The sequence below is a fragment of the Siphateles boraxobius genome, unplaced genomic scaffold (assembly GCF_051911475.1).
Source record: "Siphateles boraxobius isolate OS27281-9 unplaced genomic scaffold, OSU_SipBor_1 26, whole genome shotgun sequence".
In the NCBI taxonomy this organism is placed as follows: Eukaryota; Metazoa; Chordata; class Actinopteri; order Cypriniformes; family Leuciscidae; genus Siphateles; species Siphateles boraxobius.
The window spans coordinates 23,481,452-23,594,359 of record NW_027508876.1 but is presented as its reverse complement, the minus strand read 5'-3'; the positions used below and the strand labels follow the sequence as shown (position 1 = coordinate 23,594,359).

General features: G+C 37.7%; 1 protein-coding gene across 1 annotated transcript; it reads left to right on the top strand.

The window, feature by feature from the left end:
- The first annotated feature begins 11,775 nt into the window (after positions 1-11,775).
- Positions 11,776-87,150, top strand: col11a1a (collagen, type XI, alpha 1a). Its single transcript, XM_077245075.1, has 67 exons — positions 11,776-12,042; positions 17,300-17,461; positions 18,524-18,737; positions 21,387-21,549; positions 30,773-30,898; positions 32,972-33,058; positions 34,838-34,942; positions 36,832-37,140; positions 38,548-38,610; positions 39,174-39,215; positions 39,396-39,458; positions 41,655-41,729; positions 42,213-42,296; positions 42,717-42,773; positions 44,259-44,312; positions 44,403-44,456; positions 44,571-44,624; positions 44,744-44,797; positions 45,691-45,744; positions 45,848-45,892; positions 46,052-46,105; positions 46,190-46,234; positions 47,129-47,182; positions 48,165-48,209; positions 48,596-48,649; positions 49,576-49,620; positions 50,106-50,159; positions 50,247-50,291; positions 51,018-51,071; positions 51,168-51,275; positions 51,439-51,492; positions 55,132-55,185; positions 57,292-57,336; positions 57,463-57,516; positions 57,599-57,643; positions 58,322-58,375; positions 58,474-58,527; positions 59,080-59,133; positions 59,240-59,347; positions 61,145-61,234; positions 63,949-64,002; positions 66,334-66,441; positions 66,645-66,752; positions 67,718-67,771; positions 68,329-68,382; positions 68,478-68,585; positions 70,600-70,653; positions 70,886-70,939; positions 71,073-71,126; positions 71,765-71,818; positions 72,495-72,602; positions 72,732-72,785; positions 72,913-72,966; positions 73,517-73,570; positions 76,009-76,062; positions 77,779-77,886; positions 78,508-78,561; positions 78,698-78,751; positions 80,100-80,207; positions 81,059-81,112; positions 82,426-82,461; positions 82,554-82,607; positions 82,705-82,951; positions 83,446-83,558; positions 84,557-84,625; positions 86,072-86,305; positions 86,399-87,150. Exons 1-67 carry the CDS (start codon positions 11,922-11,924, stop codon positions 86,543-86,545), a joined length of 5,460 nt encoding a protein of 1,819 aa, XP_077101190.1. The 5' UTR covers positions 11,776-11,921; the 3' UTR covers positions 86,546-87,150.
- Positions 87,151-112,908: the final 25,758 nt, after the last annotated feature.

Below are 112,908 nucleotides of genomic sequence, written 5' to 3'. Positions count from 1 at the left end.
TGCAGGGCTGTAGCTAGGCTATCCCGGGCCCTGGTGTGGGTTGTTTCTGTGGGCACCCCTCAGTTGAAATCACTTTTTCGTGAAATTGGGTTTCCGTTTCAGTCACTGCATGTCACCATGTCACTGCAAAGTATGCTTTCCAATTTATGTAAATCAATATTCTAACCCTTGTTTCCGGCATGGGAGGCGTACCCAAGGACACTAAAGACCTCAGTCTCTAGCGTCACAGTACATTTCTTGAGGCCAGGGTAGTGAGCTTTACCTGCACAGCTCTTACTAGCTGGCCCTCGTTACACTAGTTTAGTTTGAATTTCAGTGTCATGCAACGGCATCCTGGCAAAAGGGTCAAGATAATGGCCAGTGAACAGACATTTCAGGAAAACTTGTCCATTAGCATTTAGCTGAACTGTATGTTGCTATCTCATGCATACTTATTTAGTGGCTTATAGGTTTTATTTTGCTGCAGTTAAAACATATAACTATCATAAATGTATACGGTTCTGAGGAACAGCCCTAAGGGATTTTAAAGCATCTGCACAGTGTAAGCTTTTACACTTGAAACTGACAAGCATAGACATGCTATGTTTTTTGCAAGATGAGGGTCTGCCTCTTCACCTTTTAAACTGCCATACTTGTTGCTAAAGCCTTTAGTGATAAAAATGTCTGAAAGTTATGTTTCAAAGGGCAACTCCCCCTGTATTTGAAGCTACTGGAACGTTGTGATTACTTAAATAGAGACATTTCCTTCCACGAGGGGTGTGTTTGAATGAGGGATGTGAATATTATCTTTCCCTTTTTTGCCTTTTTTTTACCCTCCAAACCATCCATTACCTTTACAGAAAAGTGGAAATGTTAAGGGTCATAACTGTCTGCATGCATATCACACGGCTCCATTCTTCAATATAAAATCATGCATTTTATTAATTTTTTTCATTTAAAGCTGAGCCTTCCATATCTTCTCTGGAGCACTCAAATCTTAAGTAGGCTACATAATTACCTGTCAGCATACAATAGGCTTTCACATCATTTTTTTGAGAAAATGTCTATCAATATGTAATGGTCAAACTGCATATTGGTTGTACCAGTATAGTTCCTCTGTGATTATTCATAAAAATAATTCTTAGAACTCGATCTGACATCCCCATGAACACCAATTACTGATTACAAGTTACAACATCCAACAGAAATATGTGGCTACCTACAGAACTGTTCATTTATAGTTTGCCTTATAAAATGGTTTTGGGTAGAAGCTTTAGTCACTGTGCAACAGATATTATGTTTATTGTGTTATATGTTTAGTTGTGATTTGATGGTGGTGAGTAGCCTAAGACAAATTTCTCAGAGTTCAGAAACTAAACTATTATTGTTCATGTTTTCTGTCAGATATAAGGTTTCAGTGTAATTGTGTGCTTAATTTTATACAGTACATTTACAGTTTTCGGTATATAGACTTAAAAAATGTATAATAAGAAAAAAATGTAATATCGGAAATATAATATTGCATAAAAATATATTTTATAATGCATGTTATATACTGATTACTAGTTTTTCTTAAGAGATGCTTGCAATCAATGCAATAGGGTGTTGTAGGTCTCCAGGGAGTTGTCATATGACTATAGGCCATTTATATGTGGTTGCTAGGGTGTTCTGGATGGTTGCTAGGTACTATATACTGGTTTTATTGACAACAAAAAAAGGCCTTTATAATATTCGTTTGCACTAAATTTATATTGAAAAGAGTGGCAATATTTTCTTCAAAACTTGTATGGACAAAAAACATTAACGTAAATAATTTTTTTAATTTTTTTTATTTTAATGTTTAATTGTCTTCCACAGAAGAAATACAGTTCTACAGGTTTGGTGAGTATATCTGATGATGTCACGGTCTCTTACTTTTATTTGTGATATTCTGTTGTGTTCCCCTTCGTTCCTGTTTCCCTGCTGTTTAGTTTCGGTTTCTGATCATGTCCCTGTTTCTATGAAGACTTGTACTTATTAGCTGTGTCTTATTCATTGTTATCTCCTTCATATATGTATGTATGTCCAGGGGGGGGGGGTCCGAAAACCAGTCGGTATCTGGTGTGACCACCATTCGCCTCATGCAGTGCAACACATCTCCTTCGCATAGTTGATCAGGGTGTTGATTGTGGCCTGTGGAATGTTGGTCCACTCCTCTTCAATGACTGTGCGAAGTTGCTGGATATTGGCAGGACCTGGAACACGCTGTCGTTTATGCCGATCGAGAGCATCTTAGACATAAACATGCTCAATAGGTGACATGTCCGGTGAGTATGCAGGACATTTAAGAACTGGGATGTTTTCAGCTTCCAGGATTTGTGTACAGATCCTTGCAACATGACGCCGTGCATTATCATACTGCAACATGAGGTGATGGCCGTGGGTGAATGGCACAACAATGGGCCTCAGGATCTCGTCACGGTATCTCTGTGCATTCAAAATGCCATCAATAAAATGCACCTGTGTTCGTTGTCCATAACATACGCCTGCCCATACCATAACCCCACTGCCACCATGGCCACTCGATCCACAACGCTGACATCAGTAAACGCTGTCTGCCATCTGCCCTGTACAGTGAAACCCGGGGTTCATCCGCAAAGAGAACACCTCTCCTAAGTGACAAATGTTTCTTTTCCAAATTCTTTGTTTATGCAAACCGATTGTTGCAGCAGCTGTCCGGGTGGCTGGTCTCAGACGATCTTGGAGGTGAAGATGCTGGATGTGGAGATCCTGCGCTGGTGTGGTTACACGTGGTCTGCGGTTGTGAGGGCTGTTGGATGCACTGCCAAATTCTCTGAAACCCCTTTGGAGACGGCTTATGGTAGAGAAATGAACATTCAATTCACGGGCAATAGCTCTGGTGGACATTCCTGCAGTTGGCATGCCAATTGCATGCTCCCTCAAAACTTGCAACATCTGTGGCGTTGTGCTGTGTGATAAAACGGCACATTTTAAATGGCATTGTGGCCCGCCTAAGGCACAACCGTGCAATAATCATGCTGTCTAATCAGCATCTTGATATGCCACACCTGTGAGGTGGATGAATTATCCCGACAAAGGAGAAGTGCTCACAAACACAGATTTAGACAGATTTGTGAACAATATTTGAGAGAAATAGGCCTTTTGTGTACATAGAAAAAGTCTTAGATCTTTGAGTTAACCTTACAAAAAATGGGGGCAAAAACAAAAGTGTTGCGTTTATAATTTTGTTCAGTGTGTATATATATATATATACTCTCTGTTTTGTTCTGTTTGTAACTCTGTCGGTTATTGTCTTTCGTAATGTGTTTATCTCCAGTCTATTCACATACGTTCATCATTATAGTCAATCTTGATTATTCCTATCTTGTGTGTGGTGCTACACCGACACATTGCAGATGTCAAAATTTCCTCCCTTTTTTTTTTTTTTTTTGTGGTGAGATAATTACCTTTCAATAATAAACCTTACAATTAGGTTCCCAACTTATGGTTTTTTTTTTGCAATTGTCCACCTGTGTCTTGATATGACTTGGATTACCTGGGGTTAATCACTAATTATAGACTAATTATATACTAATATAATTAGATTTTGAAATTGACACAAACTAAAGCCTGCTTATTTTACACTGAACCTGCAGGAACTATAATCTCAGTGGTTAAATGTCTTACTGTCTTTGGCAGTGTCGGCTGGGGCTGGAAGTGGCCTGCAGTGGGTGGGGCATGACTGGGATAAGGCAGAAATACAGTAGGCTGATGGGAAAGGAAGGCAGTGCAGGTCTGAACAGAGCTGAGACAGGCTATGCAGTTAGACTAAGAGCGCGGGACTTGGATTGCCATGGGTCACAGCGTTTAGGTCACTTACGTCAAAGTCCCTTTATGGCAAGACTGCTTTTTTAAACTGACAGGCGGGTCTTCCATTCCCACAGCCAACATATTGAATGTTATGATTTTTTGCATAATTTTAACTATGCGTGGTCCCCTTCCTCCTACTATAACATCTCTGCTGCAGTTCAATAACGAACCATGTTTGTTTTAATTCTATCTTTGCAATAGATTTTTCTTTGCATAAGCATTTGTAATTAAGAAACTCTTAGTGTGCAACCGTGGAAAATGTTCTAGAGAGCGATAGTAATTTAAGAGCATGTGATTACAGCCACCCAGTGATCAGCATGTGAGATTTTATTTTAGTGACTCTTAGAGAAAAGATGTCATTACTATGTTGTCTTCACTTCCATCATCCTGATTGCACAACATTATATCAACCAAGGGAAAAGATTGTTGACACACAAAAGCGCAGGGCTATAAGATGAATTCAGGGTGAATAACCCAGATAATTTGGTTTTGGACGAATCTGATGAGAAATAGTTAAGTTCATAGTCAAACCTTTGACTTTTGATTACAGACTTTGTTGTCTTGGTCAATCTGAGCACAGTTTTATATATTACTCTTTTGAAACTATAAACACTTCTTCACAAAATACATGTGAGCTAACTGTTTTTTTTTCCTCAGAAAAAAAACAATCTGAGAAGAGGGAGATTTGCTTGATGCTGTAACGCTTTTGTGATGTTTCTTATAGGGTTTTCTTAGAATTACTAACATCAGCAAGATGGAGCCATGTGCATCACTCCAAGGCTGGGCAAATGTCTCCTGGTGTGTCAGAGTGCTTTGTTGAATCAGTCTGGAGCTCCTGATGTGTTTGATCAGATGTTTCCTGTATCAGTGAACTGTTGTTTTACCCTCCAGATGCTGCCAAAATGTTCAGTCAGGCTGAGTTTATCAAGCATGGAAATATAATTAGCTGTTGGAGTGGTCAGATAAATTCAGAGTTGTTTTGTTATAGGAGAAGGGTGACAGACCACACCTATGTGTTTTTAACAGTGTTAAAGAATGAAGTTTAACAGCAATGCTGCAGATATAAGATGTTCACTGAAGTTGGCTTAATGCCACTGTATAAATGGGAATTAAAAAGACTTAAGAGCTTTGATTCATTTATGATTGTCTTCTGGCTATGAGCTTTGTGAGTCAGTGTCCCACATCATTTGACTTCTTAATCGATGAGCTGTAATTACATTAAGCAAAATTTTAAACCGACTTCAGATGATTAGGTTATTACATTTGACAGCATCAGAGAGCATGAAATAATTGGCACAGCCACAGCAACTAAACATCATGCCCAGTGGCGGAGCTTGACTGTTTTGTATGTGGCTGCTGAGAAAGGACTGGGTCAGATGCAATCTCCAGAAACTGGATATCAAAAAGAACATTAAAGATAGTATGGAATTATGTCTGTTCGTCTGTCTGTCGGTCGGTCGGTTTTAGCTGTCTTTCTGTCTTTCCAGTTTTCGACCTGTCTGTCTGTCTGTCGGTCTGTCGGTCATATCAGTGTTTGACCAGTCTGTCTGTCGCTCCACTGTTCGACCAGTCTGTATGTTTGTTTGTCGGTCAGTTGTTCAGTGTTTGACTATCTCTCTGTCTTTCGTTCCAATGTTCGACTAATCTATTTGTCTGTTTGTCATTCGTGTTTGACCAATCTGTCTGTTTGTCTGCCATTCCAGTGTTCGACTAGTCTGTCGGTCTGTCTGTTGTTTCAGGGTTTGATCAATCTGTCTGTTCGTTTGTCTCTCTGTCTATCTGTCTGTTCGTTTATCTCTCTGTCTATCTGTCTGTCTGTTTGTCTGTCTGTCTGTCTGTCTGTCTGTCTATCTATATTAAACATAAAGAGGGAGAGGTTCTGTATGTCTTGGCTCATGGGAGTATATATATGAGGTACTTCTTCATGTGTAAGGGCTGGAGAGGAATGTGTTGTTTACACTGAGCTGTGAGAGTGTTGAAACATACTGAAGATATAAGACTTCCATGCAGTAATTATCATCCTTGATTTGTATGTTGACAAATTTTCAGGCCTGGGTAATCCTGTGTTGTAGAACTTGACTATACTTTAAAATATACTTATAAGCATGCTGACAGATGATTATGAGTGTTCTTCAATTAATGTTGGGATTTTAGGTTAGGTTAGGCTACTTGTGTAGACTGCCCAAGAAATGCATTTCCATTACCCTGAGCCAGCTGGGTATAGACAATGTGTGGTCCCCCTAAATGTTTACTGACGGAGTTCTTTAAATAAGCGCTTGGAGACAGGCACATTTGTACCTGTTTGGATAAATAAAACATAAAGTTTGCAGGAGCACTAAAGAGGCTTCTTCCTTTGTATGTTTGAATTATACACTTGTTAAACTTTATGGGATATATTTCTAAAGTGTCTGAGTAAGCAGTGGAGAGAGTGATAGCAGAGAAAAGATGAGGTTGATAGGCCTTACTGAAGTCAGTAATGAAAAAGTAAAAGATCTTATCTTTCATAAGGATTTATTTTTTGACTAACTCCAGAGAGTGATGCCAAGGCCCTGACACCCTGACGCTGGCAGATCATATCAATGTCAAGACCATATTTCATGTTCCATAAAGCCTGACGAATGGATCTTTCATGGGCTTGTCCATTTCGGCTACTTTCGGGGGTTGTGAATGCCCTCCTGCAGTGCCAGACCACCCATCTACTTTCCCTGGGTCCTCATGTCCTGGACACTGGGTGAGTCCTGCTTACCTCACCCTTCCTGTGGTCCATCTGGGATCATTTGGTTTGACCTCCAATGACTTACTCGCTGACCTTTTTACAGTTTTTTTTTCACTCACCATACGTCCTTGGTGCTGCTCAACAACCTAGGAGTGTTGCACAGCTATGTAAAACCTGGTGCGGTTTGTATTTGCTGAAACCAAACTGCTTTTTAAATATAGTAGGTTTATGTATCATAGCATATGTTCTTCATAATATGGTTTTAAAAGACTGCTGTTGCATAACTTTTTTTATTTTAAACACAATTGAGTCTGAAGTAATATTCTATACATCTGAAGTAATGGGCTTCACACTTCCTTAGATGTAGAATGCTTGCCCAGACAAAATGGCATTCGTGAGGAAGAGTGAATGAACTACTGTGAGACTTGACATCTACAACCCAGCTTTGAATAACTGAGGGCCCTGGGATGAGTTTCCAACCACTGCTAAACATGTGAAGAGAACCATTACCGCCTGTAATGTAATATGTTTGTGATCAAGGGTGTAAGAACGACTTGAAAAGTGTGGTATATTAATGGAGATTTGCTACCCAGTTTGTGATCCACTTTGTTAGGTGTTATGTGACTGAAACTGGACCTCCATCAACAATAAACTAAAGCTTTTGAACATGTAGAGGTGATTCATAGGTTTAGTTTGCAATTATATTAGAACCTGAGACTTACATAATATTTGTATCTGTAAATAAGAGGCTTAAAAAAATAAAAAGGAGTATAAATCAGCCATTGTCAACAATCAATGTATATGATTTCTTAAACTTTCAGCATGGGCTTTTTAAATGCTTAATGACACCACGACAAAGTTCTGCACATTTATGAACCTCTAACCAAAGCTATTTTGAGCTTGTGTAGGCTAATTATGTATATTTACTCAAATAAAGTTACCCTTTGGCTTCCATTATGCACAATGTGGACATTACAGATGTAGACGCTCTTAAAATGGAAGCGATATTTAACCAGTATTCATTCTAGTACCCACCATGGTAGACCACAGTGAAAATATCTGGCTCACAATTCCAGTATGACAGTCCTACCGCTGTCTAGATATATATTTTTTTTATCTCAGAGAGTCGTCTCAAACATACAATTTGAGCATTTTCGATTGTTTCTCATGTTTAAGTTCACTCCCCAGGTTGAGGGAATCTGTTCTGTGGGAGTTCTTTGTTGAACACAGAGCACAGGTTGTATGTTGAGTGACTGAACTCTCGGTCCGCTCTGGCCCTGAGCTGAGACAGAAAGAGCCCTTTATACTCCCTCAGGCTCTGTGTGTTTAGACTCTGATGGACAGAAGCTAGTGGCTGGATAGTGTGTGCCTGTGAAAAGTCTACCCTTACGATTTCACTTAAGGTCAAATAATAATGCTGAAGGGACTAGTCATATCTAAAAAAAAAAGCGTAATGTTCTTAACATTAAAGGGATAGTTCACCCTAAAATGAAAATTGAGTCATCATTTACTCACCCTAGTGTTGGTCTTATGCCGTATGCCCTTCTTTTATGGAACACAGAAAGAACATTTTTTTTAAATGTCCAGTTCAAGCTCATCCATATTATGGCAGTAAATAGTGACAGGTATCAAGCTTAGACGTACAAGTATCACAGAATGGTCCCATGTGGCATGTGCCATATATTCCAAGTGTCCTAGGGGTATACGATATGGTTTAGTGAAAAAAAACTGAAATCAAATGTATTATTTAATGAAATTCTTGACCTTGGCCATTGGGCTTCTCTGCAGGACATGAAATTCAACGCATGCACCTTCTTTTCTGAGGTGTTATCGCATCACATCTGTCAACTGTCATTCAGACTGTCCCCAGAAAAACAGAGTTCCAGTCCAGTATTGGACTCTGTGAAGATAGTATACAGATACTGTATTTCATGTCGCGTTTTTGTTAATTCTGATTTCTGTGATAGTTTTGCATCTTTTTTAAAAAGCTTAGTGTTGGTCACTATTCAGTGCCATTATATGAACTTTTTTTTTTTTTACATTCTCCTTTTGTGGTCCATAAAAGAAAGAAAGGCTTACGGCAATAGAACAACACCAAGGTGAGTAAATGATTACTTAATTTTCATTTTAAGGTGAACTTTCCCTTTAAGAAAAAAAAAAATCTTTTAAGAATTGTTAATTGAAAATTAACTGTTCTAAAAATAGATATTTTTCTTAATGTGAAGAACATTTTAGGAATCTAAAGAAACCTTTTCCATTTCGTTCATTTTCATTTTTTTGTTTCTTTGTCTGCCTCTTTAAGATCATAAGATTTTGAACAATCTCCTATGGAGTTCACCCATGGACAGTCCTGGAACTACTATTGTAAAGAGATGTAGACTGAGCCAAGTCATGTATAGTAGCATTGAAGATAAAAATGCAAACACACTAAAAAGTTGCCTCTTAATGATCTTGCTCAAAGCATGCATAACTACGTCATTTTATACGACAGGAATATGAGAATCTGTTATGCACACATCTTAACACATTATTAATATTAATTTATGATTATCCACTGTGTTCACACCCACTGCACACAATATAAGTAGCCTATGTATGTATAGGAATGCCAAATTTGTTACATCAGAGCAATCTAACTGTCAGAATGTGTTTTGACCGTTGATCTCTGGCAGAGTCCATCAACACAGTGAAAGGTAAGTGAAAATTACTGCAAACATTTTTGAAATGCACTTCATCATAATCAATTAGTCAAAATATTCAGCCCTATGGCATGCAACACTATAAGCTGCAGACAAAGGATACATATTGTAATATTTTGTATTGGTAGGTAAATCATTTTGTCACCAAATCCAACAATGTAATCATGATCACAGGCATTACTGCATGCAAATAATCTTAGAATCTGAAGATATACTGTGCATGTTTCTGCAGACAGTTCACAGAGTGCAGTTCCAACTTGCCCTGAGGTGATGACATAATGCTTTGTTGTATTTGTATGAAGATGAATTATCTCACTTATTTTGTATTAATCATTTTATTGAATTTGAATCTTAATGCAAAATGCCACAGACATTTGTTATTTTTCTTTTATTCATTATTTAATCAATTCACAGAAGAGATTTGGCATGCTAACAAAAAATTATTTCTGGCATGGATCATGAGCTGGATGCGTGCCATTTGTTTGTGGAGCCACTAGTTCATTTTATGCATACTACATTTTAGAAGCGGAGCTAAACTAAATGATCATTAGATGTTTCATTCACAGGTTCATAAATTATGTAATGTTGAACAATTCCATTTCAAAACTATCACGGTACTTAGCCTTTACATGGCAATTTGAATCTGACATTTTTTGAAACGACTATTGGTCACATTTAAATTTCCTGCAAACCAAAGAGATTTTTTTTTAACTGAATCAATGATAGCCTACTAAGAAGCATATCATTTTATTCATACTTCGATTTGTTTGTGTTTGACTCTGATTTTCAGTCATTATGTGGTTAACTAATTTCTACACCTTTACGTTGCGGAGAGTGGAGGAATGAAACTGGGAAAAGTGATAGGCTGTCAGTCAAACTTAGCCCCTCCCACACAACCTCCACATGCACTCTTGAAGAATAAAGGTCTGTAAAACATAAGGTGTTTTCGCTTGATTGTTCTTGTCTTTTATACTTTTTTCCTGCTTATTGACATTCAAAGCCCACTGTAAGAAGTGATCAGTTGACTTTAAATTGAAAAAAAAAGTAAGTTATGTGGAATTGTCAAGTACAATTCTTTTACAAAACTTAACTTTTTCAGTACACTAAAAATTTTAAGGCAACAGGTTTTCTTACTTTTTTTAAGTTAACTCAACTGAACACTTTTTACAGTGCAAAAGTTGATGATTTCTCATGGATTTCTTCAAAGGTTATGAATAACCTTGATGAAATCCATAATAACAATAATAATGTTCTAAATAACAGTTGACGAAGGTATGTTAAATCCAGTATGTTAGTTCTATTCAAAATGAATGCTAACTTAATGGACTCATCATAAAACATTACACAGCTAAAACGCAGCTCTCTGAAATACTTGATTTGAAATACTTAACTTTATTTTAAGGTGACGTAGTTACATGTTACTACATTTACTTATTATAGTAATAACAGTAAAAGGTTATTTCAAGTAAATACCCTAAACCAGACCCTATCCCCAATCGTAACTCTATAGTGTTTATAATAAATTTTACTCAGTACTTTTTTCTTTACTCAGGACACTTCTTTTTTGAGTAAGTACAATGTACTGTAACTACATCACCTTAAAATAAAGGGTATGTAACATAGTTACTAATTATAAAGTTTGCATAATTTCATGCAAATAACCCTAATCCTAACCCTATAGTAAATACATGCAGTTAATTAATATTACTCAGTACTTAAATATATAATTACAGTCTAACAAAGATACCTTAAACAAAGTGTAACCATAAAGTGTAACCCTTGATTCTGATTGGTCAATCACTGCACTAAGCAGTCAAATATTTCTGAAAATATTGTCCTAGGAGACGCTGAATTTCTATAGTAATATAATGTTGTCATAGTATGTGTAAAATATAGGCTACATGAGACGATATAGGCGACATTTGTTATCTGGTATAAACATAATACTTGTGTGATATAGGCTACATTAATTATCTGGTGAGCATGCTTGTTTATGTTATCAGAAATGTATAATACATATTTTCGCCATTCTGTTGGTGATGCAAATATGCCAAATCCGAAAACGTACAAACATTGAAGACATATGGAATTGCTTGCTCTCTCTCTCTCTCTCTCTCTCTCTCTCTCTCTCTCTCTCTCTCTCTCTCTCTCTCTCTCTCTCTCTCTCTCTCTCTCTCTCTCTCTCTCTCTCTCTCTCTCTCTCTCTCTCTCTCTCTCTCTCTCTCTCTCTCTCATTCCCACAGCTACTCCAGGTATTTTTTTTTTTTTTTTTACCGGCTTTCGTGGTGGACGCGCAAGAGGGCGACCAGGGGAGGCTTTGGAAAACTGATGGGTGGATCCCTAGCCAACTTTCAAGCCCCGTGATTCGCTAATCGGGGTATTTTTCCCTTGTCATTTTCCTGTAATCCAGGGTCTGGGTCCAGCCCTCTTGACGGTGAGGCGATCGAGCGCTCAGCGTCTCATTTTGATTAAAGCCCTTCAGTTTGAAGGCTGGGCGCATGGAAAGGAGGATCTAAGGGGGCCCGGCGAAACAAAATACCCTTCACATATGGCTGTTTAGAACAGATCGGGCACATTTTGGGATTGTAGAAGGGAGATCTTTTTCAAATAAGCAGAGGTCGCCCCGGGTTTTGTACACATTTGTGGGCGCCCCAACCATGGAGAGGCCAAGGTGGTCCCCAATGTGGAAAACGAAAAGGTGGCTTTTGGATTCCACTGTTTTCAAATTCATCACAGTTTCACTCGTCCTGGTTCTGCAGGCTCCAAATGTCAGAGCAGGTAAGGAAAGATAGACTTCCAAACTTTTGATAAAGTTTTAGGGACTGTCAGATAGGAGATGCGCATTTGCGCCATCGGATTTTAACGCGTTTGATTTAGACAGGTGATCGTAGATCTGCATCCCATATATATGTGTGCGCGTGTGTGTGTGTGTGTGTGTGTGTGTGTGTGTGTGTGTGTGTGTACTACAAGATAGAATAATCAACCACTGCACATGAAGACATTGAAAAGACATTGTAATCATGAAACGAAGAAGACTGTATTCTTTGGAATTCGTTCAAATAAAGCCACCAGTTCCCCAAATTATTTCACAAGGGTTTAATACAATTAATAGGCTAATGCAATTTCATGGGCATATAAAACATAAGGTTCATAATGCTTTACTTATCTACAATATGTGTATAGCCTGATTGGATCGTGATCACAATGTTAAACACGGAAAGGGTCTGAGGCTGTAATTTCAAATATTAGTGAAAGTATGCAACTACCTACAAGTAGACATTTGCGCATGACTTTGTTTGTTCTGCCCTTTCAATTTGCATATACCCAAACTTGCGATTTTATTTTATGTCTATATATTTTATGTTATATTACACTCAAGACAGGGTGAAGAGGAGGAATGTGTCAAGAGGGTGTCACTGAGAGACAGTTTAGGATTTACTTTGGGGCAAAAAAGCTCTTTGTTTGAACCTGTGGTCCGTTAGGTGTGTGTGGACACGGTTAGCAGGGTGGAATTCCTCTGGGTTTTACATCCATGCCTTACATTTAATAAAATAAAATGGAAAAGTATCTTCTTGAATGGTGTGATTGTGGGGATGAAGTTGTGTGCCAAATTAAGTGCATTCAAAGAGAGGCGAATTAATAGGAGATTATCTGTAATTGATATAGGCTACTAATTTATGCTCATAAGACTTCATTGTGAACAAGTGTTCTGGCCGCATTGACTTGATTTTTTTTTTTTTTTTTTTTTGTGTGTTATGAGCTATCTTACAATCTTTAACTATGATAAGAATTTGATTTATAGTAACTGAGACCTGGGAGGTCCAATTTACAATGGGCGTGACTGATAATAAAAACTGCAACAAGTGATTTTTCTCTTTTCGGTTACATAAATATAGAAATGTGAATAATGCACTTGTAATATAAATATATAAGTGTATATATATATATATATATATATATATATATATATATATATATATATATATATATATATATATATATATATATATATGTGTGTGTGTGTGTGTATGTGTGTATGTATATGAACTAGTGTTGAGCCCACAGTGGGCTATAGCTGAAATCACCCTTTCCCCATTCACCCTTAGCTCCACCGAAGCCCAAGTGGTGGCTTTCACAACATTGTGACTCCCATGTCTTTCTGGTCCACATGATGAGTTTCCCAGTGGGAATGTTTCTCTACTAAGTGCCTTCTCGTTATTTGATGACTGTCCTCTCTGTCCATCCCTATTATTTTGGAGGCTTCAAAGGGCCCAGAGCCATCCAGGGGCCCCAGTCTGGCCTTATGATAGGTCTCACTCACCCTTACAAGAACAAAGTTCCTTGCAAAATTAAATTAGGCATTTATTTTTGGTTTGAAAATGGCAAATACAATGGATTGTTGTTGTTCTCTTATTTGCCACATTTCTTAAGGGTGCTTGAAAATAACCAGATTCCTTTTCTCTGAAGTGTCAGAGATACGGCATGCTTAATTACCCCACTCACCCCCCCACCCCCTTTTTTTTGCCTATCAAAACTGATAATGGATCTTGTAATGTATTAATCCAATTGGACTTCTGAAGCAATGCATTATCCTTTGCGGTTTGTGGCTTGTGAAGGCATTTCTACCGGGTGCCCTCTTGAGCTGGCAGTGTACTGACATGTTTTCTCAGCCCCTGGGGCTTAGGAACCTCAGATATGCATTCCTTCAAACAATGCACACATTTCAGAAATCTTTCCGTACTCTTATGCTATATGGTGGTGACTAGGTATCAAAACCATTTGGGCTATTCATGAGTCATGCTTTTGAGAGTTAACTCTATGCATGTTTGTTGTGGTTCAGTCCATTTTTGAAGTAAATGTAACGTTTTGATGTGACATAATTGCATGCGGTTTTTCTGTTGCATCTTAAATGTACACTCTCAAAAATAAATATTCCTAAAGGGGGTTTTCGGAAACGATGCCATAGAAGAAACATTTGGAGTTTCCCAAAGAACGTTTCAGTGCACAGTTCTTCATTTTTATGTAAAGAACTTTATAATCTAAAAAACATTCTTCCACTATAAAGTGCAATGGAAAGGTTCCATGGATGTTACAGGTTCTACATGAAACCACAGATGCCAATTAAGAACCTTTATTTTTAGGAGTTTAATGTTCAGACAAAATAAACAATCCGTCATAATTTGCTCACCCTCAGGTCGTTCCAAACCTGTATGACTTTCTTTATTTCACAAAGGAGATATTTATGTTGTAGATAAAACACATACTGTACCTGTTCCCCATCTGTTTTACACTAGAACGAATGTGTTTGGAATGACATTAGGGAGAGTAAATGATGACACATTTAACATTTTTAGCTGAACTGTCCCTGGAATATTAGGTGAACTGAACAGTGTTCTTGAGAAGCAGATGGCTGAAAGGCTTTATTGTTCTTTGATGTTTCTCTACAGTCGTGAGGGAAAAAAATTTTCTCACAAAATTTCGTCAATGAGGTTGCCTCACGGAGAGCCTGTGGCATAATGCTTTCTTGTTCAAGCGGCACGCATGTGTCAAAGAGGGGAGAAGGGGGAGATAGAGGATGAAAAAGGGAGAGAGAGAGAGATTCAGACTGAATTCATTATTAGAGTCTCAAGGAGCAGCAGGTAAAAAGGTCTTCTGTTAATATCACCCCAAAAAACGAAATTCTAAAAACCTTTCTGAATGTATTACATTGCATTCCCTTGACCAACTGAGAGTTCACCCATAGCACTACATTGTGTCTTCCTGTTACCATAAAAGTGAATTTCATAATTAAATGATTTATGCAAATGACAGAACTTCCTTTAGAAGAAGCCCCTCCCACTTTGTGGTGTCCCTTGGAATAGTAATGATGGCAGGTTTATGATCTTGATGTGCAACTTTCTCTCTCAGTTAGTACTTCCCTCCACATTCACACTCAATGTCTAATCAACCTTCTCTCCCACACACACAAGCCTGCCTAATGCAAAGAATGAATGAAGGTGAAACAGATCAGCGTGTGTGTTTGCACAGCAGCCTGGTTAAAATCGCACCAGGTCATCAGCTGCGCTCTCCTAATGGCAGCACATTCTCAGTTGATGTTCTGAAGTCTTTAGGAGTATTGACATTTTTCTTTGGCACTTGAATGACAAAAGGTCAGGCTCGAGCGACAGCACCACATCTGGATTACATGAGGCCTGAGGTTATGGAGAACATCTCAAGAATATCCCTCATTGTATTAGATGAATTTGAGGTTGTCCTTAGCTTGTATAAAGCTCAGTCTAAGTCTCTCAGAACGTGGGGGATCATTCCACTCAACACAAAAAACCGGCAGAAGAATGGTGTGTCACCTTTTGCTTTTCAGACTTTTAAATGGGGGTAGTAAATGTTTTCTCAGCACTGGGAATGCCTCAGCTTCTTTATTATTGCGGTTTAGACCTCCCAGTCCATCCTTTTGTGATGTAGCATGCCTTTATTGTTGGCTGTTTGAGTGTTCAGTTTTATGTGGTAGATGCCATAGATTCACTCAAGTCCCAGAAGACACATATGGTACTCTTGGTAGATTCTAAAAAACACCCAGATGCCAAACATGTGCCCCTACATTCACGATTAATCATGAAGACATCCTTGTCAGTGGTGCTTTAAGGTTCTGAGTTCTTCCTCTCAGTGAAGTTTCAGGGTGATCCAGGGTGAACAGTGTTTATCTTTCATCTTGCTTAGTTAACCATAATGAAACCGTTGGTTCAAGTTTACTTAACCCAGCTGTTACTGAAGTGTCTCCCAAGTGTTGAAGGTGGTATCGGGAATTGCACAAGGGTTAAATCTCATAGGGATGAAGACTAATGATTTGAGTTTTGATCATATAGCCAAGTAAAACGAATTTCAGACATTGGCCTTTTTTTTTGGTTGTGGGTCATAAAATAATGTTTAGAGATAATTTTGATAAAGTCACTCTGGTCATCATTAGGTTAGTTTAGTTAATTTGACTGTGCAGCTTTCATTAAACTTACTGTCCACAGACACGTGTATAATCTGTTATATAACTAACCAATTATACAGTAAATACTATAGATACAAAAGTATTCAAATACAGTAGCTGTTTAATATGATTTGACCCTAGATTTGCACTTGATATTATATAATAATTACAGTATACATATATTTAAAAATGGAATAAAATTGTATAAATAAATATATAATATGTAGATTATCCTAAATAAGTCTTCAAAAGCTGTTCTGTTGAAGTGTAAATTAAAAACACATTTCGGATTTTTTGTTGCTAATTTTATTTTGGAGATTTCCTGCAATAGATTTTCATGTGTCAAAGGCCAAAAAATCTTTTCCTAATATACATCGCACAACACTTCATTTTTCAAAGAGTCTGAAAAACGGTTTGTTCGAAGATTCAGTCTCTCTTAACCCCTCTGGCCCAGTCTGTTGTGATTGGTCTACTGCTTACAGTGTGTGTTGGAAACAAAACAGCCATTACCATATTTGAATTTCCGATCCAGAGGCTTCCTCACCGCTTTTATACACAGTGATACAAACAGTAACAATGGTGTTGGTTTTTCTGTATTTTTCCATCTTTTTGACATGTCGACAACCAACCTATGCCAGGCCTCCGCTACAACTACAGTGTTTGAGGACGGGTCAAAGTAGACGACGTTCGCTGGCATCCAAAGAAGACCATTATGTGGCATTATGCAAATTTGTTACATTGTTATGTAGGTATATAACAGAAAGTGAGTCTGGAATTTCAAACGACTCGTTTCGGCAGTTCAGAATCTATTCTTTCTTTTAGGAGACAATAACATTATTCGTCGTGGACTTTGATCTTTAAAACTTTGCAGAACTTTCACATTCACAAACAGCTATATTATACGCTTCATGAAAGGTAATATTTAAAAAAGCATAATGGGGCACAAAAAAAGTATTATTATTAAAATGTTTATCTGCTTAACTATGGATATTTCGAATCATTCTCCTTCTTTATTAATTAATTTATTCATATTTTTTTGTGTATCTTCTCAACCCCATGCAGCAGAACCTGTGGATGTCCTTAAAGTATTAGAATTTCCCACTGTCCCAGGAGTACGGAAAACTTCAGGATTTTGCACAAACAGAAGAGCATCACAGCCAGACACGGCATACAAAATAGGCAAGAATGCCCAGATCAGTGCCCCAACCAAGCAGCTTTTCCCAGGTAAGCCGAACCCCATGAACATGTCTCCATATCCTGCCTACGTTTAGCTGCGTTTAACTGTGCCCTTTGTTGCGGTTGCCAAGGCTTTTGACATGAGATGCCATCTCTGATTGTACAGGGCCATGTTTCACTCAGACGCTTGTATTGTTAAACGGCAGGAGAACTTGGCTAAAATATCTTGACCACAGCATGGCTCGTCTGCTTAGTTGCATAAGAAATGAACAGAAACGTTTAAAGAGATAGTTCACCAAAAAATACAATTCATTACACATTGCTTTCTTTCTTCCATGAAACAAACAAAAAAAGATGATTTTTTGCAGAATGTCCAAACCAGGCAATCCCACCCAAAAAAAGCCCCATGAAAGTACCCCATACAACCTGTATTCAGTACTACATTCCAAATCCTCTGAATTTTATATGATAAGTTTGAGATGCATTATTATTGTAATTGGAATGTGATCATAAATTTGCAGATGTTTCTTTATGGAAAACAGATGCATGTTTATTACTTGTTATTATTTCTTCATCCTAGATAATGCCATATATCTGGTGTTTATTATCAAGTCTCTTGCATTTCCCCTTTTAAGCTAGATATAAAGGATTACAACTGATATAAAGTGTTTAAAAATGTCAAATCTTATTCCAATGCTTTTCTCATTTATGGCCTTTTAACTTTCCAATGTAAATGCACTAATGTAACATTATAAAATAATTAAAGAATGAATAAAACTAAATAAATAAGTAAAGAAATAAATCACTTGTCAAGTTGAAAAATAAATCTGCATTTTAGTAAATGTCTTTTTTATATATTTAAAATTTTAATAAAATGTCACAATAAAATAAAATAAAAACACATCGCTAGTCAATCTGTTTTCAGTATAATTTAGCCAAATTCATTTGAAATTAATAAATCAATTGATTCCTTTATTTTATTTTTAATTGGCACACCTATAGTCCTCCATGATGTCTGCAAATTCAACGAAGCAATTAGCTGTTTGGATGGACCATAAAAACTCAATGAATTCTTCAGTGAACTTGTTTCCTGTTTGTGCTGTTTTCAAGATGGAGTGTTTCCTGAAGACTTTTCCATCCTAACCACCATCAAGCCCAAAGCTGGGATCCAGTCCTTCCTTTTGTCCATCTACAATGAGAAAGGCGTCCAACAACTAGGCGTCGAGGTGGGCCGCTCACCTGTCTTCCTGTACGAGGATCAGACAGGCAAGCCTGCCCCGGAGGATTACCCCCTGTTCCGCTCTCTCAACCTGGCCGATGGAAAGTAAGTCACAGACCACGAAGCCGAATGTACAGGGGCTTTTTTTAGACCTGTTTAGATCCATCCTCAAAGAGGTAGACCGAGACTGACTCCAGACAGGGTTAGACGGAGGTCAGTCATCAGCCTGTGCCATGAAGTCATTTGTTACCAGCCTAGACTTTTACACTGTAGTCCTGAGCTATTACATATATATATGAAGACATTTCTTGGACCGTTTTAGAGTCTTTTCGGTTGACAAGTAGACAAATTAGAATTACTGGAGACTATTGAGGCGTTAGTTATGTGTGATTTCTTCTGCGAGGCAAGCCAGAGGAGATCTCGCTGTGTGTCTGGATTGATGGAGTGAAGCGGACAGGGCCGCAGGTGATCTGACCTCCAGGGTTCTGTTATTTTAGAAAGATGGAAAGTCGGATCCATTGGGGCTGAAGCTTGACCTTAGAAATTAACCCCCTTGGTTACATCATCAGGAAGCTCTTACCAACATGAACAGAAATTTTTGGAAGCTTGTTCCTGCCTCAAAGTAAAATATAAAAAAGGTAATTGTGAGATAAAGTCTTAAAATAAGAAAAAAAGCACATTGTGAGGTATAATAGTTGCAGTTGCAGAAAACAAAGTCACAATTAAGAGATAAAAGGTTACATTGTGAGATATAGTCACAGTTACGAGAAATAGTCACAGTTATGAGATAAAAAGTTGCATTGTGAGATATAAATTCATAGTTGTGACAAATAATCACATTATCGAGTCACATTTTGAGATTCTGTATAAAGTCAGATGTGCAAGAATTAGATAGAATTTCAAGATTAAAAAAAGGCACATTTTGAGATAAATTCAGTTTTGAGAAATAGTCACTATTATGAGATATAAAGGCCAATTCACACCGCACAGACAAACACCATCAAACAACTTTTTGTATTTTGTGAAAAAATAAATGTCATGTTCACACTGCCCCAACAGACACCAACAAACGCTGATTGAACATGTTCAGTCGGGTAAGATACAAATTCACATTGTGAGATAAAAATTCATAGTTGTGACAAATAATCACAATTACGAGTCACATTATGAGATACTGTAGTCATGTGCAAGAAACTGTCATAATTACGGTAAAAGGTGACATTATGAGATACAGTACAGTCTCATTTGCACGCAACTGTCATAATTACGATAAAAAGTCACATTGTGATATAAATTCACAGTTTCGAGAAAGTCATAATTATGAGATAAAAAATCACATTGTGAGATAAGTCACATTTATGACAAGTCACAATTACAAGATATAAAGTCACATTTACAAGAAATAAAGTCGCAGTTTTTGTAATCTGAGGTGAAAACATGCATCCTAAGATATTATTAATATTAATGTGTTGCAATGCTCATTATTGTCCAGAAACCCTTTGAGTCTTATTTTGACACCCCAAAGTGCTAAAATTAATCGACAGCACAATGTAACTCAATGGACGTGCTTTGTCTTATTAAGTTTAAGAGGCTTTATTGTAGGTATCAGTTCAATGGGATGTTTTGCTGTAAAAACAACAGTATTTCTGTGAAGGATAAGAGCGCTTATGTTTCTGATGGGGATTTCGGGTTAAATGCACCTTGATTGGGCTAATTCTTTCATTCCAATTCCCTTGTGCTGGGAGAATTATAGTTGCAAGTAACTTTATATAAATAATTTGTACAGCTGAACAGATTAGCTATTACCATTTTAATTTTAATTTCATCTGCTTTTGTGGTTTATCTTTCTTAGAAACATAAAAATAATTGCTTTTTAGAACGTCATAATGATGGAAATTTTACCTTGAGTAAAGAATCTGAAATGCATTTATTAGAAATGTGTAAAATGTGTTGCTCTATCATACAGCATTATAATCGGATAATGCAACAATGTGTTGCTTACCTAATTATGCATATGGCACAAGATTAATTACACCTCTGTACGTCCTTAGGGAAAATGGTTTATTTTTGATGTAAATCTTTGCATTTGGCAAGTCCAGGAATTAACTAAAGTTTTAGAATATTCCCAGGATTTTTAAGGATACTGTGGTTTTACAACGTCACGCATCTATCAATCATTCGATTAATCGCTAAGTCTTAACCATGTAAATTGCCTCTTTTTATTCCGTTAACAGGTACTTTATCCAAAACATTGGTTTCTAGCCACAGTAAAGCATGTCCTAGTTCAAGTTTGCCAAGCACTTTAAAGACATGGGCCAGAATAAAGGTTTTTCTTTCTAATGAAGTGGATTATGGGAAATTGATCACCCTTGAGGGTGCTATTGATATGCCTTTGAAATCTCTCTGTGGCTTCTTACTGCTAGCCCATCCAACTGTTTCCCTCCCCAGCTCAATGTTTTGACTCTACAGTTCAGTTTCTCTGCCGTACCTTCCTGACACACACTTTCTACAATGTTCACAGTGTCTGTCATGCTGGATAACTCACAGGAGGGGATTTGGACTAAGGTTTAATGAGTTTAATCCAGTGTTAAACAAGGCCAAAGTTTGAAGGCTGGAATGTGGTCCACTCAGGAATGTTATATCTCAAGAATGGAGGCGAATTGTCTAAGGTTTTAAAGTAAGACACGTCTCACGTGTGGCGGCCTTTAACCATTTGCTGGGTTTGTAATCACCTACTCTTCTTGTTCCTCACAGGTGGCATCGCGTAGGCATCAGTGTTGAGAAGAAGACTGTGACCATCGTTGTCGACTGTAAGAAGAAGCTAACCAAGCCCTTGGGCAGAAGTGACCGTACCAGTATTGACACCAATGGTATAACTGTTTTTGGCACCAGGATCCTGGATGAGGAAACTTTTGAGGTAAAGCTGTTTTCAGTGCAATAATACACGGATATCACTCTGAAGGCCTGACTGTGTGAGCTGCTTGATCAAGTATAAATTGACACATATTTGAGGTGTTTAACATTATGAAAACAACATCTGTTCATTTGAGAACATGAGAGTAAACCAGAGTTGGATTTATAGTCCAGCTCCGGGGGGTTTTGCATGCTCTGTTCAGCCCATTTAATAACAAATAAAACTAGCATGGGGTAGAAATAAACTGGCCTGTAAATAAAAAAAAGGTTCTACTGAAAAGTTTTGGATTGAGAGTAAAATCTGGCCTTTCCTTTTGTCCATCTTGTGGATTGCAAAGCCTTGTATCCGTCATGCATGTATACATCACATTTAAAATATTTAACCTTTAAAAATTCAATGTTAAATAATACTGAATATTTGTTAAATCTGCATACAACAACAGCTTAGGTTTTAAACTCTATCACACCAACAAGTTAAGCAGGAATATATTTACATTTAGCTATATTCATTCATACTAAAGGTTCAAGATCGAAATGTTCAGTTTTGAAATTAGCAAATAACTATTTGACCCGTAACATTTTTCATACATTTGCTAAAGGTTCAAGATCGAAATGTTCAGTTTTGAAATTAGCAAATAACTATTTGGCCCGTAACATTTTTCATACATTTGCTAAAGGTTCAAGATCGAAATCTTCAGTTTTGAAATTAGCAAATAACTATTTGGTCCGTAACATTTTTCCTCAACGTGTTTTGTTTTAGATGAATGGCAACGCTTTGCAATTTTGGAGTTTCCGAGGGTTAAACAACTGCCTACTTGTATAGTTAAGTACTATAAAAGGAGAGTTTCTTTGCAAATGTCACAAAAGTCAAGTTTGTGGCATTTTATGTAGGCCTATGCTTTGTTTTCCACAAGCTAACAGCTATTTGAATTAGCGTCCCATTCATTGTTTGTAGTTCCATGAGAAAGATCAGTGTTTACATCTCTATGGCAACCTGTCAGCATATTTTTATGTAACTTTGTGGTATCATTGTTCTCTTTAGCCTAATGTGGTCTTAATTGCACCTTAAGCAATTAATCTTACTTTGTTTTAAAGACCATGGAAGTAAATGCAGCCCTTATTTTTCCACATATTAAAGACGCAATATTCAGATTTGACCAGTTACTATTAGAGATCAGTTCCATAATGGCAAAGGTGAATATTTGTCCCTCTGGACACTGGCTTGCTCAGGATAACACAGACAAGCCTTGTGTCGCTGTTTACCTTTAAGCGGTCGGGTTTTCCCTTTGCTTCCTGTTATGAAGGCTTTTTTCACCTTGTAATTAAAGCTACTCAAAGCCAGAGGAGCCTCTTCATGCACGAGTTGCTCACTACCTCAGCTGAGGCCTTCATTCAACATGGTGCAGATACTATAATTTTATTAAAGAAAATTCACAACTTTAGTCATTGCACAATGCATTTTAAAAATGAACCTGATTATATTTGTTTGGTGGTTTAAAGCTAAAATATGTAGCTAACCTCTTACAATAACAAAGGCGTAGGTTGGTTTACAACGCATAAGCTGAATTATGGAACTTGTCGTCATGCTGATGGATCTAATAATGTTTATGGATGAGTGAATACATTCATGTTTGTTAACATGACTGTGGTATGAAGCATGGCACGATTACTAATGAGAGACAGATATCATGACGAACATGCTGTATTAATACTCACACAGGTCAGTTTATTTGGCGAATTAAACTTGTGAGGTAACGCAGCGCTGTTTCACTTGGTCTACACTATCACACTAAACTGCATTTGAGTGTGTTGAAAGTTATAATGTTATTCTTTCTATGTGTTAGTTTGTTGGCTGTATGAGACTAGCAGTAAGCTAGATCTACATTAGAATAACATACAGATCATATTCTAACATTTCATCATGTTGAGCTATATGACATTGATTAGTTTAATGAACATTTGATCACCTGTCTAATAAAGTACATGCAAGGGCGGTGTCTCTGTCAAGTCGAAGTTTGTCACGGACATGGAGCTCTCGGCATCTCGAAAACGCCATGCTGATATTGATCCTTGTTTTAGTTCTCCCTTTCTCCTAAAGTCTCCTTGCCATTGTCCATAATGTTTGAACGAAACAAAAACAGCTTGAGCGTGCCGCTGGACGTAACGCAGTTGTCCAGGTCTGTCGCCATGGTTAATATGGCAGTACGAGCGGAAACCAGGGATAACGCGGATATTACGACAGGCAACAATGATCAGGGACGAGCCATTATATAAAAATTGGAATTTCTATGAAATTAAAAATCTTTGGGAACTATTGGGATATTGTAAGTACACAACTGCAGAAAATATATCACACTGTGCAAGTGATTTTTGGATATTTTACTACAAAATGCTTACATATTGTACCTTTAAGGTATTAAAGTGTTTTTTGCCAAATTACTTCACACTGTACAAAAACTAATTTTTGTGTGATTCAGACCATAGAGATTTCTGTAGGGGTGGCATATTTATGTATTAATTAGCAGACATGACAAGTTACAGGTTTCAGTCAGTAGCCCTGCCATCACCTCGATTAGAATGGAAAACGCTAATTAAAGCTCCAGTAGGTAACTTTTGTTAACAAATATTTGTTAAAACTGTCATTATGTCCTGACAGTAGAATATGAGACAGATAATCTGTGAAAAAATCAAGCTCCTCTGGCTCCTCCCTGTGGTCCTATTGCCATTTGCAGAAATACACCGCTCCCGGTCAGAAACAACCAATCAGAGCTAGGAGGAATGTCTTAGCAGTGTCAATCACGCTCGTGTACGCGCTGATAACCCCTCTCTTGAACAGCGCGAGCGCATACCGTCGTACGTGACTCTCCTGTTCGAACTCGTTCATCCAAATGAACGAATCTTTTTTCGAGTCATTTCGTTCATTCAACGAACGAAATGACTCGAAAAAGATTTGTTCATTTTGAACGAGCCTTTTTTGGAGTCATTTCGTTCATTCAACGAACGAAATGACTCGAAAAAAGATTTGTTCATTTTGATGAACGAGTTCGAACAGGATCACGAACGTGCATCACAGAACAGAGCAAGGCGAGCATTTGTGCTTATAAAACTTAAAGTATTTTTATTTATTTTTGAAATGACCGATCGTTTTGCAAGATAAGACCCTTATTCATCGTCTGGTATCGTTTAAAGCCCTTTGAAGCTGCACTGAAACTGTCATTTGGTCTTTGAAACGTTTGTGTCCTATTGAAGTCCATTATATGGAGAAAAAGCTTGGAATTTTTTCATCAAAAACCTTAATTTCTTTTCGACTGAAGAAAGAAAGACATCGACATCTTGGATGTGATACATTATGTCATATATCCTACATGTGATACATTGTGGCATGTATAGATGTGTTCAACAACTTGTTTCTGGACTTTATATTTATATTAACACCGCACATATAAAGTTTGTCTGTTTTTGGTGCAAACTTGTGTCTTTTAGGTATCTTGTTTCACAGTGTTATGTGTGTGTTTGTTCTCTTACGCTCTCTTAAAAGTCACAATTGAGGCAGTGTGGAATGCAGGGTCAGAATGAGTTAAAGCTGTAAATAATGACGTACAATAGGCCGATTGACAGGTGATATTAAAACGCATTGCTTCTTGTTAAGAAGGAGGGCTAGCTTAGGCTGGATGTGTGTTAGCCTGTGTAACTGAGAACTTGCTTACTGGGGGATGGGAATTATTTCTTATTACCCCATATTGTTGTTAAAATAGTTTTAATGCAAGTATTTTTAACTGAGACTTCTTGTTAGTGTGGTGACATTATATAGTTGCCTGACCATTACAGGTTTTGCTCTGTTGTGAATCCTGTTTATGTTACCTTAATTCCACATGCATTGTTTTCAAAACCATTTTATCAGAAGGTGATTCTGACAGAGCTTGTCAGGTGTTCCACAAATATATGATGGCAGTGATCATTTGTATATGTCAACCTATAATACTCAGTATTTGATGTTTTTGGAGTCCCACACATGAAAGTTTAGAGAGTTTCATTCCAGATATATTCAGATATATATATTTTTTTACCTCTTGCAGCGTATATAGAAAAGCTATGAGAGGTATGCCCAGTATTTAGATTTGGCGTGTAATCAAGGATTTGTATAGTTGGAAACACAGAGTTCTCTGTGTGAGAGCATGAACACCATGACTGTTCCCACTGTATGGCTACTTCTGAAGTGTATTTTGGGAAATATGGCGGAAATACCTGGTCAGACCTGTAGGAACGACATCCCTTACTAGCACTGGATGAATCGACACTTTGTATGGCCTGTAAAGAAGTCTTTGATTTTTGATTCTACGTGAGTGTACAATGTGTTAAATTTGCAGGATGGTGGTCCAAAAATTGACTTATTATTATTTTTTTTTTTTACTGCACTTAGTTCCACATGTCTAATTTCTCGTAATGAATAAGAAACTTTCTTTAAACTACCAGGGTTATTATTGTTAACTAAAACTAAAACCATTAAAAAACACCTTTTTTACTTTAAATAAAGTAAATGTTAACTGAAAAAAAATAAAATACAAAAAAAAATATTTATTTCATTTCAGCTAGTTGCCAAGTTAAAATTTCTCATTTTTCAATTAGTTTCCAGTTAGCTGATCAATGTTTATATATGAACAAAAGCCTAAATTAAATCTGTTCTTCATATAAAGTGATCTTGTGTTTTCAGAGGACTTGGATTGAAATGCACAATTTCATATTACAATCTCTTTATAAATGTTTTGAAGCGTCAGATTTTTGGTTGAATAGACTTTCAATGGATGGACAGAAATCTCTCAGGTTTCATAAAAAATATCTTCGTTTGGGTTCCGAAGGTCAACAAAAATTGTATGGATTTCGAACGGCATGAGAATGAGTTGAAGAAAGAAAACTATCCCTTTAATAATAAATAAATAAATAAATAAATAAATAAATAAATAAATATGAAAAAAATCACACAGCTAAATTAATGAATCTTTAACTAAAATTGAGATTAATTGAAAATCGAATGGATTTGGAATGTGATTGATGGAGTAATCGATGACAGAATTTTCATTTTTGGGTGAACTACACAAAAAATTATTGTTGGTTTAACTTTAAAAAGTAAGTAACATGGTTGCCTTAAAATAAGGTAATTGAAATTAAGTTAATTGAAATAAATAAAAAAGTTAATAAAATAGAGATTAGTTTTATCAACAGAAACTGAAAATATTATGTTAACTGAACCACATAATTGTGTTGATTTGACAAAATAAAAATTTGATAAATCATGAAAATATTTTTTTTACAGTGTATGCCTACATATGACATAACACACAGCTAAATGAGTGAATAGTTGCATTGGTCATTGACACACTTTGAATGACAGATCAGAAACCCATCCACACTTTTTCCTGAATGGCCAGGTTGCTGTCTTAATGACTATTTTCTGTGAGGTGAGGAAATAGCGTTGACCTCAGCTAATAGCGTTGGGTGTGTTGCCAGGCCGCTGAGATCACGGCTCTAGGCTTGGATACATCAAAGTTCATTGCTCCTTTTGTTTCCGATTTGGTGTTCGCCACCATTGGCTCCCTCTAGTTCTGTAATTAGAGCAGTTAGGCACAATTAAATGACTGAGGAAAATTGACCAAATTCTCTCATGTTGTAAAGCTGAGGCATTATGGCACTTAATGAAAGGTTTCTTACTGTGCTACGTTGCTATTTGAACAGTTTACTGTATACTCATGCTGGGGGTCTGCATCTTAAATAGTTTTTCACACACTGGGCCTTACAAACAACCAAGCTTTTTAGTACAAAGCTGAGATGTTTATGAATGACTCATGGGTCATTAGTGGAAAGCTGTTGAGTGATGCTTTTGGTTCATGTTGTTTAAAGATGTTGGTACATTACTGCATAGATTTTCCCTTAACATTTTACCTAGGTTACACCATTCTGTGGATTGCATTTTATATTGTATCTGTGACAATAGAGAGAAAGTTGCTGTAAATTCCAATTTTTTTAGGTTACCTGATAAACATCTTTTACGAGATACATTGCAAGCCAGCATTGAAGTCGGCATGTAATGGAAGTTGCGATAGTCTTTTCTTCCCTATTGTGACCTATATCCAAGTGAAACTGCTTCTTGAACAAGAAAAAATGTAGGGCTGGATTGTGTCGGTTGGGAATTGCTTGGATTGTTGTGGTATAATAAATACTGCAATATTCCATAAAAAAACAAAACAAGAATTGTCCATTTTTGATTTCATAGTGACTTTAACATAAACCACTGGGTGGGGTTGATGTTTCTATTGTTTGCTTAAGTTTGTTTGAACTGATTCAGTGCTAGTCTTAGACCAGGCTTTCATGCATATCTTACTCAGAATAAGCTCTGCAGGGTCCAGGGAGTTGTTAAGGTGCACGGGTGACAAATGAGGTAATACGTGTCACTTTTATTCAGCCATTGGCTTGATCTCCCTGTTTTCCACTCCATCTTGGCACCAGGCTCTAATGCCAATCCTGGCTTTTGGGGCCAATCCTGGCTTTCATGGTCTGGTAAATGTACTTTATGCTACTGGGCCAACAGGTGATTAATGCAAATATGGCTTGGATTTTTACATGACTACAGCTTAGTAATGTGATTTGACTAATTTTATTTTTTAGGAATTATGATAATTTTGACATAAAAGTCTGCTTAAATATAGCCTGAATGACTCATGTGCAGTACTTCAAGTAGCCCTGTTTGAGGAACAGATTGCAATTTGAAGTTTTCCACTGATAATTTTGCACTGTTAACTGAATCATTGATTCAGTGAAAAGTCACCATGAAATCAAAATTGACAATTCCTGTAAAAATTCACGTGCCCTCGTAATCTTTAATTAAAATAACTTCCACTCCATCTTGCAGCGACGTCTCTTCCCTTCTCTGATGATGTGTTTACTGGCATGAGGATGTGGAAACCTGTCAATCACATGACATCACAGCAGTAGAAAACCACAAAAATCTAATATAATCATTCCAGATGGACAAAATCAAGTCCCGCCATACTTTTATTTCTGGTTCATGAAGCTTTTGCACTCAGATATACTTCACAATAGGGAAGAACAGATTATCGCAATGAAGAACCAGACTTGTAAATGAATAATTTACACATGTAAACTGAATTAAAGATTAATCGACTCAAACAACAATTTGGCCACGTTCTACTACTACTAGTAAAACTACTACTAGTAAAACTAAAGGTATGGGCAGGCAATTTTCAGAGAGGCGAGAATCACGGGTTTCCATCTCTTCCAAATGACAGTAGTTATGGCGTGAACTCGGCATAAGCTCATTGTTTTGGTTCAGGAGGAACTGTAAAAGGTGGCTGCTCTTTCAGTTACGGTGTTTAATGACTGACGCCTGTCTACCTCTGCATGAAACGCGCTGATGATGTGTGATGTCTGTGTTAGAAGGTGTGTGGCGGAGGTATGGAAATACATATTGACAGGCAGGTAGGACATTCGGAGCGAATGCAACGATTGGACGAGCATTTTATGGTCCTATGCCTTCCACATAAGATATACATATAAATACATCTAGACCATTTAACGTAGTGATTGCTATGAGGATGTGAAGAGACTTTCAACCAGTTTCCAAAAAAATCTGTAACAAATCACCTACCCTGCCTTTAAATTTCAATCTGTTCCTCACACAAAGCTACCAGATGACTTCATAAGTTGTTCGTTTTAACCACTTGTTAATTTGAAGCTTTAAAGCCCCTTTGCTCATTGACTTTCATTATATTTAAAAAAATTGCATCGGATATTTTCCAAAAAAATTCACATTTTGTTTCCTACTGAAGAAAGTAAGTCATGCGATGGTGGATATATGAGGGTGGAAAAACTATTCCCTTAAATGTCTTATTTTCATTAATCAAATAATAATATTAAGAGGTGGTATTTTGTACAAATAAGGAGGTCAAGCACACCTCTTTTTTTTTTTACTGTGGATACACCTGAGCATTTTGCTGTTTATACAGTTGAGTTTACAGAGAGCGGTATAAAAATACACAGACACTATGCCCCTAACAAGTCCGAGCCTGCTGTTCATTTTCTTTTTTCAGTTGTGACCGCCTTGCTGCTAAATCGCACAGTCTCTCTCTCTCTCTCTCTCTCTCTCTCTCTCTCTCTCTCTCTCTCTCTCTCTCTCTCTCTCTCTCTCTCTCTCTCTCTCTCTCTCTCTCTCTTTGTGACAGTGCCAAGAAGAGACCTCAGGTTCGAACACATTCCCCAGATCTACTTGTGGACTTCACTTTAAAAGTCATGCACGTTCCTCGTAACAGACCCAGGTCATACTGAACCGATCTAAACCCAGCAGCTGAACAGAATGATCTGAACCAGTTACAGCCTATAAGAGACATGTGGCCTTGAAATGGACAAAAATAATCGCTTAAATCAAAACCTCATACAGTAAATGATGTTTTTAATCATTAGGTTGTTGATCATAATGCAGAATGAATGTATGGTATTGTTTCTGACCAGACAATGGCAAGAAACAGATTTCACTAATTTGGATGAAAGACGATGATTGTATTGTTTATAAATGTCTGTTTAATGTACTGTTGACCAGAAGGTTTTATGAACTGTTGTCTTACCATTGTTGCAGCATTTTATATGAGAGGAAACTTCCTGTCTGGGTTTCCGTTACCAGGTGTTTCATGAACACGTTTTATTTACCTGCTTATAAAAACAGCAATTTCCTGAACCATCTGACCCACGTTCCTCATTGTGAAAGTGGTTGATGATTTGTTATATTGTTGCCTTGACATTCCATACATTTCCTGCAATCCGAAAGTGGTATTTTTGTTCTGTTTTGACCAACCACAACCTTAAAAAATAAAGGTGCAATTTTATAGGTAGAATAACCATTTTTGATTCCCCAAAGAACCTTTTAGAGAACAGTTCTTAAAAGAACCATTTTTTCTTAGTTTTCTTAGAACCTTTATAGCTTCCCACTACAACGAACCTTGTGTGGAATGGAAAGGTTCCACCAATGTTAAATGTTCTTCAAGGAACCATAGATGCCAATGCCGACCATTTCTCAGAATAAAATACATTGTCATTTCCTTTTATATTTTTTTCATTGGCCTCATCAGTATTATATACATATGTCTTAGTATAACAACAGAGGTGTTTTTGGTAAATAAGCACATGTATCTCATGTATCTTTCTGTCATTCGTCCCCTCAGGGTGATATCCAACAACTGCTGATTGTGTCCGACCCTAAAGCAGCTTACGACTACTGTGAACACTACAGCCCAGACTGTGACGTCCCCCTCAAGGACACACTGCAAGCACAAGAGCCCGGGGAGGAGGTTAGTATAGACCACACGCCTTTTGCACTGAGCAGCAGTATCCAGAAGTCTAACGTTTCTGGAAGTCTGACAGGTCGTTGATACTTTTGACACTACCGGTCAAACGATTGGACACAGACGTAGACTTTGTCGTTGTTTTCCACATGTTAGAATTTGAGGGAAGTCATCACAATTGTGAAATAACATTGAAGAACAGGAAGTGACCAAAAATGTTAATTAAACATTATCATTATTAAATAGATATAATTATTTTAGATAAAGTATGGCAAACTACAAATTGAATTAAAAATTAAGATATTAAAGGAACAACGATTCATAGTGAGGAATGATCATTATGGAATGAACTTTTCTCTCATGCTACAAAGATAATAGATCAAATACATTTTAGATATATATTTTACACCACGGTTCAAAAAATATTAATCGTACCTAAGTTGATTAAAATTCCAGTAAATACAGTAATATTATGAAATTTGATTACAATTTAAAATAGCTGTTTTCTATTACAGTATATTATAAAATGTAATTTATTCCTGTGGTGGCAAAGCTGGATTTTCAGCAGTTTTCAGTGTCACACAAAAATATGCTGATTTGGTGCTTAAGAAACGTTTCTTATTATTATAAATGGTGAAAACAGAAAAAAATCCTTCTTTTTTTTGGAATCCATTCTTGAGGATTCTCTGTTAAAAAGAAATATCCAAAACAGCAAATTTTTTAAAATTGCATTTTTTTTGTAACATTTTCACTTTACTGTCACTTTTGATCAAATTGACATGTCTTCGCTAAAATAAGGTTTTAAATTCTTTAAAAAAAATATTACTGACTTAATTTTGGACAGTAGTGTATATATTATAAAAACATGTCACAGGTCAAAGGTCAGCCTCACCTTGACACGTCTGACCTCTGTGATGACTCCCGTAAGCACGGACACCATATGTCATTTTAACCCGTTATATCCTGCTGAAACAGGGAGAGGGTCGTTTCCTGTATGTGAGAAATCAATAACCCTGAGATGCTCTGCTCATAAATCATACTGGGCCAGGCTGAATGGGGTCCAATCAATGCTGAGTGATCACCAGTCGAGGAAGAGGGCCTGATCATCAGCGCAGTGTTTTATGAGCTCTTATGCTGTATGAGAATTAACATATACTTATGTTTGATGGATGAAGCCCTTGAGAGCCTGACTCGGTGGTTTTATTGGCCTTTCTGCTCCTCTAACAGCGTTATTTGTGTTGAAGAAGCAGAAACAGAGAAACTGCTACACAAACATAAGCAAAAGATTTATTAAACCAACCATTCATTAATTTAAAAATGTGTCATAATTGATGAATGCATATAGAAATTACCTTTTATTATAGCCAAATCTAACACTTTTTTATTAACATTAAACTTAATATTCTAAATTTAACACTTAACATTTATTTAATGACAATTATAAATTCTAGATATACATTTAAAATTTGTACCAGACACAGGAAGTTTTATAGCTTTGAAATGTGTTGGAAATAGGAAAATAGAGGGACTCTTTCTATAGGTCTGAGCCTTTAATCTGCCTTTACTTTAGAAGGCAGATGGGATTTTACACTCATATAAAGATGAGAAAGAATAAAAAAGGGGGGTTCACTAAAGAAAACAACCAACATATGGCTGTTATCTCTGCGTCAGACATGCAGGGCCTTTTTATAGGCTTTAAACACCCACCTCTAAATCAGAATAAGTACATCACATGTTATACATTAAAGTAATTAATGCAGCATGTTCACATATACTGAACTCTCACACAGTTGCACAATCCAGTAACACAAACTTAGTAGTTTTACTTCCTTTTTAGGATTCTGAGATTGTTTTGATCATGACTTAGCACTCTAACTTGACTTATTTTCATTGGACGCATTAGCAAACATGAAAATATGCTGTAACATGATAAACTTGTGATCATGATTGCTGTTTCTAATTCATCTGTACGGTATAAAACCTAACCATCAAGTATGTAATGCACCCAAGGGTAGATTACATTCTACATGAATTTTGTATGCTTTGCTAACCTCTCTCTCATCCTCTCCCTGTGTGCAGTACCCAACTGCTGTTGAATATGGTGATTTATATGATTATTATGAGGGAGCGACCCCTGCAGCGACAGATGAATATTCTGAGCCGCAGGTAAATAATGCAGAAAATGTGTGATGTGTTTATGTCAATCATGAGGTGGCCACACCCCCTTTCCTTGTCCTATGTACAGTACATTATATGGGCAAAAGTATGTGGTGTGGGCTGACCGGTGTGTGAATGAGTCAAGTTGTCCCACAGCGGTTTCCTGGTGGCGTCCTGTGATGCTGACAAGTCATCGAGCACTTTGGTACACCCTATACTACTGGAAGTGTTTGTTGAAGGAAATTATATGGCTGTATGCTAGTTTAAGCTTAAAAAGCCAGACGCATAAATTACTGCAGCGGTTCACATACGTTTGCCCACGTGTGTCTGTCAATGTTTTTACTGCAACCTGTAAACTCAATGTCTAGTGTCTGTGATCTAGTGATCTATGACCTTAACGAGTCAAATGGATGCTTTTTAAAAAAACTTTTAGGATAACCGTTTTTTGAAGCAAGCCTAAAATCTGCTCAGTTATGGTATCAAAACAACATTTTTGACTAGTCAAACCTGATGAATATATACTTCTGATACATCCCTGATTTAATAATTATATAATAATAATTCATTACATTGATATAGCGCTTTTCTCAGTACTCAAAACGCTTTACATGGAAGGGGGAATCTCCTCAACCACTACAGTTTACACTACAGTTCAAAAGTTTGTGGTTGGTAAGATGTTTTAATGTTTTTGAAAGAAGTCTCGTATGCTCACCAAGGCTGCATTTATCTGATCAATTATATTGGTATAATTTAAAAAAACATATTTTTTACTTCTTTCTATTTTAATATATTTTAATTGTAATTTATGTATGTGATGGAAAAGCTGGAAAAGAAGTCTTCAGTGTCACATGATCCATCAGAAATCATTAAAACATGCTTTTTTGTGCTCAAGAATCATTTCTTATTATTATCAATGTTGAAAACAGTTGTGCTGCTTAATATTTTTGTGGAAATCATGATATATTTTCTTCCGGATTCTGTGATAAATAGAAAGATGAAAATCTCAAAATTGTTTTTGTAACAATATCACACTGTCACTTAACATTACTTATAATGATCAACATTAAAAACATTTGCATTTTTAAACATTTTTGATACATTTTAATTTTCAGGGTTCTTTGATGAATTTAAAGTTCAAAAGAACATCATTTATTTGAAATAGATTTTTTTAAGCATGTAAAAGCCACTTTTGATCAATTTAATACACCCTTGCTGAATAAAAGTATTTTTCTTTCAAAAACAATAATAAACTTACTGACCCCAAACTTATGAATGGTAGTGTATACCAAGTTATCTTGAAGCAATCCAAGTAAGCCACATTTGAAGTATAACAACTGGGTCTTATTTACCTTCTAACATGGATGCATTGATGTGTTGTGTCTTCTTCTCTTAACCATAACCTTTTTCCAGAGAGTGAAACGTAGTGTCTCCATGAAAACGAAGAGGACAAGAAAGTCCCCAAAGTCTTTTTCCAAACCCTATAAGTACCAGGAGCAAAAACAGGCTAAAAAGTCAGCCCCTAAGAAGAAGAGATATGGAGACCTGCCACTGCCACCAAGAAAAGTAATTCTAGGGGTAACACTACAAGTGTAGTTCCTGTCAGAACCCATCAAGATCTCTCTTTCAGTGAGGGAAATCTCTGATGATAGTCTGAACGTGCCGTCCGCTACTTTTCCTTAGATGCTGTCCTTGCGGATCCAGCCTGTAACGCTTGTGGAACTGCTTGAACTGTGTTAATTTCCTTTCTTATCTTCTTCCTCTTTTTTTCTCACTTTGAAACTGCTATAGCTTAACAATGTAGATGGGGAGTACTATACAGACAGTGAACTTGACTACGGAGTAGTAGATGCTTCCAAAACTCGGTCTCCTGTTGCAACCACTGGACCAAACCAGGTAATCATTCGATTATATACTTTGACAGTAGGGGTGAGGGTCTTTAAAATTTGGGACAGAAAGAGGAAAATTCCATGCACACGTATTGTAAGGAAGTATTTGATTGAAATGACAAAGACAAAACAATTCATGGCAATTGTTTTGTGTTTTTTGACTCTGGAACTGTCACTGCAAGGGAACTGTTTTATCCAACAACATAAAAGCTGGTATTCACCATAAAACTGCCAAGTTCTAAATTTAGCCAATCCACTTCCTGTCATGTCTGAAACTTTGGACTTGTCTAGAATATCAAGTATGTTTCTCGGTGGATTGACTTTTAGTTGGTTTTCAGCTTTCTGTTGTGGATGTCAATGATGTTTAAGGCTGGATTAAAAAAAAAAACAGCAATGTATGAATGATCAACCATCCTATCTCAATCTAATGCAGTGATATCTATTTTTGTCTTAGAATTGATTGTTAAAATATTGACAGGTTGCCAATTTTCTAGCCCTGAATATCATTGAGAAGATGGCACATCCCATTCAAAACAGTTCCCTCAGTAAGTGACCCAAAGAGGGCTGATGTTGAAGCGTCCACATGCTAATATGTGGACCTCTGATGAAGTAACAAAACATCATAGCATTAGTCCCTGTTGTAGTCTGGTTGAATAGTTCTGTCACTAGTTAGCAGAACTATATTTAACAGAACCGAGCTCTTTCACAGCCATTTAGGTGTACGTATATACAGATGTTTATCTTTGATATTTCATATCTTATAATAAGCGTAAGTGTGTTTTTCTCAAATAAAAAGCAGTAAGACATGTGCTAAGTACATTTTTAAGACAAATAAAAACAGGTGTTTCCTAGCTGTTGTAATCAAATGCAGATTTTAGAGACACACTTTTAGTGGATATGATGTTCATTTAAATATGAACATTCATAAACACTGCAGTGTGATTTATTTCTGTCTTCTTTTTTCACCTCTAAACATAATTCCATTTTACCATTATGTTTATTGTGGACAAAAGACAGGAATATCCTAAAGTCTGTCATAGACTTGTATGTGTGATTAAATTAGTAAATATAATGATGTTTATATATATATATATATATATAATTAACACTTCATCTGTCTCTGGGCTAATAACACACAACAAAGCCCCCAAAATTGAACATGCACGTTACTGATTATCCCTGTCCATAACTGTAACCTATTCAATTTGTCATTTACACATTCACAATTATTTTATGCCATAAATTGTCATCAATTAATCAAAATCCTATTATGCCATCCAAATCATCCCAAATATTTCCATTGAACGGGACAAAGAATAAACCCCAGCTAACAGGGAATATTCTCCAAACTTTAGCTACGTTTAGCAAACGTTCTTCCTGTAATGTTAATAGAATGTTCATTTAAAGTTATCTGATCATTAATAATGTTCTCAAAAAACTGACACAAATACATTATTTATTCATCGTTCATGGAACTTCATGAAATCTTTTAGTTTGACGTTCGTCTAAAATTTTTTAATGTTACTACTTATTAAAGAATCTTTAGAGAACATTCAAAAGTAACAATCCCATAATGTTTGGAAATGATCAACTGGAATGTTCCATTAACATTTGCATGACAAAGAAAAAATATTTTTAAAACATTTTGAACATTCAGAGAACATTCAGTTAGCAAAACCTTCTTAAAAACATATTTCCTTTCGTTGGGACCTTGTTGCTGCCAAAAGTTGATGTGATATTCTTAGTAAATATCTCTCATGCAATTCATTTTGCTTTTGCTTTGCATACAGTAGTAGATTAGATACAGTAGTATTTGCTTTAACTGCTTAAACTAACATCCATCTTCCCTCGAACTCCCTTCCCCTCGACCCGGCCGCATTGCTTGGGTATAATAAGGCTGTGGAAGAGGAAGTTTTCGGTGACTATGTCACTGAGACGCCCCAGGCTGGTCTGGATGCGACCGCTGTCCCGGAGGCTGTGCTGCCCAGCGGCACCGTCGACCCCGTCGGAGTGGACGAGTATGACTTTAAGGAGTATGATCTTAAGGAATATGATGTGACTGGGCTTGACAAAAATCAGTATGAGTACGGGGCGTATGATGAGTTTGGCAATGCGGCTCCGAACCCTACGTCCACTTATGAGGACAGTTTTGGGCCAGGGGTCGCCGCCGAAACCGACATCGCTGAAACAGAAGTGACGTCGGACGTAAGTATTCCCCTCCCCCAAAATGAAGGTGTCGTCCTGCAATCGGGAGTGTTGGATGTGGGAATCTAGCATGCATTGTTGGCTTTGTAGTGCACCATTTTGCATGGGGTCCGTTCATTTTTCTGTTCAGTGCGTTTGTTTATACTAATTTCTGTCCACTGGATGTTATTAGCATGTTTTGATAGCACACAGATCACTGCACTTTTTCCTCTTGTCTGTATTAGTTTCATATTATCGATCACATTGATTCACCGATCACTTATTCACACTCTCATACCTGAGACCCATGGAGCTGCTGTAGATTACACTCCCTGACTGCCAGCACCTCATCTCCCATATTGCCCCAGGACACAACAATTACCCCATACCACAGACCCAGCTGTCTGCTCAGACACACCCTTCTCCAAAAGAAGCTCATACTTCCCCTCCACCAAACACTCCAGTACCTGCATATTACAGTCCACATGAGCAAAGGTTTCATGGCATCAGATCCTGCCCTTAACAATGCTGGTTACACACTTCCCTTCTGGTTAATCTCAGAGAGAGTATTGTTATAGATGAATATAGCATCTTTGTAAGTTTACCTTACACACTCTGCACTCACACTAACCATAATAGTTTACCTGTTGCATCTATCTATCTATCTATCTATCTATCTATCTATCTATCTATCTATCTATCTATCTATCTATCTATCTATCTATCTATCTATCTATCTATCTATCTATCTATCTATCTATCTATCTATCTATCTATATCTGTCTATCTATCGATCTATCTATCGTTCTATCGTTCTATCTATCGTTCTATCGTTCTATCTATCGTTCTATCGTTCTATCTATCTATCTATCTATCTATCTATCTATCTATCTATCTATCTATCTATCTATCTATCTATCTATCTATCTATCTATCTATCTATCTATCTATCTATCTGTCTGTCTGTCTGTCTGTCTGTCTGTCTGTCTGTCTGTCTGTCTGTCTGTCTGTCTGTCTGTCTATCTATCTATCTATCGTTCTATCTATCTATCTATCGTTCTATCGTTCTATCGTTCTATCTATTGTTCTATCTATCGTTCTATCATTCTATCGTTCTATCTATCTATCTATCTATCTATCTATCTATCTATCTATCTATCTATCTATCTATCTATCTATCTATCTATCTATCTATCTATCTATCTATCTATCTATCTATCTATCGTTCTAACTATCTATCTATCTATCTATCTATCTATCTATCTATCTATCTATCTATCTATCTATCTATCTATCTATCTATCTATCTATCTATCTATCTATCTATCTATCTATCTATCTATCTATCTATCTATCGTTTTAACTATCTATCGTTCTATCATTATATGGTTCTATCAGTCATATTTAACCTCTCTTGTATGTTTGCAGGTGAGTAGAGGTGCTGAACTGGGTCAGAAAGGAGAGAAGGGAGAGCCTGCAGTGATTGAGCCAGTGAGTGAGAGGGCAATTCTTTCCCCTCATTTCTTTTCAATTACTTTGCCATATTTTTCAAAATAAATACAAATGTATGTTCACAGTATTGCTGTAGCTGTTGCTGTTTAGGGTTGTGATGTTCCTCCATGTTCAAAAATGGTAGTGATTGCGCTGGGCAAACCCCATATATAGATATGATTCCAAACTTGATTGGTTGATTGGCAAGATTGGGATTCCTATTACATACCTATTACAATGGCAGGCCATTTGCCAATTTAGCAGACATTACAAACATTCCTTGTCAGATATTTATGGAATGCATGTCTGACAGATTTTGATAACTGAATGGATCATTTTGCATGTGATGGCTCACACAATGAAAAAAAAACACATGCAACTTCAATCAATAAGAAATTCAAATCAAGAAATGTGAACAAGAATTGTTCAGAGATCTGAACTTACTGTTTTGAGAGACAAAAATCTAATTCGAGAAATGAGCCAAAGTAAATGGATATTCATTTAGTAATTTGATGTTCAGTCAGTTTTTGATTTTAATTCTGATTTTGTTGTCTGATTCATAGGGCATGCTGATTGAGGGACCTTCTGGACCACCTGGGCCTGCTGTAAGTTACTTGCATTTTGTTTTTTTTACCTGCATCATTTATAATATGAAATATTCAACCGATGTGTATAGCGAGTTTTATGAACAACAAAATGATCTAAATTCTTCTGGTAATTGGGCTATCCTTGTGATCAGATCTGTCTGTGTTTATTGCTGTTTTTTTTTTTTTTTTTGTCTTTAGGGTCTTCCAGGCCCTCCAGGTTTACAAGGCCCCCCTGGATCGGCCGGAGATTCTGGTGACAGGGTAAGAATGTGTTCCAGTCTTCGAATCCAGGCTATGTTTACATATGATGATCACAGTTATTTTCAGGATTTTAACAAGACTTAGTTAACGTTTAGATCTCCAACTTTTTCTATCGTACTTTGGCTTTTAATTTACAGAAATTGAATTAGCCTTTGACAAGAATTGAGGCACTGATTAAAGTGACCAAAGAAGCATGTCAAATGAAATGTGTGATGAACAGCTGCGACACAGGGAGAAAAGCTTAAGCCTAGGGGTTTGCTGGAGACTAAGTAAGAAAGGCTTAGAAAAACAGTCTTTCTGTAGTAAACTGCAAAGACCCCTTGTGTCAGTAAACAGTACATAATGCTAATTTATTCTGAACGGGGTCGTGGCAGATTCCTGACCCTAAGGGCACATTTACACCCTCTCTGATATATTAGGTTTCACATGTGAAACTCTGAGCTTCATTTTTAGATACACAAATTAGAGCATGACAGTAATAGTGAATACAGTGAGTACATCAGCGTGAGTAACTCAGTGGGTAAATCGGGACAAAATTTCTGATTAAATACACCACAAAACTCAGTCAATTTCTCTATGCAAAATACATTCATTGCTCACAATCTTTTGTCTAAAACTGTTTGAGGATAATTATCATTCGGAAATTTCCAACCAACTCCAAAGTCTGTCTGCCAGTCAGATGTTAGGTTTGTGTTTCGGGTATTACACATCTACGTAAAAAAACACACTCTATTGAACAGCACAACACACACAAACACACACACACACACACACACACACACCACACACACACACACACACACACACACACACACACACACAAACACACACACACACACACACACACACACACACACACACACACACACACACACACACACACACACACACACACACACACACACACACACACACACACACACACACACACACACACACACACACACAAGAACGCTAATGACGAAACTCACTTGTATATACTTCAGTTGTAGACAGATACAGTTAGTAGTTTACAAGTAGCCTAAATAAAGGAAAAAGCATTAAAATAAAGGATTTCTAAACAACTAAATCCAAAAATGCATGTTAATAAAATGTGGGACTGAAATGAACATTATGTAGGTCTTGAGAACTTCCGGTTAAGATTGTGTCCATCATGCAAAAACAAACTAAGGGCCGGTTCACACAGAATGTGTTTTTGCTGTTAAAACCGTGAGATGCAGGTTGGTCACCCTGTGAATTTTGCCAAGTAGGACATGTTCCTGGATCAACATACTTTGTTGATAGTGGAACAACATTCCTGTCTGAAGTTTTAGTCCTAACCCTGTCCCTACCCATAAACCTAAACCTACCCATAACTTATGGTTTTATACCAGAGGGAAATGATAGGTGAACAACACTGATGTAGAAGCATTTAACCCTGGTTTTAAGCCTAAACTTGACATAAACTGTAAACTTTTCCCTCAAATCTGATTGGTTGATTGGAATGTAGTTCCAGGATCAGCAAAGATGTTGATCCAGAAACATGTTGTACTTGGTGAAGTCACTTTTACTGACACTGGTCAGTGGAACGGAAAAAAAGTGCAAGGCCTAGAGACTCGTTTTTTAAAATGTTTAACTTCTTTTAACTTGAGCACCGCGTTTTTAGAATGCTGTGTCATGCGCGAGATTCTGCAAAATACTGCGTGCACAACGGTCAAAGACGTTCGTCTAGTGCTATTTCGTTCGTCTAGTGCTATTGAAAAACAATGGAAAAGTAAAGTGCTGTGGAAAGGAAAAGCACATTCTGTGTGACAGAAATGACTTTTAATATCCTTTATTAGTGTTATTTAACATCTGCCCAGGCTAAACCTGTTTCAAAAGTAAAAGCCTTTCTTAGTTTGTTGTAATTGGAAGTGGTGGAGACAACATGGAACCATCTGGACGGAGTATATGAAGTGTCATTTAGGCAAAAGCAATGTGTCATGTGTAACCCCCTGTGCTCATGAGCTTGGAAATGAAAGCAATCCGTATCTTTAAAATGGGCAACTTCACTTAAGTGTAATGGAAGTGAGAGGTCTCTCTCTCTATCGCTCTTTGATCTTCCTCCCTTTCTCATTCCTCTCTTGGCATTCTCTTACCTGGGTGTTGTCAAGTCAAGAAGTGTCAAGTTACTGATTTATCCTCTCTCTCTCTCTCCTTCTTTTCCTGCTTCCTCAGGGTCCTCCTGGCCGCGCTGGTCTTCCCGGAGCGGATGGCTTGCCAGGACCCCCTGGTACTATGCTGATGTTGCCAGTAAGACCCCTAAATCCACCAAAAAAAAAATAGCAAATTTGTCCACCTTCTGCTGCATAAATTTCATGCATGCATTCAGCAATAATTCATTCATTAAAATAATAATAGCATACTTATTTAGAATATATGATTTTGTGGTAGTTTTTAAAAAAGAATTAAATCCCCTCTAACTCTTAATTAAATATTAATTTAGCTGCTTTTTCATATACAAGTTGTAAATCACTGAAATGGATAATGCTTTTTATATTTGAATGACTTACATTACAGTATAGAAGAGTTATAGGCTACGTAATGATACATAAATGCAAATAATGACTGTGATTGTTGTTTTCAAAATGTATTGAAAATCATCATAACTCTAATTGAATATTCATAATGTTGCTTTTCGTGTTTGATGGCTTAATATTTATAGTATAGTATATGATGGTGTGAAATGTTTTTCTGAATGAAAATGATCATTAATACTCTGCTGGTGTTTGACAGTTCCGTTTTGGTGGAGATGGGGAAAAGGGTCCGGTGGTGTCGGCTCAGGAGGCCCAGGCGCAGGCCATTCTGTCCCAGGCCAGGGTGAGTACGAGACCAGGGCCAGGCGAGCGGAATTAAAGGACCAAATGGCCCCAGAGCTTTAGCCAGCTGTTTGCTAAGGGGGGAGGTGGGGGGGCTCTTGACTGTTTGTTGGGAAGAGGTGGAGCGGTAGGTCAAAGGGTGGAGAGGGGATTTGCTCTGGCCTTGTTTGCGCTAAAACAAGAGTGAAAAGGAGCAGCACAGGCTCCTTTGACTCATGCGGAGACTCTAGTTAAAAATACTAGGAAGGTTCACGACCCGCAGGAGGCCGACCCTGACAGGTGTTGCAGATTAGTGTGAGCCCTCAGATCTGTCCTTGACAAATGCACACATGGCTCCACCTCTTCTGGCTAATGGGAGTAGATGTTCGCCAGTCGTATAGCGCGTGATTGATAATTTAGATTTTTTGGTTTGTGTCCGCAGCTCGCCATGAGAGGTCCATCAGGTCCAATGGGTCTCACTGGAAGATCTGGCCCAGTGGTGAGTATAAATGACCTCATGACCTCTGCAAAAGTCTCAGCCAATCAGCCTGCGAATGACCATTTGACTGACTGAAAATCTAAGCAATGCAATTTCATGTAATGATTCAAAGTTCATCACCACTAATTATATGCAGAACACCATCACCATCCCATTCATTACACAGCCCTGCATCTTCCCACAAATATCAATACAAACTTTCCATCATGTACAGTTTTTCACAAATTAAGAATGAAGATTTTTCTGTTTATATATACTGTATGTATCAGCTTTAATGCACTTATCAAAATGTAAAGATTTTTAAAAATCAATTTTATTTGCAAAAAGAAGAATTCAAAATGTATCTTTTAACTTACAATACTGAAAAGAGTGGAACAATTTGTTCAATAAATTAATTGCAAAGAACTTTACATAAATACAAGGTTATAAATAAGCTTTTTTTCATTAAATATGTAATTTTCTGTCACTGTTTGCATTTTCTTCAGTCACTGGCCATAATTCTAACCTTGAAATCAGGATTAGGCATATATTATGTCATATACAGTATGTGATGGACTAAGAATTGAACAAATAGTTCTATCCTGGCTCAAAGGAATCATGTCTTTCAATGTATGATAAAAGACTTCTTCACTGTACAAATGGTTGTCAAAAGCAAAAATGCAGTGAAATATTTTTTTTGAGAAAGTGTGATGTGCTAGAGCGATACAAATATTGGATTTCATTCAGCAAATATAATATAAAATTTTTACAACTCAGATCCATCCCACCAAGGGGGACAATGTCCTTGGGCTCCAAAATTTTAGCACAATATCTCAAAATCTTTTCTTTTACTGCTTATTCAATGAGTAGAGAGGCCAGGTAACCAGATTAATGAACTGTCTGACCTGTTGAAACATGATGGGCCAGTGAACTCAAGCCCAACCACTTCAAGCGAGAAAGGTTCCTGACAAAAAAACTCAAATAAGCATGAAAACCACATTCATGTCATACTTTTCCTGCATAATTGACTGAGACTTTGGAAATCACAAGAACTGTTTAATGGCTATTTGCGAATCCTCAGATGTGTCATTTGAAAAGCAGACAAATGAGAATCTATGAGTTTCCAAATAATTCTCTATGGTAGGGTTAGGGTACAATTTTAGGAATAAACTCTTAAATTATCTTTTAAATTAGCTATGAAAAAAACTAAGACTGTCTGTCTGGGATAGCAGCAATTTTAAAATCATCCGTTTCTCAGATGCATGTGGTGCGGTGCTAAAAAAAACAGCAGAACTACTATTTTAAGTTCTGTACTTTTACTCTTGGCTTATTTTTATGCTCTAGGAGAGTGCAGAATAACGTGGAACTGTTTATGCTGTGAAAGATTGCCACCTGCTGTTTGGTGGTACATAGTGCAGGCTTTTCAATCTTGCTGCAACTGTGTTGAAAATGTGTTGGTTTGGTTTAGTCTTGATCTAATGCATCTCTAATGTCAAACACATTCAGGGTCTTCCAGGTCCTCCTGGACTGAAGGGAGAGAGTGGAGACCCTGGTCCTCAGGTAAGACACAGCGTTGCTCACCACCCATCACCATACAGTCCATAACTACAGAAATACTTACCTAAATAATCTTGTATCTTTCTACCATAGGGTCCAAGGGGTATCCAAGGCCCACCAGGGCAAATGGGAAAATCTGGCAAGAGAGTGAGAGATTTCTCTTTATCTTACACACACATATACATTTCTTAGCAGTTTTTTGGTCAGTGGAGAGATACATTATGGTTCCCAATAGTATATAAACTCTGATCTCTGTGACAGGGGCGTGCTGGAGCCGATGGGGCCCGTGGAATGCCTGGAGAATCTGGATCTAAGGTACAAGAAATATTCTCAACACATATATGCCATACTATGCTATTACAGACAGTATTGTGCCGTTATATAGAATGTATATAAATACATTGCTTGACTGTTTTACCTGGTCTTCTTCACAGGGTGACAGAGGTTTTGATGGGCTTCCAGGTCTCCCTGGTGAAAAGGGACACAGGGTGAGTATGAACACATACAGATTATTCAATAGGCCTATACAAATACAGTAAAATCAGAGTAAATGATCAGGGTTGTATAGAGGGGGTTGTAGAAAGCAGACGAAGAGGTTCACAACAATTGTTCAGCTTTTGCTAATTTCTGTATTATCTCTTAGGTGCAACTCCTTTAAGATTTTAGAAAGAAAGTGTGGTAACTTTGTATATTGTGTTAAAGTAAAATCAGGGGAAACAATGTAGCCTATACAATAAACCCCAAACAAATTAGTTTCTTCATATTGCATTATCTCTACTTAGGCTTTGATTTAGCAAAATTATGGGCATAAAGACATTAATTCATAAGCTGAATTCTGAATGATTATATTGACCCATTCGTTTAACTCCCATTTTTGGTAATTTCCCATCCATCCCCACTATAATTTTTCTAACTTGCTTCCAAACAGGCATATAATACAGCTTCTTTTTACCAAAGTATTTTGCGGATTATTATCATAACGCTATTGATTAGCATTGTTATATTTCGCTACATTTATTTTAGCAAAACTTTATATTTCTTTGCAATAATTGCCATGCTATATATAAAAAAGGAACAATAATTAAAGGTACATAAAATCTACATAATTCAATAATTCATCATTATTTTGGTGCATAAAAACTGATTCAGTAATAAGCACCAACAAACAAAAATGTGTTAAAATGCTTATTTTCACCTTTATAATAAATATATGGTACTGAAAGAGCCTCCTAGAAACTCTACAGTAGAGCATCCTGTTCCCATCTCAACAAAGGTAATAATTATAGGGAACCAAAATGGCTCCCTAGATCACTTGCAAGCAAAGGTGAAAAGATTATATATTAAGTTAGATGTAATAAAGTTTGATGTCTCTTTATGACAGGGTGAGAATGGTCCTCCTGGTCCCCGTGGATCTACTGGAGAAGACGGACCAAGAGTAAGTGCCTTTCTGAATCACCTGAAGAACAAAAACGACCATTTTCATCATTTCATTGGTTTAGCCGTTAGAATAACCATATTCACTTCTTCCTCCTTTTCAGGGAGAAGATGGAGAGATTGGACCAAGAGGACTTGCTGGTGAGAGCGTAAGTGTGTACTTTTTTTTAGAAGGAGAAGAAATGTATTATTTCTAGTTTGCCACCAGGGGGCAGAGACACCCAACAGCCTATTATGATTCCTCTTAAAATGCAGATGAGAATACTTGCCCTTTTCAATCAGGACCTTTTTATCTCTTTTTATCCCAGGGGCCGCGAGGTCTGCTCGGCCCTCGAGGCCCTCCTGGACCTCCTGGACAACCTGTAAGTGATTGAACTTTAAATTTATAATCTTGTGGATCTCATGCTGATTGCACACTTCTAATCTTTCACAATTGATTTCTGCAGGGCATTGCTGGTGTTGATGGTCCGCATGGTCCCAAAGGAAACATGGTAAGAGACATGGATCTTGTAAACCTTTTATTTTGTAGATAAAATCAGAGTTGCATGCTGATAATATTGAGTCAATCTCTGTGGGTTTTGAATGTGTTGTGTTCTTCTTGAATCTATTGGCCTAAAACAGACTACTGTGAAAATTGCATTACTTACTGCCACAGTAACAATGCTGGTGGATTAATAAACCTTGTGTAACAAAATAGCCCTACATTTAGCGTATCAAATCTGAAACATCTTCTGTTTTTCAGAAACCAAATTATGATTAATGAAAACAGCTATTCAGGATCAATGCTAAGTCATGACCCCTCAGATATATTCAAGAGCTTTTTTTTCAGAACTAAACTGATATGCCATGAAAAAGAAGCAACTCTGATGTCAGTTAATCTTGTACAGTATCTAAACACACTTTAAAACTTCGGGTGAACGTACTGTCAAATATGAGAATAGTTTAATCATAATGTAGTAGGCCTACTAGCATTCTCCCAGCTCGGGAGTTATAACCAAACATTCTTCCAGTAACGTTATAGAATATTTAGTCAGAGTAATTTGATCTTTAATAATGTTCTCAATATGTTAGCACAAAACTGGGCATAACATTAAGAGGACTTTCAGAAATAATGTTTTCATAACTTAATGGGAATGTTAGTAAAATGTTCTTGAAACATAACCAATTTGTTAGCTGGTCTGAAGCTTACATGGTATAATGGCCTGCCACCTTTAATAATAATAATAATTTTGTCAGCATCGTGTTCACCATATTAAGGTTTTAGCATCATATTTGCATTAGCAAATAAAGCTCACATGTCAACACACACAGAAATATAAAACATTGCTGGATATTTGACATATTGAGGGTGCAGTTGACGCAAAGCATCTTTTTCTGTTGAACAGGGACCCCAGGGAGAGCCGGGCCCTCCTGGACAGCAGGGAATCCCAGGAACACAGGCGAGTACAAACACACACTTCAGACACATAACCTCACAGGTTTTACTACTATTGAGTATTGAGAATTGAGCAAGATCCAGTTTGACTTTGGATTATTGCAATTTTATCTTTTATTTTGTTCTCAAGATCCTGGAAATGTCACCGAAATTAATAAAACCTTAAAGGTCATGAAAAAGTCATGGGGATTTTTTAATTTTTTAATTATGTCTAAATTATATCTTAGGTGCAATCCCTCTAATATTTTAATATTTTGGAAAGAATGTAAGGTTTTTTGTGTTAAATACAAAGAAAAAAATACAGTAAAGTAAAAAAGTGAAACAATAAAATATGTTAGTATAAAGAATATATTATTAGATATTAAAATACATATATTACATTAAATCTTTATTTATACACTGAATTACATATATTAATTGGCACACAAACATACTAGTTTCATCATATTTCATATTATTATTCAACCCAAATCATGAAACTATTTTTTTGGTAATTTCTCATCCCCACCATAATTTTTCAATCTTTCTTCCAAATGTCTTTGTCGCACTGAATCTCAGAGGACACGATGAAATGATCTGAAATATTTCTGTTAGCCTCTGCTGGGCCCAGAGGAAGTGGGCAGCTGAAAGCGTCTCATTCATAACGTACCCACCTGCAGCGGTCCAATCAGAGCAGGGAGATCAAATTTCCCTGGAGTGAACTCCTGGACAGCACACACACTCTTACATTCACAAATTCACGGAATCAGACACTGTAAACACACACATAGTAATCATGTTTTTATTACTACGCACACACTCTTCAAGCACAACTGTGCAAACACAAATGACCCTGCCAACACACACACAGGGACAATACGTCTATTGTTAGGTGTAAGTCATCACTAAAGACTCCTCTGTACCACACACCTATCCCTCTATCTCCCCCCCGCCCCGCTGCCATGGCAACAAAGCTTGACGTTTGCTGTCTGTTTTCTGTTGTACAGGGTCTTCCAGGTCCGCAAGGCCCTATCGGACCGCCTGGAGAAAAAGTAAGTTTTCGGTAGTTTCCATGCATATAATTCTCAAGAGAAAAGAATGAGACCAAAAAGAAAGATTATCCAACATATCATGGTGATATAAAGCTTTAGATAATAGTGTTGGTTCTTTATTACTTATCCCTTATATTTGTATTTTTTTGCTCCTTTGCTTTGGATAAATGAATGAATGCAAATGTTAAATGGAGCTTCAGTGCAGGATAGATCATACATCATTGGAACACGCATTTATTTCTGTAGCATTCATTTTCGAGCGTACTTCCTTTTCCATAAGACAGACGGATCACGATTCAGTGCATGTTTTTTCCTGTAGGGCATCTGTGGTCTCAGAAATCCTTCTCAATCCAATCAAAGTTCTTTTTCTCTGTCTCTTCATACAGGGTCCTCATGGAAGGTCTGGTTTGCCTGGATTGCCTGGCGCAGATGGACCTCCTGTAAGTATCAGTGATACAAATACACCAAGTTATTCATGTCTACTAAACTACTGATAAGTGATGCTTGAAATACATTTCACAGTATCATTTTAAGGATTTAGACCTCAACTGATTATTTATCTTTATACACATTTTGCATACTAAACATGCTCTGTATTATTGATAGTATAGAAGCATCATCAATGTTGGGGAAAGTTACTTTAAAAGTGATGTGCTACAATACATTACATTACATTTGTGTTACTTTTTTCTCACCTGGGCTAGGCTTGCTTGTTTGTTTTTTAATAATAAACATGAAAAGTTAATTTTGTTGGCAAATGTACACCCAAAGTAAAATGAATAAGACTCAGGCTGAAGGAAATGCAAGTTCACACCTGTACAGTAGAGGGCGCAGCTCAAACAAACCTTTCAGCTGTGCTGCCATTCTAAATTGATGAAGAATAGGACACAGGAAAGAAAGTTCAAAACTCTCATTTCATTTTGAGGAATTCTGAATCTGTTTTGTGTGCTAGTGAAATTAGTAAATGCATGATTAGCCTACATTTAGTCTAGATTACAATACCATCATGTTTACAGCGCACACAACACCTCTGCACGTACTCCTGATTTCTCTCAACATGAGGACAGGAGAGGTGTCAGTCAATAAATTGGAAAACAAAGCATTCAGTACTCAGTAGTAACTCAGATATTTTGTTGTAAATTTAAAAGTAATGCATTACTTTACTAATTACTTGAAAAAAGTAATCTGGTTATGTAACTTGCGTTAGATAATATGTTATCTCCAAAACTGAGCATCATAGCAGAGAAAATGTGTTTTGTGATTCAACTTTAGAATCTTTATAGCCATCTTTGAGAACTACTAGACACTAAACAGTCGGTTATGTCTCTCTGTCACTTTATAATAAATATCTGTCTTTATTCTACAGGGACATCCTGGTAAAGAAGGCCCACCTGGAGAGAAAGGAGCTTTGGTAAGCTAACACATTTTTTGGGAGTATTTACACTACTTGATCAGTGGCTGGAACGGGACAACAAAAAACAATTTTTCATGAAAAAATTCATGGGAGGCGGCAGGGAAATAAATGGGTATTTTTTGCAGTAATGGATGCCAACTGGAATCTAGCAGACACTGTTTTGATCAATTGGATTTTTTTTATTTATCTTTTTTCATCAGTTTATGATTAGTTAGCTATCAAACCAGTAAAACTGCAAAAGTGAACAAATAATATTTTTTTGATTGAGTATGTTTTTTGTTAACTGCCTTTTTTATACATTATATACATTTAGTCTCAATTAGGAAGTTTGAATGTTTAATTCAATCTCAGATTAAGAAGTCAGTGTTTGAAAGTTTTTGATCTGTGTGTTTAGCTATAAACCTCTTGCAAGTTTACTTCAGCTACGGATTTTCATTCCTCGCCACACACATTTCATAATTTTTCAATGTTGTCATTTTCAGGGCCAGCCTGGTCCCCAGGGCCCCATCGGCTATCCTGGCCCTCGCGGTGTGAAGGTAAAGCAGTTTTTTTGTTTGATAGAGATTTATTGGTGTGCGATGAGTTTGTGAGCTTTGCTTGATCACATGCTATCGATCTTATAGGGTGCTGACGGCGTTCGTGGTCTGAAGGGAGGCAAAGGAGAGAAGGTATGCATAAATCCACATCTTCTCTAAAAGAAAATAGGGAGAGAGTGTCTGCGTCATGCTGTACCCTCGAGATGTATTAAGAATCACTGCAATGACATACTGGTCAGTAAATCTGCATAAAAAGAGTTTAATAGCTTCTACACATTCTGTTCACTTAAACATCAAATCATAAGTGCTGTTTAATCATGCAGAGAGAGTGTCACAACACTTATTCAAGACACAAAATCACTCCATCACCATTAAGTACATCCAGATCCACACAAACCTCTTCTTTCCCCTTTTCAAAAACCATTAACACATTTTGAAATTAATGCTATTCAGATTGCAGTCTCAAATGTTTGACAATGATACTCAATTGACGGTTGGGTTGCAGTGCCATCATGACAAAACTGAGTGTGTCCATATCCACATAAATAAAGCATTAGTTGAGTTGAGAATGCAGATAATGTGGTCACGAAGTTGCATCCTGCAAATGAATGTGAAAGATTGAGACTGAAACTGAGAATTCAATCATGAATCATAACTATTAGCATACTTTTCTCCATATACACAATATTGTTCCTTCCAGACTGAATAAAAGTAATTGATAGTGTTGCAGTACTTCTTTATTGTCAGCAGATGGAGGTCTAGTACAACTCCAAAGAATTGATTGTTGTATTTATATGCAGAAGCTATAGCTTCATCACTATATGTTTTCTACTATGTATTTTCTTCTCTACTATTTAGGGTGAGGATGGTTTCCCGGGTTTCAAGGGAGACATGGGTCTCAAAGGCGACAGGGTAAATAAACAGCTTCTAGCCTTGCTAGCTTCCACCCCAAGCTAATTTACCCTATGAAGGGCTGCACTGATTGGGTTATTTTCTGTGTATGTTCAGGGTGAACTTGGATTGGCTGGACCCAGAGGTGAGGATGGACCGGAGGGCCCCAAGGGTCGTTCGGGCCCCAACGGTGAATCTGGACCCCTGGGACCTGCTGGAGAAAAGGTATGCTGCTTGTTGATTTCGGTTTACTGTGATTAGTTGATTAGAGAAGCGTGGGGAATCAGGAAGTGATGCAGAATTTGTGTTTTGAATATTAATATTAAATTAGATTTTTTTTGTCCAAAGATGTTCCTGCACTAATGATCTTTGGGTTGTTTTCCTCCAGGGCAAACTTGGTGTTCCGGGATTGCCTGGCTATCCAGGACGTCAAGGGCCAAAGGTATGCACTTATATTGAACATGACACCTGTTCGTGCATCACGATTGTTTCACTTATGAGCTAAACAACAACTTGGCTCATTAGCATGAACTAATGCCCTCCTGTGAATGCATTATGCATGCTGCACAGAGTAAGGCTCTTTTAAAATGAGGAGCTCATGCCAGGATTGTTCCCTGTGCTGTTGGGGATGCTGGTCACGCAGGCAGTGAGGAGAACTCTGAGCACAGATGCATGTGTCAGACCTCAGCGCCTTTCATCAACAACAGCATCAGCTGTAACAGCAGTACCCAATCTGGTTCAAGCCAGCCCCAAATTAGACCTTAAGTGGTCTTTGAGGTCTGGAAACCTTCTATAATATTGACGTCATTACAGGCAGCTAGTTGGTAAAATTGGAAAGACTGAGTTTTCAGTTCACAATATTGTGCATTGCTTGGTAAATCTGTAAGAGGATTGTATGGTCATTTATTATTTAAAATAAGTTATTTTTGTCAATCAAAAATATCTAAACATCTTAAAACGAAATATACATGAGTAGCAAAACTGCTAAGATAAAAAGCTGCTTTAAGGTAATGACTTGTTTTCTGAAAATATAAAACATTTTGGTAACACTTTATAATACTACACAGGAACAAATGAGTAATGCAATATTAACATTCTAGTAACTACTATCAACTAACAAGAAACTCTGATTAACAAATTAGTGAGCGATTATGCTCAGTTAAATGTGATAGTTCACTATTAGCTAATCAATAACTACTATTTGCATACCTCACTGAGGAATAGTAAGAACTACTACAGGTTCATAATTAACATGAATAATGCATAATTTATAATAAAAGGTAATGGTAAACCATTAGTAATGACTCAAGTGTTACTACATCCTTCCAAAGGAACTACTAATAATTTGGATCAGTATTCTAAAGTGAAAAACATGAGAACTCCCTAATATTGACTGAAGTCATTATAAGCTTTTGAGATTTTTGTAAGATTTTGAATAGTAATTCCTTCAGATGGATTTGTTAACACTTTAGTCATTACTAGTGTGTTGTCATGATCTTCACTTTAGAATACTGATCCAAATAATTAGTAGTTCCTTTAGAAGGATGTAGTAACACTTGATTCATTACTAATGGGTTACTATTACCTTATATTATACATTATGCATTATTAATATTAATTATGAACCTATATAGTAGTTCTTGGTAGTCCTCAGTGAGGTATGAAGGTACTTATTAGCTACTGAGAATAGTGAATTACCACATTCAACTGAGCATTATTACTTACTTTCTTGTTAATCAATAGTAGTTATTAGAGTGTTAATATTGCGTCACTCGTTTGTTCCTGTGTAGTTATTCATTAATTACGGAACAGTATTATAAACTGTTACCCATTTTTTAAATATGTTCTTATGCCATTGTAAGATTACTTCATGTCAATTACTCAAGCCTCATGTCGTTCCAAACCTGTAAGACTTTCGTTTTTATTCACAAAAACACAAATAAAGATATTTTAAATGAAATCTGAGCGATTTCTGTCATATGCAACTCCACCTTTGTCGCTTCAAAAAGTTCATGAAGAGATTGTAAGACTAATCCATATGATTCGGGCGTTTAGTCCAAATTTTCTGAAGAGACTTAATCGTTTAATATGATGAACAGATTGAATTTAGGCTTTTATTCATATATAAACATTGATCAGCAAACATAAACAAGCTCAATCGTACTAGCTTGATGTGCGAGAACAAACCTCACTGGTTCTTGTAGAAGCTCAAATGTGCTGCCTAACGAGAATGAACCTTATTGGTTCTTTCACGTCAAATGAACATGCTTGAGCTTTGGTTTACCACAACTGATGTGTGTGTAAATGAATGTTTATATGTGAATAAAAGCCTAAATTAAATTTGTTCATCATCTACTGTAAAGCAATCGTGTCTATTCAGAAAAATTTGACTAAATGGCTCTATTCATACAGATAAGTTTTACAATCTGTTTATGAACTTTTTGAAGTGTCAAAGTGGTAGTTGCGTAGCTGTCAATGGAGGGACAGAAATCTCTCAGATTTCATTAAAATACTTAATTTGTGTTTTGAAGATGAACAAAGGCCTATACGGGTTTAGAACGAAATGAGGGTGAGTAAATGATGAATCTTTATTTTTGGGTGAACAAACCACTGAAAATATTTTTTTTGTGAATTCAGTACCAAACATGCTTCATCTGCCATCTTAAAAAGACACTATAAAGACAACAGTATTAAAATTTGTAAATATTAACATTTATGTAATATTTATTAACATGAATGAGTTTTATTTGTATATTTTTTTGTTGTTGTCGTTGTAAACAAATTCCCAGTTTTTTTTTCTGAACTTTTCATCAGACCACTCCATTTGGCATTTAAATATTATATTATAAAATGTTACTATGTTACTCTATCAAAACCTCACTCTGTTATTTTGAAAGTCCCGATTTACCCGACAGGCTCAACCAGTGGTGTGAGGTTCTGTTTCTCATTCTAATGGCAGTGTTCGGGAAACCTAATTCACTATTTTTGCAGCTCTTTTTGGTGCCGATAGTAGAGTAGAAATTACATATTTCAACTTTCATGCTTATCTTGAATTTACTGGAATAATATGGAAAACAGCCCAGTCCTAGCGGAGTTGCTGACTACGGTGGTAGATTTACAGTATCGTAAATCCGCTTCTATTTAGCAGCATTAACGAACGACAGACAAGTGATGTGATTACAAGCACTTTGACATGCCATCATCTCTGGAATGGATTCAAACAGCCTGCCAACTCTCAAATTATCATGAAGTGCACTTTAGAAGACCAGCCATCACTGTCTGAGTGGTTACTCGTTTCAGAGTTGTGGCATTGTTTTATAGAGTGTCATTGCTTATTCGTCAGTGTCTCACCCTTACAGTTTCATAATATCTTTTATGGTAAATCAAACCTGATTTCTGCAGGGCATGACTCTGAGGCCTGGCCTTAAAATGAATGTGTAAAACAGTGTATTGATTTTCTTTCTCGAATGCTTATATTGCTGCCAGGATTGAGGAACGTGGGTAAGCTGTTTTTAATTTACTGCACTGAGAATGAAAGAAAGAAACTGACAGGTAGTGAGAATGAGAGCGATAAAGACTCATCAGTAGTGACTCTTAATCTTAACTATGTTTGGTTGTTTATCTGACTGAGTGGCCATTTGTTTTCGTCCAACATCTGTTGTTTTGGTTGATTATATCGTACTCCATCCTGGGTGGACCCTGTTGTATTTCCACACTGCCAAGCGATCCCTTCCCGAGCTCTCCTGCGCTTAGTCTTGTGCAAACAAAACAAGGAAACTGATAATCGAGATCGACAAGTTTATCTTGGGATACACTGTGTCATTCGCATTCAAGTCTACCGCTCGCTGAATTATTATTCTTAGAAAAAAGCTTGCCAACAATTGGGACAAAGCAGTCTCACAGCTATTTAAAACTCTACAGTGGAAGTAGCAAAACCAAAGATGCTAATGCTAACAGATTGTAATGGCATTTAACTGTCGGAATCAGTAGGAGAGTCGGGACTCTTGGAGTTCATCCCTCATTAATATGCAGGTCTTGCTGCCTTCCCTTCCTCCCTTAAGTCTTTTTCTTTGATTTGCAGGGTTCGACCGGTTTCCCCGGATTCCCAGGAGCCAACGGAGAGAAAGGAGCCAGGGTGAGATGGATTCTTCCAACCTGCTTTGTGTGAAGTGCACACTGCATTATAACAAACACATGAAAAAGGCTGATTGATTCCTTTTATGAAAGGATTTGTATGATGACTTTGTACAAAAACATGCACACGAATCAATACCTGACAACAAAAGATGCTGGAACGATTGTGTTCACATGATTCAGCGATGATCACGCATCTGGAAAACTATTCACTTTCAGAAAGTAGGCAAAAGTGCATGAATCCATTAAGTCAAAGGTCAGCTCTTTTTCTCCTTTACTTTTACATGTAGGCTAGTTACTTTTTCTGTTCATGTTTACCTTTACGTTTTGCCTTTGCATTTACCTTCACACTTACCATAAATTTACCTTTACGGGTGTTTTACTTGGTATGCACTATGCAGTTAAATCGAAGTAGTTTCATTAAAATTTGTTCCACCTTTTAAATTGAGTCTAGAGAAATTCCACTGACTGAAACTAAAAAATCAGCTAGAAAATCAGTGCCTGATTAGAAATCTTACAAAGTCACTTTATGATGTACAGGTATTCTGTCTAAACTATATTATTATGACCGTTAATGACATTTGTAGATGAAATTAAATGTTGTTTTGGTTTTTTAGTTAGCTTTTCTTTTTTCAAGCTACCGCTCAGTGTACAAGCTTAGCATACTAGGCCGACTAGCCTACTAGCTTAGCTTATCCCCTATCTAAATTATGTTTTTAAATTACATTTTACAGGGTTGCCAACTCTCACACATCTGGCGTGACACTCACGCATTCAGCCTCAATCTCACGGTCTCCCGCTAAACAAAGAAATCTCACGCTAAATTAGACATTCTTCTGTGCTGTATTTTTTTTTTCACTCATGTGCACTAATTTCCGAATTACTATAAGCAAGTTCAGGCTCTTAACTACTGATTGGACCACTGCATTTTCTCATGCAGAGAAAAATCGCGGACAAAGAGGACACTGACACCGACAGACTAGACAGAGAAGGTTACTTTTGATATGGAACAAATTCTCAGCTGTCAGATTCTGTCAATATTTCCAACGTTTTGGCACGTTTAAATGTGACAGATCGCTGTAGCGCGTCAGTTCAAACGGCACGTGATACAGTAGCCTACACCCCCCAGTCAACATAACCACCCCCCCCCCCCCCCCCCCCCCCACCGTCAAAAAAATCACACTCCAAGCAAAACTCAAAAGTTGGCAACTCTGCATTTTATTTTGTTTTGTTTTATTGGCTATCACTTTCAACACTAAAAAATTACCTCATTAAGAGAGTTGGCTGCATTTTAGCACTGTTTTGCTGAAGAGAGCCTGCGTTTACGGTGTAAAATTTCACTTACATTTAGATGCATTTTGTATATCAAAGCAAGTGTATACTGTATATGTTTGTGGCCATTTCTTAAGCAGTATGCTAAAGATACTTTAAGTAAGTATTTAATGTGAACCCGAAGCACTTACAAGAGCGAAATACCTGTACCAATACAGCGGCATTGCTTGATACTAGTTAAATAGATGGAAACTATGACAAAATTTCAACACATTCTGACTGAAATTACATATACAGAAAAAAATACTGACTCTGTGTACAGTACATCATGCTCTGCAAGCCCATTATGGCATATAAAGGGTAAATGGTGATGACCACCGGGGAAAACTAATCAAGTATTTCCTTCAAGAGGTTCTCATCTATTATTGTAGTGGGAAAAGCTCTCACTTGGAAAGAAACCTTGGGTTTGTCCAATATTGTTCATGGGAAACCTCTCAGTGAAAAAGCAACTGTGCTTTAAGCATTTATGATTATTCATAATTAAATGTCAAGTTAGCTGCTATTTTTCCAAGTGTTTAGATCGTGTGCAGGGAACAAAATGCCAGTGTATTTGTGAATGTTTGTGTGCTTTTACTACACCTCATCTGAAACAAATATTGCTGTGGCTCCCAGAAATCCTAGGGGAAGGTTTCCAATGCTTGTTTTCCCCTGCACACACTGTCATCTCATCTTGGCAAAAAAAGAACGGCAACAGCTGCAGTGATTGGATTTGCTTTGTGTAGCTATTGAATTCACCATCAATTTTTACCACACTCATTTTTCTTTCTTTTCAAAGGGTGTGGCAGGGAAATCTGGTCCAAGAGGACAAAGAGGTCCGACGGTATGTACTGCTTCAGCACTTACCCAATCACCTTCCATTTCCACTTCCATTTGCATTACAATAATAAGCATTTATGCTGCTTTTAATTATGCAAGTCACCAAGTCCTAATTATTCTGAATTTTTAGGGTCCCCGTGGCTCACGCGGTGCCAGAGGCCCAACGGGAAAACCAGGCCCGAAGGTACTTCATCCTTCAGACTGTGCTTGTGTCAATCACTTCCGTTGCACAGTCCTTATGCTTCACCTGTCTCATTATCCCATAGGGCACAGCTGGCAACGACGGTCCACCTGGTCCACCCGGAGAGAGAGTAAGTGCCACCAAGAATGCATTGCAGCAGAAAACATTGTCATCCCGTCATTCTATCTACAGTGAGATGGTGTACGGCTTGAAGCGCTCCGAGAGGGCGCTTTTGCAGGAAGCGCAGTGAGGATTAGCTCAGCATGTGGGTGTACTCCAGATAAGAGGACTTACCACCAGACCTATGTTTTCGTCTGGAAGCTATTATAGATTTATGAAGAGCTCTTGAGCGTTAGACCACCGGAAGGCTGTTGTCCAAGGCTCACATCACTCGAAATTTGATGTTATACTGTTTATATCTGCTGTGTAATCCTGTTCTCATTTTTTCCTCTATTTTTTCAGTGTTTTCCTCTATTTATACGGTTTTCTGTCTGAATCTGTAGGATTTTTTTAAGCATGTCAAAAGCCTGTTGACTGTACCTACATTGTACTTTCAACATAGTTTCAACTTATTTGAGTTTTTATAAATGTAGCTGAGTTTATAAAACAAATGATCAGGTCAGATAAACATTCACTTCTAGCACACATTTCTGATTCTGATAACCTTCTTTATACAATATATAGATATTCTTATACATGTTCTGCTGCTGATATTATAATGTGACAATCTGTCATACTTTATTAAGTAAGACCAAGTAAAGGAGTAGACCTTTCACTAAATATACTTATTTTGTATGGTCTGTTCCAGGGACCTCAAGGGCCCCAGGGTCCCGTTGGTTTCTCAGGACCAAAGGGCCCCCCTGTAAGTACCTGTTTTTGTTACATGCCGTTTTAGATGCTAATAATTTTCATTTACATAAGTGTCATTTACAATATATACCACCACATTTTGTATTTTAGGGACCACCTGGAAAGGATGGGCTGCCCGGTCACCCTGGTCAGCGGGGAGAAACTGTAAGTGTTTCCAATCAATGACGTTAATAAGTCTGCTGCCCAAATAGCAGTATCTAAATGATAACCTATAGCAGACATCACTGATCAGGTGCTCGGGCATCTGGGAAGAGAGACTAAGCATGTTCAACGAAGCAACTAGGAACTGAATGAATGTTCTTCCTCTGAGTTATGTGTAAACCTGAAGGAGTTATGGAGATTCTGTCTGATCCAGCCAGAGGCTTTTTTAATAACTATGTTTCAAATGGGAGATGTTTATCACATTTAAGAGCAATAAACTTGTGAAGTACTGCATCTACATATTTTGCTCAGGAAATTCTGTCATATAAATTATAGTTGTACTTGATGGTCCATCGACGATAGATAGATGGATGGATGGATGGATGGATGGATGGATGAATAGATATAGATAGATAGATAGATAGATAGATAGATAGATAGATAGATAGATAGATAGATAGATAGATAGATAGATAGATAGATAGATAGATAGATAGATAGATAGATAGATTTATTGATTTTTCAGATGGTAATTGCTGTGATTTTTCCCCCTAGGGTTTCCAAGGCAAAACTGGTCCGCCAGGACCTGGAGGTGTTGTTGGACCACAGGTAGGTGTTCATGTTTTCACAGCATTTATTACTGTATTCTCATTTGAGCTAAGCAGGAAGACCTTGACTTTCAATATCACTCAAATATATCTGTAATGGCCTAAAGGGTCCAACAGGAGAAACCGGCCCTATTGGTGAGAGAGGACATCCTGGACCCCCTGGTCCCCCCGGAGAGCAAGGTCTCCCAGGTGCTGGTGGGAAAGAAGGTGCAAAGGTAAATGACTTTCATGTTTACATGACTTTTAGCCGAACTGGCATACAGAATATAGACAATCAGGAAATAATTGATTGTTTTGGTATATTAACAGCTCAGCTATTATTCAGCCCCTTCTTATTGGAAAACTACATAAACTAATAACAAAAGCAAAGTCCCTAGCAAACAAGTAAGGTCAAACAGAGCTAAGAATGATTGATTATGACCCACAGTTATTTTTTCTTTGACAAAAAAAGAGCCAGTGAACATCAATTTGTTGACCAAAAACCTGATCTGTCCAAGTGCATCCAAGTTTTCCAGCTCTATAACATCAGTACTGTGGAGAATTGTTGAATTCCCTTTCTAAATAGAGTCTAAATTTTTAGTAGATGTGGCTTTTAAAAGCTGAATTGAACTTCTCTGAGTGCCCAACATTCCTGTCTCAGTTTCAATTCCTGTCACTCCTGAACGGAGACACTTTAATCAGCTTGATCGGCTCACTGTCAGATGTGAGTGAACAGCCCAGAGGCAGACTATTCTGCTGAAGTCTGAGTGGTCAGACTCACGGTCCCTCGGTCAGTGTCCTGATTTTGCTCTTTTGTTTCCACCTCTTATTAGACACTTTCAGTAGTCCAATCAAAATGCAGAGACACTGAGGTCAAGTGGAGATTGTCTTTCAAAGGGCTAAAAATGTGTTAAGCTTTCTAGCAATTTTAAAACTCAAAATTCACTCTTGATCCCCTCAGGCAGGCACGTATGATTGCAGTTTACTGCATTTGTCGGCCCCTCAAGACACATTTAGTATTTTTATTATTTTTTAGGCAGGCTTGCATTAATTGTGCTGAAATATTACCTACAGTACCAGGGCTTGGGCTTTATGAACAGAAGTTTTATTTGGAGCTATTAATATTGTACACTACTGTAAAAAATTTTTGGGTCAGTACTTTTTTTTGTTTTTTTATGAAATAAGTTAATACTTTATTATGCAATGACACATTTAATTAATCAACAGAGATATTGACAAAAGACATTTTGGCTTTCTGTTTCAAATAAATGCTGTTCTTTTGAACTTTCTATTAATCAAAGAATCAAAAATGTTACAAAAATAAACAAAAAATATTTAGCAGCAACTGTTTTCAAAAATTGATAATAATAAGAAATGTTTTTTGAGCATCAAATCAGCATATTGATGATTTCTGAACTATCATTTGACACTGAAGACTGGAGTTATGATGCTGAAAATTCATCTTTGCCATCATAGGAATAAATTACATTTTAAAATATACTTATATTAAAATAGAAAACACTTATTTTAAATTGTAATAACATTTCACAATATTACTGCTTTTACTGTATTTTGATCAAATAAATACAGCCTCGGTGAGCAAAAGAGACTACATTCAAAAACATGAAATTTCCTACCATCCCCAAATTTTTTATAAGCATCAGTTAGACATCAACATATTTGTGTTTAAATTTTCATTTCATTATATTTTAAAGTTCAAATGTGTTTTCTGGTGTTTAAATACTCATTCCTATTCCAGCCTGTTTCCTCAAGAAATATGGTGTAAAATGTGCCCAGTGTTTCATTATATAAAATTTACACACTTCAGTTTTAATCGTGCTATGAAGTCACAAGTATTAATTGAATCGACCTGCCAGTGCTAGCGACGGTGGATTTGAAGCAAGCAATAATTCAGAATCATTTCATCAGTTCAAAGCTCATTAGCATCAGCTGAAAATTCATTTGGTTTAAATTTCCTGTTCATTATATTTGAAGTTCAATAAAATATTCAATTGCCAACTGTCTGTCCGCAGGGAGATCCAGGTCCTCAGGGCAGTCCAGGAAAAGACGGTCCTCCAGGACTGAGAGGGTTCCCGGGAGAAAGAGGTCTTCCCGGAGTGACGGTAAGATCGTGCTCCTTTTGTGAATAAATCACTGCAATAAATCCTCCTAATCTTAGAGGTAGACAGAGAGTTAGGCAGCAGCCTTGGCTCATTACAGCCACAGAATTGGACTTCAATACACTCCACCAAGACTTTTATAGGGCATATAACCTCTAAAAGGGCTAACTTTGCATTGTTTAATGCAAAGGTACATTATGCTAATTTGGCTGCGGCTCACATTTAACACCTTTTGAAGCGGCTGGGTTGTTGTCTTTTATATGTATTATCTGGCCAGAGAATGATTTAATTGGAAATGTTGCCAATTAGATTTTTGGAGATGAGTTTGTTTGTTCATTGTTGATGTCTGATCTCAAGGTCAGTGGCAGAGGCTGGCTCTCCATGCGCTGCTTGATTATTTTCTACTGGGGTGATTTTTTTTCCCCCTCTTAGGACAGCAACAGTCATTACTTAGACCACTGTGTGTGTCTGCCCTTTAGAGAGGCAATCTCAAGCCCTCACACACATACGCACACGAGACACGACAGCACCTCCATGAACCCTGACACACACACATAGATGCACCTACAAGAGATTCAAACATACACATCTACATGGAATTTTAAATAAATGTTATATAAGTGTAATTTATGGAAACAAAAGTTCAATTACATGTGCATAGAGACACACACACACGAGAGCTCTTGTCAGCTCTTTGATTTTTACTGTGCCCCTGATGATAACTGTCCTGTGAGAGAAAAAGAGGCCAGTAAATATCAATCGTGTGGAAGCAGAACCAGCAGGCAGTCGAGTTTTGTGGATTTCTCTCTCAAACTGAGATTAATGAAACCCACAGTGAGAAGAGACCAAACCCACTGTCACTTTGCGCTGTAGTTTGTGCAATTACAAAAACAAGTTTAGAAGCAGTAGAACTCAACGGTCTGTAATGACATGGGTATGTATGTGCTTCTCACTTCCTCATTTACTTTCCCTCATTTTTAAAAAATAATTCACTCAAAATCATTTACTCATACTCATGTCATACCAAACCTGTATGATGTTAGTGTTTCTGTGGAACAGAACATACAACTACAAAAGCTCCATACAAGCTTCCATACAACTACAAAAGGTCCAAAAAGGACCATAAAGATGCCATATATGTGGACTATATAACTTGTGCATATGAAATCATATGCTAGCTTTTTTAAGGAACAAACTAAAATTTATATCATTATCTACTTTTGACTCTTGCAACAAATATGGTGTCCACTGTCCATTGCACAGGTTGGATGCCAGTGACATCAAAGGTCATTGATATTTAGTCTTTAGAAGACTTGGAATAAAGCATACGTATGGACATGTGTCATATGGACTATGTTTATGGTGCTTTTATGGTGTGTTTGTGTACCTTTTTCTATGTAAAGATTTTTGAAAATATAGGTTTGTAGCAAGATGAGGGTAAGTATATAGTTTTTGGTTAGCTATTCCTTTTAATAAAAAGCTCAAAATTCTGTTGGTGAAATCTGAGAGCTTCATGAGACCACCATATCTCTGGATTTATTTATGGAATTGCAGAATAGTTCATAAGAATTCATTAGAGTAGTATCCTCTCAGGATTTTGTATCTCCCACAGTGTTCCAGGTAAATTTTGAAGCAGTTAAGTCGATGAGCAAAAAAATCACAGAAATAGAATAATTTTGATCCTGTGCTGAAAGTATTAACTGGTCTAAAAATGATAGATAGAAAGTTTGTTATCTTGAACATCATTTACCGTCATGTCGTTCCAATCTTGTATGCGTTTCTTTGTTTTGTTTAATATATAAGGAGAAGTTTTCAAAATGTTTATGTTCAAAAAGTAACTTTGCAACTAGATGTCTGTCACGCGGGTGGCTGTATAAGTAACACACAAAGATGAAGAACTAGGTCACAGGCTGAACTAAAACACAATGAAACTAAACCAAAACAGAGCATACATGTTACAATGTCTCAGAGTATTAGTAGACTGTTAGGTTAGGTGTTAGGGTTCGGGTTAGTAGAATAAGTTGAATGTAGTTGCAATGTTAGTGAATGATCAGTGAATGTCAGTTGGGGGACCATCAAAATAAAGTGTTTGCACATATTAAGCAGACAGTCTACTAATATTCTAATTGTAGTTATAGTTACAGTTAGAATGCCTAATGGACCAATATGACTTGTAGACTATATTCCAAGTTTTCTGAAGCCATATGGTAGCTTTGTGTTATAACAATCTGAAATTTAAGCCATATTTCTCAAATCTCTTTCTCACTTTCATAGATTCAAACTTAGCATGAAAGATGTGTAGAACTAGGTTTAATGTCCATAATGAAGGCAAACGCCACAGGTTTGTGTACAGTACATCGGTTTTGGTCACGGCACATTTGCAAGAACCAAAGTTTGAAGTTTGAACCAGAAGCACTTTCAGTGTGGATTTTCAAAAGCTTTCAACGTGAAATCTCCATTATGAGTATTTTCTGTGTTGGACATATTGTGTATTAGATGTGTTATCTCCGTTATCAGCTGGAGGTAGATTTGTTTGCTCAGATATGATGCACTAAAACATACAGTACATGTTTATATATGGCTTTGAGCATCAATAGATGATGTGTTGGATAATGCTCAAGAGAAAATAGCCAATGCTGACACTTTGATATGAAGCTGTTTGTTAGGCCTATTTACTCACCCATATTTTATTCTTCTTTCTCTTTTGCCCTCTGCAGGGTCCACCTGGTTTGAAAGGAGCTGAGGGCCCTCAGGGCCCCCCTGGCCCTGTTGTAAGTACTCTGTTTCCATGGTTTCCCATCATTCAACGTGAAAGGCTCATTCTCCCAAAAGTGGCATTCAATATTTAGGAGTCTGAGAGGGTTGAGGGACTGGTCATTTAGATCTAAGGCTCAAAAACACCATTAAGGATTTAAAAAGTGTTCTTCTCTACCAAACACACGCTCAAACAAAGAAGAGTGCGCAGCTGATTCATATACCGAATCGGACACAGTTGAATCGATGTCCTCCGCAGTGCCTCTTAAAAGAAAATGCAGTGGCATTAGTTAACACTAGAGGGTGTGATGGTGACCACCACAGTGTCTTGAGATAAACTCACAGCAACAGTTCATAATTACCTCCTCTTGACATTTTATACCATAGCTGTTTCATTAGATTTTGTGTGACGGGCATGACGTTGAATGTCCTCAAGCTTCTTGAATTAAAATCACATTCTTTTCTTCACCGATTAATTTCTTTTAAGGAAAAAAAATAGACAAGTATTGTCACCCTATAATTGCTCTTTTTCAGGCCTTGACAGTGCACTGCAAGATTAGAATAGATGGATGAAAAGTCATTGAGGAGTTTTAAATTCAACAGTGTCAGTCTGATAAAGGATACATTTGCATTTTTATGAAGATGCAGGGGTCTACAAATTAAACCACATTTAGAAAGAGAGATAAGGAGTCTTAAGGGCATGTTCGCCCACTAGTAAGAGTACATTTGGCGCCGAACCGAAAGTTTTACGGTCCTTGAACAGCTCTCCTCAGAGCCGTGTTCTGATCATTTGATTCCGTCTGCCCCACGCTGTAGTTTATTGCACTCGCTAGCCGCAAAGCGTTGCACGGGACCGCACATGCATCCTCTGGGATGTTTAGGCCATTTGAAGACCCTCTGTACTGTCCCTGTGCAAAGATTTATTTTGCAATGCTTGCAAAGGCAAAGATCACTATCAGGTGCAATTTGGTGCATAAAATGTCCCACATGGTTTGTACCATGAGCATGATGTGATACCACAAATTTATTGTTGGGAAATCATGTGGGACTAAACATTTTAAATGCTAGATCCCATAGACTTTGATTAAGAACACAGTCAGAACAACTTATCAATCACATACAAAACGGCCTACCATCCACATGGTAAAGTTAAAAACACTGAGAACAACTTCATAGCAATGGCCTAATATCTGCATAGCAATGCTCAAAACACTCAGAATGCCTTAGCAACTGCAAAGCAACACCCTAGCACCAGCATAGCAATGTTCAAAACACTCAGAAAACCTTAGCAACCACATAGCAACACCCTAAAATCAGCATAGAAATGTTAAAAATACTCAGAATGCCTTAGTAACTGTATAGCAACACCCTAATATCAGCATAGCAATGTTAAACATACTCAGAATGCCTTAGCAACCACATAGCAACACCCTAACACCCAAACGTCTGAAATGGTCGCTAGAGCATACTTATTCAAAAGCTAAAGCTCCTCATTTGGATTTTCTGCACTATAAGTACATCCTTGAAAGGAAGTTGTCGCTTGGGAGAATCTGTTTTAATCCTTTATACATGACTAATGAGTGAGGTACGGCAGATCTTTACAAGCCTATTAATTCAGTACAGGGGTTTTTAAAGTCAAAGGCAGTGGGCCTCCCTTCTAAAGCAACAGACAATGCACACCCCCAACCCCCATTTTAACTGTATAGTCTGCATTGTATGAATTACATATACACAGATTTGAAAGCTTTGAAATTTTATAAGATTAGTGAATGATGTTTTTATGAAAGATATTAAGAGCAGTGAATGTTTTTTTTTCTTTTGTTGTTTGATTAACATTAATGATATAGACAGCAGTAGGTAGGCTTATGTGAGGCTGCTGTCACTTTAAGAATGTATTCATGGATCTAATGATCATTTAGGCAAACTGCACAGTAAGCTGCGAAAGTAAACTTAATTCAGCACTCGTGCACTTCAGTGTGTCATAGAAAGCCGCCTGTCAGTACCAAATTCAGTTCTTTTCCTCGGTTTATTGTGCTTTTAACAACTCATTATCAAGCACGTCCCACTCTTGTTTCTTTGCTGCTCTAACGTGTTTAAGTAGTCCTGCGCGGCTGATAAATTTACATACAGAAAAGCTATATAGAAAAACTCTATCGATTGACATTGTCGTATCGCCCAGCCCTTGCCTCCCATGACATGCTCTCGCACCCTGGGGAGGTGCGCCCTACACTTTAAAAAACCCTGATGTAATATATGCTTCAGTAAATCAGACTTGTGAATAGTGTAAATGTCTATGGTGACATCTCTGTGTCAAATACGTTCAATTGTTTTGTCCATGATGGTTATAGGGTTCCCCTGGTGAGAGAGGAGCAGCAGGACCTGCTGGCCCCATTGGCTTGTCTGGACGTACTGGACCTCAGGGACCCCCGGGACCCGCTGGAGAGAAGGGTGCACCGGTAATCTCACTTAATAGATATGAAGATAAATATGTATTTCTTATATTGCATTTATTAGTGAAAGTTTAAGGTTGCTTACAGCACGGTGACTGCATACCGTCTAACTTACTGTAGCACATGTATCTTTTCAGCAAATGGAAAAAAATTGATTTCAATTTAGAATGTAATTAGTGACGAACTGAAAAATCTGTGTCTTTGTTCAGGGAGAGAGAGGTCCTTCGGGTCCAGCCGGTCGGGATGGAGTTCAAGGTCCAGTTGGTCTGCCGGGTCCAGCAGGACCTCAGGGTCCACCTGGAGAAGATGGTGACAAGGTTAATTGCAGTTTCAATTGACATTAATAAGCTTAGACAGTAGAGAAAAGGTGCATTGCATTACCAAGGATTACAATACCACATTACATTAATACAATGCTTCTATTGATGTGTCCGTTCCTGCAGCCAATTCACAGTCGCCACAAAAGGACAGTAACGGATTTCACTTCATCTTAACTTGCGTACAGATTTAATGGAAGAAAGTTTTGTTCCAATGCATCTAAAGTTATTTTACAGGCTTACACCGCAGAAAAATCTCAGTATGTCAGTACATCAATATATGTTTTCTTATCCCAACTATCCCATAAATCTCATTAAATTGCCCTCGCTTTGTACTTAAAACAAAAGAAAACCAAATATTTTCCAATGGAGTACGAATTTTTATTCAAGAAAACTTAATTCAAGATAAAAGTCTTGTGCAAATTTGCTTCTCAAGTACATTTTTATTGTTTTAAATATCTCTCCTATCACCCTAGTATATCTCACAACTCTTCCCAGAATTCCTCGCCCTCACTTTTTGGACAGCGATCATTCTTCATCATCACAAACACACACTGTACGAGCATCTGAAACGCACGCATATCTCTCAGTCGCTCTCCCCTGCCGCCAATCCATCATCATCAGCAAAGGCAGCCTATAATCAAATTAGCGCAGGGTACCATAAACGTTGTCTCTCCATCAGTATCCTCTAACCAACTTCATGGCTTACGTGCCAAGAATATGTTGTAGCAAAGCTTTATCTGGCCATGTCTGTTAGTTCAGAGACAATATTTGTCATTTCATTTACATTAAAACTATGCAGGTCATTGCCAATGTCACATTTTTTACTGCACAGTAAACGGTTTACTTCAACATAACTTCAACAGAGTTTCTTTCATTTAGAATGACCAGTGTGATTTATGCATAATATAGTTTTTTAAAAGACAAAATGGATATTGCACGACTGATTTTAAACTTCTTTCCAGGGAGAAGTTGGCGAACCAGGACAGAAGGGAAGTAAAGGTGACAAAGGTGAACATGTGAGTAAATTCTGTCGTAAAATCCTTATTTAAACAAACAGTAGGATGTGTATGCAGAACCGTTCTACTTACAAACCATTACCTAATGATTTTAAGGACATTTATTTAGCATTTGTGCTCTTTCACTGATTCCACACACACACACACACACAAAAAAAAAACTCAATTAAATTGGCCTTCTTTTGTGTTGTCCTTGCTAGTTGTTGCATGCAACAAAAAACAAACACAACCAGTATAGTCCGATTTACAAATTAATAAGTCTTATTAACCAGTTCCTTTAATAAACTGATCTAAAAGAGTCACTAAATCAGTCATGAACACATGAATTACACAATTGAATTGTCAATCACTGAATCGGTTTAACCGGTTCTTGACTTATTCACTGACCCACAAGTCCTTACTATCATGTCCAACTCCAACGAGTGATTTCCTCAAAAGTATTAAAAGAGCCATTAATTAAATCTTTGAGGAACCCGAATCATTCAATTCCTTATGATTCTCATCTTATAGTACAGTTCTGTTATTCTGATAACCTTTTTTATTATGTTGTCCACTAGGGTCCTCCAGGTCCACCTGGTCTTCAGGGAACTACTGGAGCTCCTGGACCTGCTGTACGTCTTGACTGCACATTCAGAATTACATTATCTATTATTTCAGTCATTTTTAATAAGGAATACATTGAGACTCTGACTAATGTTTTTTTCAGGGAGCTGATGGTGAGCCAGGTCCTCGTGGACAGCAGGGTATGTTTGGACAGAAGGGAGATGAAGGATCCCGGGGCTTCCCTGGACCTCCTGGTCCCATCGGTCTGCAGGTGAGTCCCACAGTGTCATTCACGAGCTAACATTTTTATTTTGTTTAGCAATGAGTCGCCAGTCCCATGGTAACCCAGACTAATGCAGCACAAATAACATTAGCTGGTGGCCCTGGGCAGTAGATGCACTGGGAGGTGTTTTAGATGTGAATTGATTTTCTTTTTAATTCCACTTCTGCTGGAATTGCTCTAGTGAATAAGTAGACACTCTCTACAGACCTGCAGGGTCCATTACATGAACAGTTCAAATTTTGGTTTGCTGGTGGTATAATTACAACTGATTTATTTATTCTACTAATTAGCGGAATAATTAAAGAGAGACAAAAGGAGAAATTAAGAGAATTAAAGAAAAAATTAATTTATAAAAGTTTTTTTTTTGCACAATATCAGTCCTAACGAAATCATTCTGTCTATATGTATATAAGTGTTTTAATTAAAAAATCTCTGTCACTGAATATATTTGGTGGCCCTGTTGTGAACCATGAAAATCAGTAGTCATGTCATGTTTGTGTAGTAAACACACTGTATTTTAAGAAGATTTATTTTAATCATCTCATCTCTCTCTCTCTTTCTATTTCATCATATTATGATCTGAAGCCTCAAGGTTCTGCCATTCCTCTATCCATCAATTAGCTGATTCCTCTGAAGGCGAGTCATCGCGGTAATGGAGTAACATCGACTGCTCCTGTAGTCCTCTTACGCCACCAAATCTCTGAGCCATTTGATTCAATTGAGTTTTAATTGGGCGTAATGCACTTCCATTTGGATTTTATTAATTGCATTTAGTGACCCGGTCCAATAGACATTAGGACAGTGCACACACACCCTTCAGTCTGTAATGAGTGTTTATGTTAATGGTCTCTGACTAAGGGCTTCTGCCCTGATGAGACCTCTTACCAGCACGAGAATCAGCGTGTCGGTCTGCCAAGTCTGCAGGTCTCGTGGGTATTGGGCGAGTAAATATCAGACAAAATTAGACTTTAGATGTCGTCGCTCCTGACATGTAACGGATGATGAAGAAAAGTCCTTTGAATGAGCAGCCCCGAAGTCGCCACTCAGTGAGGCAATTAGGGAGTAAATGTCAAGGATCAAACACGCATGATACCGGGGTCACATGCCTAGCTTGTTTATTCGCCAATGGAGGTGTGTTTTATCCGAGGTCTCTGATGATATAGTATTTTGGACTTCTTTAAAACACAAATGCTTCTCTGGTTACTCTCACTGATGGATGTTTTACCTTTCCCGGTGGGGAAAACATTTAATTGGCCATTAATTAAGCTGAAAAACGGCATTAATTTTTCAACTTTAGGCCCTAAGCGGCGAGCAGCGTCAAATGAAATGAAGTGCATGCTGCTGGCCATCTAACTTATTTTTGGTTGCCCGTTTTGTTCCTCCAATGTTCTGGATATAAAATGTGTTTCTCTTTAGGCCTAGGTGAATTTTTAGGGCATAATAATGGGTAAGACGAGGGACATGTTCTCCCCCGAATTTTCAAATGAATCCTGTCCCGCTCTGGGGAAATATATTTGGCAAATGTGCATAGATGAGTTTTTGTGCTGGGTAAAATAGCTTTCATATTGTGCTTAGTGTTGAATGTCCTCTACGTTTTTCACCCCTCACTTTTTGCCAGCTATGAAAAGGTGACAAATAATAGTGTTCGCACTGAACATGAGCTAAAAATCTGACAAAGGATATTAGCTGCTCTCTTAGATTTCAGGATGACAGATACTGAAACTCAATAAACACTCCCGCACTCCGCCTCTGCCTCTTCCATTTGCCATATGGCCCTTTTGCCTTTCTCCGCCAATTCTGAAATGAAGCATTATTGCTGTTCTCTGGTAACTGTGTCTGGGCCAGATTCTTTTTCTCTTTTCTTCAGAGGGTCTTTTTTGTGCCTCACAGCTTTACACATCTTTGCACAGTCACTGATATCAGTGTACTATAGTATGTGAATGTATGGACAGTTCTATATTGAAGATGCACATAAATACAATATCTATTTATTTATAAATAGGGTCTACCTGGGCCACCTGGTGAAAAAGGAGAAAATGGTGACGTTGGTCCTATGGTAAGATGTTTTAACCAGTTATTAAATACAGTTTTTTTTTAATGAAATTCCTTTGACATGTCGCTCCCCAATGTTATATTTAAAAGCAAAATATGAATACAGGACAGAAAGGGGTCTTTAAGGGTTCTATTTATTCTTGTGTTATTTAGCTTTTAATCAACTTTAACCTTTTTTGTTGTTGTTGACAACTATTAGTAAAATCTCATTTGTCTCTCTTCTTGTTTCTCTACAGGGGCCCCCTGGCCCTCCTGGTCCCAGAGGTCCTCAAGGCCCTTCTGGTGCTGATGTAAGAGCATCTCTCAACATTGAACATTTTATCCAATCAGCAAATCCATAAAATTACACCACTTTAACTAAATGGCTTCAGTGTTAATGGTTTTCACGTATGCCTCTTAACAAATTGACTTCTTTTATTGAAGGGTCCACAAGGTCCTCCTGGTGGAATAGGAGGAATGGGATCTGTGGGTGAGAAGGTACAAGTATTCCTATCTCCAGTGTTTATTCCCAAAAATATCGGGACCAAAGACCTATTTCAAGTCTCTTCTGAAGACTTCATTAATTTATTATTCGTGTCATCCTTTTGTCTGAATTAGTAAAACAAAACCATTAATGCCTACATTACTGCAGTTCTGATAAACCCCCTCCATTTCACTGCTATTTGGCAGGCCCACAGGCCATCAATATTTAATGCTTTGGCTGGCTGTGGGGATGAATTTAGAATATGTAACAACTACTAATGGATGGAACATCGTAGTGACCTGCGTATTATGTCCACTACAATCCAGACTAGATAAGTAAGCTACTTCTGAGAAACATAATGCAGCTTTATTTAGATAGTATTTCTGATTTATTTTATTAAAAAGTCAAATGTGGCATATTCTTACTTGGTATCTCTGATCTTCAAAAGGTGTTCCATTTTTGAAAGCATACAGTTACAGTTAGATTTGCTGGTGTTTGCCAAAGAAACTTTTTATATTGGAATTTGGAAGTTTCCAAAATGGAAGTTTGACAGCTGGAAATTCTGTTTTTTAGAGTTGAATAGAACTCAACATTCTACTGCACAATCATATGGTATGGTGCTATAGCTTATAACTAGTAATATCCTTCACAGGGTGAACAAGGAGAAGCTGGCAACCCTGGACCTCCTGGCGAACCTGGACCTGGGGTAAGTTAAGTTCTCAGGAGAGATCTGTGTGATGATGCGGGTAATGGCTTCCTGTAAGCTTTTCAAGCTTTATTGATTGTCTTGAATAAAGTGGCCACACTAAGTGAGTCGCTAAATTGCAGGAATAATTCCAATAAAGGTCTTTCATCTCATCATACAAAGAATAGCTTAATACAGTGACATTTGTAATAAAATATCACCGTTAACTTTACAGGGGTCATATCATGATAAATCAAAAAATCATTTTTAGAACATGTAGAATAAAGGTGTGCATGAAAAATATACTGTAAAAATATACTCAAAACATCCCTTCATTTGAAACTAAACTGGAAAAGCAGCTTCTTGGACACCAGAATATCTGGATGGCATTTAGCAACTACACCTTTTTGTCACAAAAACTTTGAGTAACATTTCAAGTGGACCTCTGGGGGAAAATCAACTGAATACAACTAAAATGTTAACATTGTTATTAATGGAATATATGTATTACAGATGGAGCTGCAGCCTGTCAGAATTCTAGCCTGTCAATACTGACATTAATGGTTGATTAACTCTTTTGAATTGCTGTATCAGAATGTAGAGCGTGGCTGCACTCATTGTTCTCAGGGTGCTTTTGTTCATGGAGTGCCTCAGGGCTCTTTATTCAGCCCTTTCATCTTTGTTATAAATTCTGCAGGGCCCAAAAGGTGAGAGAGGAGAGAAAGGTGAAGCTGGTCCCTCTGGTGCTGCTGGACCTCCAGGTCCCAAAGGACCCCCTGGAGATGATGGACCCAAGGGTAACCCTGTAAGTGTGTCACAACTGACATTCATTTAGTTTAGTAAATCCTCAAATTTGTTAAGGATATTAAGGATGAATTCAGTTTTAAGTTATTGATATGTAACTGTTAAATCTGTTTTCAATCTGTTACAAAAGGGCCCTGTTGGTTTTCCTGGAGACCCTGGTCCACCTGGTGAGCCAGGTGTTGCTGTAAGTAGCTAAATCTATTTAAAGGATTAAAACTGTAATTTTCAGGGTAAATATACTGCAAGGTGTTTGCATGTTTTGTCAATTGTCAGTTTATCTGTCTCTAAAATTTTGTCTAAAACATTATCAGGGAATAGATGGAGGCCCAGGAGAAAAAGGAGAGGATGGAGAGTCTGGTCAACCTGTGAGTATTAATAATATTTAAATATATTTAATATATAGTTTTTATAAACGGCATTTATAATTTCCTGCTGTATGCATACTTTGTAATTTTATTCAGGCAATAATTACTCAAAATATAATAATTTAAATTGCAGGGAACTGTGTATCTGAATCTCTAGGTTTACAAATGTGAATGTCTAGCCTTGAGACTGAGAGTATTTGTGTGAGGCCCATTTATAAGCTACAGTTCTATGAAAGTTTAATGAGGGGAGGTTTGTTTTGAGCAACACACTTTCACAGAAATGCATACAGCTTCTGATTAGAAGGTTATCAATTTAAAATCAAATAATCACACAGCTGAATAATTTTGCTAAATTGTATCCATCCTGTGTTGGTTTGCTTTTGAAAGCCCTGTGTTTCTTAATTGTGTTCAGTTAATTTTACGAAATTGGTTAAGGTTGGCAAGGCAAAAGAAAGAAAGTTTAGTTATAAACCTAAAGTCTATTATCTAAAATAGGCTTGTTCAGCTGTTTTCTGTTTTTGATAAATTTTCCTCCTCCATTCTATTTTAGGGACCTCCTGGTCCTTCTGGAGAAGCTGGCCCACCAGGACCTCCTGGCAAAAGAGTATGTATAGTCGTCATCGCTATTATACTTTAATCCGTGCCAGTTTAGCATATTGAATTTTTTTTTTTTTTTTTTTTTTTTTTTTTTTAACCATCTCTGGCATGGATAACAAACCTTTTTAATAAATTTTTTTTTTTCCAAGCAGGAGGCCAAACAATTTTTCTCACTAAGAATGGAACACATATACTAAAACTGCTATTTATCAATTGAATGAAGATTCTGACATGTGTAAAACAGTCACCATTTTTGTTTAAGACTCGTCTTCATCAGCACGTATGATCAGTTGTTTTTCACCCAGGGTCATACCGTTCAACGGCAAAGACAAAAAACAAAATCCTTCTGAGGGTGATGAATAGCGCATACTAAATCATCAGTCTGAAATCGAAAACAGCGTTTAAATGGCGTCAGAACCAGAACTCATTTCCTCCACTGTAGTCCTACATCTCTGTCAGGATGAAAGAAGAAAATCAGACAAGACGTTATATTGATCCCGGGCCTGTTTGAGTGACAGTGATGAGGGGATGGCGGTGTAAAGGATGTTACAGAGGAAAAGGAAATATAACTGTCACATTCGGGACAGGAGTTGGGGATCCTCTCCCACTGCCACATCAAAAGAAATTTGTTCAGCCAAATGAAACCTCATCACCTTGCAGAAAATAGTGTTGTTTCACTGGTCACAAATATAACTCGTAATTTTTCAGAAGAGGGAAAAAGTTAACTTTTTCTATTTATTTTGAGTTAAGGGGTCTCTCACGGCACTCTATTGAACTAGCAATGCAATATAATTTAATTTTGTCTTTTGCACTAGATCAGTTGTGTTTACACTGAACTTGCAGTTGATCGTTTGTGATGTTCATTGATGTACATTGTCATATAATTGAAAATTTTAATTTTACTTCCCACATTTTAATGTGGAAAGGACAATGAAACATTTAACTTAAGTTTCTTAACCTTAGTTTTAGCTGAAGTTAACCTATTTTGTGTAATCGGCAATGATTGATTGACATGTCCACAAGTAGGTGGCTCTTCACCGTGGCCACATGTTTCTGTTGTTTTGGACCTTGTATTTATTTAGTTTACCAATTTTGACCAGATCACATGGGACGGATGTTAATACCAGGTGTAAACAACTGCTGGACCCCCTATTGTACCTTTTTGGAGCCCCTCGAGGCCACAAACTGTCTTGCTATAAGGGAAGCAGTCCTGGTTGAATTTATTAGCCAGCCCAAGCAACACTGTGCTATCCCATTATTCCTCCATAAAGCTTTATAGCATCTCTTTGCGCACACATCCATTATTCATGCAAAATGTGGAGAAAACACCACTCGCTTTCCCAATATGCTTCATAGAGCTCTCCCAGGGAAAATTAAACACCCTATCAGAATACACGGATAGCAATGGCTGACGAACTGCGGATAGAGAAACTGCTATTTCATCAGCAAAGGTGTTTTAATCCTGCGAGAGGAAGACGGTCGCAGGAAGACTGATCTCGTGGAATTAAGTCTCCTGCATCAATAATTCTGGCTGGAGCTTATTTTGCATCAAACACAGAGACGTTCTGCTTTCTCAGCAGTTTACAGACCGCACTTGGAAATGAATATGGAGATTCCCTTGCTTATTCTCTCTCTCTGTTTATTTCTTGGACTCTGTTCAGTCTTGGACCTGTGAGACAGTCCCTAGACTATTAAGCATCTTGGGAATTATTTAATTTGGTGAAGCTTCCAACTGTCATTAGCTGATTTCTTTCTGCTCTTCATTAAATTTATACATGAAAAATTATGCAGTGAAGATTGTCACACAGGTTTTATCCTAGAGACAAAAGTTAAATTACACAAATGCTTATTTTCTCTAGTTGTTTCTCTAAATTGTCTATATGTTGGTATCAAACATCTAGTTCGAACCCTCTTAAATAACTAAAATTCTAATATTTTTCCCAATCTGACATACATTCAAAGGTTGAAATATAATATAATGAAGGTAGATTTTAACTGAAACATTGAACTCTGTTGCAACAGCAAGGATATTTTTCATAAATGTTAGGGCGGGGCAAGTTGTCACATGTTATATATTGGAAATGTATTTTTTTGTGTATTATCTTGAACATTTTTGCTATTTCATCATGAATTTTTGTTTTTGTTTTTTATTGATTTAATATTTTTTTTAAAATCTAAAAAATTTCAATAGGCAATGTTTTAGGGAAATATTCACCGGAGTAAAACATTTGACAACTAGCCCCGGTCACCTTTACGAATATCAATGAATGTATGCTCAAACAAAAGACCTTTGCAAAATGCAAGTGGGTCCATTCGCCTATTAAAAGCCATCAAGCAAGTTCCCCCAAGTGCTACCATGATGTCTCACTTTGACCTTTTTCCCATTTGTTTTATAGCCCAGCAGAGAAAAATGCTCAAATACAATGTCCTTTTCTCTGTCCGCAGGGACCCCCGGGGACTGCTGGAGCTGAAGGCAGACAAGGAGAGAAGGGCGCCAAGGTAACGTATCATTCCAAATCAATTCAACCCAGGCACATAGTGTAGCCTCCACTGCCATAATTAAAGCACAGCGAGCAATGGGAGAAAGAACATCTCTGACAGAGTGACTCACTGTTAATACATGTGGATACATTGTCACTGTGGGACTGAAGTGTGTAGGTTGTTTTAGCTTTAGTTCATCAACTGAACCCCTGTGATCTAAATTGTATAAGCATACAGAGATTTATAATGTAATGGTTTTAAGGTTTGTTAGTCTTTTATATTATATTATATTATATTATATTATATTATGTTATGTTATGTTATGTTATGTTACATTATATTATATTATATAATATTATATTATGTTATATTATATTATATTATATATAGGGCTGTGCAACGATTAATCGCATCCAAAACAAACGTTTGTTTACATAATATATATATGTGTGTGTGTGTGTGTGTGTGTACTGTTTATAATTATTTTGGATATATAAATACACACACATGCATGTATATATTTAAAGGTATAGTTCACCCAAAAATAAAATTCTGTTAGTATTTACTCACCCTCATGTTGTTCCAACTCCGTAAGACCTTCGTTCATCTTCGGAACATGAATTAAGATATTTTTGATGAAATCTGAGAGCTGGATCACTCCTCCATTGGCTTCTTCAGGGATTGAACTTGCCGGCCTCGAAAAGTTATTAAAGACATCGTTAAAATAGTCCAAGTGACTACAGTGGCTCAATCTTAAGTTTATCAAGCGACGAGAATACTTTTTGTGCGCAAAAACAAACAAAAATAACTACTTTATTTCAACTATTCATTTCCTTCTCTGTTGGCCTCTAGTCAGTTAACGTAGATTGATTGCGTAGAGCTACGTCACACGTAGGCTCACTTTTGGCCGACACTGGTCATGTGTGTGATGCGTGTGACGTACAACAACAGAATATTACGCTATTATACGAGTGAACTGACTCGAGGCCCATAGAGAAGGAAATTAATAGTTGAAATAAAGTCGTTATTTTTGTTTGTTTTTTGCGCACAAAAAGTATTCTCATCGTTTGATAAACTTAAGATTGAGCCACTGTAGTCACTTGGACTATTTTAACGATGTCTTTAATAACTTTTCGAGGCCGGCAAGTTCAATCCCTGAAGAAGCCTATGCAGGAGTGATCTAGCTCTCAGATTTAATCAAAAATATCTTAATTCGTGTTCCGAAGATGAACGAAGGTCTTACGGGTTGGAACAACATGAGGGTGAGTAAATACTGACAGAATTTTCATTTTCGGGTGAACTATCCCCTAAAAATGTGTTTTTTATATATAAAATATTTATATATATATAATATAAATTATATATAAATATTTATACAGTGTATACATGCAAATATTTCTCAAATATATATACATGCATGTGTGTGTATTTATACAAAATAAATATACACAGTACACAGATATATTATGTAAACACAAACTTTTATTTTGGAGGCGATTAACTGTGATGAATCGTTGCACAGCCCCGATTGTATTACATTATTAATATTTTTTTAAATGTATGTTTTTGAAAGTATCTTATGCTTACCAAGGCTGCATTTGATTAAAAATACAGTAAAAACAGTTTTTTTTAAGTTTTCTTTCTTCATCAGTAATATTTCAGTGAGCATTGCATGCCAACTTCATGCATTATATTATAATTTCTATAATCCTCTATTCTCCTCCTTATCTTTAGGGTGAGGCAGGATCTGAGGGTCCACCAGGTAAAACTGGACCAGTTGGCCCTCAGGGTCCCGCTGGAAAGCCTGGTCCTGAAGGTCTACGAGGAATCCCCGGTCCTGTGGTGGGTCCCTTATGTCCTCATCACCTAATAATTCCACCATTATACGTACACATAAATACAATGGCCAAAAATAGTTTTAGAATATTTAAGATACACTCAAAGTACTGTGAATTTGAAAACCAAGTAGCATCTGCAAACAAATGAGGCTTGACCTTTTCTCTAAACTTTCTCAATTTTTGCTGATGAATATTAATTATGTGACATAGCATTTGCCCAGTAGTTCTAACGGATTAGTACTCGCCACTGCCAATGCTTGGTGCTTTTGATTTAGCTATGATTCTTTTCTTTGCACTGCGGCCAAGCAATGCAATGGCATTCATACACTAGTATTTAAATAATTTGTATAGCCACTGAATATCCCAAATACACATACACACACACACACACACACACACACACATACACAGGAATAGAATTATATGAAACACCTCAATTCACAAAATAATAAATCTCCTATTTGTATCTTTCTCTTGTATATATTTCTTGTCTATTTGATAATTTTTTTAGAATCTTTTTAGTATCTGGGCTATTAATCACTGTCCAGCACAGGGTAAATCAATGGCAGACCATAAGCAAAAAACAATGCAATAATGGCTTTTGTAATTGGATGGATTTTCACAGGGTGAACAAGGACTTCCTGGTGCTCCTGGACAAGATGGCCCTCCTGGACCAATGGTAAGAGGAGAGACCCCATTCCCTTTGCTCGTTTTTTCTGTCCACCTTTTATCCTCTCTCTCTTTTCTGTGTGTGCGTGTACATGTGGGTATATGTGTGCAAATTGAATTCTCACTGTTGCTTTTCTGATATTTAGGGACCTCCTGGTCTCCCTGGCCTGAAAGGAGACCCCGGCTCTAAGGGTGAGAAGGTGAGTGACATTCTATTTCTTGTCCTGACATTTTTATTAATGTGCTTTCAAAGAGGCTTAAGGTCAAAGATAAAGACTTGACAAGGTCACTCCACTCCAGGAAGCCAGGGGAAAAGTTTCAGTATACATACAGAACTTTTTTTTTTTTTTTTAGACATTTAGGAATCCTTTCTGAAGTGCTTACTGATTATTTTCTTGGGCATTTAATTATGTGACCCTGGATCACAAAACCAGTCTTAAGTAGCTTGGGTATATTTGTGGGAATAGCCAACAATACATTGTATGGGTCAAAATTATCAATTTTTATTTAATGCCAAAAATCATTAGGATATTAAGTAAAGATCATGTTCGATTAAAGATATTTTGTAAATTTCCTACCGTAGATGTATAAAACATTTATTTTTGTGAATGAATGCAGCACAATCGCGAACATAAATGGACAACTTTAAAGGCGATTTTCTCAATGTTTTGATTTTTTTGCACCCTCAGATTCCAGATTTTCAAATAGTCATATCTCGGCCAAATATTGTCCTATCCTAACTAACCATAAATCAATGGAAAGCTTATTTATTCAGCTTTCATGTGATGTATAAATCTCAATAAAAAAAATGACCCATGACTGGTTTTGTCATTCAGGGTCACATATTTATAAAAAAAATAAAAGTTTTTTTTTTCTTTTTGTGTCACAATATATATATATATATATATATATATATATATATATATATATATATATATATATATATATATATATATATATATTTTATTGCTATGAAAATTTATTTATTTAAATAATATTCATGCAGTTTACTTTCTGGTTTTTCATGTTATTTTAGTTTTTGTTATTTATTTAGATTTTTTTTACATTTCAGTTTTCATTTAATTTAATTAACCTTAAGGCCCATTCACACATAGAACGATAACTATAACAATAATTATATTAGCATCCACACACCAGCGGCCGACAAAATTCTGTTAATTTTTAAGTGCGCACTGAGTTTTGTCGCCTGCTGCTTTAAATGCTCGAGTTCTTTAAAGCAGGATGGATTCTGATTGGCTGTCAATCTGTTTATCGTTCATCAGCTTGGAATAATCGTACTAAAAGTTTCTCTCTGCTGTTATTGTTATAGTTGTGGTGTGTACTATTCTATTCTTTTATATTTAGATTTTTTTTTTAGAATTGTATCTTTATCGTTATCATTATAGTTATCGTACTTGATGTAAACGGTCCTATAGTATAATGTAAATTTATATTCTTTGATGGTTTGGTTATGCTTATATCAACATTTTGTATATCAACTGATGTTCTGATCTGTGACATCCGCTATAATATGCGTTTCTATTCCAGGGTCACCCCGGTCTCATCGGCCTCATCGGACCCCCCGGTGAGCAGGGTGAGAAGGGAGATCGGGGTTTGCCTGGTCCTCAGGGATCTGCTGGCAGCAAGGGCGATTCTGTGAGTCACTAATGATTTATTTGTCCTTTCTACCCAACCACACAACAAATGTTGTACCTCCAGCAGCGCACCTATCAGGATTTCTCCTCCTGTAATGCTTGCAAATTAAAGTAACGACCAACTGAAACAATAACGTCTGCACTTATTGCATCTGTGTACATCATCATAATCGTGTTATGGATGAAGCTGTCATGAAAGGTTCTCGGAGCCAGCTGTAATTCTATTACACCAGACGTTCCCATCAAACACCAGTGCGATTACATTTTTTCACAGTCGAACTGAGAAATGTTTGTCTTTCTTTGCCTCGTTGAAGAACCGTGCAACACATATCCAGTGCAATCAACAAATATATAGAAAACCTTTAAAAGTTGATTGAATATTCAACTTTGAATTTGCATTGTCCTTTGCTATGGCCCTTGCTCAGTGGTTTAAAGCAATGCAGCTTTAAACATATTACGATTTAGCTTAATGAAATTGTAGTCTCCCCTTCTGTGAGTTTGGAAAAAAATTGAAAACGATCCCATCTCACTAACGTTTCCCACTGGACAGATTTGCGATCTGTTGCTGAGTTTAGTAACAGAGGCTGAATTACTCCCCACAGAATTAATTCAAAAGTCCTTGACTCTAATGAAGTGTAATGATCAGTGTGTAATACAAATATAGAGGAATATGTGATTAGCAAGAGTCGTTTTCATCTCTGTGACAAAAGAATTGCAATTTTTAAAGACAAATGTTTGAGAGAATATCAAACTCATCACCTCACAAAGTTGTTTGAATTTGTGCTGACCAACATCTTTACATATCAGTGATAGGAAGTTCTGCTTTCTGACCATCTGCTCTTTAAACTGTAGGGTATCAGTGGTTCTGCTGGTCCGCTTGGTCCACCTGGTCCTCCTGGATTGCCCGTGAGTCTTTCTCTATTGCTTGCATCTTGCATTCAATGTTGTGTTATCGTCAAGGTCAAATTATACATGGCACTAAGGTGAAAATTTACCTCACATTGCTTATTTAAAGCATCATAGTTTTTTTTTTAGAGAACTATTTTTGAGAGATCTTACAAAAATTGTAACGTTTTAAACGCATCAAATGTCTTTCCCCTTTCAAAAGTATGATTTTGGTCTGCCCCACCTCAGCGGTCTTGCCAATTTTAACTGTATCCACTATCTAAATATATACAAGTGTCATAGTTTTTACATACACTACCGTTCAAAAGTTTGGCGTCAGTAAGATTTAAAAACGTATATAAAATTATAATTAAATTGGTGACAGTAAAGACATTTATAATGTTACAAAAGTAAAAATAAATGCTGTTCTTTTGAATTTTCTATGAAGAATCTCGCAGCACTACTGTTTTCAACATTGATAATAATAAGAAATGTTTCTTGAGCATCAAATCAGCATATTAGAATGATTTCTGAAGGAACATGTGACACTGATTTTGTGGTCCAGGGTCACAATGTTCAGCATCATTACTCCAGTCTTCTGTCACATGGGTCAATTTTATGAAATTGAGATTTATATATCATCTGAATACATTAGCTTTCCATTGATGTATGGTTTGTTAGTATATGACAATATTTGGCCGAGATACAACTATTTGAAAATCTGGAATCTGAGGGTGCAAAAAAAATCAAAACATTGAGAAAATCGCCTTTAAAGTTCTCCATTTATGTTCGCGATTGTGCTGCATTCACTCACAAAAGTAAATGTTTTGCATATTTACGGTGGGAAATTTACAAAATATCTTAATGGAACATGATCTTTACTTAATATCTTAATGATTTTTGCATAAAAGAAAAATCTATAATTTTGACCCATACAATGTATTGTTGGCTATTGCCACAAATATACCTGTGCGACTTGTGACTGATTTTGTGATCCAGGGTCACAATTAAGCATTCTCATAACAGTAATAAATTATATTTTAAAATATATTACAATAAAAAACAAATTAAAACAATTGTAATCATATTTCACAATTTTACTGTTTTTACTGTATTTTTAATCAAATAAATGCAGCTTTGGAGATACTTCTTTAAACATAAAAAAAAATCTTACTGACCCCAAACATTTGGACGGTAGTGTATGTTGTACTGGTATTAGTTTTATTTTAGGGGAAAAAAAATCATTCAGTTTTCTAAAATATAATTCTAATGTTACAAATTTAATCCTATTTTATAAGTCAGTTTTCACAGAATGCATTTCGATTTTCCTTTAGGGTCCACAAGGGCCAAAGGGATCCAAGGGTTCGTCTGTAAGTACCACTTTAGCGCTCATCAATTTGATACGCTTGTGTATAATAATGTCAGAATATGCGCTCATGATTTTTAAATCATCTTCCTGCAGGGTCCCGCTGGTCAAAAGGGAGACACTGGCACATCCGGACCTCCTGGTCCTCCTGTAAGTGAAATTTGCATGCTTCAAGGAGATTTATAGTATTATATACTGTAAAATACAAGAGGCTCATGGATACACACTCATTTTCCTCATTGCGTAGGGTCCTCCTGGTGAGATCATCCAGCCTCTGCCTATGCACATGCCCAAGAAGTCCCGTCGCTCCATCGACATGCAAGCGGACGAAGCCGGCACCACACTGGACTACGGAGAGGGCATGGAGGACATCTTCAGCTCTTTGAATAATCTCAAACAGGACATCGAGCGCATGAAGTACCCCATGGGCACACAACACAACCCCGCACGAAGCTGTAAAGACCTTCAGCTCGCTCACCCAGAATTCCCAGATGGTAAGTGAGCAAGGTGGGAGGTAAAGGAGACAGTCTTGAACAGATAAATCAGGAAAACATGCAACGTTCTCTGCTTTCCGAGCCACTCAGTAGGTATTGGCTGTGCTTCTAAAATTCCAAACCCGTCACTCAGGAGGATTTGAATAACAACAGCAACCGCCGACAGCTGATTGGGAAGATGTTTAGTATTCTGCGGACTCCAGCGGGAGCGAACCTCTCTCTCCCAAATCATGGCTTACAAAATGCCAGCTCTTACACTGACCTTTCAGAGCTGGTTTCACCGCAATCGCATTAGCCTGCTATTTTATTTACACAAGGCATCGCCACTGCTGATGCCAATGAAGAGTGTTTTTTTTTTAGCTGAAGAAAGGAATAAAAAGATAGACAAACCTGCGGAGATATCTTCATATATGATCTAAATGATTTCTTGAAGTTTATACTGTATCTGTCATTATTCTAGAGCCTGATGTCTGATGGGTATTTTTCTCCCTCAGGTGAATACTACATCGATCCCAACCAGGGATGCTCCGGGGACTCCTTTAAAGTGTACTGCAACTTTACAGCGGGAGGCGAGACCTGCATCTTCCCTGATAAAAAGTCAAATGGAGTGAGTGGCATTCTGAAACCCCCTGTGGAAGAGCTAGCCAATAACAGCCAAACATAATCACAACATCTTACATCTGTCACATACAATAGGTTTCTCATAAAGACCATATGAGAATCAAGCACTCACTTCAAAGAGATGTTTTCTTATTGTGACTGTTGGCTATTGGAAGTGTGATATTTATATATCTATTTATATTTATATATATATTTATATATATTTTTTGTCTCACACATTTCAACAATAGTGACAATAAAGCACATTTCCCCCAAATTCTCTTTATTGTAAAGAGTCCAGAGGTTTTGCTTTTGAATTTGTCATTTTCCATTTCAGTTATGATCCTTAGATTTAAAAAATAAAATAGTGAAACAATTTAAAATATATATATATATATGTTTTAATTAATATTAACAAGCAATAAAACAGATACTACTACAATATATAAATACTTTCCAATTGAAATAATTTGTTATCATAATAAATAAATAAATACATATATAATATTTCATATTACACCAGTGACAATACAGTGGGGGAAATCTCCATAATTTAAGAAAAAATACCACAAGAGTACTGTAAAACAACTAAATGATCCTGCAAATAGGATTTATACAAATTGTTATTTTTGTCTTTTGAATTTGGAGTAAAATATGAGTCCAGGACATATTTTTTAAAAGACTGTTCGAGTGTCTTACCAAAACTATCACTATGTTTGTTTGTGCAATTAAATCCGAAAGATCAGAAAAATATTCATGTTAGATCATATTTGATTGGAAACCTCATTCTCAATATTGAAATAATCTGCTTTTCTCGTGCTGTGTTAAACAGAGCATTACTTTCAGTGAGAGAGATGTTCATTTCATTCCAGTTGTTGGAACAGATGCTGTATGAAAAATAGCTGGGTTTAATTTTATTTCATTTTCTGCTGAAGCAAGTTTGCTCTTCATTCAAAACTATTCACACAGCACGTCTTATTCCGCTTTCTTTGTGTCCGCTTTAAGGTGAGACTATCTTCATGGCCCAAAGAAGTTCCCGGCTCCTGGTTCAGTGAATTTAAGCGTGGCAAAATAGTAAGTGCACTTTCTCATCCTTCTTTCATCTACTCCTTTATGAAAAACATCTTGTCCTTCGAAAATAAGAGAACCTGAGTGTTCTGCCTCATCTTTTTTCTTTACTCAACCATTGGGCAGACACCAGTAAGAGCTTGGCTTTTAAAAGATACTGTCATTGCAGCCCTGGATCCATCAACAAGCGAGCAAACCCACAAACACTCATACCACAAACACAACTGAGCACATACATACACACCACATTTATATTTGATGCAGTGCAGAGTAATGAAGGCATCGCTGCACCTCTGTGAAACGAAACGGCTTTGTGTTTCTGGTGTCTGTTCCGACTGTTTTCTGTTTTGTCAGAAGCGATAGTTTTTCTGTTATTCAGAGTTCCAACTTTACCAGTTTTAAATCCATTTATTGGTGCCTGTGAAAAGTGACTTGCTTTATCACTTACTTCATCACTTAACACTTACACAAATCAAGTACTCGAGTAAAAGTAATAAAAAAAAACCTTAATAAAAAACTACAAGTATTAAAAGTAAAAGTACAAAAGTACTTGATTCTTGTATTGAAAATATAAAGCACTAATCAATGAACCATGTTTATTGTATCCAGTACGCATTGCATTTATTTTATTACCAAAACGTATTATACATCAAAACATTAAGTTATATATATATATATATATATATATATATATATATATAGTAGGCTATTTTAAAAATGAGGGGAAAACTAAATTTGTACAAATGTGTGGTGAAAAAATTAATAAGATGAAATTTACAGATGTCATGTGGTACAAAATGACTTATGCAAACATAGTAGTTTTATATAAATTAAAATTTCTACAGCAGTGGGGAAGATGCGTGGGCATTCATTTGCATAATTTAAGCTTGAAAACCAAAGGTAACATTAAATGCATGGATAATATTTCATAATTTTTTCCTAATCTTATGAGAGCTGATTATAAATAAAATTGCAACTTAACATAACAAACCATATTATATTATATTATATTATATTATATTATATTATATTATATTATATTATATTATATTATATTATATTATATTATATTATATTATATTATATTATGTTTGCTTACAGTAACAGAAACAATGTTACTGGAATGGATACAATCACCTTTTTAAAAAAGTCATGCCTATTTTTTGGTAAAAACATTAATAGGGATAAAGTAAATATAATATCTGCCTACTTGAATAGGTCAGAGAAACAATTATTTTTTGTGAAGTAAGATTATTACTGAATGGAAAAAATAATGATTATATTTTTATATCTATCTATCTATCTATCTATCTATCTATCTATATATATAAACATTTTTACAAAAACATATTTAGTGGGGCAAATACAATTGTTGCTGCTGAATAAATCCTTAAATGTTCCTTGAAACTGAGTCCTTAAAACTTTTCTATCAATTTTGCTTTCACCCTCAAGCTTTCATACGTGGACGCAGACGGCAACCCGATAAACATGGTCCAGATGACGTTCCTCAAACTACTGACAGCCTCCGCCAGGCAAAACTTGACCTACAACTGCCACCAGTCGGTCGCCTGGCACGACGCCACTACGGACAGCTACGACAGGGCGCTACACTTCCTCGGCTCCAATGACGAGGAGATGTCATATGACAACAACCCCTTCATCACGGCCCTGTCAGACGGCTGTGCGGTAAGACCTCCGTCGTAGATCTGTCAAGGCAAATCAATTAGTCATTTAAACATGCAAACACACAGTTCTGATGGTCTTGTTCTCGTCCTACAGGTGAGGAAGGGCTTCGGAAAGACAGTTCTGGAGATTAACACTCCCAAAATCGATCAGGTTCCGATCGTCGATGTGATGTTCACTGACTTTGGGGATCCCAACCAGAAATTTGGATTCGAAGTTGGTCCAGTCTGCTTCCTTGGCTAAAAAACACAGACAAAGAAAAAAAATACCAATAACTTGGCAGGGTAGGACGGGTTAGCGCACGAGTCAAGACTTTTTTCTTGACGTCATCAAACCACCGAGCCCGTTCCTGCCACATGCAAGTTTTGAATTTTAAAAAATGGGGTACCGAACACGTCTTGCCATTTATGTATGTATTACCCAGGAAAATACTTGTTGCCCTTGTAGGGCAAGGATCACATGACATGAAACCTGTTATGGAACAAAAAGGTGAAGGACAACGTCAAGCCAAGGCAAACGGTGAACCTGGGAGGTCCACGAGTTGGAGAAAGGGAGGACCTCTCATCCGGAGTCTATCGGTGCAGTGCAAACAAATAAATTAAAAAAGAAAAAAAAAGATGACAACAATGGTGCTTGTTCAAAATAGAAAAAAAGAGGTGCTATGAGAAAGGATGTATTTTAATAAAACTGTAATTATTATTTTGTACATTGTTGATGTTTCTGAATCCACTTTCAAAACTTGCATGTGTATCACAATTATATCTGGCTCTTAAATTCCAAATCCCTCACGAAAGTTTATAAGTTATAGAACTGAATAAATAAAGAATTAAATAATGATATTTTGTGGATGAATACTGTGTACTTATTATTAAGCAAATAAAAGACAGCATTCAAACAGTTCCCTATTACTAATTGTAATGTAAGTCCTTTGTATATATTGAGCATCCCGAAGTCGCTCGCAGTTCGGCCCACTGGACACCTCAAGAGGAAGATTCAATAACACATGCAACCTGTGCTTGATTTAAGTAATCTTGCCATTCGCTTTAATTTAATTTTTGTTTGTTATTTGTTTGTTTTTTCAGTTGTAGGTCGGTCGTATACCTCAATCTCTCTTGAAAAAAACCATACCGATGCAAGTATGGTTTGCCCTGTATATACCTTGGTTATACAGTTAAGTTTATATATTTTGGGTGGGGGATTTTTTTTTTTAATTAATGGGAAAAATACATATCTGTTAGGCCTCTTTTTGTTCAAAACCTTCTGTGAATTCAATGATAAGGCCTTTTAGGTGACCCATTTTTGTAACTAAAATGAGAAATTGTTTTAAATGTGCTTTTTATGGTTCATTTCATTATTAAAAACTGGATTCCAACCAACCATGAAACTGAGGTGTGGATTGTTTGTTTGCTTTGTCAGGTCACATGGTTTTATTGTCTGTTCATTTACCGTATAGATTCATATTCCGTTGTGTGATTTTAGATTTTAAATGACATTGTGCATTGCGTCTGACCGATACCTTCAGTTTAAAACATGGAATTATAAAGGGATAAAAATGAAAATTCTGTAATAATTTACTCACCTTCAAGTTGTTCCAAACATATATGAATTTCTTTCTTCTGCTGAACACAAGATATTTTGAAGAATGTCGGTAACTAGTCAGTTGACGGTAGCCATTGACTTTCATAGTAGGAAAAAAAATGGAAGTCAATGGCTACCGTCATCTGACTGGTTACCAACATTCTTCAAAACATCTTCTTTTATGTTTAACAGAAGAAAGAAACTCATACAGATTTGGAACAGTTTGAGGGACAGTAAATGATGACACAATTAGAAATTTTGGGTGAACTGTCCTTTTTAATGCCAATAAGTGAGCTGTTATCCCAAAAATGCACTAGTTAGAATAAATGTTTGCTAACTCATGCATAACATGTTGTTTAATTAATGACTTCCTCGTATCATTTATCATGCATTACAGCTCATTAGCAGGTCATTTGGGATGTCTGAACAGGATGACAACAGCGTGTTTACTTTAGAAAAACTTTCATACTCATTTCATACAGGTCCCTCTGGCTCCTTTCCTAATCGAGTGCTGGAAGCTACACAATCTGATGGCACCTACACATGGAGTCTCATTAGACATTGTGTTTAATATGAAAGCCCCGTCTCCATTTCAGCCTCTATAGTTCGAATAAAAGCTCTCTCTATCTGCTCTTTGAAGTATGTGTATCCTTGCTGGTTAGATCAGCAATGAGTTCTCTGCATTATTGGACATCTCTATTCAAGCTTTCAAAGGAATGCCAATTTGATATTTTTCTTTAGGCAAAGACTTTGAGTTTGCCATTTCACCATGAGCCTTTGTGGCAGGCATTCTCTGCTTAGCATTCATTTAAAAAGATTTTCAAAGGATTTGACTCTCGAATGGACTCCATTTGAGCCAGGATCTCATTTTCTTCAAGAACTATTCTGCATGATAGGACTGCAAACTACTAATATATATATATATATATATATATATATATATATATATATATATATGAGGTATGGTGTTGCATTTGCAAAAGGGAACAAAAAATATAGGCAAACATTAAGGAGGGAGGGGTGTTTTAATTGGGAGTCTTGGAGGCTTGTTGCCCAATCAAAGACTGGTAACTCCTTTATAGTCGAAATAAAAGAAAAATGGTTTGCCTACAATACATGCTTAGTCAACTTCACAAACCTAAAGCGGAAAATGCATAAAAGACCATGTGCCTGTGTGTGTTTTTGTTCTTAAACAGCACAAGAGCCAAAGCAAATATTCATGTTTGAAGCTTAAAAATCAGTCCATGCTCTCATAGTCAGAGGTGGACAGTAACAAAGTACATTTACTTGAGTGCTGTACTTAAGTACACTTTTGGAGTATCTGTACTTTACTTGAGTATTATTTTTTCTGGAAACTTTTTACTTTCAGTAATCAGTGTATTTTAATTTTGGAAAGATTTACTTAATAATAATAATAATAATAATAATAATAATATTAATAAGTTTATTTTATATAGCACCTTTCAGAAAACACAAGGTCGCTTTACAATGAGTACAAATACACATGACATGGAAACATGACATAGAAACGATACATATAAACAGTGAAGGGTAACATAAGAGAAAGAGGTACATATAGAAATCAGAACCTAGAGTCAGAGGTCAGGGAAACAAGTGACAAAAAGATGTGTTCCCTTTCGTTGTCACTCAGAGTTACGTCGGATGACGACGAATGGGGTTTCGCTTAGAACACCTATCGACTTCGAGTATTACAAAACGAGCCAATGGCTAAGAAATGCCACGGGTCTTCGGAATTTGCATAGCGTATCTCCGCCTTACCTCGTGGGTATAAAAGGAGGACGCCAGCAACATGCAGATATGTTTTCGCTTCGGAGCCAAGAGTATTTCTTCACTCCACAGCCATCTCTGACTTCGCTCTACGAGACGAGCTTCTCTCTCCGGTGTTGGTGTGACGGCGATCTGCAGCGAGCTCACAGTGCCTGCTGATCTGTGCAGTGATCTGCCAGTGTGTGTGTGTCTCCCTGTGCGCTTCAACATCGCAGAGTTTTTTCTCCTCTCATAAAAGAGCTTGCACGCGGCACGTCTTTTTAAAGACGGCTCGCCCGTGCATTTCTGGTTGCAACGGACTGGTATCGGACTCTGATGGGCACGAGCGCTGTTTAGTGTGTTTGGGCTTTGATCATGCTTGAACAGCGCTCGTGGATGACTCATGTTCTCTCTGGGAACGTGATCATCGCGTCATATATAGGTCAAGACTCTGTGAACTCGCAAGAGTGAGGGTCCCCTCTGCCACTGACCTTGCACTCCGAGCGACGAAAATGGCCGTACTTTCTCGGAGTCAGGTGATGTTCACCAGTCTGGGGCTGACCGGTCTGATGTGCACGATGTCGGCGGGACCCGTCTGCTCGACACCCCCATCTCCCAGGTCGGCCTCTTCGGCGGTGCGGTTGAGTGCTTCTGCCCAACAGTTCTCAACCGCCCGTGAGCAAATTGAGGTTATTCTGCCCGACGGCCCCGCCGTCCACTCAGATCCCTCAGTCTGCTCACCGCCGAAGGCGCCCTCCCTTGGTTCCAACCCCGCTCGTTCACCCGGGCCTGGCTCTGGAAGACCGTAGGGGGGATGCCACAGCCCTCTCCAGCCCCGCCCCCCACTAAACGCCGGGTCAAGCGGCACTTTTGAGATGGGCTGCTCAGAGATGAGACTCAGTTCTTTCCAGGAGTTGGTGGGCCGGTCATTCCGCTTCGCTGCACCACCGGGGGGCAGTCTGTCGTTCTTGATGCCGCTGGCACAGTTGGGAGCCTGCCCAGAGCATCCCTATCTGCTCCGCTGTGTCGCGCGAACCATCGGCTCGGCTATGCGATTCAGTTCGCACAGTCTCCTCCCCGCTTCAGGGGAGTCCGCTCCACTTTGGTCGATGGCTATGCTATCATGAGAGCGGAGGTTGCTACCCTACTGGCGAAGGGTGCGATTGAGACTGTCACTCCAGCTGAAATGAGGTCCGGGTTTACAGCCCCTACCTCATTGTCCCGGAGAAGTCTGGTGGGTTACGGCCAATCCGGGACCTACGCATCTGAACCGCTCCCTTCACAGGCTGCCGTTCAAGATGCTCCTGGCCAAACGCATTTCTGGATGTGTGCGGCCACAGGATTGGTTTGCAGCGATCGACCTCAAGGACGCCTACTTTTATGTCTCCGTTCTCCTTCGACTCAGACCATACCTACGGTTTGCTGTCAGGGCGTCCGCATATCAGTACACTGTTCTCCCATTCGGGCTAGCCCTGTCTCCTCGCGCCTTCACAAGGTTGATGAGGCAGCCCTTGTTCCTCCATGGGAACATGGTGTTCGGATCCTGAACTATATCGGTGACTGGCTGTCTGAAGCTCACTCCTGAGACCAGGTTTGCGAATACAGGGACCCAGTGCTCCGGCACATAGCTCGTCTGGGCCTTCGGGTCAACTGGGAAAGGAGTAAACTTTGCCCCGTGCAGAGGAGCTCTTTTCTCGGTATGGACTTGGTCGCCTTCTCCACTCAGCCATTGCTGACTTGCCTGAGACTTCAAGTGCAAGAGTGCGGTTCCACTGAAGTTTTTTCAGAGGCTCCTGGGGCATATGGCATCTACAGCCACGGTACGCCGCTCAAATTGCTTCATATGAGACCTCTTCAGCTTTGGCTTCGCGACCGAGTCCCGAGGTGGGCATGGCAACACGGCACCCTCCGAGTACCAGTTACTCCGACCTGCCGTCAGTACTCACCCCGTGGTCGAACCTCAGTTTTCTACGGGTCCGAGTGCCCCTGGAACGAGCTTCCCGGCATGTTGTTGTCTCAACAGATGCCTCCACGGGCTGGGGCGCCATGCGCAATGGACATGCTGTCACACTCTCATGTTGAGCAGAAATGCTCCTGAAAAATTCAGTGAGATTTATCACACCCAGGTGTTGAGCAGAAATGCTCCTGAAGTTCAGTGAATTTCTTCACACTTAGGTGTTGAGCAAGGTTGCTCCTGAAGCTCAGTGATTCTCGCATGTAGTGTTGAGCAGTTTGGCATGTCTATTGCCTCGGGTTGCTGGCAGTACGCCTTGCCCTGCACCACTTCCGGGCGTTGCTCAGGGGTCAACACGTACTAGTCCGATCAGACAATACCGCCACAGTAGCGTACATCAACCGTCAAGGTGGTCTACGCTCGCACCGTATGTCGCAACTCGCCCGCCACCTCCTCTTATGGAGTCAGAAGCATCTGAGGTCGCTTCGAGCCATTTTCATTCCCGGAGTCCTGAACTGTGCAGCCGACGAGCTCTCACGGCTTCAGCCCCTCTCTGGAGAATGGCGACTCCATCCCCAGTCGGTTCAGCTGATTTGGGACCAGTTCGGGGACACACAGATAGATCTGTTTGCCTCTCACGACTCGACCCATTGCGACCTGTATTATTCCCTAACCGAGGGCATGCTCGTCACGGATGCACTGGCGCACAGCTGGCCGCGGGCCGGAAATATGCTTTCCCCCAGTGAGCCTTCTTGCGCAGGTTTTGCGCAAAGTCAAGGAGGTCAAGGAGCAGGTCCTTCTGGTTGCGCCCTACTGGCCCACCCAGACCTGGTTCTCCGAACTCTTACGCCTCGTGACAGCACCTCCTTGGCCCATTCCTCTGAGGAAGGACCTTCTTTCTCAGGGACAGGGCACCCTGTGGCACCCTCGTCCCGATCTTTGGAGCCTCCACGTGTGGCTCCTGGGCGGGACCAGGCAGGTTGGAGTACCCTACCACCTGCTGTGGTGGCTACCATCACTTCCGCTAGAGTGTCGTCCTCGAGACACGTCTACGCGTTGAAGTGGAACCTCTTCGTCAGCTGGTGCTCTTCTCGCCGAGAAGACCCCCGGAGATGCTTGGTCGGTGTCGTGCTTTCCTTCCTAATTCTCCTAATTGCGCCTAATTATCCAAGATGGCGCCGCGGATGGCTGCCTCGGTGTGGAGCTCTCCAGCTATTGTGTTGTTTTTGTTCGTTTGTTCTGCGTTGAGTCATTCTTTTCCTATCAGTTTCACCAAAGACGAACTACTGGACATTAGGAAACACACACCAGAGACATTTTCTACAGTTTTTGATTATTCGGACGTTTTGCTGGACATTCTCGTCGGAGGTGCAGCGTTGTTGTTCAAACGCGCGTTCAGACGCAAACGCGGGAAGCGAGCCGGCGCGCTGGTTAAACTCCGCGAGCGCGGCCTGCGCACTGCACTCCCCAGTATTCATCTCGCGAATCTCCGATCCCTTCCTAACAAAACGGATGTACTTCTTCTCCTCACCCACACTAACAAGGATTTTTTAAACTCTGCTGCTTTGTGCTTCACTGAAACCTGGCTGAGTGAAGCCATACCGGACAACGCAATACATCTGCCGGGCTTCCAGCTGTTCCGAGCGGATCGCATCGCGGAGCTAACGGGGAAAACGAGAGGTGGTGGATTGTGTTTCTACATTAACGAAAGTTGGTGTTCAGATGTAACAACACTGAAGAAGATGTGCTCTCCTAATTTAGAGGCACATTTCATAAACTGTAAACCCTTCTACTCGCCTCGGGAATTTTCCTCTTTCATTCTCGTGAATGTTTACATCCCTCCAGACGCGTGCGTGAGCGCGGCGCTACAACAGCTGGCTGAACAAATATCTGAAAAGGAACAAAGGTACCCAGACTCTCTTTTAATCATTCTTGGGGATTTTAACAAAGCAAATCTTTCCCGTGAACTACCAAAATACAGACAGCACGTTACATGTCCCACCAGAGACAGTAATATACTGGACCACTGTTACACCACAATAAGAAATGCGTATCACTCCGTCCCACGGGCAGCTTTGGGGCTCTCTGATCACTGTTTGGTTCATCTCATACCGACCTACAGGCAGAAACTGAAATCAGCTAAACCTGGAATACGGACTGTAAAAAGATGGACTAATGAAGCAGAGCAGAATCTACAGGCCTGCTTTGATTGCACTGATTGGACTGTTTTTGAAGCTGCTACCAATGATCTGGATGAGCTCACAGATACTGTAACATCATATATAAGTTTCTGTGAGGATACATGCATTCCTACCAGGACATTCTTATCATTCACTAATGATAAACCATGGTTTACTGGGAAACTCAAACACCTTCGTCATGCCAAAGAGGATGCTTACAGAAGTGGGGATAAAATCTTGTATAACCAGGCCAGAAACAGATTGACAAAGGAGATCAGAGTTGCTAAAAGGAACTACTCTGATAAACTGAAAAACCAGTTTTAATCCAACGACCCATCATCAGTCTGGAATGGCCTGAGGAACATCACCAACTACAAGTCACCATTCCCTCGATCTGTGGACAATCAACACCTGGCTGACGATTTAAATTCATTTTACTGCCGGTTTGAAAAGCCCTCATTAACACCACACACCCGGTCTGATCTGCACTTCACACTTTCACAATCACCTCCTGCACTCCAATTATCACTCCCCCCTCCTGCCATCCAACCTGAGCTTAAGGTCTGTGTGGAGGACGTGAGCCGAGTCTTCAAAAAACAGAAGACTAGGAAAGCCCCAGGCCCAGACAGCATCTCATCTGCTTGTTTAAAAGCCTGCGCTGACCAACTGGCCCCGGTCTTCACGCATATCTTCAACAGATCATTGGAGCAGTGTGAAGTTCCCTGCTGCTTCAAACGCTCCACTATCATTCCTGTCCCCAAAAAACCCAAAATCACTGGACTTAATGACTACAGACCTGTCGCTCTCACGTCTGTGGTCATGAAGTCGTTTGAAAGACTGGTGCTGGCCCACCTGAAGGACCTCACTGGACCCTTGCTGGATCCCTTTCAGTTTGCTTACAGAGCAAATAGGTCTGTGGATGATGCAGTCAACATGGGACTGCATTATATCCTGCAACATCTCGACAGACCAGGGACTTATGCAAGGATCCTCTTTGTGGACTTCAGTTCGGCCTTCAATACCATCATGCCTGGTCTTCTCACAGCCAAACTTACCCAGCTCTCCATACCATCCTCGATCTGTAAGTGGATCACCAGCTTCCTGACGGACCGGCAGCAGCGAGTGAGACTGGGGAAACACACATCCAAGACACTCACAATCAGCACCGGAGCCCCCCAAGCGTGCGTTCTCTCCCCACTGCTCTTCTCCCTGTACACTAATGACTGCACTTCTAAAGACCCCACTGTCAAGCTCCTGAAATTTGCAGACGACACCACTGTCATCGGTCTCATCCAAAACGGTGACGAGTCTGCTTACAGACTGGAGGTTGAACAGCTGGCTGCCTGGTGCAGTTATAACAACCTTGAGCTGAACACGCTCAAAACAGTGGAGATGATCGTGGACTTCAGGAGGAACAGCCCAGCACTCCCCCCACTCACCATCATGAACAGCACTGTGGAAGCAGTGGAGTCATTCAGGTTCCTGGGCACTATCATCTCTCAGGACCTGAAGTGGGACAATCACATTGACTCCACTGTGAAAAAGGCCCAGCAGAGACTGTACTTCCTTCGCCAGCTGAGGAAGTTCAACCTGCCACAGGATCTGCTGATTCAGTTCTACTCAGCCGTCATTGAGTCTGTCTTGTGCGCTTCCATCACTGTCTGGTTTGGTTCAGCTACCAAATCAGACATCAGGAGACTACAACGGACAGTCCGGACTGCGGAGAGGATCATTGGTGCCCCCCTGCCAAACCTCCAGGACCTGTACTCTTCCAGAGTGAGGAAGAGAGCAGGTAAAATCATCACAGACTCCACTCACCCTGGACACCACCTGTTTGAACTGTTACCGTCAAGACGGAGACTCAGATCACTGGCCACAAGAACATCTCGGCACAGGAACAGTTTCTTCCCACAGGCCATTTCCCTCCTGAACAGTTAACACTCCTCCCAAGGCATATGCCTGTAAGTGCAATACTCCCACTGTTTAGTGCAATATCCTACAACTCAGGTGATACTTATATGTAGATTTATTTATTTATAATATCCAAAACACTGTAAATAGGTTCATAATCTGTAAATCTGAAAATGTCTATTCTGACTAAACCAAACTGTGATAGTTTTATTCTCATATATTTATATTTATATTTTTATTTTTTTTATTCTTATAATTTGTAGTATTATGTTTCATGTTTCATGTTGTATTTGTATTTGTATAGTCCACTGGAAGCCTCAGTACCAAAACAAATTCCTTGTGTGTGCAAGCACACTTGGCAATAAAGCTCTTTCTGATTCTGATTCTGATTCTGATTCTGATTCTGATTCTTCAAGAAGGGTTGGAGCGAAGGCTGTCTCTAAGCATCATTCTTAAATGATTGAGTTTATTGACTATACAAAACAGTGTTTTTGGTCGAGAGGATGCATTGTTAATAAGGGTAGAGTATTAACTAGAACGTGCAGTGTTTATAGCAGATTTGTATAACTGAATATGGTCATTGTAAGGAGTGAGGTGAACAGTTAAACCAGTTTTCCTGTAAAGGCATTCAAGACGACGACCAGCTGTTTTTAAATTGCGACGTGCAGGGGTAAACCAGGGAGACGTGTGTGTAGAAGACACAAATCTACTTTTAAGAGGAGTGTGAAAATTGAGGGCAGTGGAGATACAGGCATTATATTTCGTAAGGATATCGAGGGAGCTTGTGTGTTCAGTAATGTCAGAGAGATGAGTTTGTACAGGTTCAGAAAATAGTAGTGGATCAACAGAATTGACATTATGGTAGGTTATAATGGATTTCATCCTAAGGCGGGGAAGAGGCATTTCACATTTTAGTTCAACGAGGAGGTGATCAGACAGTCCGATCTGAGAACTGTGCACGGAAACGTTATGCAAACCAGTAGTGCAGATGAGATCAAGTGTATGACCTTTTGAGTGTGTAGCAAAATCGACATGTTGTACAAGGTTGAAACATTCAAACACTGACAAGAGTTTGCGTGATTCTGCACAATCAGTATCAACATGTATATTGAAATCACCAAGTAATACTTCACTACATCTGAAAGACAAATATCATACTTTTTACTCCACTACATTTCTGTCAAGGTCCATGAGTAGAAAGTAGTGACGTCAGTCAGGGGATGATTTTGGTAGCAAGGGGTTGCATTTTGGTTGGAAATGAAAGTCGGATTGACGTCAGAACCCGAGAAAATTTTAATTTTCAACAACAATGCAACGTCTGTCCGACGTCGGAGATTAACGTCAATCTGACATTGGATTCTGACATAAACCTGATTTTCATTTTCAACGTTGGGTTTGGTCTTCTAAATGCGAATTTTGTCATTGTTTTGGAGCACACTAGCTTATAGATAACAGTAAGGCTAACATATTCATACTAAAAGCCAAACAACTTTAAATAGGGCACTATTTGAAGGAACCATTGTGGAGATTATTGAGTGTACTTATTCAATCTCACATTCAATCCCACTACTGGAACTGTTATTCTAGAAATAAATTGAATGTTGATATGAGCGTAGGCAGGCATAGATTCAGAGGCATAAGGTACTGTAAGTATTACATACAACAATGCAACAATAATAAAACAATGCATTGACATTTACTTTTTACTTTTGATACTTAAGTAAAAGTACAGAAGTACTCAAGTAAAAATCGCCCCAACAACTTTTACTTGTAAGCTAATATTTGTAGTATCTGTACTTTCACTCAAGTAAGGAAGTTGTGTACTTTGTCCACCTCTGGTCATAGTGGAGCAGCCAAGACATTTTACTTCACCAAAGCATTATATTTTACTTTTTACTTCAATGCTTCAATAAAAAAAAAAAAGAAACTTCACTCTTTGTTATTTTTAAGTGACGAGATCAAGACCTGCTTCGAGTAGCAATAACATAGTACTTTTGAGATGATTCTTTTGAAATTTGAGATGATTTCTTTTAAAAAGTTTGAACCACTTCACTAAATTATTCATTTGTGAATTAGAACAATCTAATTGCAATGCTCAAAGGGATATAGTTCAGCTAAAAATGAAAATTCTGTCATTAATTACTCACCCTCATGTCGTTCCAAACCCTCTAAGACTTTCATTCATCTTTGGAACACAAATGAAGATGTTTCTGATGAAATTCAATCTGTTCATCATAAAGCGATCGAGTCTCTTCAGAAATTTGGACTAAACCGCTTAATTCATATGGATTAGTTTAGGATATCTTTATGAACTTTTTGAAGCATCAAAGTGGTAGTTGCGTAGCTGTCAATGGAGTGACAGAAAGCTCTCAGATTTCATCAAAAAGATCTTCATTTGTGTTCCAAAGATGAACGAAAGTCTTACGGGTTTGGAAGGACATGAAGGTGAGTAATTAAAGAAGGAAATTTCATTTTTGGATCCCTTTCCCTTTAAAGTCGGCATGAAACGGAATTTGCGATAGTCTTTTCTTTTTTATGATGTATATCCACTGAAACTGCTTCTCAAACCAGAAAAACAAATATTGCGGGAACTTGATTTTGTTGACCAGGAATTGATTGGATCACTGTGGTTTGCTATACTGCTGTGATATCATGTGATTGACAGGTTGTCCCGCCCTTACACTAGAAAACACATCAACAGAGAAGAGAAGAGATGTTGCAAAGAGGGAATTTATTTTGATTAACGATTTTCAAGGGCACTTGATGTGATGTGCATGGTTAAATCATTTCTAATATGCAATAAGAAAATAGCATATAAATTTAAATACAATAAAATAAAATAAAATAAATATTGCTGGTCATGTCCGATTTGAAACGCTCTCCAACAGAACTCCACTATCTGACACCTGTCATCCAATCACGAGATAATGTGATTAAAAGTCCCACCCCCCATCACCTGCATTGCTCTGCTGGGTGCATGGACACTTGAAGGATATAATTTGTCTAACCTGTTCCAAAAGATAAACCATAACTCATGTGTTTCATCTCTTCACACTGTCACTAATTACCTGAGCTGTCCAACATTGAAAATGTTCAATTAATTCTCTGCATTTGCTGTCTTTTGCGCCATTATTGTGGAAGGGGGGAAGGGAAGAACACCCACACATCTCTCTTCAGGGGCCGTATGGGACCTGCCTGTCTCTTCTCCGTCTTCTCAAAGGCAGATGAACAAAGATCAAACACGCTGGCCAATGGCATTAACTTTGAATATTCAAGCTGCATGGGTACAGAGAGATGCCACGTAACTGCCAGCCCATAATTCCCTCAAAAGGAACGCTAAGCCTCAAATCATAAAACAGCCACCCTTTTTGAGAAATAAAAAGCAGTAGAGTTTCAGTTGCTGTCAGTCAAGGCAATCCTCAAAGAAAAAAGCTGAAAGAAAAGCACCAGATATTCTGAATTGTTTAACTAAAAGCATTAAAATACTCTAAAGTGAACTTAGTGAGAAATTCAGCATAACTGGGATGTTTAACTACTGCAATGAGGATATGAAGCTCTATGCAGGTAATTAAGTCTGAAAAATCCAAAAGTGGAGAGGTGTTGTAAAAGCAACACTGATTATGATGGGAAGTGCAGCAGGTGGTGTATGGATTTGATGCCATTTACAGAAACGAGCATTTAACGCCTGGTGGGCGGATGTAATTGTACACATAACCTTCTGAACTTCATGGCCACTAACATCTCGTTGCTGTGAGAGATATCAGATCTCTGTATATAATGGTGGTTGGGCTTTATTACCCGAGGCCTGACACTGGAAATATAATATAGCATATAATAATATAATATAATATAATCCTTTTATACTTGATGTAAGGCTATCAGAATTCACACGCAATTTCACAAAGAATCCAAGCAGATTGTGTATAAAAGGACAATAGAACGAAAACGATGCTATTATTATTGTAAAAGAGACTGGGGCTAGTTGTCACACAACTCATTAACCATGAAGTTTTGAGTATAATGTCTAATACAAGCTTGTCTAATTCAAATTCCAATACAACATTTTTGCAATTGATGTTTGGTAAAAAAGTGAACACTAACAAAATTTACTTTCTTACACCGGTGATTAAGTAAACTTACATTTTAGACAGAATATTGACAGTTATTTTGTTTTGTTCTGTCAATAAAAATAGTTTCAAACCAAAGCCACAGCCGAACCATTGCAGCAGTGAATTAAACAGTGTTTTGAATCATTCAGTTGAGTAAATGATTCATCGGCTCATTCATACAAGTCACTTATTTCGGTTTTTAAAAAATCTGTTTTTGAACGAATCAGTTGAGTGATTGATTCAAATGAATCACTAATTGATATGGTTACTTGTCGCCACCTACTGGCGCAACAATGTAACTTGTAGAAAGAATCAATGAAAAAATCCTTCACAACTGAAACTGAAATGGTTTTACTGTTAAAATATACTTATATTTTTAATATTGCTATTTAAATGTAAATATTTAAAAACAAATAAATATCCATAAATGCATTTCAAATGAATATAAGTTAGTATATAAACTAAAAAATTCAGAATTTGAAAAGGTAGGTTGCATGTTATATACTCATGGAGTAAATAAAAATATTTGTGCAGTTTCCATGGCAACTATTTTGTATTTTCAGATGTTTCAAATTATAAATATTTCTTGTGTAAACACTTAACTATCTAATCTTTTTTAATTTAAATACATGCTATGCTAAAAGCTTTATCATATAGGCCTACTTTTCAATGTAAATGTAAAGGATCGATCTGAACATCAAACACAGGGGAAAAAAAAGTCACATTCTGATGAGTCTGCTGTAACATCCAGATTCAAGCACAACTGGTCTGCTATTTATTGATCATGTGATTTGAGCCTGTAAAGGGTCAGGGCAGCAAAGCTAAGAGACCGCAAGTGTGAGTGGGAGGACCAGCCAATGGCTTTCGTTTAGTGGGGAAGACTTGCTAATCTTTTTCACCTGCCCTGTGTTCTCATGTGGACAACGAATGAGTTTAATGGATGGAAAAGCATTCATTATAGCAGAGGCATCGACTAATGAGCCGTTACAGCTCACAAGTGTCATTAAGATCCAAGACAGCATCTGATCTTTGAACTCCACTGTAATCACAGCTTTTGTGTACATGTGAGAGTGTGTGATAGCAATAGTGTCCGTGTTTCAACCACTATTAACTCTTTCTCCGCCAGCATTTAAAAAAAAGTTACCAGCCACAACCAGCGTTTTTGATAAATGTCATGGCCCTCAGGATATTTTGTTTTATGAATATCTGTACATGCAATATATAAAAAGAAAAAACTGAGCCTCTGTTTTTTATCAACAATCAAATGTGGGTAAAATTTCAACATTTTGAACAAAAAGCTTAGAAAATCACTACAACGTGCATAAGCAATTATTTTATCGCATGTTTCTGCTCCTTTTTTCTGTTCGTGTTTTGATCCAGATATTCTGTACTCTTTCAGATGTTGTGTAAAAGTGTCCCCTTCCATATAACAATGAAAACACAGAAAGCCGTAAAATTCTGTCATGGCGGGAAAACGTTGTCTCATAAATGACAGAACATGTAGTCACTGGCAGAGAAAGAGTTAATATTATTTAATTATTTAGCACTTTTGTCCAATAGGTGGCACTGTTACCAGACTGATGTTGTGTGGTCAGTGTGAGGTAACAATGACACATAAAGAGTCAATATGCCAAAGAATTGGAGATTTACAGCCTCAGAATCAGCTTGGCGTTGTGGCTTTAATTTTGTTGATGCATTATTCAAGAATGGTAAGGTCAATCAAAACGCTTTTAATAGCTTCTTGCCGGCATGGTCTAAAGATGATATGAGCCAGTCTAAGAGGAGTTTGAAAAAATAGGATTTCAAGAAAATTCAAAATGGCGGACAGACATTTCGACCGACTATGGCATAATTGGTATCATTGTCCTCTGTATGACTCGAGGTATCTACCAACACTTGTTTCATTAAAATAGACAAAATCTCGCAACCTTTTGAGTGTGATCAGGGCATGGTATTGCTGACACATGAGTAACAATGTGCTAATGCATTTGTAAAATACAGTATTTTATGACTAAATTAAAAATGGTAATACGTATCATTCAACTTGGTATACTGAACTGAATCAAAAGAGACCAGTTGTATGGTTTTGAAGCAAACCATTCAAGTTTTTCCGATTCTTCAATTCTCCAGACCAGTAGGTGGCGCTGTGCCGAAACACTGCAAATTGCCTCACATCTTCCCTTCTTCTAAAGTCGTCTTTTCCAAATTTGGTGTCTCTGCAAAGTGGTGTCTGCACTCTCTCAACTCATCTACCGTCAAGGATACCAAGTTTGAAGAGCAAGGAAGATGCTGGTACTGACGTGATTCTGACAGAAAGTGAACCTACATCCCTTTCATAGCATGCAAGGACTTCAAGGGAAGAGCTGAGACAAGAGGAGAGGTGATCAGAGAAAGAAGAAAAGCGATGCTGAACAGGGCCCGAGGCACTCCACAAGGTCTCCCTCTCTTAGAGTCTTGAGAGATTGTCAGCACGGAGCCCCACTGGGCCGCCCTATAAAGCCTCCCATCCACCCTCTTCAAAGACACCCCAGCATTTGAATAAGTTCAATCAGGTCCTGCTGCCTCGGACTGTAACATGATGCAGCAGAGTGTCGAGGCCAATTAGACTCAAACCCCTACTCTCATCCAGCTCAATGCTAGTGGCTCTCAGAAGATGGTCAGCGGCACCAGCGGGACGGTCGAGTGCTGGGCACTGCAAAGGACAGGTGAGCAGATTTTGTTCACCCAGCGAGGAGAAGTATTACCTGACAACTCTGATCAAAGGACGAATACAAAGATGGGGAACTGAGAGCCCATGTAGGAGGATTCTGAATGCAAAGTGGCTCTCATCTGAGAATATTCTGTGAAAGGATTTTTTATGGATGTTTCAAGGATGTCCTCTTAAGGCTGACTTCTATTTGATACAGCGTCAGTCTTTACAAAATTACACTCACCCAGAACTTCGATTTTTCAGATGTTCCAGGGACCTTATTATGGTTTAGATCCTATTGGGGAGAAAATAACCCCCATATTCCAGGTTGGTTTGGAGCCAATAGAGGGAAAATTGACGTCTGGCCCTCGGCCAGCAGTCAATACATAACATTAAAAGGTACATTAAACCCATATCAACGGTCTGAAGATGAATCAGTGGCTAGTTTTAGACTGTCTGACTGTTGAAGTTAAGATTCGCATGAAACAATTGCACAAAAAGATCTAACGTGCCGTGGAGAGTGTCATCGCATCGTCACAGAGTTGTTAAGCCATAATCCAGTGGTTATTTGACACTGCGAGAGGGAGCCACGCTTCATAGACCAGTATAAATCTTTTGCCGAGATGCTGCTATCCAAGTGCTGTTGGAATTGATTGGCTGAATTATTGATGACCATGAAAGGCTGTGTTTAGATGGCTTAGTAATTACTGCTGTCTGTATTAAGAATTAAACATGACTCTGCTCAGTGTCATTAGCTAAAATTGTTCTTTGGAAGTTTATTACTTCACAGTAAACACAAACAGTTTAAGTAAACATGAAACGCCATCTGCAACCCATTTTACTTTGTGAAAAAATCCCAAAAATATGGAGCCTTGCACATAACATGCGGACAAAAATATATATCATGGTCATGAATTAAGAATTTGTTCACTCGTTTAAGTTAAATTGTCACCACGAATTAAGAATTAGTTCCATTGACATTAATTTGTTACTGTGTATGGCCATGATTTACCAAGAATGAGGAAACAAAATGAAACGTCATTCGTGGCCACGATATACATATTTTTTTCCTGCATGTCATGTCCGGGGCTCCGTACAAAAAGAATATCTTAAATCTCTATGTCTTTAAAGGGATAGTTCACCCAAAAAGGAAAATTCGGTCATAATTTATTCTTAAGTTGTTCCAAACCTGTATTAATTTTTTCTGTTGAGCACAAAAGAAGATATTTTGAAGAATATGGGTAATTAATCATTGACTTCCATAGCATGGGAAAAATAAATACTATGGAAGTCAATGGGGAACAGAAACCGTTTGGTTATCAACATTCTTCAAAATATCTTCTTTTGTGTTCAACAGAACAAAGACATTCACACAGGTTTGGAACAACTTGAGGGTGAGTAATTGATGACAAAATTTTGATTTTGATTTTTTTTACAAATACCATGAATTATAAAGTTTATCAAAATATATTTAATGTTCTTGATCTTGAAAATGGATCTGCAAGTTTTGGATTTGCAACATATTTCTGAATAAATAAATAGATTGCACAAAACTTAAGTGTATAGGGTCAAATTTAATTTCAAATACACAAGACACTGCAGATAGCAGTTTGAAATCTCTGTTGTCTTCTCACTCATGTGAAGGTTTCTCGGTTTTTAAAAGTGAAATTATTACTTTCAAGGAAGAGAGAAATTGTGTTTTCAAACTCATTTTCAAGAATGAGGAAATTATACTGACCTCATCTAAAGTAGTTTGCAAATGCGCAGGAATTGCAAATCATTTGCATGATTTTATATGTTAATGTGCGCATGTGGTATTGGTGTGAATACCAAACCGCAGAAGCCACAAGAGAGTCTTTCTCAACTTTAACCACCGACATTCACAGGGCATCTTCCAGCCCAGCTGCAGTTCCCTGCTCATGTTAAAAAGATTAGATGAGACATCCCAGAAACAGTTGTGTCTAGGCAAGCAACATTGAAAACAAAAATCAATCAGCGGTGTATCGCAAACTGTCTGGAATATTTTATGGGTTTGTGTACGAATTACTCCCACAGCCTCGATTTAAATGTAACACTGTCTAAACTGCAAGCAATGTGACACAACTAGATTGCTCTATTATAATCAAAAATGCGGTCAACGTCACAATGCTTGCAGCTTGATTATAATGGGAGCAATATAGGTGTAGGCCTACCAATTTGCATACTTTTACAATTCACTGAAAGTAGTAAAAATAGATAGCTAGCATATCACACTTTTGTGGAGTAAAAATCTCAACACACATAATAACCTGTAATATAATAGCAAAATGTAAACCTTCAAATATGAATAACCCCCTATATTGAGTAAACCGATCAAAATTGCTCTGATTTGGCAAACACAAAATGGTAAAATAAAAAATTAAATAATACTGTCGATTTTACAAAAAAAAAAATACTGGCAGCAGTGGTTTGCCAGAATAATTCTGTAAAAATACAGTACAAATTGTAAACATATTTACAGAACAACCTGTACATTTTATAATTTAAAACTATTTTCAAATAAATAAATAAACGTTTAAAACCGGTAAATCCAACAGCTCTTTTCTGCTGAGTTAGCAAGGCCATGCTGCTAATAAAATCTTTTGTACTTACATACTGACATCCACCATAATAACACTGGTGGTTAATGCTTTCTGTACACCTAAAGACTTTGAAAAGATTTAGAAAAGACTTTATAAGATTATCAGCTCACATCTAAAGACTTGGGTTCACAGTTTATAGTCTCAGACTAAAGACTTGTTATAATATCAAACATGTTTGATATGAAAGACTAGAGAAAGACTGTCATAAATCTGGTCGCCGACTGCAGATTATCACCTCACATTTAACGATCGAGACGACGGGAGCGCGCCGAGACTCCAGTAAGATTCCTAAAGACTGCCGGTCTTTAGTCTGGGACTGTGAAAATCCTTTGGTGTACACCCGGCATAAGAGAAAGTCACATGATGAATCAAGGTTCATCACAAGTAGCTATTCCTCAAGCGTATAGGTAAATACTAATGTAGAGAAGGTGCACGCAGTGTGATGGACACAAATACAAAACACCATCATGGTAACTACATCACATTAAAGTATTACAACAAACAACATGTACCATAAAACCCACATACACAACTGATAACAAAAAACTCCGGAGTGGCAACAGATGTAACTGTACGGCCCTGAAATGGTCCCAAACAGCTGGACACCCTGGGGACGGAGTCTCCACTCTTCCTGGGACACAGGCTGGCGTAAAAGTGAATTTTGCAGGTCCCCTTTAAAATGAAAAAAACATTAAAATTACATGAAATGTCAGGTTAGATCTATTACCGTTTCCCCCCCTGTATAAAGTAACTTACTAGTTTACCAATTTACAGTTTTTTACTGTAGATTTGACATGCTTTTACAGTATAAATTACAATCATTTTTCATTTTGACGCACCAATTCACACATACTTTAATTAGTGCTCAGAATATTAATTGTGTACAGTTTGATTTGAAGGATTTTTTAAGAGACTTTGTAATTGTCATTTGTTATGGGAAAACGTAGCTCAAGTGTTAAGCTAGACAGAAATGTATCCCGCTGTCTGTCTCCTCACTCCATTGAACCATTATTGTTTTCTGTTTCTGTTGGCTCCCGGGATGCCATTTGTAGTGAGCATCTCTATTTGATTCAACATTTAATTGATGATGCTGATGATAATAATTCTGTGTACATCAGTGGGGAAAAAAAGTAAGAAACAAATGTTTAAATGGTTTGAAGTCTGGGGGAATTAGCCTATTGCACAGTCATTGCCAGCGCTTACTAAGAAATGAATGTGCTTTTTCTTTTGCCCTCTGTGATTTTTGCAGAAGACGTTACTTTTCTCTCTCTCTCATGACTGCCACTATATCACACTATGTGTACACTGCAAGCGAACGACTAATGATATTGTGAAATTGATGATAATTTAGTTTTTGAAATATTTCAGTCTGGCAAATAACATCCCGAACTATGAAATAGCAGATATTCACCAGAAGACACACACTCAGAGACTAGTACATCTATCACAGATTTTTTTATTTTTATACAACCCACAACATCAAGATTTCATTCATATTTCCCATAAAGTTGACTACTCATCAGGTGTGGAAGGAGCTCTAACAGGCTTCATCTGCTACCATATGTTCATTTGTTGGGCAGAAGCTTTCTTTGCCCATCCACGGCAAGCTGGAAACTGTGGAAACAATAGTAGCTAAAGTAACTGCTGTGTTTCCAGCAGTCTGTCGATGACAGCTCCTGTGGCTCCAACACTCGACTGCATATAGTTAGTCAATTAGACCTTGATATTTCTAATTTGAGGAACGCAGTTTTGTACTTCGACAGAAACTGACGACATGGAAAGTAACAGGATTTTATGGATTTTATGTGACTCCCCGGGCAAGAGTCACTCCGCTTAGCATATTTCATTAAACGTTTTATGCTGAAGTCACCTCAGGTCTGATATGAATTAGCGTCTTACATCCTGGGATGTTGTCACACAAAGTGGCAAAAACCCACATTTAGGAACCCACACAAAATTATTTGTGTACAAATATAATTAGATTTCACATTAAAGCTGAGAGTTGATTTGTTCGTTTCAGTTTGCAAGTGTTGTTTTGGCTTCAGAAAAAACAGAAAAACCTTTATATTTAAGTTGAAAATGCTAAAAATCTCTGATTTAACCTATGTTAGGTTAACGTCATATTTTTTAGCATTATTTTTGTCATAAGGCGCAATTAGACGAAGTTTGTGGGGTAAAACAGTTTAATTTAGTTTTTAATTTCACTTTTCACTTTCTCTGACCATTACAATTCTCGCATCTTTTTGTTTTTTTTTACTATTATTTACTATTATTTTATTTTGCTATTGTGTCTTTAAGACTATGGTTACACCATATTTGGTCACACTTTACATTAGGTGTCTTTAACTACTGTGTCCTTACATAAAAAAATAAGTACAATGTACTTATTGTGTTCATATTGTATTGCAAAACACTTTTGCTGCTGATGCGGGATACTGGTAAGGTTAGGGACAGGTTTGGTGGTATGGGTGGGTTTAAGGCTGGGTTAAAGATATGAGGGAAAGATCAACAGTGAATATGGATGTAATTACAGAAATTAATAACAGCTGTAATTACATGCAGGTATTTTTTTTTAACAAGTACAATAGAACATATTTAAAAGCTAGTACAAAGTATTTAAGGACACCTAATATAAAGCGAGACCCTTTATTTTGATGGTCCCCTTTAGACTTTCTGTTGACTATAAGTAACGTTGCACCTACATATCAACTAACTCTTATTAGAGTGTTAGTTAATTATTAGTTAGGGTTAGTAGACTAAGGGTTAGGGTTAGTAGAATAAATAGATATGTACTTGCAAAGTTATTATATACAGTATTATAGTCAGTAGAATGTATTTTAGGGGAGCATCAAAATAAAGTGTTAGCAGATATTAAGCAATTGATTAGAGTTAGTGCAACATATACTTATTCAACTTAAAGTCTTTATTTGATTAAAAATAAAGTATTAACAAGACTTTTTGTCTTTGAAATGATCAGGAACCATGTAAAAAGAGCTAATAAATAATAATAATAAAAAAGATAATAAATAAACTTGTCCCACATTTTACTCTGCCAGGTAAATGACTGCCAAGTAAACTCTACTATATTGTGTAGCAAAAACCTATATGTTCTATAGATAGCAATGCTATTTTTTCTTTTTATTATACAGGGCATATACTGCTGGCAGGAAATGGAAGAAAAAGACACCAAAATGCTCTTTGCAATTAAGTAGAAACATCCTCAACCTAAGCACAAGCTCTCTTCAGGATAATAACCACTGAAATTTCAAAGCGTTTGGAAACCATTACGATGTAATGAAGCCTTTTTTACTAAAAATTACATTGCCTTTTGCAGTTTGATACAGATTGATGCAGTTCTGAAGATATGAAAAGGCTTCCTTTTCCTTTATGTAAAGTTCCACGAAAACCCTCAATAAATAATTTAATAACTATTGATAATTGAATGTGTTTCACGTAAATATAGAATTATACTACCGTTTTTAAATCTTTTTAATATTAAGAATTTTTCTATGGACTCAAAATGAAATAAGTTCACAGTATTTAAAAACATTGTTCACAATACACAATAAGTACGTTAAAATATCTTGTTGTGTTTCACAGTGTATCTTTCTCTCTCTCTTGGATGACCTGCACAGCAGTCTGTAAATCTACAATCTGGCCATAGATTAGTTTATACTCCAATCAATGCTAATCAAACAACTTCAGTTGTTTCGAGAGAGTCCAATTCGAGAGAGTCTGGCTGTACACAACTCCTATGGTCAGAATCCAATTGAATAAAATGAGTTTCTGACTCCAGTACATGATTAGACTCCAAGCCTGCACTAAAACAAAGACACACTTGAGTTTTGTGCAATGAATAACATTTACAGTATGACTCGGTAAGTTCAAAACTCTAGAAAACTTTAATTCAGTTCAAATTCTAAAAAAAATCTGCTCTGTCTGTATTTTATGTAAGATCAAACATGACCTTTCTGGATCTGTTACAGAAAGTCATATACTCTGAGCTCAGGGGGAGGGGGAAATGAAAGAGCAACTTTTATAAAATAAGTCTTCGTAAAAATGAGAGATTGTGTGAGAAGAACTCTGATTCCACTGGGGGCGAGAGTAGAGAGGGGATGAGAAAAAAAACAGGAAGGAGGAAATAGGGAACAAAGAGATTGTCGGAATCCCCACTGGAACCATGAAGGAGCACCTCGACAACAGAAAGAGGATGCCTCGGTCTGATGGGCCGTGAGACAGATCACTCCTTCAGCCATTTTTTGTTGGAGCGGGGAGCTGTGAAGCAGACGCACAGGAAAGCCTGTAGAATTCAACACGGGTTGTGAGGAAGATAAACCATGTCTTCCTCATCCCTGCAGGCAGACAGTGATGTAAGGAGGCATTTGGATGCACTGCACCATGCGGGGGGGGGGAAGCACCCATGAGAGCCGTTTCTCCCCGATGTGCCCCGCCGACACTTTGTTTAAACTAATCAGCACAGGATAATGATGGGAATGATTGAGATGTGCATCATGGGACGAGCTGGACAAACGCTGTGTTGGAATAAACTGTCGTTATTTATGTTCTGCAGAGGTGTGCGAGAGAGAGAGAGAGAGAGAGAGAGAGAGAGAGAGAGAGAGAGAGAGAGAGAGAGAGAGAGAGAGAGAGAGAGAAGGAGTGAAGGAGAGACAGTGGAAATCAGTTTAATAGCTCGCTGGCTGCATTATAATTCGATAACTGCTACTGTGCACTACAATTACATACTTAGCTGGTTAGTAGAAAGTATATAGTTTGGAGTAAGTATTATGGCAGTAATGGGACATACCACATAATAAAATGGAAATCTTGATATCACATATCCTATATCCTGATGTATGTAAGAGTTACACCGTGTCATGTTCTAATTTCAAAGTTTATTTTAACTTACCATTGAGGGCAATATTACTTAAAGCTACATGAATAAATAAGATAGATGGATGGATGGATGGTCCTCAAGTAGAAAGAAGTGACTTCAGTCAGGGGATGATTTTGGTTGCAGGGGTTGCATTTTGGTTGGAAAATAAATTCGGGTTGACGTCAGAACCTGATGTCAGTTTTACGTCAGAACCCGACGTTGGATTTTGATTGGAAATGAAAGTCGGGTTGACGTCAGAACCCGACTGATGTTGGATTCTGACATCAACCTAATTTTCATTTTCGACGTTGGGTTTGCTTCTAAATGCGAATTTTGTCATTGTTTTGGAGCACACTAGCTTATAGATAACAGTAAGGCTAACATATTCATACTAAAAGCCAAACAACTTTAAATAGGGCACTATTTGAAGGAACCATTGTGGACATTATTGAGTGTACTTATTCAATCTCACATTCAATCCCACTACTGGAACTGTGTTCTAGAAAAAAATTTGATATTGATATGAGCATAGGAAGGCATAGATTCAGAGGCTTAAGTAACTTTAAGTATTACATACAACAATGCAACAATAATAAAACAATGCATTGACATTTACTTTTTACTTTTGATACTTAAGTACTTTAAAAAAACAAGTACTTCTGTTCTTTTACTTAAGTAAAAATTGGTCTTTACAACTTTTACTTGTAACGGAGTAATATTTGACCAGTAGTATCTGTACTTTCACTCAAGCTGTGTACATTGTCCACCTCTGAACTATAGTATAAATAGCATCTAACAACTATTTGCAAAGAAAATAAAGCTATTTTCACTTAATATCATCTGTGGCTATGTGCAACTAGAATTTTTGCATACATTGAAAATCAACCTGAAATAATTCTCCATCTGGTCACATTTGGCACATACTACTTTCAAAATAATATGATTTGGAATTCAAATACTTCAAATGAAACATACAACAGTAAATATTAATAAAGTGAAACTACACACTTCACCTTAAACTTCCTTCTCTCCATTCCATCCACATTCTCTTTGTCTCTCACTTCTGCTGATACCGTCGGTCTGCACCGCATTCCTGTCCCTTAGACAAAGCTGAGTGTTGTGATAAGGCTAAAATTTGATTATTATAGAACATTGACTGTTGCAGAACCCCTCCAGCGCTTCAGGTGCTTTGTAATAAGGAGCTGTTATTTGTTCAGCTGTAGTGGAAAAGAGTTTTTCAGTGATTTATGGGAGGAAAAGTACTGTAGCTGCTTCTGTTTTCTGCATTTTTGGGATCTGTATCATTGTTTTAGATCAGTATGTGCTACTGCAGATAGCTATGACTGCACAAGATTACATCTAAATGCAATGCCACTAATAAATACACACTTTCAAATACCGCACTCTATCAATATCTCAAATACTAAAGAAACCACAGCCCCACTCCACCAGTGTAATTTCTCTCTATTCAAGTCAGTGAATAGTGATAAACCTAAATTAAACCTGCATAACTGAAGAAAAAAAATCAATACCAAGATCAACTACAAACAAACTTGCATTTAAAATCCATAATCATTTTGGAAGCGCTGATCCGAAATTGCTATTACAGGTAATCATTTATATCTGGACACACTGCTAACCTGTGCTCTGTTACTAGAGAATGGCTCACGCAGGGGACAAATTGTTTTTGCTGCATTGGGTTCCTCCTGCGACTCGCTGCGGTAATTAGTCCAGTGCCACTTGAGCTTCTGTGGTTTAATAAACTTTAGTTTATCAGTTTCCAAAAGCCACTAGTGCAGCATATAACATATGTTTCCAGACAGTTTCCACTACAGATTAATATATAATATACAGCAATTATTCATGTGCAATGGAAATATGAATCTCAAGAGTTTTTTGTGGATGCATGTGAAGCAGTTTTTGTTATTTTCCCAGCAGTCACTGTACTGCTAAATTGTGGTCCATTACTGGAGAATGACTCAGCAAGGAAAAAAATATGTTCCTTGTTTGTGCTGCACATTCGAATCCTCTTATAGAAACCTGTAGTAATTAAACATCAAAATCATCTAAAACTTTACAATTTACATGTAAGGGAAGAATTTGATTGTGAGTGACGTAAATGAGTGCATACTTCACATCAAAGCGGCCATATTATGCCCTTTTACAAAGTCTTGTTTTTGAGGCCTACTAGAAGAAGCTTTCATGCTTGAATGTAAAAAAAAAAAAACTTATTTTTTACATATTTTACATTGTTGCAGCACATCTCTTCCCAGTCTGTCAGTAACGCTTTGTTTAGTTCTTGTCTCTATGAAGACCCTCCTTCCGAAAAGCACAATGCACTATGATTGGTCAGCTGGACCAGTGAGTTGTGATTGGTCGACCACTTCGAGCATGTTTTGTAAATATTGGGTGTGATTAGAGTGATTAAAAAGTGGCTAATTCGTATGAATTTGTACGACCTCACTCGTACGATTTGTCTGAACCCACGTGATGGGTAGGTTTAGGGGCGGGGTCAGGGGTAGGTCATTCGTACAAATTCATACGAATTGGGCAACTCGTAAAATATGTACGATTTAGCAAAAATCGTACTAATTCGTACGAGTGAGGTCGTATGAATTCGTACGAATTAGCCACCTCGTAAAATTCGTACGAATTGCCGTGAGATCGGGCTGGCGGAACTCATGTAACGTCTTTAAATGGAATGCCCTAAGCCCTTCATCACTTGGAATCCGTAATTTAGCTGATTTATTATTTACAGTTTTGTTACTTATGAATTTGTTTTATGCAACATTAGGTCTGTATGCATGTTTGGGCTGTTGAAGAAAATATAAAAAAAATTACACAAACCTAAATAATACAATAAACTATGACTGTGTAAAAACGATCAGCTTAAGCAAGTAACAAAGTATTATGCGTTTAAATGT

What these genes read in the sequence shown, in the direction of transcription:
- col11a1a (XM_077245075.1), top strand. Translation starts at nt 11,922, where the DNA reads ATGGAGAGGCCAAGGTGGTCCCCAATGTGGAAAACGAAAAGGTGGCTT. An exon ending in GAGGTGTTGTTGGACCACAG is followed by an intron (nt 59,134 to 59,239) that starts GTAGGTGTTCAT and finishes AATGGCCTAAAG; the next exon opens with GGTCCAACAGGAGAAACCGG. An exon ending in ATGGTGACGTTGGTCCTATG is followed by an intron (nt 70,654 to 70,885) that starts GTAAGATGTTTT and finishes GTTTCTCTACAG; the next exon opens with GGGCCCCCTGGCCCTCCTGG.